Source organism: Jaculus jaculus, chromosome 12 (genome assembly GCF_020740685.1).
Source record: "Jaculus jaculus isolate mJacJac1 chromosome 12, mJacJac1.mat.Y.cur, whole genome shotgun sequence".
Taxonomy (NCBI): domain Eukaryota; kingdom Metazoa; phylum Chordata; class Mammalia; order Rodentia; family Dipodidae; genus Jaculus; species Jaculus jaculus.
Genome location: NC_059113.1, coordinates 3,787,750 through 3,931,928, shown reverse-complemented (window position 1 = coordinate 3,931,928; position 144,179 = coordinate 3,787,750). Strand labels below are relative to the sequence as shown.

The 144,179-nt window shown below is 45.0% G+C and overlaps 1 protein-coding gene across 1 annotated transcript; it reads left to right on the top strand.

Annotated features, from left to right (window-relative positions):
• Nucleotides 1–31,007: 31,007 nt before the first annotated feature.
• Nucleotides 31,008–143,045, top strand: Prdm6 (PR/SET domain 6). The gene is made up of 8 exons (XM_045131420.1): nt 31,008–31,087; nt 31,561–32,134; nt 40,319–40,626; nt 104,594–104,721; nt 108,028–108,152; nt 121,570–121,912; nt 134,289–134,465; nt 142,409–143,045. The coding sequence occupies exons 2-8, from the start codon at nt 31,576–31,578 to the stop codon at nt 142,521–142,523; spliced, it is 1,755 nt and encodes a 584-aa protein (XP_044987355.1). The 5' UTR covers nt 31,008–31,087; nt 31,561–31,575; the 3' UTR covers nt 142,524–143,045.
• The last annotated feature ends 1,134 nt before the right edge of the window (nt 143,046–144,179 follow it).

Below are 144,179 nucleotides of genomic sequence, written 5' to 3'. Positions count from 1 at the left end.
CTATCTCCTTCACCCTTGTGCTGGTACCAGGATCATCAAGAAAGCAGCACTCTTGCTCATTTCCCCAATTGCTCTATGGTTTCATTAGGGGCCCTGATGAGGTGTGATGGGCAGATTCTCTCCTCAGGTTCTGAGTGCATCTGAAAAAGAAAAGCAGATACTCCAACGGAGAATGAAGTTGGTACCAGATAAATGGGGTTATTATCGTAGGGAATTTAGTAGGTATAGGCCTCTTGTAGCCCGAGATTGGTGGGAGCTTGATATTGGAGAGCAGACACATTTTTTGGATATGGTTCTGACTTGTTTCCCATTTCCAGCTATGGGTTCCATTCCACTGAGTGGGTTAGCCAGTTCAAGAGCAGTTGGTTACCCACCATGGCTGTGTGCCACTATTGCACTTAGGTGAGCATCATGTCAGGTTGTTTGCTGATGAGTAGCTTAGACCTTGAGTTGCTTGGACAGACATTGGCCATTTCCCCCAAGTCACTCATGTAGCACCTTTGGGCACTAGACAAGCTAATGCCTGGAGAATGACTCTTCCAGATTCCAGCCTGTTCTCTCCATGTTCCATACCATCAGCATCTGGTGTCTTCAGAAGTAGTATCTTATCATTAATCTTTGGTGGGTCATCAAGTGCTCTGACAGAAATCTGTCTTCTTTTGGGAAGCCTTGTAGGTCTCTCTGGTCAACAGCTCGTTGTGGATGTTAACCGCATCCTGATACTGGGAGTTCAGGCCAGTGCCAGGGGAAAAGAAGGAAGAAAAAGACAGGTAATATAAGAGAGAGAGAGAGAAAAAAAAAATAGAAGATTAAGGTTAGTCATCATACCTTCTCCAGGGCCCTGTGATTCAGGTGATCCCTCTAAGTACCTGATGAAGGTTCAACCTTTTAGTCTGTCTTTCAGGATATAAGATTTTGTGGTACCATTGCCATTTGGGTCCAGTTTGTTTTTTGTTTACCCCACCCTTGCCCTTACCCTCCCCTCCCGCCCCACCATCCCTATTGTCCAGTCCTCAAGATGCCTCTTAGGTATGTCAGCATTTCGGGCAGATTCAGGTTAGGAGCCACAGATGAGTGAGATGATGTGATGATTATCTTTCTGTGATTGGGTGAGTTCACTGAGAATGATCTGTTCCAAGTTTGAAAATTTTTCTTCAAATTTCATTGTGTCATTTTTCCTTACTGCTGAGTAGAATTCCACCTCCTCCACCCTAGAGCTATGCCATCACTGGAGATTCTTACCCAACTCCTCCAGTGCAGGCTCTGAAGGTGTGACCGAGACAGCCCCATGCACATCACAAGATGCTTAGTGAGTGCTTGGATGATATGTAGGAGAAAGACGAAGTCCACTCTTCTTGCTTTTCTACTCTGAGCACCCAGGAGGAGGATTCCATGTTGGCATGCCATGCTCCTTCTTAATTGATTTACGTGTTTTTAAACTTTTGCCTAGAGGTAGAAAATCCTGCATTTGAACTCAATTTGGCTATTAGCCATGGTACCTCAGGCAAACTCTTCACGTTGGTGTTTTGATCTGTAAAAATATCCTCAGTGTTTGGTGGGCATGGGGGCACATGCCTTTAATCCCAGTACTTGTAAGGCAGAGCTAGCAGGATTGCCATGAGTTCAAGGCCAGCCTGAGACTACATAGTGAATTCCAGGTCAGCCTGGGCTAGAATGAGACCTTACCTCAAAAATACAAACAATAAAAAATAAAATGAGATGGCAACACCTTCTCTATATGATTTTTGGGGTATTCTAAATGAGTATTTACATATATATATGTATATATATATATATATATGACAAAACCACATAACTCAGGACCTCCTGTGAGTTAGACAAGCATTCTATCAATGAACTGCACCCTCTGCCTTAAAATACATTTTTTAACTCAAAATCTTACTGTGTAGGTCACACTGGCCTCAGAATCACAATCTTCCTGTCTCAGCCCCTCAATTATTAGGGTTCCAGATGCGTGCTACTATGTCTGCGTACAATTAGAATATTTCCACATAATGGTATTAGCTAAATATTAGCTAAAATAATAGATTTCCTTTGGTAAACATATTAATTTATCCCATAGTCATCAGCCATCTATTTTGGTACACACGGAGATTAATTAAAAGGGGAGATGTGGCTGGGGAGAGGGCTCAGCAGGTGAAGTGCTTGTCGAGCAAGCATGAGGACCCGCCCGCGTTTGGATTGATGGCACCCACGTAAAAGCGGGGCTCTGGGGCACGTGCTGGAAATCCCAGCACGGAGGAGGCAGAGACAGGAGGGGTGGGGGGAGGGAGGAAGGGGCTGACCTTGGCTGTGTTTCTGAAGTTGTTATGTGGAGAGTAATTCTTCCTATTATTTTATCTTTTAAAATCAAATTTGTCATAATCTTGATTTTGGAAGAGAACATTTTCTACCACTTACAGAGTAATGAATGAAACATTAACTAACCTCAATCATAAAATAAATTTTGTATATTTTCTTTAAGTATGCTTTTAGATTCACTTACCCATATTTTTTTGTTTATTTTTATTTATGTATTTGACAGCTCCAGAGAGAGAGAGAGAGAGAGAGAGAGAGAGAGAGAGAGAATGGGTGCGCCAGGGCCTCCAGCCACTGCAAATGAACTCCAGACGTGTTTACCCCCTTGTGCATCTGGCTAACGTGGGACCTGGGGAATCAAGCCTCAAACCAGGGTCCTTAGGCTTCACAGGCAAGCGCTTAACCACTAAGCCATCTCTCCAGCCTCACTTCCCCCATATTTTTATCATCACTCTGTTCAAAATATTATAAAGGGCTGAAGAGATGGCTTAGCATTAAGGCACTCACCTGTGAGGCCTGAGGACTTAGGTTTGATTCCCCAGGACCCACGTAAGCCAGATGCACAAGGTGGCACATGCATCTGCAGTTCGTTTGTAGTGGCTAGAGGCCCTGGTGCGCCCATTCTCTCTGTCTGTCTCCTACCTCTCTCTCTGCTTGCAAATATATATATATATATACACACACACATAGTAGAATTCACTATGTAGTCCCAGGCTGGTCTCGAACTCATAGTGGCCCTCCTACCTCTGCCTCCCCAGTGCTGGGATTAAAGGCATGCGCCACCACACCCAGCAATTAAAAAATGTGTTTTTCATTACAAAAGTCAACTTTGTACCATTTAAGCTGTTGGTTGTCATCTCCCCACCGCACCTCCTGGAACTCAGCGGTCTGCACTTGCTTCTGTGGACTTCCTCATGCTGGACATCTCACATTCGTGGAACCACACCATATGTTACTGTTGTCGTCTGTTTTTTTCCCACTTATCACAATTTCTTTATTGATTGACGTGTGGATTGCTTGTGAGAATATTTATATGACAATATTTGAGTGAGTAGCTATTATAATTTCTTTTGGCTATAGACCCAGAAGTGAAGTTTCTGAGTTATTTCTACATTTAAGCTTTAGAGAAACTACCAAAATGTATTCCTCGATGACTGCACAATTTTACACTTACATTAAAAGTGTATGAGAGTTCTTCTTTTCCATCTCCTCACCCACACTTTTTGCTTTCAGTTTTGTGTGTTTAATTATAACAGTCCCAGTGGCTTTCTGGGCATATTTCATTGAAGTTTTATTTTGCATTTCCTTCATGGCCAGAACTATAATGAAAATAACATGTGTATATGTTGTATGTATCTGTCATAATCTAGGGTTGGCTGAAAGCTCCCTCCAACTAAGGTTAAGTTTCTGTGATCTATGCTAAATTTCCACCTGAAATAAATGCAAATAAGCAGGGGGAGGTGGCACATGCTTTTAGTCCCAGGTGAGGTAGGAGGACCATGGTGAGTTTGAATCCAGCCTGGGGCTACAGGTGAGTTCTAGGTCAGCCTGGTCTGGGACACTACTGCAAAAAAATTATATATATATATGTGTGTGTGTGTGTGTGTGTGTGTGTGTGTGTGTGTGTGTGTGTATGTATGTATGTATATATATATGTATGTATATATATGGTGATCATTCTTGTGCACTGTACTTTGGGACTCACTTTCTGACTCTCCACATAACATTTTCATTTTAGCAGGGGGAAGGCATACACCGTGTGCCACAGCCGGTTCCAGTTCATCTTCGCAACCCAGTGAGGCGAGTACCTCTCCTTCTCCACTTAATATTTTCCTGACAATGTGCCAGATAGTGGGTTTGGGAGGATGACACAGACTATATTCCACTATTTTAAATGTAAAAAAAAAGTAATGAATTCCAGGCTTATCCAAAAATTGCAATCAATTTGCTGCAAATACCACCGCACAGCTTAAACAGCCATGGAACAGCATACAAGGATTTCTGCCTCATCTAAAACACCAAGAAGACCAATCGTCTAATTATGAACACATCAGTGAGCATTTTGCATCTGAAGCACAACACTGTACAGTTTGCATACCAGCCACGTTTTCCTTCTGCACTGAAACGAACTGTAATGAAAATAGCATGCGCGTCTGTTAACAGTACATGTGCAGATAACTCGAGGGCACGCCTCAGGAGGACGGCCGAGCTCTGACCACCTTGTTCTCTGATGTCTAAGCCAGGCTCAGGTAGCTGCTAGGTGCCTTATATCTGGTGGGCTCACGATAATTCCTCAAAACCTAGGTGACCATGTAATGCATAATGAAGATAGCTATTAATAATCACATTGGAGCAGGTGTGGTCACACACACCTGTCATCCCAGAAACAGGTGACCATACAAGAGTATGGTGAGTTTGAGGCCAGACTGGCTACAGAATAAGACCTTGTCTCATTTTTGTTTTCTAATTACATGGTATGGATAGCTGAAATGAACTATCCAAGGCAGAGTGAGAAATAGTCATTTCTGCAAAGTGGAATATAAAATTTGTGTAAATACTTTGCAATTTTATGGCAAATATTTGGATAGTGAGAGTTCAATATTTTCTTATTCATGTTTTCCAGAGAAAAGTAAAATTTAAATAAAACAAGACTTAAGAAAAACCAGCATTTGCTCATGTTCACAGCAACTGCTTCTGCAGAGTGGGACTGAAACCTAGGCCTAGGTGCCCCATGCCATGGCTCTGGTGAGGGACTGCAAGGACCTTGGACTTAGATTCCCCTGGAGAGATTCCAGAGAGCTTGTCCCACCTCCCTATCAGGGGGCAAGAGAGAGGCACAGGGTAACTTTTCTTCTTAGAACCTGAGCTCACTGCCACCAAGACTGGCTTTTTAAGGGCCAATTTAAACTTAGTGCTCTTTAGTGCCTGGAAAGCCATCATGGAGAAGAGCGACCTCGCTGCCTTTTCTGAGGCAGACAGGAGGGACGCTGTAGATGCTGGGCCTCGCCAAGCCTCCTGGTACTGAGCAAATGCAGCTACTGAGTGCCCCGCACTGGCATTTATTACTTTTCTTACACCCCTCTATTAGGCCTTAGCCTGATGAAACAAGGTGCCACTAACAAGGTGGCTTATAATGACAGACATTTGTTTTCTGCTACAGCTCAGCAGCCAGAAGTATAACATGAAGGTGTCAGAGGCTACAGGAGACAACTTCCTACCTCTCTACCTCTTTTATTTTATTGAGATAAGGTCTCTTACTTGAATCCAGAACTTGTCAAGTTGGCTAATCAGCTAAAGAGCTTGCCCCAGGGACCCCCTGTCTGCCTCCCAGGTGCTAAGATGCCAGGCAGGCCACCACACCTGCCTGGCATTTATGTGGGCTCAGGGCTTCCTAGGCTTGTGGCAGCGTCCTTCCAACCTGCCTCCTCTGTATGTCTCCTCATGGTCTTCTTATGCCAAGCCATCCACCTAGTCTGCTATGTCAGTGCCTTAAATGTTTGCACTTGTCAAGAGCCCATGCCCAAGTAAGCTTTCATTTTGACATTTTAGGTAGACGTGAATTTTGAAGGGTTACTATTCAATCCAGCACAACCCCTACTTTTTTTTACAGCTCACAAAAGCATCACATCTGGACCTCTTTCAAGGCATGATCCAACTACCCCCAGAGTAACGGCATGGGGAGAGACCTGGCAGCCCCAGTTGGGCGGTTCAAGGTGGTGCGTGGGCAGAGCCTGGACGCTGGCTCGCAGCTTTATTTGCATAGCTGTTTGTGAAGTGTAATTGAGAGAAGCCCGTTTCCTTTACGATGAGCATAGTTCAGGCAGAGGGAGGGTCTGATGGAAATTGGAGAATGCACAAACTTCACTCATTTCTTGCCATCACCACTGTCGGGAGAAGTCTTAGGAAAGATGAAGGCCTCCATAGCCACTACTTTTTTATTAAAGTCTTTAACCAAGTAGGATAACTTGAGTAGACGTGAGCAGTGCAATTTACTTTACCTTTATATGTGTCGGTATGCATGTTCGTAGATGTGTTGGCACACATGCATGTGTGGACACAAACACAGGTATGTGTGTGTCTGTGTGTGTCTGTGCATGTGTGCAGGCCAGAAGACAACCCCAGCTGTCAGCCTTACGTACACCATACACCTCTTTTTGAGACAAGGTCTCTCATTGCCCGGAAGCTCACCAATCAGGCCACACTAGACTAGCTGCCCAGTGATCCTTCCGATCGCCTCCTTGGCATTGCGGTTTTAGGTATGCCACCACTTCTGGCATTTCTCAGGGTACTGGGGATTGAGCTCAGTTCTTCCTGTCTGAAAGGCAGGCATTATTTCACTGACTGAGCTCTCTACCCAGGCAGCAATTGGATTTCCCAAGCTATAGAATCTGAAAGATTAATTTTTCTCACCTTGTAACCTTGTAAACTATAGCATTGTACAATAGTACCATTTACTTTGGCAGATAGTATATAGTCTTGTCATTTTAAGAATCCAGCTCTTCGGGCCTCAGGAGATGAGCCAGTTGGCAAAGCACTTGCCATGCAAGTGTGGAGAGCTAAGTTCGGACCCCCAGCACTCACGTTAACACTGAGCAGGCGCGGCGGCCTGTTTGAAATTCCAGCACTGAGGAGGCAGATGCAAAGGCTGGCTGGCTAGACTAGGCACCTCTGTGTGCACAGAAACGTGCCTTTGTCCATACCATACACACAATAGCCATATGAGCTGATGGAAGTGTTAATTAGATTGATTGTACTAGACATTTCATAATGCATACACACAAGATTGCCATGCTGTGACTCTTAAGTATGTGCATCTTTGGTCAATTGTATTTGTCTTAAGTATATACATTTTTGTCAACTGTTCCTCAATGAAAACATGGGGGACCCAACACCTAGCATTAGCCAAATACCTTGTACACTGTTTAATTTTCTTAACTTGCTCAAGGAATTTTCCAGATGCCTTTGTGCAGTGTACCTGTAAGAGATACCTGGCAGTGCATGCCTTTAAGCAAGCACCATTCCTACACCTATTGGTATCTTCTGTCTCATTCAGAGTGCCTGGAACAGAGGTGGCATCCTATGCTTATTTAAAGAAGGAACATTGGGGCTGGAGGGATGGCCTAATGGTGAAGGCGCTTGCCTGAAAAGCCAAAGGACCCCAGGTTCAATTCCCCAGGACACATATAAGCCAGATTCACAAGGAGGCACATCTGTCTGGAGTTCCTTTGCAGTGGCTAGAGGCCCTGGTGTGCCCATTCTTTCTCTTTCTCTCTTTCTCAAAAATAAATAAATATAAAAAAAGAAGGAACATTGTATGTGAGAAAGAGCAATTTCATCTCATTGCTAACTAGATGTGCTGGTCTCCTCTAGAATGCTTCCTAAGCTCCACATGGAGTTACACAGCTGCTCTTGCTATCGCCTAGCTGGCCTGTGCCGGCTCCTTGACTAACATGCTAGTGTGTGGTTCACCCTTTCATCTCCTAGGTGTTGCTGCCCCAAAGACCTAAAAACAAAGAGTGTGAGCTTCAGGTTTGGTGTGATGTGAGGGGCCTCGATCCTGGTACACTCTCGGTGGAGGAGCGCCTCATAAATGCGGAGAGAGGGTGCCTGACTGATGCCCGATGAGATGATGGCTAGGGTTTCACGCCTGAGAGGTCTGCTGCCCTCCTCCACCCCGTCCTGTAGAACCACACTCGTTTCTATGGAAAGACAATAAGCCTAATGACGCCCAGACTCCATGAGAGCGCAAATGTTCGCCATGAAGAGCTGTGGATAATCGTGTCCTGAGATGGGGACAAAACCCAGAGCATTACATCCCGCATGCCTCAATGTAAGATTGCCACACTCACAGCTCTGACGTTACAAACACGGCTGTTGCTGCAGAGCACGTACTCCATGGGCATTTCGAAATCGAGATTCCTGTTGACCTCCCACCTAACCTAGGCTAGATTAACACTAATTCTCCTTTCTTAAACATTTTCCACTTTGCCCAACACTAACTTACTATTTCACCTTACTGTTGACAATGTGTGTGAGTATCAACAATGCACCAGTGACCATAACCCCGCCATGTCCCTGATTGTCCCATTCCCACCTGCCTGTCTCGGGGTCCCTTCTCTTAGTCTGCCTTCTACTTTGAGGTCAGCATTTCCACCCCTCTATTAGGTAGGTCTTGCATATGTAGCGTCAGCAAGTGTGAGGCCACTTTGTGTCCAGCGGCTTTTACGTGCTTCCCTCCACCTATTCCACAAGGGCCCCTGAGCCTTGTGAGGAGGGCAACGGAGCCGCCTCGCTTAGTGTTGAACACTCCACCGTCAGCACTTCTCAGCACTATGGTAAGCTTCGTTTCTTTTTTCTGTTTGTTTGGTTTTCGAGGCAGAGCCCCACTCTAGCCCAGGCTGACCTGGAATTCACTCTGTAGTCTCACGGTGGCCTTGAACTCACGTCGATCCTCCTGCCTCTGCCTCCCAAGCGCTGGGATTGAAGGTGCGCTCTGCCACGCCCGCTGCTATGGTGAGCTTTGAGTCATCCCAGTGGTCACCGCCATCCGAAACGAGGAGCTTCTCTAACCAAAAGTGAGAGTAGCACTCATACACAGGCCTAAGTGTGTTTGGGGGCAGTTTGGTGAGCATAATGTATGCATTGAGCCAGACACCAACTAGGGACCATACCTCTACATCATCAAGGTGGGAAGTCTCATGGTGGGCAGTCAGTTATCTTCTTGTCTTACTGAATAATCTTCGCGCTGCTCTGTTTTCTCTGCCCTCTGTAAAATAAAGCAGATTCTTAACCAAGAATGAGAGCAGCTCGGGTTGAAGTGGGTGTGCAAAGTTATCTGAGGGATTTTGGGGTGTGCAGGCCCACTCTTCTCCAGAGAGCAGTGGGGGCTTCTCTCTGGAGCCTGAGTTTCCTGGCTGTGCTGATTCAGGCTGTTGGCGACCATCTTCCAGCAGCTCCCGTAGGGTTCTCCAGCACTGCAAAGGCCAGCAGGAGGAAGCTCGTTTCCCTTTCAGAAAGGTCGTGCATGGCATTCTAATATCCTGTGACAGCAGCCTTGGGTAAACACCAGTAATAGCGACGTATCTTTTAGCTCCTGCAGGTAATCAAACGTTTTTGCGATGGCCTACATTATTTTGGGGACCTCATGGGTCTCTCTGGCCAACAGCTTACTGTGGGGGCAACCCTGGTTTGCAGGCCAGAGTCTATGTTTTCCTGTTGTTTGTTTTTCGAGATAGGGTCTCTATCTGGTCCAGGCTGACCTGGAATTGACTATGTAGTCTCAGGGTGGCCTTGATCTCATGGCGATCCTCCTACCTCTGCCTCTGAGTGCTGGAAATTTTACGTGTTTATTTACAACTTCTATAATTATAGACATTAACCCATGGCAATTTCCCCCCACCCCCACTTTCCCCTTTGAAACTCCACTCTCCATCATGTCCCCTCCCCATCTCAATCAGTCTCTCTTTTATTTTGATGTCATGGTCTTTTCCTCCTATTATGATGGTCTTGTGAAGGTAGTGTCAGGCACTGTGAGGTCATGAATATCCAGGCCACTTTGTGTCTGGGTGAGCATGTTGTAAGGAGTCCTACCCTTCCTTGGCTCTTATATTCTTTCCACCACCTCTTCCACAATGGACCCTGAGCCTTGGAAGGTTTGATAGAGACCTTTTAGTGCTGAGCACTCCTCTGTCACTTCTCAGCACAAAGTTGCCTTCGGAGTCGTCCCAAGGTCACCACCATCTGAAAAGAGAAGGTTCTGTAACCAAAATGAGAGTAGCATTAATATATGGGTATGAACATTAAGAGAAGTGCTTACCAGGCAGTTTGGTGAGCATAGTATACACATTTAGCCAGACAGCAGCAGACGTTACACCCCTAGGGCTCATGACTACCCCTACAATGTAGGTTTTCAGTATCAGGCATGTATTCCCTCCCATGGAGCAGGCCCCCAATCCAATTAGAGAATGGTTAGTTTCCCCCATAATAGGCATACCACTATTGTACCTGTTGGCTCATTTGGCATTTAAGGCTTGCAGTGTCCACTGTTGAGTATCTCCACTGGTGATTTCTTTCTCTCCCCTTGATTTGCATGCAATGTAGCTTTTCCAGCTTTCTGTCAGCTAGTCTACATGGAGGAAGTTATCAGCTCAGTTCCAGCAGGATTTCTCAGTGATCTTGCAGCCCAAGTATGTGGAGTCTTTAGCAATAGGGTCTTACCATCTATTCCTAGTGGGAAACCAAGAGCCTTGACAGTGGCCTGTAATGTTTTGGGGGTATCAGGGACCTCCCTGGCCAACAATTCTCTGGAAGGTATCCCATGCCTGGCACTGAAAATTGTCTAGTAATAATCTATAGCTTCTGGGTGTTCAGAGTCTATGATTTTAAGGCCTGGACTATTTCCTCTCCATTTATTGGTGTTATATCTTATAGAATGTGGATTTCTATGGAACTGATTCATGTTGTAACTTTTGTGTAATTCCCTCCCCACCCGCCTTACCCCCTACCCCTCTATGGCCCCCCATCCCCAATATTTTGCCCCCTAACTTGTCAAGTAACTCCTCCTCTCCCTGTTTCTTCTCTCTCCCACTCTCATTCTAGTTTAACACCCGTGTTTCTGGTGCTGACTACTTGTACCCTCATCTCTAATTGATCCCAGTTAGGAACTACACATACCTGTGGTGTTTGTCTTTCTGTGTCTGCGTGACTTTGCTTAGGATGAATTTTTGCATCCATTTTTCTGAAAATTTCACGATTTCATTTTTCCTTAGTGCTGAGCAGAATTCCATTGTGTATGTGCACCCCACCTTCATGGTCCACACACCAGCTGATGGGCACCTGGGCTGATTCCATTTCCTAGCTATTGCGAATAGAGCAGCCACAAACATGGCTGAGCAAGGATCTCTACAGTAAAGTGTGGTGTCTTTAGCATATGTGCCCAGGAGTGGTGTAGCTGGATCAAATGGGAGATCTGTTTCATCTTTTTCAGGAGCCCCATCCCACGTTCTGCAGTGGTTTGCCCAGCGCGCACTCCCACCAGCGGTAGTAAGGGTTCCTCTTCCCCCACAGCCTCACCAGCATTTGTTCTCTTCTGGTTTTTTCACGAATGCCATCCTGACTGGAGTGAGGTGAAATCTCAGAGTTGTTTTGAGTTCACATTTCTCTGATGACTAAAGATGTTGAACATCTTTTTAAGTGTGCAGTGGCCATTTGTACTGCTTCCTCTGAGAATTCTTTGTTCAAATTTCTACCTCATTTTTTTATAGGGTTGTTTGATGTTTTCGTGTTTGGTGTTTCTGAGTTCTTTGTAGATTCTCATTGAAAGTTTGGTAGAACTCAGTGGTAAATTTATTTGGGCCTGGACTTTTTTCTGGGAGATTTTAAGTTATTTTTCAATTTCAATAAAAGCTGTTTAGGATGTCTATCTGTTCTGGATTTAGTTTTGGAAGGTGATATGCATCAAGGAATTCATACATTTCTGTCAGGTTTTCCAATTTTGTGGCCTTTGGAAATATGCCCTGATGAGTCTTCCAATTTCATTGGTATCAGCTGTGTTATCTACATTTTCATTTCTAATCTTGCTGATTTGAGTCTTCTCTTTTTTCTTTTGATCAGTTTGGCCACAGGTTTATTGATCTTGTTTATTTATTTATTGAAGAACAACTTCTTCATTTCATCAATTTTTTAAATTATTTTGTTTTTTAATTTCTAATTGTGGATTCCTGCCTTGATCTTGATAATTTCTTTCCATCAGGTACTTTTGGGCTTGAACTGTTCTTATCTTTCCAGCACTTTCAAATGGATATTTAATTTGTTTATTTGATATGTCTCTATTTTTGTAATGTAGGCATTCAGTGCTATGAATTTTCCTCCTAAAACTGCCTTCATTGTGTCCCATAAATTTTGGTATGTTGTATTTTCATTGTCATTCAGTTCTACACATTTATGAATTTCTTCAAAAACCCATTCATTGTTTAATAGTGAGCTGTTCAGTCTCTAGGAGTTTTCTGTTGTTACCATTGTTGTTGATTTCTAGTTTTAACATGTTTTGTTCAGATATAATGCAGGGAATTATGTTAGTTTTTTTGAATTTGTGGAAAAATAGTTTATGCCCTAGTATATGGCCTATAACATAAGATTCCATGAGCTGCTGAGAAGAATGTGTATTCAGCAGAATTAGGGTGGGATGTTTTGTAGATGTCTGTCATGTCCATTTGATTTCTGGTGTTGTTTAGCTCCATTGTTTCTGTTTCTTTTCTGCATAGAGGATATGCCCATGGCCATAGTGAGGTATTAAAGTCTCCTACGATTGTTGTGTTGGGATTTATATCTGTTCTATTATCTGGTAAATCTTGCTTTATAAAATTAGGTGCCCCTGTGTGTGCTGCATACAAGTTTATGGCTATAGTATCCTCTTGTTGAATTGTTCCTTTAATGAGCATAGGATGTCCTTCTTTATCTCTTTTGGTTACTTTTGGTTTAAAGACGGTTTGGTCAGAAATCAATATAGCCACTCCTGCTTGTTTCTTGTTTCTGTTTGCTTAGAATATCTTTTTCCATCCTTTCATCCTAAGGTGGTGCTTATCTTTAATTGTAAGGTGGTTTCTTGTAGACAGCAAATGGATGGATCCAGCTTTTTGATCCAGCCTGTTAACCCACGTCTTTTGTGTGGGGAGTTGAGCCCATTAGTGTTCAGAGTTGTAATTATGAGGTGTGAGTTAATACATGCCATATTGAAGGTTTTGTGGGATTTTGTGTTTTCTTGGTCTTTGCATGCTTTATGTCAATTCTAGTTTTTTTTAAAAAAATACCTTCTTTGGTTTTTCGAGGTAGGGTCTCACTGTAGCCCAGGCTGACCTGGAATTCACTACGTATTCTCAGAATGGCCTCAAACTCACAGCATCCTCCTACCTCAGCACCTGAGTGCTGGGATTAGAAGCGTGCACCACCATGCCTGGCTGACTCATTTTGGATTGTCCTCAGTTTCATTAAGCCCGCTGTGGTGTTTCCTGATTCTCTTTGGTTTCCTTCAACCATCGACCGAGTTGTTCTTGTTGATTATCTTCCATATCTTTTTTCCATCCTTTGAGTTATTTTTGTTATTTTTTCTTCCAGTTCATTGAGCCAAACCTTTGACTTTATAATTTGAATTCTTTTGCCAATTTTCTTCTGGTTCCTTCAGCCATTCTTGAAGTTCCTGTTTGATTACTCCTGCCTTGTTTCTTCCCATTTAACCAGCTATTTGTTCATAGTCTCCTTAGGTTCATTTAAAATGCTTGTGGAGATTTCATTTGGGGCTTCTATATTATTGGGTTTCCTGAAATCTTCATTGGCTACTTCCTTTGTGGGACTAGGTAATCTTGGGGATCTCATTCTTGGTGTCATTTATCCTTTGATGTGTGTGTGTGTGTGTGTGTGTGTGTGTAAGAGAGACAGAGAGGGAGATCCACTGAGTGTAATCAGGGTTGCCAGCATGAGCATGGGTTGGAGCAGTTATTTACTACAGCATGGAGAACTTAGCAGTGGCTACAGCACTGAGGAAAATGTCTCCCCTCCCCCAGCCAATTTCTTTCTTTACTGCACTGCTATGAGGTGAATCAACTCCTTGCTCTGTATCCTTAATATCTGCTTTTACAGACGCAAAGGCTCTATCCTAACATCATGCTACCTAGGACAAAAGATGTGATTGGTGAGGCAATCCCCGCCATACCATTTGCCTCTACCTATATAGCAGCTGCGTTAAGTCAGGCTCCCATTCCCGATAACTGAGCTGTGGCCAGTGTACTGACCTCATCTATATGATTCATCTATGCTATGAGCTGTATATCCAACCATCTCACCTCTCACAAAGGAAGCCATGGAAATGCTAGGCACAGGGAGCACCCTAGATCCTGGCAGTATGTTTAGAAATAAAAATAGGAATTCTTCATTTTTTGTCACCACTCCTTTGTCCCCTCATTACTTCCCTGTCTTCCCTTACCTACCATGTACCCCATCCCACCCCAATTCTATAACATACATCAATGAAGGTTTTTTCCCTTCATTTTGGGCTCAGACATCTGGAAACCATGTGTATTTAATAGATGAAAATTTACTGAGTTTTGCCAAGAGCTAGTGTTACTTTATCCCCAAATTCCATATTCCATGTAGAATTCATGAAAGACCTTCAAAGTTAAAGTTGATTCAAAATTAATTTGATTGATTTCTCAACGTATTTAATGCTTTCTAGGACAACCAAGTACCTGGTTCTTTCCTCTGTGTACATTAGGTCACATAATGTTTTAAACCCAGATTTCAAGACCCCATGATTGCACTCAATGGGGCTCATTTAGAATGCCTCAGCATGGCTCCTGAGTGAGGTATGAGTGTGTCTGCAAGTCCACAGACATGTGCTGGCTTTTCCTGTTACAGTAAATGGACCACACGCCTCTGTTTGTGCTTACACGATCTTAATAGGAATCATCAGACCATGGGGAAGGCTTGTAAGAGATAATGGCAATGTGGTAGTTTTATCAGAACTTTCTATTTGAAAGGTTGAATCTCTTAATTTTCCTTCTTTCATTGGAAGAACTTGTCTTCAGCAAGTCAGAGGAGTGAATGGGAGCTGTATGGAGGCTCGGGGATGAGACCTTCAGTTCAGGAAAGACTTAAGAGTACAAACGCCTGATTACTGGGTAGATAGCTCAGTTTATAGCTCTTCATGGAGGTATCATGAGACAGTGAGGTTTGAATATTAGGCAGGACACATGAGTGTTCTCCCCTGAAGAAGAGAGGAGATGAATGCTTAACTTATTAGAGTACCTGCCTCATCCTCCCGCCATGGTCTCTGAGCATCATGAGCCAACAGCTGACCTTGACTCTGGGTTTGTCTCTGCAGAGCTTCTGTGTGGTAGGAGTTTAGGGGTCAATTTACCATTTACTTGTACGTTTATGAATGTGGCTCCTTGTTCATCCACTGTCACTAGTGGACTCATTGATTGGGCAATGACTCATCAAGTATTTGATAAGAGCCTTCATGTGCATGTCAGATCCTGAGTAACATATGAACATGAGGGTAAATCCCTGTTCTTCAACACTTGATGGTTTTGAGAGACAAATTTAGCATGTGTTGCAGAGATTAGCATAGTACATGACAGCTTAGAATTTCAGTGCCAAAAAATGTGCCCCCGTGTAATGAGCTGTGAGAACTGCTGGGAAGGTGAATGTGAGCAGCAGGAGCCACCTGGAGGAGGTAGGACCTGAGAAGGACCCTGAAATATGGGCGCTCTCCACAAGTGTGCTGTTAGGAAGATGGGATTTCAGAACAAAATAGAGGTGGCTTAGTGGTTAAGGTGCTTGCCTGAGAAACCTAAAGGCATACCCGTTCTCTCTCCCTTCTACTCTCTCTCTCTCTCTCTCTTATAAATAAATAAATAAATAAAATATTTAAAAAAATACAGAATAGGGCATAATGTTTTGTTTATTCAACTTTTATCCTATGACCTTTCTGAACTTAGGCAATTTTAAAAATTGCATTTGCTCTAATAGTTAATCATTTTGTGGCCCTCAGTATTATCCATAGAAGACTATGACTTTTGTGACCAGAGATTGGAGTCAGGTAAGGTAAAGTCAGGTAAAGGATGATGTTATATGTCCATAGGAACTTGGAGATGGAATATTAACTGTCCTAACAACTTTATAACAATACAAAGAAGCTTGTGATTGATAACCAGCTTAGTGGTAACATATAATTTGCCTTGTTTCCAGCTAGAGGCGAAAGGAGTCTAGTAGGATAATTTTGTATCAGTTGTTCTTGTCAGCAGTCCCTCCCCTATGAAGAAAAAGGAGAAAAAACAAGAAAATTAAGCCAGGGGTGTCAACATGCAGATGGACCTTGCCATCCCGTACATGTGTCCTGGATTATCTCTAGGATACCAAATGGTATGGGACATAAAATCTTTATACTAATTTTTTTGATATTGTAATCTCATGAAACTAAAAAGCTATTGTATAGCTAAGCAGACCATCAACAGACAACCCACAGCATGGGAAAAATAATATTTTCTAGCTATACATCTGAGAGGGGGTTAATATCTAGACTATACAAATTGACCCCAAAACTAAGAAATCAAAAAAAAAAAATTGACCCAGACAAAAAAATGGGCAGTGACTGAACAGAATTCTCAAAAGAGGAAATACAAACAGCAAATAAACATCAAGAAAGTGTTCAACACCTTTAGCCATTAGGGAAATAAAAATTAAACCTCTTTGAGATTCTAACTTGCTCCGGTCAGAACAGCTATCATCAAATAACCAAGTGGGGGCTAGGGAGATGGTTTAGGAGTTAAAAGCTCTTGGTTGCAAAGGTGGCTGGTCCAGGTTTGATTCCCATTACCCACAGAAAGCCAAATGCACACCATGGCACATGCGTTTGAAGTTTGCAGCAGCAAGAGGCCCTGTGTGCCCGTACTCACCTTTATCTCTCTCTCTCTTTCTCTTTTCTTTATTTTTATTTCCTCTGAAATAAATAAACAAAAAAATAAAAGTTTTTAAAAATTCAAATGGCACAGTCAGGGGAGATGGTCAGTAATTAAAGGCACTTGCATGCAAAGCCCGCCAGCTTGGTGTCGATTTCCCAGTACCTATGTAAAGCCCGACCCACAAAGTAGCACATGCATCTGGAGTGTGTTCACAGGAGCAAGGGGCTTTGGGCTGCTCATATTTTCTCTCTCCCTCTCTCATAAATACGTAAATAAAATTACTAAATGGGTTTTAAAAATCAAAAGACAACAAAGGCTGGCAAGGATGTGGGGAGAGAGGAACACTTATTCACTGTTGCTGGGATGTGAACGTGAGCAGCCACTATGGAAATCAGTAGGGAGGTTTCTCAAAAATCTAAAAATAAATCAGTCTACTATTTGTCCCAGTGAAAACACTCTTGGGGAATATTCCCCACTCCACACTTTACTACAGCGATGCCTGCTCAGCTGTGCTTGCTGCTGCTCCATTCATAACAGCTGCTCTATTCACCAGATGCCCATCAACTGACAGATGGAGAATGCAGTCCTGATATGGATACACAATGCAGTTCTTTTATTATCATTATTATTATTTGCCTTTTTTTGGATTTTTGAGGTAAGGTCTCACTCTAGCCCAGGCTGACCTGGAATTCACCATGTAGTCTCAGGCTAGCCTCAAGCTCACAGCAATCTTTCTACCTTGGCCTCCCAAGTTCTGGGATTAAAGACATGGGGGAGAGAGAAAGAGAGAGGTAATGGGATGAGAGGAGGAGAGAATGGGTGCGCCAGGGCCTCTAGCAATTGTGAACTAACTCCAGACACACGCACCACTTTCTGTATCTGGCTTTATGTGGGTATTGGAGAATTGAAGTAGGGTCATTAGGCTTCATGGGCAAGCACCTTAACTGCTGAACCATCTCTCTAGGATAAGAGTTCTTTTTCAAAAAAGTATTATTTATTTGCAAAGAGATTAAGAAAAAGAAGAGACAGAGAGAGAGAGCGTGTGTTTGGGCAGAAGTACTTGGCTGGGGTGGGGAAAGCTTTACTCTAAGACCATATACTGCTGCAGATGAATCCCAGTGCCAGCACTGGTTACCCCCACAGTGAGCTGTTGGTCAGGGGGGCCCATGAGGCCCTAAAACCATGCAGGCCATCACCAAAGCACTGCTGAAGACGCCACAGGCTGTGGCTGCAGGACATGAAGAGATCGTGCTGGAACTGAGATGAAAGCAGCTCCCTGCTGGCTGGTTGTCATAGTCCTGAAGAGCATTATCCTTGCTCGGGGTCAGGGCATAAAAGTCACCAGCAGTGAGAACAGCGGATCCTGCAAGCTGCAAAATCAGCCAGCCAGGCAAGCTGTGTGTATCCATGGGTGCAATAGTGACACTCAGGCTATTTGGGTAATCAACTGCTCTCTGATTGAATATGAGGCCTGCTTAGTGGGAGGGAACTCATCAGGCACTGAGAAAAAAATCAGAAGCCTATGGCTTAGAAGGTCAGGGATGGTAGATGGAAGCTGCCACTGTTTTTTCTTTTTCTATGGAGAAGTTATGCTTGTCAAAGAGCCTTCTAAATGTCTATATTTATCCCCTTTGGCCCATGCTGCTCTCACCCTTGGCTAGAGAATCTACTTAAAATTTTTTTTGCTTATCTTATTTAGTTATTTGAGAGTGACAGAGAGAGAAAGATGTAGATAGAAAGAGAATGGGCACACCAAGGCCTCCAGCCACTGTAAATGAACTCCAGAAGCATGTGCCACCTTGTACATCTGGCTTACATGGGTCCTGGGGAATTGAGCCTCACGCCAGGGTCCTCAGGCGTCACAGGCAAGTGCTTAATGGCTAAGCCATCTCTCCAGCCTGAGAATCTCCTTTTTACAGGTGGTTGTGAATACCAAGAAGACCCAAGACCCACAGGAATGACAAGAAAGAGAGCTGAGTGCCTGGCACTGGATGAGTCATCTCTATATCACCCACAAAGGCCCAAGAAATGTTAGAGGAAGTGGGGGAGTAAACATTAGTACTGCTGTCACTACTAACCACAGAACTGTCTCCAGAGAGATGCCAGTAGACACTGAAGTGACCCAGAACTTATCAAAGCAGAAAATATGAGGCTGCCAAGACGTTAACACGAAGGGAACTTCCTAACACACCCTCTGAAGCTCGGAGCACAGTCTGGAGGAGGTGGTGGAAAGGACGGAAGAGCCACAGGGTGGGCGGGTGTGCAGTGAGGGCCTGTGCCTCCTCCTCAGAAACTGTCGTACTCATGGCCCCACAGTGATGACTGATATGCCCACTAAAGAGGGTCCTCGGAGGAGTGGGCACAGCGGAGAAGAGATGATGAGAGTAAGACTAATTTGCAGTAGGTGCATATAACAAAGTTCCCCCCAAAAATTACATAACAAAATTTTTGGACACATGTTACCCAGATTGGCCTAAGGCTTATACTCCTTCTGCTTCGGTTCCCAAGCACTGGAATTAGAGGTATGCACCATCATGGTCAGCTTCACAATATTAAAAATGTTAAGTAAGTATACGATAAGCTAAAACATAACGGTGTTTTTTTCTGCCTTCTAAATATTTTCCCAGTATTCACACATTCAATGTTCAGCCCTACACAAGGGATTTGTAAATAACTTCCTTGGAGGACAAAACAGTTAGGTAATTTAAGGTCCATAGCTACGGGTTTACATGAACCCAAATGCACTGACTTAGGTTTATGTCTACTGGCTATATTATGTTGCCTGACTACACTGCCTGTGTTGACTCTAAGTCTGTTTAAAGAGCAGGCTAGGAGTTTTGCAACTATTAACATGAATCATTAAAGTAGGGAGCCACCAAGTGGTATGGCTAATTAATAGAACCTTTCTATAAACCACACTGTGAGCCCCAGAGAGGGTTCAGATCGTTGTGTGGTGGTTCAGATCGCGATGGGCAGGAGGAACGGGGTTTGTGTTGCTCAAGTCATCTCAGAATAGGCAGGTCAAGGCTAGGATTGTACCCCAGTGACTGGACAAAGGCCCAGGTATCTGGATCATGACTCCTCCATCTTTACCCTGCACTCTTCTTAGTCCTGCACGATGACTTGGGTACATCCAATCATCATGCCTGCGTTCCAAGAGGAGGAAGGGGGAGGTACAGGGAGCAGGGTCAAAGGTCTGAGGGGCATGGCAGCTGCAGCCCTTTCTCCTATCCAAAGTGTTATTGGAACTTTCATGCAAGGACTTTTTTTTTTTTAAATCTACTATAGATGACTTCTAAATCTACCCTGGAAAGTGAATAAATACAGAAGGGGGTATGAATGGTGGGTCAGTTAGCCATGGATAGGTGCCCCAGGATGATTTACTGAGAAGCCAAAATGACTAGTCAAGGCTCTGCTTATAGGAAACACAGTAGCCTCAGGAAAGGAACCAAGAACCACTGCTCCCTATCATTCCCAGAAACAAATAGCAATTCTCTGTGACAGCTTGGGCCTTATGAATGTCAATATTCCCCATAACAAGGGAGTTGTAGCTGCTAGGGTGGACCGCCATGGCAGGGAAGGAGTGTTTGCTGTTCAACATCCACTCCACTCTCCCACAGTCACACTCTGGCTTTCCTTTTGGACTAAGGTCCAGGCCTGACTGAAGTCAATAGATTCTATTTTCTATTTTCTTTCTTTCCCCTTCCTTCCTTCCTTCCTTCCTTCCTTCCTTCCTTCCTTCCTTCCTCCCTCCCTCCCTCCCTCCCTCCCTTCATTCTTTCTTTTTAGAGAGAGCAAGAGCAAGAGATAGGGGGGATTGGCTCAGCCACTACCATCCGACTCCAGATACTTGCACTGTCTATTGTGCACGTGCCACCTGGCACTCGTACCACCTTTGTGCGTCTGGCTTATGTGGGATCTGGAAAGAGACTGAACATGGGTCATTAGGCTTCGCAGGCAGGCTCCTTAACCAGCAAGCCATCTCTGCAGCCCAGTAGATTCAATTTCCTCATGGGACTGACTACCCAGGGACAGGCATGCAGCTCACATGAGTCTACTGAAACTTGGTTCCAGAATTTCTATTGGAACACTTGAGATATAAGGGATATTCTCCGTGGGGTTACAGTCTGGAAGGAAACTGAGAAGAAACAGCTTAAAAGGCTCCCAGTGCTTGGAGGCTGAGGCAGGAGCTCAAAGCTAGATGGGGCTACGGAGTGAGTTCCAGGTTAGCTTGGCCTGGAGTGAGATCCTACCTCAGAAAAACAAGCGAAAAGAAGATGATACCTGAGATTAAATTCAGAGCAGAAGAGGCAGAGCCAAGAAACGAGGAGAAAGACCAAGGGTCTAAGCCCTTGAATCCACCTGCGCCTGAAACTCATAACCTGTTTTCTCATGTGTGCCGTCAATCTCCCCCCAACACACACACACCATTTTTTTGTTTTTTGAGGTAGGATCTTGCTCTAGCCCAGGAGGACCTGGAATTCACTATGGAGTCTCAGGGTAGCCTTGGACTCACAGCAATCCTCCTACCTCTGCCTCCTGTGTGCTGGGATTAAAGGTGTGAGCCACCATGCCCAGTGACACCTTTTTTTTTTTTTTAAGTTGATACTAGCTTAACTTTTCTGTCGCTTGGAGCTGAAGGAGTCTTCAACAACATTATTAGACTGTATCACACCTGATTTGTCTTAGCATCCATCTCAGAAAATCAGGGCGATCTTGCTTCCTCACCCTCATACCCATACACGTGAGAGAGAGAGAGAAATCGCAGCATCTTGGTGGTCTCTTCTTTCAGTCAGAGGAAGGAAATGGAGGGGGCTCATATCCATTTTTACAACTCTGGTAATGAAAACACATCAAAACAGTACAATAACCACATCACAGATGACAATCATTACATCACAAACAAATGGCGTCTGTGCAAATGCAATGCGACACTGCATGTGTTTTCATTTCTTATCATCTGAAAATGCTTGCAACTCATCTTGGAGAAAGCACCTTTGGGGACGAGCTCTGCAAGCAACCCATGGGGATCTGTAAGAAAACATGACCAATAGCAATGCTGAAGGCGACATGACAGGAGTGACGGTCCTGTGGGAGCTTACTGGAATGTTTGGCCTTCCCTACTGGCTCCAAGACAAACATTTGTTTTGAGGAAACAATTGTGGAAAATGCTTCTGTGTGAAAACGTTTGCTTATGGAGCAAACATTTGATTTTGAAATCTATACTTAAACTATTAGGTTGCTGCCAAGTAAAATACTTGTCCACCCAAACATATGTTTCCATTGAAAAAGCCTGCCAGTGTAGATGGGCAGGATGGAAGTGCTCAAAGCTGAGCACCATTTTAAAAGCCAAATTGTTAATCGCTGAATTATCAAAATGTTAATTTTCCCAACCAGTGTTCAAGTGTCCCTTGTCAATTACTGAATGATAAAAATGGGCTCAGTGGGTGTGGTGGCACACACTTTTAATCCCAGCCCTCAAGAGGCTGAGATAGGATTGATGACTGAACTGAAGGTCAGTCTTGGGCTACAGAGCAAATTGCAGGTCTGTCTGGGCTAGTGTAAGACCCTCTTTCTACCTTGAAAAAAAATGTGCTTAAAGTATTATAACCTTATGGATCACATTTTGTTATTTTAAAAACTATTTTTATTTAGTTGCAAGGAAAGACAGGGGCAGAGAGATAAATGAAATAGGCACACCAGAGCTTCTTGCAGCTGCTAATGAACTCTAGACACATGTAACACTTTGTGTATCTGGCTTTACATGGGTCCTGGGGAGTCAGACTCAGGCTGGTAGTCTTTGCAAGCAAGCTCCTTTAACCATCAAACCATCTCCCCAGTCCCGCTTTGTGTTTTCATTCGTCCTTAAGAACCCAGCAGTCCTGCTGGGTGTGGTGGTATAAGTGTGGCAATGCCAGCACTTGGGAAGTAGAGAAAGGAGGATCACTGCAAATTTGAGGTCATGCTGATCTTCAGAGCAAGTTTAAGACCAGCCAGATCTATAAAACAAGACCCTATTTTAAAAAGCCAAAAATGGAGAGATGGTTTAGCAGCTAAGGTGCTTCTCTGTGACACCTAAGGACCCACATTCAAATCTCCAGATCCCATGTAAGCCAGATGCACAAAGGTGAGGCAAGTGCAAGGTTGCACATGCTTGCTTGGTGGTGTAAGCATCTGGAGTTTGATTAGAGTGGCTGAGGCCCTGGCACACAAATTCTCTCCCTTTCTGTCTCTCTCTCTCTCTCTCTCTCTCTCTCTCTCTCTCTCTCTCGCTCTCTAAAAGAGACAAAAGCCAAAAATGAACAAACAAGAAAACACAAAAAGAACTTAGCAGTCCTGTAAATGCAAGCATGATTTTTTTGAGTTTTAGAATCTTAAGTAATTTTTCTGTAGTTTATTCTTTTTATTTAAAATTTTTTTGTTTATTTATTTGAGAGCGACAGACAGAGAGAGAAAGACAGGGGTGGGGGGGGGGAGAGAGAATGGGTGCGCCAGAACTTCCAGCCACTGCAATTGAACTCCAGACGTGTGCGCCCTCTTGTGCATCTGGCTAACGTGGGTCCTGGGGAATCGAGCCTCGAACCAGGGTCCTTAGGCTTCACAGGCAAGCGCTTAACCACTAAGCCATCTCTCCAGCCCTAGTTTATTCTTTTTAAAAGAGAACAACCAGGAGAGCAAGCTGCCCATCCTGCAGTACATGACTTCCCAGCCATGACCAAGCGTGCGGCCCTGACTGAGCTGGGTGAGTCAAGAAAACAACAACCAGAACAAGGTGCCTGGAGGCGGGGAGGGGTCTAGCAGGAAGAAGAAAGTTTTTAGTAGGGAAAGCAGAGAGGGTAATTAGGGGAGTAGGACCAAAATGCATCATACATGTACATGTACAAGATACGTATCTATGTATAAAAGTGTCCAAAAAAGGTTAATTAAAACAAGATTTTGGGGGAATGTTTTCTACTTATTCTAACATTTTCCTACACAGTTTTACTTCAGAATGATCTGGATCACTAGTCTTGAAGCCTCTTGACTTATTTAGTTATTTATTTATTTTAAATGTCTTTATTCACTTATTTGAGAATGAGAGGCAGAGAGAGGCAGATGGAGAGTGGGCATGTCAAGTCCTGCTTTCATTGCAAAGGAACTCAAGATGCATAGTCCACTTCATGCATCTGGTTTTTCATAGGCCCTGGGAATTCAAACCTGGCCACCAGGTCTTGCAAGCAAGGGCCTTTAACCACTGAGCAATTCCTTCAGCCTTTCTTTACTTGTTTTATGGACCTGCACAGTTTTAAGAGACGAGGTGAGGGGCTCATAGCTTGTGTCATCCCGAGTAGAGATTGCACTGTCTGTCACGGTCACTGAGTCATGCTCAGCGCAACTTCTTCCGTGCTGCTTTCCTCCATCCTGCCCCACTGCTCTTCAGTGGTCCCAAGGTGACTTGATTCTCAGACTCACACCTGAGTATATTTCAGGCCACAACATTCTCGTGAAAGCATCTTTCTAAATGTATGGCATGTGGTTTCAACTACCAAGGAGATGGAGTCCTGGCTCTTAGCCAGCCAGCCATTTGCTGTCATGAATAGAAAGGAACGTTACCTGGGCCCTGCTGGTTTGCAGGTTCTTTGTATAGGGCCTGGCCTCTGGTATTTGCTCAGGCAGTAGCCATGTCATAGGACACCTTTGTCATCTCTCCGCCCACTGAAGACAGAAGACTTGATGGCCCCTGTCACCTTTGAAGCTTTGCTTGATCACCTCCTAGACCAAAGGGATGACTTCTTCTGACCTCATGTCATTCAGTGCCTCAAGAGCCTGGGGGCCGGTGGGAGCGGGACTGGAGCCTGAGACCCTTCCATGGAGTGGCGTCATCATCGGTGACAGGGCAGCCGGTTCAATGGTTTGAGTTTCCACATAGCAACCTGCCTGCTGAGTTTAAAAACAAGCTTTCTATCATCTCCAAAAATAAAACTGAGAATAGGTTAGTGTTTTATTTTTTCTTTATAGTAGGTTCCTACACAGAGATCACAGACTCTCCAGAACTGGTTTTCAAACACAAGCCTAATCCCCATAGCTCAGAGCAGGGTCAGCTCCACATCCATGGAGAAGAGTGCGCCATGACAGTTAGAGGCGCTTCCTGGGCTCTGCAGGTCTATGCAAGAGCTGCCCAGAGAGCAAGGATGTGGGGGAGAACCTCGGGGCTCCCTCATTTGTGGGGGTAACTGGACGTCATTCTGGCCTCTAGAAACTGTTGCCAAGCACTCAGGGGAACCCACCAGGAACTTCCAACCCTCAGAATGCAAATCTACCATGGCATATGTCCCTAATGTCTAGCAGATGCACCATAATGTGTTTGCCTCATCCTGACTATAGCATAAGGCAGAGTCTTCCTCTGATTCAGGCCACTTTATGGTTGCCAATAGCAGAGTGTTGTAAAAAACAGGTAGCATCTGCAAGAAGAATTCCAAGGAGATTGTCCTAAAGAGTCTTATCATTCATTTCTTCCACAGTACAGGGCTCAAAAGGTGGTACTTAGTGCTATTAATGTATAGCCAACTTTGGTTGCGTTTGTGTATTCTTTTTTTAAATTTTGTTTATTTATTTATTTATTTGAGAGTGACAGACAGAGTGAGAAAGAGGCAGAAAGGGACAGAGAGAGAGAGAATGGGCGCACCAGGGCCTCCAGCCACTGTAAACAAACTCCAGACACGTGCGCCCCCTTGTGCATCTGGCTAATGTGGGTCCTGGGGAATAAAGCCTTGAACCGGGTCTTTAGGCTTCACAGGCAAGCACTTAACTGCTAAGCCATCTCTCCAGCCCACATTTGTGTATTCTTATAGGTGGTTGGAAAAACTGAAGATTAAATTCATGGGAAAGGGAGGGTAGGAAGAAGATAGGGAAGGGCATACATGGATATCTGAGGGGATAATTCAACCTAATTGTTTCTCATTTCTTTGTCTTCTCCAGATTAAAAAATTAAAGAAAGGAAAAGGGGAAAAAAGAAAGAATAGAGACCATCTGGTTTTCACCCTTTGACTGTTCATTAAATCTTTAAAGGACTGGACTGCCACAGATTTTATTTTATTTTTTTAAACTCAGGAGTCCATTGCAAATCCTAGTAGCTGATTTCCCTGTGAACGGAAAGGAAGTATTTAGGGGCTTTTCTGGGAGACTGGACTGGCCCCAGGGGTCGGGAATATATGGAGGAGCCTTTTACCTCCAGGTCAGTAGGTCAAATCCAAATCAGGCAGAGAGTGGCTCGGAGGCATTGTGTGAGTGACAGCTGTTGTGTGACCAAGGTGAAAGGAGCTAGAGGGTTCGGTTTGGCCGCATTTCAAGTGAAACAAACAGGTGCCGTCTGCTCCTCCTGGCAGAGGGGCAAAGGAGTGTTCAGAGGTGGGCTGAGCTTGACCTCCTGGCCCCAGAGGCCATCTCTGACCTGGCAAAGTGAGGAGCTTGCCTTCACAGCACCTTTGTGACGGGAGGAGAGCTGAGGGGACGCATCAGCTGGACAGGGGGGGTGTCACCAGAATGGGGAGGCTCCTGCTGGGTCATCTGAGGAAAGAGCGCCTTCTGTCAGAGGAGCTGACAAGTACCTTACTTCAGCTACTGTACTCCTCATCCCCTCTTTTCCTCTCACGGAGGGCCCTCTTGTCTGTGAAGGACAAAGGGGGGCGATACAAAGGGTTCAATGAGGACACTGCAGTGATTCAGATAAATGGTGGGGCTTCTGTTTCCAGTACATTTCACATTCCAGGCATCACAGCATGGGGAGAGGGGCGGGGTAGAAGGTGCACAGACCAGAGGAGGTGAGTTTGCTATGTGCGCGGGGAAAGCTCAAGATAGAAAGCCATACTTGATCTTACCCCTTCACTGCCTCTTGGAAGGAATTTGGACCTAACCAGGTAGACGTGAGTCATTGTGTCGGGGTTGAAGTCACCAGCAGCTGAGGTAACTCCATCTGATGTGGAAGGGGAAAGCGTGTCCTGGAAGAATATTGAGTAGCTCAGGGCATCTTCAGGGAAGTAAGGGTGGCCAGTGGCTCAAGGGGTGGAATTCTTAGCCAGCGAGGGTCTCCTGAGTTCTAGACCTTTGTTTTACTGCTTCAGGACCCAGACCACAGAGTCCCATCTTGGGTACATGGGTTCTGGTTTTGAGTTTCTTTCCAAATGTCTCCTGGGAGACTTCCCACTCTATGCATTGCTGTCCCCTCACGCACCCTTTCTTTCCCTCCCATCTGTTCATTGTGACTTTGCAGTCATTGACATTGTATTCTTTGCCCTAGAATATAAACTGCCCACGCTCCTGTTTTTGAGGGTAAAGGAAGCATCCTCTAAAATCTGTGCCCTTAGGAGAGGAAGTCCTTTGGTTCCAGGTCAGGGTAAGTTTGGAATCTCCACCTCTGGGAACTGCATAGCTGTTGGGGGAGGGGTGGCTTTCCAGAGCTTTCCTTCTTTTGTCCACCCTTCCCAGTCCTCCCTTAGGTGGCTACCCACATCCTAAAGGACTGGCAAAAGAAGCTTTCTGAAGCCTAAAGAAGCGGAGAAAGGGCCACTGCAGGTCCGAACCCACGTGCTGCTGGGGGTACATTTTCCACCAGGGTTTTGATGGTGAACTACAGCGATCTGCCCAGGGGCATGGCTAGGCAATGACTCCACATAGCTGTGACCAGCCTCTCTTTTCTCCTGGCCTTCTCCTTCCTCCTACTCCCTCCTTTCACCTGCAGCCCCCTCTCCCCGCCTCCATCCATTTCTCAGGAAAATAAATCTCTGGGAGGAGACCAGGAGAGTGGATCGCACAGAATCCTTCTGCATAAATGTCTATATTAATGAATTATTAACTCAGCCACCCGTGACTTTAAACCTAGAAATAGGAACACCCAGGGCTGAAGGAAGAGTTGTTGAATCTTTTATTGGAGTCCTGTCAAAGGCGACGGCCATTTCTCCCCGTCCTCCATGAGGAGAAAAAAAAAATTAATATAGACGGCAACCTTTTTAATTGTAGTCAAACGAAAGCAGACAGAGGGTCTTCCTCACAGATCGCCTTCCTGCTTTCCTGCCCTGTCCAACATGCTCCTTGCTCGGCCCAGATTGGCTTTGCCCCTCCCAGCTGAGGGTGCAATGGGCTTCCTAGGGAAAGTTTTTGTCGGGGGAAGAGGAAAGATGCTAGAGAAAATGATAAATTTGGGTAGTTAATTTATCGATCCAGGCTCCTCTTGCTACTTGTTTTATTTTAGAGGTCATTAATCAATGAAGAAAAACACACCACCGTGTCCCCCCTTTGCATTTAATACACTCCTTATTTATTCCTCTGCAAATTCCTAGCAAATATTCAGCCATCGATTTGGGGAGCGATGGATTTTTATAAAGGTTTGATCGTTTCCTGCGTGGTCGAGGTGGCTGGTTTCTGTGTATTCCAAGCAGTGAAGAGGAAGGCGCCAGGACTGAGGGACTGCACGTCCTCGCGGGTCAGTGGGTTCACTTTCTAACCCCCACCCCCAGACATGCCAGGGTCATGCTGGGTGAGGTGGAAGCGACTTGCTTCCCCCTGCGTGGCGTGGGGTCTGGGCGAGCTCCCTGCCTGGCGCCCTGCACGTACGACAGCGCCTACCCGTGCCGCCCCAAAGAGGACCTGCTGGCGAGGCGCGAGGGGTGTCCACACCCCAAACTCCCCCTGACACCTTCCTCTTTGCCCCAGGGCCTTCGGAGCGCACCCACTAATTTTGCCTGCCTCCTTCACTCAAAGTCCGCATGCCCTCTGGAACCTAGGGTCCTGTCTCTCACTGTTCACCTGCGCCCAGCACCGCTGGGGAGTTGAGCAGGGCGTGGGTATGGGGGGGCGGCGAGCCTCCAATCTGACCAGTCAGATACGTCACTTACAGACATAGTGGAAGAGAGAGCATTTACTATCTCTTTACCTATTCCGGGACCCCTGAAGCAGGCCAAATGTCTCTAAGATCCTCCTGCAGCCTCGTGTCAGCCCTGACGAGGTTGACTGGAGCGGGCTGCACAGTGCACTTGGCACCCCACTGTCGCGGCTTGAATCTGCCTTCATCTCTCATTAGTAGGCGACCTAACTAACCTTTCTGGGCCTTGGTGATCACCATTTGTATGTAACGTGGGGTTAATGATGATGCCTTTCTGGAGGGACTGCTAACACCGCGTCTGCTCCTCGCGCCTTGCAAGCTCTCCTTAACCTAACCTAAGCTAGCCTTACGGGATGAGGACGCACCCGGGGGTGGGGGGGAGAGCAGACCCACGCCGACACCCCGCCGCGTGTGCGCACCTCCGCACACACCCCTTCGCAGGGTGGATGGCGGGAGGCCTCCAAAGCAAGTTGCTGCAACCAGGACCTCAAAATCCTAAGATCTTTCTACCGGGGAGGGATGTGGGGGTATCTCTCTTCCTGGGGACCAAGCGCTTGGAAGTCGTCCGCTTTGGGCAGAAAAGAGCAGGGCTGTGGCTGCAGCGAGGGGACGTCCACCCCCAGAGCCGGCCCTCGGCCAGCAGAGAGGCCTTCAGGTTGTGCGGCGGAGTCCGCTCAGTCGGCGGGGCCGGCAGCCACTGCTGGCAGATCTGGAGGCAGATTAATGGAAAGGGCCTGGAACCTTCCTCCCTTTCCCCCGGAGTGGTCCCGAGTCTGCGAAGACTGCCTGGTTGGCCCGGGGTCCACCGCGCATTGGGTTTTCCCTCGTGGTATTTGCCTCGGACTTGGGTGCTATCAATCTATCCAGGAATGACGGATGCCCTTGTCTAACGACGCCAGTCAAAACATTTTCGGCCCAGCTCGCCTCCATCCCGTTTGGAGGCGTCCTGCGTGAGACCCGGACAAAGTCTAAACAGCGCCTTTCCCAGGCTCGAACAAAATGAGTAGTGGGAAGAAAAAATGAATCAGGCAGGAATTAGGAAAGAGTAGTTACACTTGTTCAGAATGGTGACTGCTTAATAAATTGGGTTGTGTGGAAGAAAAATAAATGCCATTTCTTTTCTCTTTGAGCTGTGCAAGAACTCTGGCGTGATGGGGGAGGGGGTGCCCGAAGTGGGAACTTCACCCCGCTTGTGGGTGCTCTCTGTCCTGAGTACTACCCCCAGAAGGGCTTGGGGCGAGGCCGTGGACTTTAGACCAGGCACGGGAGGCTGGCAGCCTCGCACAGTGTGGTGGGGGTGAGGCTGTGCGCCCACACTGCACCCCCAATGCTGGATTTGTGGGTCCAGAAACCTACATTTGACCTCTGGGGCAGGCCTCGGCATTGGAAGGCAAACTGCTTTGTCCAAGACCTGGAGCAGTTGGGCCTCAAGTCCGGGCTCAAGGTGCCCATAGGCAGAGGGAAAGGGCTCCAGGAAGGCGAGCCCTGAGCAGAGGGGCTGAGCGCTACCTTGCGCTGCCCCTCGAGCCCCGCCAGGCTGGCGTCCGGGCCACGACTAACCGCTGTCCAGACACCCTCGCTGCCAAGCTTCCCGGCTCCGGCCTCCCCAGCTGTGGCCAGCATGTCACGCCAGCGCACCTCGCGCCCCAGACTTTTCTTCCCGGAGGATTTCTGTTAGAGGTCGCTGGGCGGGAGAGTCGTTCTTGCACCCAGCAGCATACCAGGAAAAGTCCGAACCGGGCTACAGAGCTAACTCGGTCCGGGACCGGGTCTACTCGTGCAGCTTGCAGCGCTCACGCCAAGATGCATTCGGCTGTGTGCGTCTCCACGGCCTTCGGGACGGGGCGCTGCGCGGTCACCTAGAAAAGACACAGAGAGTCTCCGGGCGAGCCGGAGACGTCACGCCGAAAAGTGAGGGGGATGTGGGAGGGCCGAGGACAGGAGGGATTTGTGCGGGAGAAGGGAGGCACACCCTCCTGTGGCTCTGGCCGAGTTGGAACTTCCTTTTGGCCCCGCTTCTTTCCCGGAGTTCTCCTGGCCTGCTTCCTCCTCTCCTCCTCCTCCTCCTGTTCCTCCTCCTTCCTCTCTCTCTCTCTCTCTCTCTCTCTCTCTCTCTCTCTCTCACACACACACGCACACACACACGCACACACTTGTATCTGGTGCTGTCGTTAAAACCACGTGTCCAGCGCGGACGCTGCCAGAGTGGAGTGGAAGCGCCGGAGCGGCGGAGCGCGGCAGCCCGCAGCCGCTCCGCCCCGCGCCCTCCTCGGGCCTCCGCGCCCCTCGCGGGCATCTCGGGAGGGCTCCGGGCCCCGGCACCTCTCGGGCTCTCCGCCTCCACGGCCCGCGGGCATGTAGCCCGCCGGGGGACCCGTGCTCTCCCGCCAGCTCGGCGAGCCCCTGGCACTCCCGCACTCCCGCACGCGCGCACTCTCAGGCGGGGAGTTTTCAGGTAAGGCGGGGCAGGGCTCGGGCGGGGAGTCCGGGGCTGCCGGGTCCCGAGGGTTGGAGGTCCGGGGCTGGGGGGCGGGGGGCGAGACCGTCCCGCCTCCCGGCGCTCGGGGCCGGCGCCGCCGCGCCACTCCGCCTCGGGTCGGCACCCCGGCACAGGCTGAGGGCGGGGGCCGCGGGCTGCAGCCGGGCTGTGCGGGACGGAGCCGGGCTAGGGGGGCGGAGGTAGTTCCAGCCTCGCGGGCTCGGCGGCTCGGGGTCGCCGGCCGAGAAGCCGAAGCCGGTGCCCGCAGCTCCCTGTGCGCGGCAGCATCGCACCGGAGTAAACTTTGGACGCCAGCAGAGTTGGGTGGAGGAAGCCGAGGAGCCGGGCAGCCGTGGACCGAAGGAGGGGCTCCGCGCCCGCGATCCGGGTCGTCCTCGGCGCTCGGGTCCTGCTCACGTGCGGACCCCTCCTTGCCCTCTGTCCCCCAGCTCGAGGCGTCGGAGATGCTGAAGCCCGGAGAGCCCGGCGGCTCGGCCTTCCTCAAAGTGGACCCAGCCTACCTGCAGCACTGGCAGCAGCTCTTCCCGCACGGCGGCGGCGGCCCGCTCAAGGGCAGCGGTGCCGGGGTCCCCCTGGGCGCGCCCCAGCCCCTGCAGCCGCCTCCGCCGCCACCGGAGCGCGCCGAGCCTCCTCCGGACGGCCTGCGCCCGCGGCCCGCCTCGCTGTCGTCCGCCGCGTCCACCCCGGCCTCCTCCTCCTCCGCCGCCTCCGCCTCGTCCTGCGCCGCCGCCGCGCTGGCGGGGCTTTCGGCCGTGCCCGTGGCGCAGCTGCCGGTGTTCGCGCCCCTGGCCGCCGTGGCCGCCGAGCCCCTGCCGCTGCCGCCCAAGGACCTGTGCCTGGGCGCCGCCTCGGGCCCGGGCCTTGCCAAGTGCGGCGGCGGCGCGGATGGCCGGGGCGCCCCGCGCTTCCGCTGCAGCGCCGAGGAGCTGGACTATTACCTGTACGGCCAGCAGCGCATGGAGATCATCCCGCTCAACCAGCACACCAGCGACCCCAACAACCGTACGTAGCCACCGCCGTCCTCTCTCACCCCGGGCGCCGGCTGGCCGGGGCCCCAACCGGACATCACCGGCCCGAGGGGCAGGCGGGCAGAGAGAGGGACGCGGGGCGGAGGGTGCCGGGCCGGGCACGGTCCCCCGCCGTCCCGAGCACGGCGGCAAAACTTTTGGTCCCTTGCCTCCCAGGCCACGGTGGTAAAACTTTTCCGGTTTTAGAGAAGAGACTGGGAGGCCTGGTGGCCCAAGCTTGGGGTCACCTCTCTCCCTGCGTTTCACCCCGAGTTTCGCAGCCTCGGGATACGGGAGCGGGAATTGCCCGAGTTTGGCAAGGCGCTGCGCCCCCCGGCTGCTCTGTGCGCGCGGGTGCACGAAGGCGGCTCGCCGCGGGGCAGTGGCCTCCTGGCAGGCCCAGCCTAGCCAGACCCGGACCAGGCAGGGAAGCCCTGCGTTTTGGGGGAGCGTGAAGACTGGGGTTCGTTTCTACTTTGTATTCCACCTCCGAGTTGACGGCTCATTTCGGAGCCGCGGGATTGTGGGCAGCGGGGTGGCATCGCGGGCTGCAGCTGGCTGGTGAGACCCCGCTGGAGTGGGAGTTTGGGGGGACAGTTGGCCTATGTCTTTCTGCAGGCAGATATTCTTTTTAGGTTGGTTGGCTCTTTAGACAAGGAGTAAAGGAAGCATGCGTAAGGGGAGGAAAATCCCTACGTCAGGGCAGGGTTTGTCCCATGTTGATCCCGCATTCTCCGGCGAAGCCTTGGCCCCGCAGACCAGTGTAACCCGCACGGTTTGTTTGTGGATTTATTTTAAGTCAAGGGTGACAGTACCTAAGTAAAAGGAGCTTGCCGCCCTCAAGTAAGCGGTAAATGACTATGCTCAAAGCAAGGTGTCTCAAGTTTGAGTTCTGTATTTACAAGTTAAAGCGTTTGTCATGAGTTCAGTTTTATTTTGAATACTTTGAAACAAAGCTCTAAATGAAAACATCAAGAATGTGCACTGCTTGGCGTCGGCTTCTTCTCGATCATTTCAGAAGTTATGATATGTTTACACCAAAGATTTTCAGTAGGTGTTAAATACACTTCCAGAGACCTATAGACATAAGATTAAAGCCACAGGAGAGAGTCACATCGAAATAAGTCCGGGTTTGTAAGTGCAACCCGAACTCATCCATTTCCTTCAGGTCACTTCTTCATCAGGCTTCAAGACAAGCAGATCGGAAACATTTACTTTTATTCTGCTTTAATAACTTGCTCCCCGCAGGATGTCTACCACCTCATAGACTTCTTAATTTGTTGAAAAAGCAAAACAGCAATTATCCTAACGTAAAGGCTCCCGGAAACTGTTGCGTTGAAGAGAACGTTGGGCATTAATCTCCACTAAGGTGTGCTAATCTTTCAGAGATAATGGTTGTGATGAGAACAAAAATTACTAACAAAAATTGGTTATATTTACTTTTTCAGTTTCTAGCATCCGAGTGTAAAATATTGATTTGAAATTGGAGTCTGGATTCCAATTTTCCATACGATTAAGAAGACTTAGTTTTCAAAACACTTTATAAAGTTATATTGTCTTAATACAATTAAAAACTACTTGTTTCCTACTGAGCATCTTGTATGTGTCGTTTTGCGTTAAAAGGCAAAATAGAAAACTAAAACATCTTTGTAAAAGATTGTTCTTACTGCTAACTGCAGTGTAATCATTATTGGCTGCAAGTGCCTGATCAAGCTTGCCCTTTCTTTTCTGAATGAAGTCTGTGTTGGAAAAGACATCAGCCAGCAAGTCCTGGCTGTGTGTTGAACTACCTGCATTGCTGGAGATGCAGCCAGCCCTGGGCTGTAATCCATTTTCACGGGGAGAAAACCTCCACCAAGCAGAGGAAGAAGCGTGCTTACTATCACAGCCCCAGCTTGTTGCTTAGACGTCTTTATTTCTGCCTGGAGGAAATGAATTATGACTTTTGAAAATTATTTTCATAATTTATCGCCTCTTGAGTTAAGTGGACTGCCTCAGTGTTCTGAATGCAGGAAAAAAAGACAAAAGGGAAGGAAGTTAGTTATCCTATTGCTAATTAAAGGGGCACGTGGAAAGAAAATGGAAAACTGATGTACTTCTGGGTAATGGGAGACCAGGCCCCATTCTTCCAGAAACTTACTGCGACAAGCAGGTTTGGGCACTCCTTTGGAATCTTGGGATGCGCTTTAAAGAGGAGCAGTGGCTGAAGTAAACAGCTGAAGTTTGACTTTGGCTTGGGCAGTTGCCTGTCATTCTTATGCTGTGTGATCCCGGGACTGGCGAGAGTCTGACTGGATTCAGAAGAGAAGCAGCTACTCATTTATCATGTGCAGATTTCCCTAGCTTTCACTTTAGTTTTTTTTTTTTTTTTGTCATTTCTCTTTAAAAGATTTCTATGAAGTGACCATTCAGCATCTGCTTTGTTTTGTCACTTTGCATTTAGAAAGGTGTTAAGTAAATTCTTGTTTTTTTCTTCTTAGTAGTAAAAAAGGGACCTCTTTATTTCTCCCATTCCTTCTGAAGACTAAGTTTGCGGGGAAGTCATCAGTATGGACCTCATGGCTCTGTCTCCCTCCCTCTTTCCACCTTGAGACTTTGTTGGCAGATGTGGCAGTTGCCATGGCAAATGAGTTAGTAGTTCTTTCCCACACAAAGATTTTCACAGGAAAGGGAAAGTCAGTCCAAGGAGCTCCTCCAGTAAGAGTCTTCTACCCAACCTCAGGCCAGTGATGGGTGTCCTTCCACAGGAGCTCCAGGGCTTTTGCTGCTGCTGTCTTTACCAGTCAAGTGCTTGCTCTGGGCTACAGGGAGCCTGGGCTGGTGCTTCACTCTGCCTTGCTGCTGCCTAGCAGGAAGCCATTGATTATGTCCAGTTCCATCACAGCGCTCTCCGCTCAGGCGCAGGGAGCTAGTGAGCTGCCTGATACTCTTAATGGGTAGCAAGAGGCAGTCACTGGGAATACCTGGAGTAAGCGCCCAGGGCTCAAAATTGTCTCTGCAGAGCCAATTAGTTTTGAGACATGTATGTGTCCCTGTGTGTGTGTGTGTGTGTGTGTGTGTGTGTGAGAGAGAGAGAGAGAGAGAGAGAGAGAGAGAGAGAGAGAGAGAGAGAGAGAAGTTCCTCCCTAGTAAGTGAGAGGGATGGAGAAATGAACCTGTTCTGGTGTACAGGCCTGAAGTTGGTCACCGTGCAGTTTCCTCAGCTGGGGAACTCTGTACCCCCGCTCATTTAGGGGAGCCCTCCTGAGTAGGGAACAGCTTTGGGAATGGAGCTTGTATGCACTCAAGTAGGAACAGGGTTGCAAGCTTCCTTACTGGCAATGCCACAGGTTTGGGGAGAAGGGCTGGGCATATGGAAGGAAAGCTGGAACCGACCCTGGCTGTCTGTCTGGGGGGATCCCCCTTTATGATGCCTCTTCCCACTGGGCTCTAAGCACATCCTTGAGGAAAGCTTCCTAGTGGCTCACCAGTAGGCTCTTTGTGCTCCTCTGTGTGGGTGTGTGGGCTTTCATGTTTCCTTTTTCTTTCTCTCTTCTTCCCCTTTTGCGTGCAGGCCCAGCCCCACCTCACAACACACATGATTTAACCATTTTACACCATTCGTTATCTAGTGCCCTGAAACGGAACATAGAGCCATATATTAGATTGAGGTTAGAAGAGGTGGTGACTGTTTATTTAAGGTGATAAAATGGTCCATCAGCAGTAATCTCCATCGATATGTGCCACCAGGAGATGAAGGATGAGGGGACAAGCCACAATTAATTGCCCTATAGTTTTGTAGAGAGAGCGGAGCCGGCTCAGACCCTCTTCGACCTCCTCTCGCAGCTCCTATTCATCATCCGCACTGTACATGGGCCTCGCAGGGGCAGGGCCCGAGGTTTATCTCCGCGCAGTATTTTCTCTCTCACGCCCTGGAGCTCCTGTTTAATTTATTTATACAGTCATCAGGAAACAAATAAAATCCACGCTTCTTCCCTCCCTCTTTTTTTTCCTTCCCACCCCCTTTGTTTCTTCCCCAGGTTCCAGAGCCAAGTAGGCCACTGGAGGGAGAAGGCCAGCACACCCAGTGTCTGGATGCTAGAATCTCCCAGAGCACCCTTAGGAACCGGGCCTCCGGTTGGGGCGCGACTGCCACAGCTCTGGTCCCCTGTGGCTATCTCGCCTTTAGTGGCCTAGACCTCCTGGGTGAGGGCGGAAGGTTGGGGTTCAGTGATCACCAGCCCGGGGGAATAGGGAGGAATACAGTAACAGCAGCTGACCAAGCTCACCCACGCGCTGAGCGAGGTCTTTAAGAGGTTAGGGGCTAAGGCCGGCCAGTGGAGGCCTGGGGGCGCAAGGTCCCAGAGCCTGTGCCCGGAGTCAGGGGGCGAGAGGCTCCCAGAGGGGGTGTTCTGTCCACCTCCTCCGCCGCCCCAGGGCGCGCGGCCTGGCCAGTAGGCAGCACTCCCCGGCAGCCTTGGGAGGACACGGGTCGATGAGTCCTGGCCCCTCGGGGCTCCCCAGGACTCTGGCAGTGGACTGCGGGCTTTGACCTCCCGCCGGCTGGGAGGATTTACAGCCTGAGCAGGTACCGCCTGCCACTAAGGCCACTAAACATCTTCCAGTGACTCGTTGCCCCCAGGGTATCCTGGAGCACTGGGCTGTGAAAGCCGGGCGCTCTCCTGGAAAGCTCTGCAGCAGAGCTCTGCCAGCCGACGCCCAACGCGCTTTCTCCACAGGTCTAGAGTCCTGAGATGTTTCCAGTTGCACCTTTGGTAGGATGAGAGGAGAAATGACTGAAAAGCCAGCCCCTCGTGCCCCGCTTTGCCCCTTTAGAACATAATTCATTTAAAATGGTAAAAATAGTACTTACATTAAAGAATGCACACACTAGGACAGATGTGAAAGAATCAAAGGCAGTAGAAGAGCAAGACTGAACCCCAGGGATGGCCCCCCTTCCTTACTCCCGGACCCACAGACGGATGTGGTCAAAACTGGGCCTGGGCCACTCTATTCCCTATGCTACAGTAGCATTTCAACACATCTTGCTTGTAGATATGAAAATGTTTCACAATATAAGAAACCCTTTATGAATAGTAATTATGAACTTGTTCAAAATCAGTGATTTTAAAGTTCATAATTCTGTGTGCTGAAGTGTGTATACATCTATATGTAGGTTGATGATCTAGCTTGCTTCTATTCGAACTTTTTCATGTGGTTGTTTGATTAGAAAAAAACTTCTTGAATATTTGTCAACGTGTGACGTATTTATCAGTCCTGAGAAAAAGTTACTTGTTTTAAACATCCTCGAGCTCCTTTGGGACTGGGAGGCACAAGTTAGAAGTAAATGTTTCCCGTGTGGGAGGAGAGTTCACGAACTGGAAAGCGTTAGACTCTGTACATGACATTAATTTGATGGTGGTCAGTCAACTTTACGGGGGGGATAGTTTAATCTAAAGTGGTTCTCAGACTAATACCCACACCAGATGGACTAAGTAGAGCAGATTGGCCTTGCCTTTTGGGAACTGGTTGAAGATACAGGTAGTCTCCTAGATAGTAGGGGAGCCTCAGTTTTTCAATAGTCTCCAAGATGCTACTATTAAATTTTCTCAACACAATGCAGAGAAAAATGAAACTTAGCAAGTTGAAGAGAGCTTTAGAGGACTCCTTTAGAAATGAGTTAGCTGTAATTTTATTGTTATTCATTGCAGATATTACTGAAATGTGCTTCTTGTCTGTGGGGGTACTGTCTGGAGTTTATTGCTTCTTATCTCATTACCCATATAGTTGATGTGATGTTGCATGTAGAGATGTGGGAAGTTGATAGAATCTCTGGCACAGGCTATTAGGGGTGTGAATAGTGAATGTATTTGCTTTTCTCTTTGCTTAATTGAGTAAACCAGCAAAGAAAAATCAGTTGAGCCATTCCCTGTGGTGATTTATATTTATTTTCCTGGGCACGTTGCCTTTTTATTGTCATTTGTTTTTCTGCTATTTTTGCTAAGGTGTTGAAAGGCCATCTCTAAAGTCAGACACTAACATTAAAAATTATGGACACCATCTATTTATCTTCCTATTCGTTCTTGTATTTTAACTTCCTCAAACCCGAGAGTGTGGGAGAGAAAATCTCTATAACTCAATCATGCCAGAGTACTTTTTGTGGCCCCAAAATAGTTACATCAGTGAACTATTTCAATGGTATTGATTGAGTCATGAGATGGGGTATAAAATTCTCCTAGCTTTTATTAGTCTTCCTAAATCTCTGTGCTTGCAAGCACTAGAGTCAGCCAGACTTAATGTAAATCTTTCCTGTTTTTCTCTCTTCCTGGTCCTTGGGCGAGTTTCAATGGGGCCTGTACACCATGAGAGTGGTAGGTACTTGGAATCTATGGTGGAGGCTGGTCCAAGGCAGATGCTTGGCATGTGGTGGGCACTGGACAGTAATGAGTACTTACTGTCTTCCCATCTCTATAATGTCTTGAAGTTTTTATTTTCACAATCTAGAGCTTGAAGTCTACGTGTTTCTGAGGTCTCATGGGGTCTAGAGTCTGCATACCTCCACCCAGGCCTTAGGGTCAGAAGTGGAGCGGGGACAGCTTTAATAGTTGCCTGTGTTGCTGGTAGGGGGCGCCTTTGTGTCGAGGGAGGCTGTGGGGCACACCTGCCAGACAGGTTGCTTCTCACTGGGAAGGCTTGGGGACACCTCCAGCAAGTGGCAGCCAGCCGGGAGGTCTCTTCACTCCTCGGGTTATCTTTGTGGGATGGGAAAGTCGTTGCGGATTGAGGGCAAGTTATGCTGACTGGAGCTGCCTCCTCTGAGGTGGTAAAGTTGTGTGTGTGTGTGGGGGGGGATCCCCTCACCATGCTGGGGTGTGGCTTCGTGCTCCTTCCTGGAAAGTTCCTCAGTTGCTCAACCTTGTTACTAGTTTCCTAGGCCTGCTTAGCAGTTTCAGCACAGACAGGGCACAGGTCGGGTGATCCGTCTGGCCTGGCTGCGCCCAAAACCACGTGCAGGTGCTCATGGGCCTCGAGGGCATCTTCCCGCGACCCGACTTTCTCCAACGTCGCCATCAATCCGGGATCACCGACTGTCAGGCTCACGGCCACAGGGCTCGGGTTGCTGTAGGATGCTGAGGCTCCCCAGGGATCGCGCCGGCGGGCGCCCAGGCTGCCTCCTGCGGGTCGGGTCGGGGCCGCCCAGATGCTCCGGGGGGCGCAGACACGGCGGCTCCGCCAGGCCCATTAATAACCGGCAGGGCGCTGCGACTCGACAGCGCGGTCGCTGCAGGTCCAGCTCCCCGCGGCCGCGGCCCGTCCCTTCCCTTCCCGCCGGGTTCGGTTCCAGTCGCACGACGGCGGGGTGCCCCGAGCGCGCGCGCCGCGGGTGGGGACCTCTCCGCGGGCTGGCTTCCTCGGGGGCAGCTTCAGCAGCACCACCGCTCGGTTGATGGACGGAGGTAAACGCCTCGAGCCGGGAGATCAGCCGCGGGGCCGGCTCTGTGGGCCGTGACCCTGTCCGTCCACTTCTGCCCACGGGAAGAGCTTGCGCGCGGAGCGGAGCACCGGGCAGGCGCACGGAACTTGTCAGAACAGATCCTGACCCAGGAATGGGGCTGACCCCCGGTGTCCTGGGGCTGTGGGTCCTGCCTGCCCGACAGCGGCCCAGCCCGCACCCTCAGGCCGCCTTTGCCCGATGGCACAAGGTGCGGGGGGGGGGGGTCAGTTGAGGAAGCCAGGGAGCCCATGGTCCACCTGCGTGGGTGACGCAAACGCTTCCCTGGCAGTTGTCTTAGACATCATCGTTAGCCCAAGAGTGAAAGCGGATGCGCAGGCGACCGTCGACGACGTAGTCTCTCGAGGAGATAGCAGGTTGGGCAAGAGACGGACTTGCAGAGGACTCAGCACTTAGCCTGTCCTGAAACAGCCCCGCCCGGCAGGGAGAAGCTTCGGGAGCGGGAACGGGGTGGGGGTGGGGTCAGAGGTCGAGGGGCGAGGATGGGAGGAGCGGCACCGGCCTTTGGGCACGGGGGAGCTGGGCATCCCCGCCTCAGCACCAGGCAGGTTTGGGCGTCCGGGCAGTGGCGCACGTTGGGCTCCCGTTCCGGGGGCGCCCCCTCCCCACCGGTGGCTGGCCCTGCTTTACCCGAGGCCAGGCCTCCCGAGGCCGCCTTAACGCTCCCTCTTCCCTCCTTCCCTTCAGGTTGCGACATGTGCGCGGACAACCGCAACGGCGAGTGTCCCATGCACGGGCCGCTGCACTCGCTGCGCCGGCTCGTGGGCACCAGCAGCGCCGCGGCCGCCGCGCCCCCGCCCGAGCTGCCCGAGTGGCTGCGGGACCTGCCGCGCGAGGTGTGCCTGTGTACCAGCACGGTGCCCGGCCTGGCCTATGGCATCTGCGCGGCACAGAGGATCCAGCAGGGCACGTGGATTGGGCCCTTTCAGGGCGTGCTCCTGGCCCCGGAGAAGGTGCAGGCGGGCGCTGTGAGGAACACTCAGCACCTCTGGGAGGTAAGCGGCTTGCTGCTGAGCAGCGCACCCAGGAGGAGCCTGGGCTGGCCTTGAGCTGGGCCCTTGGCCATGGCAGCTTCGGGACAGCCTCTCTTATTCCTCACCCCACCCCAAAGGTGGCGGAGGATAGGTCTCCCCGTCCATCCGTAGCTGCAGTGGGAATGTTGGCACAGGCTGTGCGCCACAGTGTCCCCCCAGGCAGGAAGACAAGACCTTCTGGTCTCTGGAGACAGGACCACCTTGACCTGCCTCTGTTCTAGCTGGGAAGGGTCTCTGAATCTTGAGGGAAATAACCCCCCACCCCCCAGTGGAGGTGGAGCGTGGGAAGTGGGGGACTCGCGTGAAAGCCGAGCCATCTTTTTTTCCAAGCTCTTTCTGGATGTCCGGGTGTCCAGGTGTCCGTGTCTGTGTCTGGAGGAGGAAGGGTCAGGCCAGGTTTCTCAGATAAGAGCAGCTTTTGAAATGTGAGTGTGTTGAGAGACCAAAACATGTGTCAGAGCTTTCAGGAGCACCCATGCTCTTTGTGAATTATATTGTGACTCAAACCCCACAAATATTGGTGGTCAAGTGAAATTATACAATTCTCAACAAAGCAGAGAATCAAAAAAAGCCCGAGATCTACAATTTCATAGTTGACTATTGAGGCCTCCTCCTGCAGAGAGAGGCTTCTTATTGGGTAATCCTGTGAGGAGTCATAGTCAGTCCCTGCACGGAGGACCAGTCATGACAGGCAGGACACTAGCAATGTGCACATTTGACTGTGGCCAGGTGAGTTCATGAAATAAGGTTAGTCAGACAAAAGAAACTGACATGAACTCCAGTTACTTCAACCATGGTGTGCTTTACCTGTCACGGGTAGCATTGTGACTTGTTAACATGATCATTTTTGTGGATCTGCCTGTATTCACTGAGTAAACCCCATGACATGAGGTAATTCACTCACATAGTTGCTCTACCAGCTTTGCATTAGGCCCTGGAGAAACAGGGCTGTGGTAACAGACCTAGTGTCCGGAACCTGTCACGTGAGCCCTGGGGTCAGGGTGCTGAGGCCTAGGTCTGCAAAGCCTCCTTTGACTGTGACGGAGAGGGACCCAGCTTATGAGTCCATAGCCCAACGTCAGCCCATGGTGAAAACAGGGAAACCCATGGGCTGCTCCAGAGGTACCGGCAGAACCCTGGGCCTGGGCCTACACTCCTGCACTGTTGATGGAAAGTCCTTAAACGTTTACCTTTTCAGGATGGAATGCATGAATGGATGTGTTTGGGGGGAGGGCATATTTACACTACCAGGTGGGACTTTTCTGGGGGTAAAAAAAAAAAAAAGAAAGAAAAAAGACCAAAAAGCCAAACAGAAGCGTAAGGTCTAAAGGAGGTCGGAAGACAACGAACGGGCCGATGGGTACGTGCAGCGGTGCGGTCGTGGAAGTTGGAGCTCTCGCATGGCACAGCTGACGGTGCAGCCCCTCAAAGCAGCTGCTTTTGAAATGCTTCCTAGTTGGTCTTGTCTCTGCGAATTAAGTCGTAACCTCCAGTGTGGTCTCGAGCGTATGAAACCATTCCAGGCCCTTTTCATGTTCCAGTCGTGCCGTTAGGAACTGTGATATCATGTAGTTCAAAGGTCTACCAATACTTTCCTAGGGAAATCCCAAAGCCGTTGTCTGATGGTCCAGGTTTGCTCCACCTGATAACGTTAAAACGAACACTCGATGCTCTCTGTCTGTTTTTAGAGTGCAGAGAACAGGGCCACAAACGTGAAAGAGACTCCCATTATGCATTATTTTTCCCCCTAGAATGCTCTGAATGTCTGGGATGTTGGCAGGAGGCCACTACACAGAGAATACAACAAACATCCTAAAACTAGGCAACTTGTCTTTTAGAACTTTACTTGCATGCGATGAAACAATAGTTATGTTGTAGGAATGAGACTGGGCAATTTAATCTGATTTTTAATTTTTTGCTTTTTCTTGATATCCTCATGGACATAAAGAGTTTCAGGTATTGTTTGTTGTATAAGGCTTGAGTGTGTCAGGAGGGTGTGTTGAGTTGGTTTTGTGTTGTGCTAAGATTTCCTGGGCATGTGCATGGATGATCTGCAGGGCCCTTCTTCTACGTTCAGATCATAATTAACCTATTTACTTCTTATCATTTGTAACAGTAGTTATAACAACACACCTTTGGGAGATTGAAAGACTATTCAAACTTCAGCCATGCCAAATGTCTCCTGAGAGATCATAAAACACTGTGACTGGCTGACGCCAGGTATTTTAGTGCCATGTCTATTTGTAAGGACAGGACACTTTTAAAAATAGGGTTCAGACTTTTATTAGGATATGCACATTTAAAATATGAAGCATGAACTTAATTTAAACATCACAGTTTATAGAATGTGACTATTTGAATTAGGTTACATGTAGCAGCAGATTGTAAGTGTTGAATTGCTTCTTAAATTTTAGTCTTTAAATCTGAATTCTATTGTGAAAAAGTTTTGCTCATTGTTTATATTAGAAAGAATTAGCACTTGGAATCCACTAACAATCTCAATAGGACAGGCTTGGCAATAATTGTCTAATGACTCATGTAATAATTATCCATTCAAAAATATATGATTTTAGATGTTTTCCAGAATACAAGGGTGACCTAAGGCAGATTTTTAAGAAAATGAAAAGCCATTGACTCATGGCTATTTCATTTTAAAAGTCCACCATAATCATTTCTCTCCTTGTGTTGTTTTCAAGTCCTCTGCTGATGAAGAAATGTCTTTATGCTTAGTGTTCAGTGCCTGGGTACTTATGGCTCTTACTGAATTACTTATCTTTATTTCAGTACAATAAATGGACTGCTAATCTTTCCCAATTACTGTTTTCAGATTTTTGATGGATTTTCGTTTCAGTTCATAGTTCAATGTTTTTAGTACAGTTGTACTTTATTACACACATGAAGGCTTATTAAAGAAAAAAAACATCCATGTTAGCTATTCCTTTTGTTTGTTCATTAAAAGCTTCATCTGCACATAATATTTTAAAGTATTTAATCTGCACCAGCCATGGATAGTTTAGTTGTTTGGCATGTAAGCATGCTATAATTTTTTTGTACATAATCCTAATTCTTCAAGAGTCAGCAGTTTAAAGAAAGCTAAATGTCATCACACTACTTCAGTATATTTTTAATCTGTAGGTATTTATGAGAAAGTATAAGAGCTTCTTCTTTTTACTTTCTTTTTTCTAGTTTAAAGAGATCAGCAAGCTAAAAGCCAAATTCTTCATCTTTTGGCCACTTTCTTTTTGAATTTTGGTGTTTTTCTAAAATAATAAATTCAGATACTTTGAAACAAAGACATTATAGGGCACATTAAACATTTTCTTAGTTACAAACATTTATTCTAACAAGACTGGACACATGATACATTTGTATTTGTATTTGTATATATGGGAGAAATCTTTCTGACTGTTCTGCAGAGAAAACAGACTCTTTTTCAGCAATTGAGTCTTATGGATGAGAGTGAGATAATTTTACCTAATGCATCTTCTAATAAAGAAGTGAAAAGGCACATTTGATTCCAAAATTTATGAAAACCTTATCTTGATTATGAATGTGCTCTTTCCCCTTGAGATAAATTAATCTGGTTGCACATGGTTTCCTCTTTCTGCTTAGCATCAAAATTTAATATGACCAGACCCAAGGAATGCCTGTAGTGTATACTTAAAATTCTCCTGGAATGAAATACAGAAGTTTAAAATAAAGTTATGATTTAAGATAGGCTAGAATTACACCTTTCCACTCAAAAGACTGATTTGACAAGAAATTTTAAAAACAATGACAAAATAAATTATGCTTATTTTCAACCTAAACTTTTTTCTGCTAATTAAGATAATGTAGCAGCTTGTTAGGATTACAGTCAAGGTCCTGGAAAAGGATTTACTTTTATAGAGCCTGTCTTTTCCTTTGCCTGGGTAAATCTGAATGTGTCATTTTTGTTTGTATTATGTAAAATCTTAACTATTTTTCTTCTGAAAATCAAGAAGGACAACATTATGTGGGACATTTTGTGTTTTGATTTTGTGCCATAGTATTTTAGATTAAATAAGACTTGCTTTAAAGTAAATGGCCCACTTTTCATTATTACCAGTTAACTTAGGTCAAAAGATATTAATGGAAACCAGTATTAAGAATGTGTCACACATTGCTAAATGTTTACATTTTATAATCATCATCTGTAATTGGTACTCAGATAAAATGAAGTGATTTATGTTTTAGATGTATTAAGTATGTCTTCATAAACAACTCAGTCCTATCTACATATAGTACTATGCCCATTTGTATATATTTAGGTGTTGGAAAAGATTTTAAATTAGTCATTTTATGTTAAACTGAAATCACTTAAGATTTTTCCAGTAAAGATATTTTAACTCTATGTGCCCTATTTTGCTTTATACCTTTTGGCTCATTTTGGCCTGCTTTGCCAAGACACTAAGGGGTAGAATTATGTGGCTGTCACAAGTCACACTGGAGTAAAAATTATGGTTTTCAGCAATTTATCATTTAATATAGTAATCTACCTGCCAACTTGATTTCAAAGATGTCAATTTCATGAAATTCATATGATTTCTTCTTAAAAAGAAACTACACTATTGTGTGTTAAATTATGCACCCCAACAGCTGGCGTGTCTCCCTGACTTCGCCTCATTTGACTTGAAGATGCCCTTTACAGCGGTGCCGTGTGAATGAGCAAGAACACCTTGTAGTTCACAGCAACGGCGAAGCCGTCTGCTGTCTTGTGCAGTGGCTTCGAGCACTGTGTTGAAGTCAAACTGAGAACTTTGGGTCAGCTTTGACAAGGATTCTGTAGCGCCTCAGGCCTTTCAGTTGAGGTCTCCTGCACATAGTGACATCCTTAGTTTCCTAGTCCTCATGTGACTTGGCTTAAAAAAAAGTGAAACATTCATTTGGAAATTCTCATGTTAGTGAAGTTTCATCTAAACATACATCTCACGGTGTTTAGGTGCAAATAATTTCTAAGGTTTGATGTCTTATACACAAGACTATTTTTCTTGTTGGTTTAGCCTGTTTATTGTTTGAAAATTACTTTTGTTGATAAAATTTTGTCCATGGGAAGGAAATAATTCACGAGTATTTCTTGTCTTGTAATGGCATATTTTCTTTTGTTGTAGATTTTGTTTCCTTTTTCTATGCCGCTTTGAAATTAGGATACAGAAAGTGAAATCAGAATCTTGATGGTTTGGGGGAAGAGGAAATATGTCTTCTCCAACCGTGGTGCAGCCTGGAGGCAGGTGTCTTACTGGAAATATGTTTATGGTAACATTGGTCTGAGGCACCTACTGGGAACCTTCTTATTCTACTATGTGAATAAGTCCATTTGAATTGTTTGAGAAAATCTGTTGTGTGCCTCCGAATCTCTTGCAGTCATAATGTAATGTCGTAGACAACACTTTCAAGATGGAATGAAAAGAGCTGCATCTGACCTAGGTGGGGAACCCTGCCCAGCTGAGAGAGTCGGGGCCGTGCCGATGTGTGCAGGGTGGCTGAGAGCCTGCCTCTTGCTTTTTCTTTCTTTCTTTCTTTTTTTTATTTTTTTTTTTGGAATCATATATGCTCCAAGACTTCATGAGTTCAGACATTCCTTGTGTATTTACATAAGAAACACAGACTCTGGTGTAAGTACTTAGCATAAAAGCCAGAAAAGCCAGGGCCGAATATCCTTCCCCTTGCAAGCATTTCCCACCTCGCTCAGATAAGTTACAGAATTCCATTATCCAAATTGTTACACATGTGTGACAGAGGTTGACCTTTCGTCATGTCAATCCTTTCTGTGTAGGCCCCAGGCTCCAGCCTAATGGCTCAAACCCTGATTTACTCACTGTAATAAGGGCAGGAGGTCGAGCAATTGTCGGCTGCCTGTTGGTACTCTGCTTGGAGCCTGCTTGAAGGCTGTTAACACAAAGCTTTTCAAAGTGAATTTACAAGCAGCACCACTGACAGAGGCCAATCAGTGCACCATAAATGTCAGGTTAGTGAGACTGAGCTGTAAGTAAAGTAGTGACGGTACACTATTGGTTGAATCAATTGGCCAAGGGTTAACCGAGACGAGCCAGCTACGTGCGCAGGCTTGGGGAGAGAGCTCAGTGTGCAGTCGGCGTCTTCAGGTGAAATCCATGGATCCACCTGTTAGTGGGCAAGCAAAGATCGGGACAGCACGCATTCATTTTAGCCCGTCCAGCATCTTCCACGTTGATGTAATTTGCGATCTGGGTGATGAGCTAGGTGGAAGCCAGCTGACTCTGTCGGATGCAGGGTGGCACAGCGCAGGACAAAAAAGGGAGACAAACCGTCATGACATGGGCTGTCAGACTAGGGGTGCGTCGGGGCATTTGCAAGTCATTGCAAGGTGATTTACTCAAATTCCCAAATGGTAACAGGGTTGTTTCGCAGATGTATAGACACAAGCATGCCCAGTCACTTGCTCCTCCGAAATCCCAGCGACGTGAAACTTTCGTGGAAGTCACTAATGAGTGATTATGGCTGGAGGGTCTGAATATCCATGAGATGTGGTTTCCCCACCAGACAGAATGTTTTTTATCATTTTGTGTAATGACAGCCTAGACAACAATTCATTGAGCTCTGAAGGCATCAGCATTAAAATGGAGGAATCCATTAAAATGCCGTATGCAAGGATTTATAAATTAGGCAATTTCCTTGATTATCGCAATCATTTACAAAATTGATTGCCCCAGTGTGGTATAGACAGATTTCGGCAATGATCATTGACAGCAAGCACACTGTCTGATGTCCATAGCTACTGGTCACTAGAGCAGGTCACTATTCCCCCGCCCTGTGGCTCTTCCTCTCAAGGTCAGGCAGCCTTCTAAAGAAGCTTATGATCAGAAACTGAAGGTGTCCTTCATCCAGGCTCACACCTAAGTTGTGAGAGAAAAGACAGGCTGTCTTAAAGGTTGCAACAATTCTTTGTTTCTTTACGTTCTTTTGAGTCAACATCTCACTAGTAGCTCAGCTTGGCCTGGATCTCATTTTCCTCCGCCTCAGCCTTCTGAGTTTGCTGTAGCATTATGTTTGGATTTTAATCCGAATTTTGGAAAGGGTGTTGAAAATCCCAGTAAGATTCAGATCAGTAGATCTGTTTTGAATATGATGCCAATTTAAAATGAATAAATTTTGCAAACTGCAGCTGTAAAATATTTGTTTGATGGAAGATCCGAAAGTCAATAATGTGTTTTATTTGTTGGTCCTTAGAGTTCTAATTATCCAATAGATATATCGTACAGTCACTGGATTTTGGGTCAATTAATTCTGGAAGGCAGAATAAAGACATTGTTACAGAGTGTGAATTGCTCCAAATGCTGCAGATTTTCCTACTTCAGAACACACACAACAAGTTCACTGGTGCTTAATCACTAACCACAAACCACAAACTTGCCTCGATTCCTCAAGTATCAGCGATGGGCAAGCCAAGCGTGTCTGCAGGGCTCTCTCCAAGGAAAGCGCGCTGTGCGGTTTACGCTTAGTACGAAATCACTGACTCTAGGACATTTGTTTTTAATCATCATTTTGTTTTTAATCATCGTTTCCCTTTTGAAACTTTAACACAAACTGGAGCTTGTAAAATAATAACACTTTTGAAAAATGTTGGCAATGTTGAGAAAACAAACAAAAAAACCCTGGTTTTTTGTCCTGGTTGTGAATACATAGTAATTTGATGTTAAGGTAGTTTTTTTTTTTTTTTTTTTTTTTTTTTTTTTTTTAAAGGGGGAAATGTTACATTTCAAAGAAGTTGAGGAGTTTGGTGGCCCCTTGCATTTATTTGGATGTTTGCTTAATCAATCAGGAGTTCATATTTTAGTTAGCTGAAAAATCTGCTGCTTGAAAAATCCAGTAAGTGCCAGGCATGGCGGCACACCCCTTTAGTCCGAGCGCTGGGAGAGCTGAGGAGGGAGGCCGGGAGGGCTGTGAAGCCAACCCTGGGCTACGGAGTTGCAGGTTAGCCTAGGCCGGAGTGAGCTCCTGTCTCAGAAAACAAACAAACAAAAAATTCAGTAAGAAGACAGTTTTTCTTTCAGTGGTTTGGTTTTATCTCCACATTGCTACTTCAATAATTTTCCATCATAGCATTTCTGGTTTCTGTTAAGGCTTTCTGTGGCCAGCTCTGTCTTAGGTGAAGTGTGAGTGAGGCAGGAGTACAGGGTTTTCCCCAGTGCTCTGTACGTTTAGTTAATAAATCGACACATGTAGCATTCAATCGTGAAATAATGAGATGGGATTAAGCACATTTTATTAAAATGAACAGTGTTTTCCGCTCTGTGATAATTTTAAATTAAAGGTGCCCCAGATAATGAAGTGCATTTTTTAGAAACATTCAGTGTACTCTACTCTAGTAGAAACTACTTAAGTGCTTTTTAATTGGAATCAAATTAAATGTAATCAAGTCATGTTTTCAGCATCTTGTAAAGTACCAAGAGTTAAGTATTGTTAGCATGCTTGGGAGTATTAATGTTTACCACAAAAGTAGCAGCACTAGACTTTCAGAGAACACAGAGTGTAAGTAGCTCCTAAAGGCTGGATGTTTTAGGTTAGAATATAGGGTTTCTACAGCCCTTTGTGTTTACCTCAAAATAATATCCAAATTTATTTGTGACACAAACTATACACAAACATCTCTGAGAGAGTTCTGAAAGTATTACACTACCAGGGAAATTACTCAATTTCAACTTATTATAACATAAAATGGGATCCACATGATCTATAAAACAGAAAAATCTCATCATTATTAAGCTTTAGAACAGTAGACAGAGATTTTTGTATTAAAAGCAATTAATACATTTCAGACAATTCAAATGATATAAAATCAGTGGTGGTAGTTTTCATAATGGCATTTTGAATGAGGACTACATAATATGATACACATTTATTTCATTGAATTACTTACTGTTTTGGAAAAAGATATGTGTACTATTTCCTTCATATCGCAAAACACAATTTTTGATAGCAGCAACTGGGGGCTGCAAATGTTTAAATTTAGTCACCAGTGAATAGATTTTGATTGTGAGTCTAGTCTTATCCCCCTCTCTCTACCTTTCCTGGTGGGAAATTTGGTTAACAGCCCACAGACTCTTTGATGCTATAGAAAAACTTCTACTGATATTTTCATATACTTTAGAGCACATGTCTTTAATAAAACCAAAGCTATTCTCAGGTCCATAAGGAGACTATCATGGTCCGACAAGAAGGCAAAAGAAAACCTCTGTTTTATTCTTTCTATACGTGAAGGTATTTACAAAAAAAGGTGTCAAGACTGCAATGCTTTTTAGAGTAGGATGACATTAATTTATCTACCTCACTGTTAGACTGTAGAAAAACTCCTTAATTTCTCTGCATTTAAACAATAGTAACATATTAGACCTATCTACAAATTGATGAGAAAATATGACTTTGTGTAACAATTCAGAATTTTCTCTCATTTTCGTTGTAATTGAAAAAATATTTTATTTATGAGAGAGACGAGAGAGAGAGAGAGGGTATTGGTGCACCAGGACCTCTAGCCATTGAAGTTGAACTCCAGATACATGCACAACTTTGTGTGCATGTATCACCTTGTGTGCTGGCTTATGTGGGCTCTGGGGAGTCACATCTGGGTCCTTAGGCTTCTCAGGCAAGTGATTTAACTGTCAAGCCATCTCTCTAGCCTGCTGTGTGTGTGTGTGTGTGTGGTGTATGCATGCGTATATGTTCATGAGGGCCCATGTTCTCCCCTGTGTGGAGGTAAGCTTAAGTGTGGGGTGAGGGCAGAGCATCCTCCATCCCTCTGCTCATTCTTAATTGAGCCAGAGTTTCTTACTGACCCCAAGACTTGCAATTTCTCACAAGCTCCAGTGATTCTCAGGTCTCTGCTTCCCTATGAGAATAGAGTTACAGGTGTGAATGGCCATGTCTTCCTGTTTATGTAGGTCCTGGTGATGAAACTTGAGGGGGTCTCTTAGGCTTTCTCAGGCCATCATACTTGCGCAGGAAGTACTTTAACCACTGAGCAATCTTTCTAGTTCTCAGAGCTTAATGGAAGTTTTTTTTTTTTTTTCCTCTAGTGGACTTTACATAGACATAAAGAATTTTGGGTATGGAGGAGAATACAGTCAACTGCATGGTATATTTGAATGAAAATGTGTTTATGAAATCCATTACTGTATTCATGAACATAAACAGTAATTCTTAAACAATAATTTTATCACTTACTTGTTAAAACAAAAGATTTTATACAGTAGACCGTGAAATGTACCTTGGATATAATTACAACAAAATCAGGTTTCGATAATATTTCAATGCAATTTTCAAGCATAAGGAAACAAATATGTACTAAGGAGATACCATACTAGGGCTGGGGAGATTTCTCAGTGGTTAAGGGCACTTGTTTGCAAAGCATGCTGGCCCAGGTGTAATTTCCCAGTACCCACCTAAAGCCAGATGCACAAAGTGGTACACGTATCTGGAATTGGTTTTCACTGGTAAGAGGTCCTGGTATATCCATATTCTTTCTCTCTCTCTCTCTCATAAATAAATAAATAAAATTTTAAAAAACTAAAAAACAGGGCTGGACACTATTGCTTAGCAGTTAAGGCATTTGCCTGCAAAGGCAAAGGACCCTGGTTTGATTCCCTAGGTCCCACAGAAGCTAGATGAACATGCTGGTGCATGCATCTGGAGTTCATTTGTAGTGGCTGGAGGACCTGGTGCACCCATTCTCTCTCTCTCTCAACTTCTTTCTTTCTCTCTCTTTCAAATAAATAAATATATATTAAAAAAACTAGATTTTCCTTATTTTATTTTATAAATTTTCATTTTTTTAATTTAATTTTTTATTTATTTCAGAGAGAGAGAGAGAGAATGAATGTGCCAGGGTCTCTAACCACTGCAAACGAACTCTAGACACATACTCCATCTTGTGCATTTGGGTCCCGAGCAATTGAACCTGGGTCCTTTAGCTTTGCAGGCAAGCACCTTTAACCACTAACCCATCTTTCCAGCCCAAATATTTATTATTTTTAAATTAACATAAAATTACACATATTTATCAGATTATTGGTACCATGCCATTTTTTTGTGGAGAGATTTCTTATTACTGACAACTTCCATAATTATAGACAATTAACCACGATAATTCCCTCCCCTCCCTGTTCCCTCACAACTCTACTCTCCAATATATTCCCCTCCCCCTCTCAATTACTCTCTCTTTAATTTTAATGTCCATGTCACTTTTTGATCTATATATCTCTATCTCTATCTCTATATATCTATATATCTATATCTATATCTATCTATCTATCTATCTATCTATCTATCTATATATAGTATAATGTTCAATTCAAGGTAAGCATATCTACGTATTCAAGCATTTATCATGTCCTCATAGTGAAAAACGTTCAATATGCTTGTAGTATTTTTAAAATATATAGTGCATTATCATTGTCTGTAGTTATCTAACTGCAATAGAGCTGTCACTCGTATATCATAGATAACATTTTCCTGTCCTTCCTTCAAGGTAAAGTGAACTCATTTTTAAAACTATTTGTCTGATGAAGTATATAAGAAGAGAAATTCTTGGAATGTAAACAATTTCCTAGATGTACTTGGTTTCAGTAGCTCAAAATGTTCACAACAGAGAAAACGTGTGCAATACGAAAACAATGTGAACAACCTAGTAACATCTAGAACAATCCCCAAGGAGTCTGATGCAAAGGCCCCTGACCATGGATCCCACACCAGGTGCAATTCTCTAGGCTGGTTTGACACTGGGTATTAAACTGTGAACCACCTCAGTACCCAGAACACTGTGACTTACCAAGAAATACTGAATGGCAGCCGACCCTCATAGTGGTGCATTTGTCAGCACTCACAATGTGTGTGCAGCAGACGCCAGCCCAGCAGCACGTTGTGCAGTTTTAGAATCTGCGTCAACACTGGCTCTATGAAAAGCAAGAACTCCGGATGACAGTCTATAGCTAGCCATTTTAGGTAAAAAAAAATAATAATAAGCACATATGCCAAAATGCATCAGCAGAACAAAACTTGAGACAAGTTTAACATATTCTAACATCTATGCGGTTCATATTATTCACTTCTATTATAGTACCTGTGATTTTTACTTTGATGGAAGTCAATCAAAATATGCCTCAACCAACTCAGCTTAGACCCTGACCATGAGCCCAGACACTTGCACCTAGCTTGTATCCCCACTGAGTCTATAGTAGATGCGGATCTTGGGCTAAGCGAGTAACAAACAAATATCAAGGATAATAATCTAGCACATGCCTATAATCCCAGTACTCCAAAAGTGGAGGCAGGAGGATTGCCACAAATTAGAGGCCCACTTGGTCTACATAATGAATTCGAGGCCAGCCAGGGCTACATGACCAGATCCTATCTCGTAGACAGTAACGATAAACCCAGAGCTGCACGAAGCGTGTGTGTGTGTGGGGGGGGGGAATACACTTGTAAGCTGAGCAGTCGGGAAGTAGGCAAGAGGGTGATAAGTTCAAGGCCAGCTTGGGCTACACAGAAAAATGAAAAATATCAAAAAATTTGAAAAAAAAAAAAGAAAAGAAAGCTGTTTAGTAGAAAGCAAAGTGAGTTCCCGTGACTTGCATCTTTTCTGTAATTTGGAACTTGGCCTGGTTAGATATTAAGGAAGCAGCCAGACAGGCAGCAGACTGTAGTGTGTGATCGGCTCCCAAGTAATCGAGGCATACTGCTGGAGGCGGCAGTCCAAAGAAGACAGGCAGTGGCCCACACAGGATCCACGTTCTCTCTCAGGGGGTCTGTGTGGCGCTCGCAGGTCCCCTTACGTCCCCACACTCCCGCAGTGGCACCTGCAGCCGCGCTGTCTCTTCTGCTGCCAGCCCGGTCTGTGCACTCCCGTGTCGTGTCGGGAAGCCAGATGCCCCTCGCATGACACTTGTGATTTGCACTCTGTGAATTTTCTGCATGCCAAGCTACCAACTACGGGGCCGAGTCTCTTCTGTCGTCTTCCTCTGCTCATGCCTGTGCTTGGTGGCAGTCTGCACGCGACGCCCGTGCGAACCTGTCTTTTGCTCTGAGAGCTGACCTGGACTTCCTTCTTCAGTTCCTCATGGGGGACAACTCTCCGGCTCTGTTCCCATCCCAGTCTCTCTTAACTGCCTGCGGAGTGTCACCATTTAAATGTCCCGAGATTGTTTCACGTTGAGTTCATAAACACTTCCCGCCCCATGTCTTGCCAGGAGGCATCTGTTTGTCCTTGTCTTACAGTCCTTTGGGCATCTGAGCTCCCAAATTTAGAGTTAATTAATGCCCTTTTAAATCTGTGTCTCATAGTTAAGAGCACCTGGCCCTGGAAGTGCTTAATGAATTCTTTGGATGTGATGGCAATAATAAAAGTTAATGCTTAAAAGCCTTTATTAATTGGTCATGAGTTCAAGGCCAGCCTGAAACTAGAGTAAGCTCCAGGTCAGCCTGGGCTACAGCGAGTCCCTACCTCAACAAAAGAAAAAGATAAAGGTCTTTATTAGTCAGGCGTGGTGGCATGCACCTTTAAGGAGGCAGAGGTAGGAGGATCGCTGTGAGTTAGAGGCCATCCTGGGACTATGGAGTGCGTCTCAGGCCAGCCTGGGCTAGGGTGAGGCCCTATCTCAAAAACCCAAAGTAGGCCAGCAAACCATCAAAAACACCAAAACCAATGATGTGATGCACACCTGTAATCCCAGCACTTGGAAAGCAGAAGAAACAGGAGTTCAAGATCAGTCTCAGCAGCATTAGACATTGTCTGAAAAAAAGAGAATGTCGGTCTTTGGTCCTTGCTATAGTTGACAGCAGTGGTCAGCCTGTGATGGAAGAAGGAAAGGGAGAAGAACCTTTTATTATTATTATTATTATTATTATTATTATTATTATTATTATTATCAGACTGTTGGGGATTAAACCTAGGTCTTGGGCCTTGCACATGACAAGTGCTTTACCACCGAGCTGCATCCCCAGACCAATAGGGATTAATTTACTTTATCTTTGAAATAACCCAGTGAGCTAGGATTACTATACTTTGTTTTTTTAATACAGAGACTTTCAGATGAATGCAGAGAAGCTGTTTGCTCAAGACTGTATGGCACAAACGCCTTCTGCTGCCTGAACCCCCCCCCCCCACTGAATTCCCACGGAGTAATGGGGCCCCAGTGTCTGACCCAGGCTTCTTTAGCCCGCTGACCTGGCCTCTGGGCCTGGGTATGAGCTTTCCCTTTTTGGTGGGAAACTGTATGGGTTTCTTAGACACAGTTCAACCAGCCCTTCCCAGAGACCCCTGCTCCCTGGCAAAACCAGTTGTTGGGACATCCCAGGACGGTAGGCTTCAAGTCCTCAACATACCAAGGAGCACGTTGCCTGCAAGAGAAAGACACACAGAGAAACTGCCTTCCTACCAGCGAAGCTGGGGACAGCGGCCCACCGCTTTTCAGTTGGCAGGAGATTTCACAAGTGGCTTGGTGGCTGGTGCAGTTGCCGTGTCCCCCGGACGCAGGAGTGCTGTGTCTCGCTCGTGCGGAGGAGATGGTGAGGCCGCTCAGCTCCTCCGTGCAGGGCAGGGCGGCTGTCTGACCTGCTGCAGGGGAGCTTCCCATCTGTCCAAATGCTAGCCTGGAACTAAACGCCTCTGCAGTGATGAAATCCCTAACAAATGGGGCAACAACACTGAACATAAGGCCTTAATTTTTTTCGAATCGCTTGCGTTTACAGTTAATTCAATTTGAATTATAAGTCACCTCTCCATGTGAGTGACTCATGCCCTCGTTATTGTGAGCTTTGTTTTCTAAAATGTGCAAAACAGAAAGAATTTAGTTTGCAAAGCATGCATAACCAATGGCTTCAAGATAGGAAGATTGTCTCCTATCGCTGTACGTTCTGTGCTCCAGATCCACAGTTATCAAATAAAACAGAAATATCCTTATTGAACATGTTGGGATCACTGTCTAAAGTGGCTATTGGAGGGGTTAAATATGCAATTCAAACTCAATTATGTACCACAAGTGAATTTTTTTTTGTTTTGTTATAGGACAGTTGCTTTAGGCCAGTTGAAAATCCTTTCCACGTCCAAATCTTTTGGGACCTGCAAGGACAGACAGACAAGGTTTTGCAGATTTGTGATGGAAGTAAGGAAATGGTTTCAACAGTAAATAATTTTGATACTGTAGAAAGGAATAGAAAGAAACAGTCGGGAAATGTCCAGACAACAACCATATAAACAGATAATTGCTGAAATATTTGGATAATTTTGAGAATAAATGCAGGCTAAATTTTTGGACAGTGAAATCAGCTTTCCATAATAACTCTGTCTCCTAGCCAGTAATTTCCTTGTTCTCCCTAATTTATTTCACTTCTTTGTAGCTGGCAAATTCCTATGTTCTGTACCTCAAATAAACTGGCTTTCCAGCTACCAAGTTCTGCTGTGAGCCTCTTGTCTCGACTCCCGCTTTTATGAACATAACTGGGTTTTGCCACCCTGCCAGGGCACTCTTGGAGCCCCAACAGAGCTTTGGGCTCTCTGACGACTTTTCCCAGAGGGCCTCCATGGCTGCCCAGCAACCTAACAGTTCATTTAAATTTGGATCCAAGTCCAGAGAAACTGGAGTTATGCAATTTTTAACAGTCTAGAGCTCCTTGGAGGGGGTGGGGTCGGGGAGGAGGCGGGGCACACACCCATGCCCCAGCTATCTCTGCGAGAGAGCTAATGGCTAATGCAGTCACAGCCAAGGCTGGCTAGCCCAGGAAAGGCAGTGGGTCATTTGAGGTACCTTTGGTACTTGGCATTTCTCTCCTTAGCTAAAGGAGAGGAGCAGCGTGGCTCCTACTTCGGAAGACTGTTTAGTAGTCCTGACTGGATGGAAATATTCATGCTCTTGACTTTGGAGCACAGAAAGTTGGTATCTAAAAAGTTTAAAATGTATGTTTTAGACACTCTTTACAAAGCAGTAGACTATAGACAGGAAGAAAGACGGGTTTCTTTTTTGCATTCTTGGCACATTTCCTTTTGGTTAGAGATGGATTTTTCCCCCCCAAATTTTCCTAGTATAAGATTTTGCTAGTCTAAGATTTCTGATTATTGCGGGGGAGGGATCTATTTAATGTTACTGAAGTTGACCGAGCAAGGGGCTTCACTCAAAGCACGAGCGTCACACAGGCAGGAGGATGCGGCTCTAGACAGCACTTGATTTTGCCTGTAGGGAGACCCAGCTGAGCAGAGCTGGAGCAGGCACTGGGCTGTGTGGGTTCAAGGAGGCCCTTCCTGCGTCCGCGATGTGCCGTAGGTCTCGGCCATCCTCCTGGTGTGCTTCTGTGAGTCACGCTGTGAGGCGGGCAGACGAGAGTTGACCTTAATGCGACGCAGTCCGCGCCCAGGAGGAACTCACGGTTTATGAGGAAGCCTCCAGATACTCAAGGAACACATGTGATATCTCCAGTGAATATCATAGAAATAAATGAAGGCAGTAGAGAAGGGTGACTGAGGGAGTGACTGAAGGACAAGGTGGGGGGCTGATTGCCGTGAAGCCTCTTCTGAAGTTAGTTTGCAGCCTTTTCTGGGTTGGAGAACTTGGGATAGAAACTAAGAGGAGAGATGGAGCTTCAGGTAAGACAAATAGTGAGAAAGCCCAGAGGAGCGTGACCAGGATTCACTTAACAGTTGATTTGGACGGTGGGTCTCTCTTCGTGAGCGGCAGTAGGAAATGAGGCTGGGGAACCAGGAAGCCGTCTGAGATAACTCACTTGTCCTTGTAGGGAGATTTGAGGAGGGTGGGTGTGGTGGCTTGATTCAGGTGTCCCCCATGAACTTAGGCATTCTGAATGCTACGTTCCCAGCTGATGGCACACACTCTTGTTGCTGTTGTCCACCTTCTGTTGGCCAGGAGGTGATGTCCACCCTCTGATCATGCCATTGTTTTCCCCTGCCATTGTGGAGCTTCCCTTCGAGCCTGTAAGCCAAAACAAGCCTCTTTTTCCCACAAGCTCCTCTTGGTTAGGTGATTTCTACCAGCGATGCGAACCTGACCGCAATAGTGGGCTACAAGGTTGAGAAGACGTGGATTCAACCTGGCAGAGAAGTTTCAGCTGGTAAAACTTTAGAAAATGGAAGGTTCAGGATGGAGAGATGGCTCAGTGGTTAATAAGCTTGCCTATAAAGCTTGACTGCCTGGGTTTGATTCCCCAGTACTCACATAAAGCCAAATACACAAAGTGGCACACGCATCTGGAGTTTGTTTGCAGTGCCTGGAGGCCCTGGCATGCCCATTCTATCTGTCTCTCTTCTCTCTATCTCTCTCTGCCTCCAAATAAATAAATAAAAATATAAAAAAGAAAGTAGAAGGTTCGCCAGCTTATGAGATGTTTCATCACTTTGGCTGACAAATATTATGATAAAGCTAGCGATATCCTCAGGCCCCTATGAGTTTCAACACCAAAGAATTGTTCATCTTACATGTGAGCCATTTATGAGGATGTCTAGTTTTTTAGGTCGCATGTGTAGTAAAATATCTTGGAAGCTGGATATTTTGTCTAATTAGATGGACAAAGAAGAGTGGCCCGGGGGATGAGTGGAATGGTGTTGTAGAGGGGACCAGGAGCTTCCCTAAGACCCACGACATGTTTTGTTATTGTTGATGTTGGAAATTCCCCCCCCCCCCTTCTCCTCTCCTCTGCTCTCCTCTCCTCTCCTCCTTTCCCTACTCTCTTCTTCTCTCTCTCTTCTCTGATGGTGACCGTGGTAGGGCCCTATAGTTATGAGATCTTCTGATGGAACACAGAGGAGCAGCATAGGTTTTGTGGCAAGTAAACGCCTCTTGCTAGTCAGGATTGGAGTGCCTGCGTCTTTTCTAGTCCTTCAGCAGATGACCCAGGGCTGTGCTCAAAGTAGCAAATAAAACACAAGGATCTGGTGTGTGTAGGGCACACAGTTGAAGGCTGGAGAGGGGTGCTCAATGACACAGGGCAGGGCTGGTGCCTGGCGGCAAACAGTAACTGTTGAGATCCCCTGTGCACCAAGAAGTGAAGTGTGTGTGTGTGTGTGTGTGTGTGTGTGTGTATGAGAGAGAGAGAGAGAGAGAGAGAGAGAGAGAGAGGGAGACACCCTAACCTACCTTACTGAAAACTAATGAATGTGGTTTTTTTAAGCAAGTAGAGATTAAAGTATGGAAAAGCCAAGATGAGAGATTTCACAAAAGTAGTGCACACCTGTAATCCCAGCACTAGGGAGGCAGAGGTAGGAGGATCGCCGTGAGTTCGAGGCCACCCTGAGATTCCATAGTGAATTCCAGGTCAGCCTGGGCTAAAGCGAGACCCTACCTCAAACAAAACAAAACAAAACAAAACAAAACAAAACAAAACAAAACAAAACAAAACAAAACAAAAAGATAGGAAAAGAAAAAAGAAAGAAACGTGCTTAAACAAGAACAGAGCAGGCAGAGTAGTTTAGGCCGGGAGACATCAGCAGGATGGGGCCCCAGAGAAGGCAGGATGGAGGTACTGGGGCCCCGGGGCTCAGGTGACTGCTGCAGTGCGCTTGAGCCCTGCCTCCTCCCCACTCTTGCCCACTGCACGCTGCTGCACTGACCAGAAGCTTCTGCGGGTGATGCCTGGCCCTGCCCCCACTTGGAATTAGTGGAATGCCTCTGTTTGTGGGCTGGAGATTAGAGCCCAGGGCAGGGACTACAGGGATAACTGTCTTTTTGGGTGGCCTCACAAGACATGCCTCAGACCCTCAGCTGATACTTCTAAACTTCCTTCTCTGATAATCTATAATTTTCTGTTTTTAGAACTACATTGTCAGCGGTATCAGAGAGACCCGTCTCAGATGATTCATCCGTTTAAAACTACCAGTAATATCTCTTGTTTGGAAATTAAGCAGCAGAACAGAATTCAAGCAGGCTTACTATGAGGCGATATTTTACATTTAAATACATCCGTGGTTTTGCTACCAAGTTAAACCAGAGTCAGTTTTATTCCAGAGGTTTAAACATTGTTGGACATGATATTTTAATTTGTATCTCAACTTTTTTTTACTTGAAAATTTTACACGTGTTTAAAAAGTTTTAAAGGATTTTCTTGCGCCCTGTCTCTGATGTGCTCTAAGTGTTTCGTAAAGCATTAGTGGTCTACTTTGAGCATTTTTTCATGTTATTAAGGGTGTTTATTTATCCCCAGTTCACTTTGTTCCAAAGAGACTTAAAGCAGATCTTATAAAGTTGAAGTTTAGAGATGGATAAATATTTTGAGAAGATGAAAATGGAAAATTTTAAAGAGAAACAAATGTGCATAATTTAAAAATATTGTAGATGCTGGAACATGCTACATCCAAACCGTGTTGTTTTGACGCGGCCACCTGACATGGTCTCCTCCAGGAATTCTGTTTTTGTAGAGTGGACTGCAGTGACCACGAGGTGACATGCTGTGCCACCTGCAGCAGCTGCGTCGCGGAGGCAGGCCCCCGCCACCCCCGGATCTCTATCTGTGGATGCAGCTTTCTGACAGTGAGATGCTGAATTTCTTCATTAAATGAACAAGCTTTTTTTTTTTAAACTAGTGATTGATGCTCATTAATTACTAACGAGTATCCAGCTTGCAAAACACAAAAGTTCAGAAAATGCCCAACAAAAATGAACTACCTGGAGAAACAGCCTAAAGTTTTAATATATTTTTCCTAAAACATTTTTTTATGTATGTATGTGTTTTGTCTGTTATGTTCAGGTTTTGCTTATTCCCTAAGGCCATTCTAGTACAGTTTATATTCTTTGTAATAATTATATTTAATGTATTGTGTGCATTAGTCAGAATTTGCTCTTACCTTGTTATTAGACATTTAGCATTTGGGCTAATGGCACTTTTGTTATTTTAGTGAAAATATTTGTACTTGTTACTGACCCATAGCTTTCATCTCTATAGATTATGAATTATTTTCTCTTAGCAGGTTGTTAGTGGTAATAAATAAGGTTATATGTGATTAATAGGACATGTCTATTAATATGAGTCCCATTTTCCTTACCTTGGGGCTTACAGATGTTTTAAAGATAAAATGCAAAAATGTAAAATTCTTCAACACATGTGATCGGTCTTGGACAGTTTCTCTAGGTCCCTCCTGGTTTGCAAGCTGAAAACTGATTTTTTTGGGGGGGAAGCGTGAGGAAAGAGAGCCCTGAGGATCAAACCCAGGGCCACACACAGTGCAAAGGATGTGCTCTGTGGCAGAGCTGCCCCCACCCAGTCCCTAAAAACTGATTATCTTTAAACCACTAGGAAGTCCCCCCAAGATTATAAAATCTGACAGAAGTTTCTAACCTAGCCCAAAGTAAAGTAAAATGGCATAATAAATCTTCTTAGGCCAACATTTATTTTGAATAATTTTATTTTCTGCGGCTCTTTCTTTTTCTTTGTTTTATTTTTCTTTTTGTGTTTTGTTGTACTTTTTTGTTTGTTTGTTTGTTTTTGACAGAGTGTTGCGGTATAGCCCATTTTGAAGCTGGCTTCTACCTCACTCTGTGGCCTCAAGACCTCAGTCTTTCCATGTGTTGGAATTGCAGGCATGAGATGCCTGCCTTGTTGAAATGTACTAACGTATACCCCAGTCACCATTTTACCTGTAAATACTTCAGTATGTGTGTCTGAAAGATGCAGATATGAAAGATACCACATAACCACAATACCATGATCATACCCCACAATGGGAATAATAATTCTTTTACATCTAATTTCTTTTTTTCTTTTTTTAATTTTTTAAATTTTTATTTATTTGGGAGTGACAGACACAGAGAGAAAGACAGATAGAAGGAGAGAGAGAGAATGGGCGCGCCAGGGCTTCCAGCCTCTGCAAACGAACTCCAGATGCGTGCGCCCCCTTGTGCATCTGGCTAACGTGGGACCTGGGGAACCGAGCCTCAAACCGGGGTCCTTAGGCTTCACAGGCAAGCGCTTAACCGCTAAGCCATCTCTCCAGCCCTTACATCTAATTTCTATATGCCTTTATTTTTCCCCAAAGCATCTTCTTATAGTTGTGTTTTTTAGACAATGATAAAAACCAGGTGTACATAAATTGCATACTGAAAATACTCTTGCATCACTTTTAATATATAATATATATTATATAGTATATATTATATTACTATAATACATATTATATTAATATATCATATATAAATATATAATTATTATATATTAATATATAGTTCTACACATTAATATATACCATATATATTAATATACTATATATAATATATATATTGGTTTTTCAAGTAGGGTCTCACTCTGGTCCAGGCTGACCTGGAATTAACTATGTAGTCTCAGGGTGGCCTTAAACTCACAACGATCCTCCTACCTCTGCCTCCTGAGTGCTGGGATTAAAGGCTTGCTCCACCACATCTGGATATAAAATGTATTTTAATTTTAATATATAACAGTCCAATTGGGAAGTTTTCTTCATTTTGTTTTTTAATAAATACTCTTGATTCTTCCCTCTTTGCTGTGGGCGGTACAAAACTATAATGTCAATTTGTAGGAGACTGAGGCAGGAGGATTACAATTCCAAGGCCAGACTAGCTACAGACTTTAAGTCTAACCTGGGCAATGTGTGAGACCCTGTCTCAAAACAAAAAGCAAACAAGCACTTTAGTATGACTTTTTAAATCAAAGAAGTATTTTTTTAAAAAATATATAAATATCCCTTGTTGCTAGTTTATTCATTTTACAAATGTGGCCTTTGGTCTGTCAGATTTTGCCCAAGTGGGACTCTACTGCTGTGGATGATAGCGGTGGTGAGAAGCTTTCCACGGCGTCCTCCGTGAACTTCGGTCTCCTTTGGTGGTTCTTAGAGGCAAGCCTAATGGGTTCTGTTGAATAGTCAGCACTGCAATTCTTCTGTCTGTCTGTCTGTATCATGTCCGTGTTTACACATCCCCTAGTTGCAAAAATCTTTTTCTTGGACACACAAGATAATTGTGGTACAAAACTGGAAATATATGGGAAAGTGAGAAGAAAATAAAAATGACCTGTGGTGTATCCGTTTTCACTGCATGTTATTCTTGTCTTCTCCCTTCTCCTGTGGCTACAAACTTAAGAAACCCAAGTTTAAAATCCTACCATGACAATTTTGTGATATTCAAAACATAAAACATGATCTAAGTCTTTAATATTACTAACTATATTCTTTACTATGCATTTCCTGGCTACCTACTGTCCAGGAATATAGATATGTTCTATTTTTGGATATTTGACTTGCTGAACAATTTTCCCATGCTATGGAAATCCTTATTAGAATTCTTATATAATTTTTGCATGCCTGTAACTGTTTTGTTGGCATAGGGTTTATGTTTGAGTAAAGATATACTTTATATTAAGTGTTTTGATTAGACCTAGTTTGTCTTCTATTTTATTTATTTATTTATTTTTAATCTATTTATTTGAGAGCAACAGAGAGAGAAGGACAGAGAGAGAAAGAGAGAATGGGTGCACCAGGGCTTCCAGCCACTGCAAACTAACTCCAGACGCATGCGCTCTCTTGTGCATCTGGCTAATGTGGGACCTGGGGAACCGAGCCTCGAACCGGGCTCCTTAGGCTTCACAGGCAAGCGCTTAACCGCTAAGCCATCTCTCCAGCCCCTAGTTTGTCTTCTAAAGAATTGTCCCGGCACCTGCCCTTGCCTCCACGGTTCTTCACCTACATCACAGTCTTCTACGATAGACCATGTGCGCGGCCTTTCCCCTTGTATTAATTATTTCTAGTAGAGAATCTTACTGATGCTTTCAAGGCCCATCCCAACTGCTTTAGTATCCGTCCTTTTGGCCTCTTGAGTGCTAAGATTTCTGAGGTCTGAGAAGCCACCTTGGTCAGTTCAAAACCCTGGGATCCCATAAGAGAGGTTATGAGTCTCATGTTAATCAGACCCTTAAATATGCCTCCAGTTTCTGATTTGGCTCTTGTGGCTGCCTCAGCACAGTCTCTTCTATCACATAGCAGTTGTGGGGGCTCTCGTTATGGGGAGACTAAACAAGGGATAACATGTGGGGAAAAAAAGAGCTGGAACTTGGTTGGAGAGAGGAAGAGCTAGGATATTTGAATATTTTTAAAAACTTGGGTAATTCATACCTTGGAATAGATTACAGTTTTAAACAAAGCTCAGAGTGTCGCGTGGAAGGACAGAGAAGACAGGCTGCCTGCCAAAGTTTGATCTGGTCCAGGGCTGCCTAGACCCTAGAGACTGACCTGTGCGGCTCAGTGGTTGTTCCTGTGTGGAAGGCGAGGTGGGCTGAGCATCTCTGTTCTGTGTGTTTGTCCTGCAAAAGAACCACCATGCCAAGGGCTTTTCATCAGTGACTATTTCTGTAGCCCCACAGGAAGAGCCAATCTGGTGACTTTAGATAATTACTTCGATATAGATGGCCAGCAGGATCATTCAGACTCCACTGGAAGTGATTTTATCTTAAATTGTCCAGTTTAGCAGCTCAGAATTGGCAGAATGAATATTGTCAGATTTCAGTTTACTTTTGTGCTGTTTAGACACACTTCATATGGTGCTTTGTTTTCTAAGACCTCCGAGTGTTTCTATGTAGCAGAAACAGGAAGTTTGGTTCTCAAGGCTAAGGCAAAAATATTATCACTCCATTGGTAAATGTATTTATCCAAGTCTGCTCTTTAAAACAATAGAGCAGCCGAAAGTTGGCATTCAGTGGAATAATGCTGGTCTTTCACAGATGTGGTGTCTAATTCAGAAAATGTTGTTTTTGGCAATCACACTGCCCTGATTTAGGTGGGACAGGGATCAGGAATTAAAATGGTTCTTCCTGGGAGGAAAGCAGACAACTTTGACAGCAGTGAAAACCAAAACATTGCTATATCCAGAAAATTTATGGTTAAGACCAGAGAAGCCTGGAAAGTTGGACAACTCTGTCACTTATTAACTTACTGGCCTATGTAATGTGTTTTACTTTGGAAGACTGAGCCATGACCTCTGGAAGGCTATGTCTTCAAGCTCTGTATGTTTTCCTACATAGAAAAGCAAGATGTTCTATATGGACTTATAAAATCCAAAAAGCAAAGGAATAAAAACAGGCTCATGTGCTGTATCCAGGTCTGTGAAAAACTTATTCTCAAGCAAAGGCCTTTAACCACTAAGAAATCTCCCCAGCCCAATTTTTACTTATTTTCTATTTATATTTTTTTAAAAATTAAATTTTATTTATGAGAGAGAGAAAGAGGCAGACTTTATACTCACACACATACACACACACACATATATACATACATACTATATATATATATGGAGAGAGAGAGAGAGAGAGAGAGAATGGGCATGCCAGGATCTTTAGCTGCTGCAAATGAACTCCAGACGTATGCACCGTCTTGTGTATCTGGGTCCTAGGGAATTAAACCTGTGTTCTTTGACTTTGCAGGCAAGTGCCTTTACTGCTAAGCGATTTCTTCAGCCCTACTTACATTTGTGTAAGCCCCCAAAGGCATGCTGCAAGAGTTTCAAAATTATCCATAGCGCTGGAGAGGTGGCTTCATGGTTAAGGTGCTTGCCTGTGAGCAAAGCCAAAGGACCCAGGTTCAATTCCCCAGGGCCACATAAGCCAGATGCACAAGGTGGTACATGTGTCTGGAGTTTGTTTGCAGAGGCTCAAGGACCTGGCATACCCATTTTCTCTCTATCTGCCTCCTTCTCTTTTTTGCTCTCTCACAAATTAATAAATAAATACAATATTTCAAAATACTATCCCGAAGACCAACTTATAAGACTTAAACAAATGATCTTTTGTTACATTTCCCCAAAAAATCCTCCTAGTACTTAGCAGAATCCATGTGATCTCTCTCCTCCCTCTCTCCTAACACACACACACACACACACGCACAGGCCACATGGTACAGGGTCCAGAACTCTTCATCCATGGGTACTTTTTTTTTTTTTTTTTCTGTAACCCAGCTGGTCTTAGAGTACTTTTAAGTCTTGGTGACTCACAGTCTATTTGTTTTGTTGCCTCATTTAAATGGTGGTATCATAAATCACTCCATTTTTTAATCATTTGAGTAGCAAACACCCCAAAGCATTAAAGGTAAACAGTGTTAATGGGGATTTACTTTGGACGCCATTGTTTTGCTATGACAAATGGCCGTGCATCAAGCTGTGTAGCGCAGTTTATTTATGCAGACGTAATTAGGCCTTTGAAATGAAATGTACAGTGAACCCCTGCCAGAAATGCGAAGCCCACTTGTCACGGCCCCTCCTCCAGACTGACTCCTTCTGTGTGCTTGGCTTGCTCAAGGCAAATCACAAGCTCGGTGCATACTGGTGGTTTGCAGAGATTGTCATTAGGTTAGAGGAAGAAGTTACCTGATACCGGAATACTTCTTCCCATATTTGTTTTGGCCTCTTTTATAATTCTTGTGGGAGAGATTTAAAATCTGGGGAAGAGATAGTTTTTGACTGTAGACATCTGAGGAAGAGGCAATTCTGCCGAGTGGCTTCACTGAAGAAAAAAGGACTTCCATCCTCAGAGGGACACAGCCCCGCGTGTCGGCTCTGGGGAGGAACCACAGAGGGTTGTTTCTCGGAGGTTCTGGATAATGACGTATCAGCACTCATTTTCAGGATTTTGTTCAGACTGGATAGGGCTTTCCTCCAGGTCCACACGTGTGTGCTGTCCTGTGGTTGTGGTAGGGATGGGAGATGGGGTTCGCTGATGGTTGGACGTGTATGATTTTCAGGTCTTAATCACTGCCATTTGAACAGCTATGGTACCAAGAGTCAGGTCACATGTGAGGTCATCACTGTAGTTCTGCTCGGAACGAGACGACAGTACACACCAGAGAGTGCCTAAAAGTCATGAGCATTACTGTCTTGTCTGGTGGAGTTGGTGTCGCATCTGTGGTAAAAAGGATTGGGGTGAGCCGGGCAGGGGCTGGGATGAGCATCTTCTCTGGGCTCACCAAGTTAGTTATGCCAACGGTCCCCTACCACACACCTAAACTCAGAAATATCCCAGCTCTTTTTAAATTAAGTTAGAAACCTCACACATGCAGTACCCCACGTTGCCCTCCCTCTTCTCCCTTGGTCCCAGTGTGCTCCTTCTTGACTATTACCAGTGGCTGTGCCAACGGGGCAAGGGGCTCACCCGCGGCCACCGCTAGCCACCGCTAGCTCTCCTGGGAGGGGAGTGGCCTGTCAAATCCCTCCCGTGTCCACCACAGAACGTTGACTGGCCCCATGATTCTTCTTAAGATGCCACCAGTTTGTTAGGCTCTGTCTTCACTGTTCTTTTTTCTACTTAAGCAACAGGTATCTTTTTGGCAACCAATATATGTTCCTACATTTTTCTTAGCATATGAGAAATGAGATTTGAGCTGGAGACAGGCCTCAGCAGTTGAAGGCACTTGCTTTCAAAGCCTCATGGCCCAGGTTCGAGTCTCCAGTAACCAGGTAAAGCCAGGTTTAGAGTAGCACGTGTCTCTGGAGCTTGTTTGCAGCAGCAAGAGGCTTTGGGGTGCCTCTTCTCTCTCAAATAAATAAATAAATTTTTAAAGAAATGAGGTTAATTTTAATAATATTCTTAGGTGATAATATTTTCCAGAGATTTTATATATGTCCTTATCTTTGTTTCCAAGAAAGGAAAACCTTCTAATTATTCATCTCATCATAGATCCAAGACATAATCATAACGAACCTTGTCATTAGTAAGCATTTTGTGTTCTTTGTTGTGATAAAAGTAAAATAAGGAATGTTTTATTTATTTTAAAACAATTTTTTGTTTATTTATTTGAGAGAGAGAGAATGGGCGCATCAGAGCCCCCAGCCACTGCTAACGAACTCCAAACGCATGCACCCCATCGTGCATCTGGCTTACATGGGTACCAGGGAATCGAGCCTCAAACTGGGATCCTTAGGCTTCACAGGCAAGCGCTTAACCACTAAGCCATCTCTCCAGTCCCATTTATTTTTGAGACAGTGTCTCAGACTGCAGCCCATGTTGGTCTAGAACTCATTATGTAGCTCAATCTCATACTTATGGCAATCCTTCTGTCTCAGCCTGATGCTGAGGGGACTCACCGTGCCACTGTGAGACATGATGAGCGAGCGTTTGCTGTCACTGCTGATTTGGAGCAAATGACTTAGCAGTAAATTCAGGTGGCTTCAGAGTTTAGCCAAAGGTCCTTTATCACTTCTGACGCTCACCTGGTTTTCTGATCTTTGCATGTGCTTGTGTATGTGTGCGTGTTCATGTACGTGAGTGTGGGTGTGCCAGGGTGTCAAGAAGACAGTCTTGGGCATCAGCCACTGCCTCACACTTTGAGGCAGGTCCACTGTTGTCACGGTGCTGTGAGCAGGCTAGGGCTCTCCTGCCGCGTCTCCACTTGCCGCAGAAGCAGCGGGGCTGCGGCCTGACTTTCCAAGTGCCTCGGGACCTGACTCCTGCGGTTCTGGGGATCCCAGTCCAGCTCCTCACACTCATGCAGCGAGGGACTTGCACGCTGAACCAGCTCCCCAGCCCCTTCATATGTTCTTATGTTCCTATTCACTGGAACTACTGGGGAAATTGGACAGGTGAGAAGGAATAAAAACAACAATCACGAGGCCAAGAATTCGTTTCTCCTTGAAACCATGTGCCCAGGTGTCAGAGGGCAAGTCCACACATGCAGTGTAACTGAGAGAAGTAGGGAAGGCGAAGTTTAAAAAAAAAAGGAAAACATTATTAATTATAAAACCTCATCCTTCTTAAGTTTTAACTTCTAAATTTATGCCAAGAAAAATCTCTGAATGCAAATAAAATAAGTGATTTTGATCATAAAGCAGAGTATTTAGAGAAATTCTAAGGGTCTTATTTTTCATAGCAGAGGGTATGAAGGAAGGGAATGGTGATATGTTGTTATGAAATCATTTAGGCTCATCCTGAATTCAGGACTTGTCATATAGATTGCATTAACAATCTGGAGTGACTCACCGTTGCCACTGCAACACTTCCGAACTCCAGCTGCAGTCAGACTGTCCGTGACGTAGCCTTTAAGCCTGTGCGCCTACTCTTCATCCACTAGATCCACAGATGGGGAGGCATCTTGCATTGCAAACCAGCACAAGATCTGACACCATCAGAAATGATGGTTGCTGTGTGCGGTCTTTCCAAGCATGCTTCTGCCTGCCAGTCCTATACACCAAAGTGGACCTGTGTGGGAAAGGAGCCACGTGACACAATGTAACGACCACACTTCAGTGACCATGTAGGCTGGAGTACATCAGTCTTTTATGCACATGACTATGAGCAAGTTACTTTAGCTTACCTAAAACACACCCTCACCTCGCTCGTGTAATCATGAAATACAATCAAGTTTTATACATTTTGTGAAGTATTGTTTATCATATAGTAGGGTCTCCATACATGTTTTCTTCCTTTTATTGTATTAGAAAATACAACATATCTTGAAAAATCAGGATATCCTTAAGCATGGGGAATAGATAGTATCTTAGATAGTAGATAATGTCTTATGCAGCAGTGCGTATCTGACTTTTGATTAAAATCAGGCAGGCCGGGCGTGGTGGCACCCGCCTTTAATCCCAGCACTTGGGAAGTAGAAGTAGGAGGATCGCTGTGAGTTTGAGGCCACCCTGAGACTACAGAGTGAATTCCAGGTGAGTCTACATAGTTAATTCCAGGTCAGTCTGAGCCACAGTAAGACCCTACCTTGAAAAACAACAACAACAAACAACAACAACAACAACAACAAAATCAGGCGGAGGATCCCTTTTTGTGGTGATTTATTTAAATTTTGACATTCATTTAGACTTTTTTTTTTCCAAGATAGGGTCACTTTCTAGTTCAGGCTGACCTGGAATTCACTATGTAGTCTCTGGCTGGCTTCGAACTCGCAGCGTTCCTCCTATGCCAGCCTCCTGGGGAGCTAGGATTAACAGAGTGAGCCACCATGCCCAACAACTAGTTTTTTTTAGAGTTTTTTTTTTTTTAACAACAAAGTTCATTGGTTCTATTAAAAATTTTATAGTATTAGGATTTTTTTTTAAAAATCGTGTTTGAACCAAAAGATAACCAATAAGTTTTCTCTCAATAGTTGGTCTGACCATTCAGTACAGCCGTAGCCCAGACTTGTATTTCTTTATTCTCAATAGCACATAGTGTTCTCTGTTGCTATGCCTTGTCCCTGTGGTAAATCTTGTCATTATTAGTGAATATTCAGCATTTACCACAGGTGAGGCATTGTTCTGAGCACTTTGCATGCTACGCTATCCTCTTTAGCTTTGAACAATCCCTTTGGGGCTAATTTAATTATTCCTATTGAATATGTCAAAAACTGAAGTCTTGAGAGGCTATGATTATTCTAAAGCCATGGCATAGCATGTTCATGAAGTTTGTGATCAGTCTTAGAAGCCTGAGTAATAGCAGCTTGAGGTCAGAGGTATGGCTGGCTCAAGGTACATCTTAAGTTTTGGTAAGTGTTTGTTTGCTGAATGAACAGTGATCAGTTACTTGCTGGTATTGAGTGCCTGTGGTGTGCCTAGTCCCGTGCCATGTGTTTAGGATCTAAGATGATCCAGGGTGCCGCTCTTCTCTGTCTCTATATTAGGCCGCTTGAGGGTGTAATAAGATAAAGCACGGAAAATAGTGTCTGGCACCAATCTTTCATTATTATTTCCAACTTGGGTATGTGTCATTCTGATTTATATCCCCTTGTTATAACATCTGTGTTTTTGATATTATACTTTAAAATGTTCCTATAGTGAGGTTCACACTTCCTTGCTTCTTGAGCAAAGTTTTTAATAAGATTGTAGTTTATAATACCATTAAACTATTGTGGCATTTCAAATTTAAAAACCCCATCTGTTACTGCATAAAATATGGAGAAATGTCAAATTTGGGGTTGTTCAAAATTCACATAAACAGGATAAACAAATGCTTCTGTTTGAGTTACAAGTTTTTGTGTGTTTACTGTTTCTAATGTCTCAGAGCAGTTTCTAGCCCTTAGATTGTCTATAAGTACCTCTAATGGGTATCCATGTTTAGCCTTTCACAAGAGTAGGTATGTCACCTCCTTATCTCTGGTGAAGCACTCTCCAAGTTTGTTGATGTTTCAGGAAGCTTTAAATGCTTCTAAACGCAAACCATGTTTTCTGCTTGGTGTTTAGCCCAGACACAGAAATATGCCCACACATGAGTTTCCAAGTGTGACGTCTAGCATGAGAGAATTGAAGTTGTGCACACGCGTATTGCTATGCATACATGAAGGTCAGTATCTCATCGCAGAACTTAGTTTTCCTTGATACTGTTAACATAGAGATCCTAATGATTAAATTTTATCTTCTACATATATTAGTGTTTTTAATTTCCCAACATTTATCTTTGCATTTGACGTTTGATATGTCTTTGCATATGATCTTTGATAGATATCATCTTGAAGAGTGTTCTCTGGTGAATCATACATTTTGTCTATCCAATTCTTCAAGACTACAAAGTGTACATTTTTCCTGTAGTTGTCTGTCTAATAAAAGCCTTATAATGAGGAAGGGCACATTAATATTAATTACACATTTAAGGTTAGAAGAAGTTATAGGTCAGCAACACCCTGAGAGCAAGAGGGATGTGAATACGAAAATCAAAAGGAAATTCCAGAAATCGTGTGTCATCTTCTCTTTTTCTACTTAAGACAAAGCACTTGTTCTCACGGGCTACATGCTTTGTCAAACAGAGGGACCTTAGAAGAAATGTTGTGTACATTTCTCCTGTGGGGCTGGGGTGCAGCTCAGTGGTAGAGTACATTCCTAGCATGTATGAGACCCCATGTTCAATCCTGAGCATAGCAAAAGAAGGAGAAGAAGGAGAATGAGGAGGAAGAGGAAGAGGAAAAGAGGGCAGGACAGAGGGAGGAAGGGAGGGAGAAAGGAAGGCAGAGAAAACAGAAAAATCTTCTTGAGCAAAGATATGTTTTTTTCTGTAACTGAGATAAATAACTGCTTTTGATCGTGCTGGCATCATTTTTTTAAAACAAAATTAGAGTCAAATCTTCCATCATGCAGAAAAAAAAAACAGTTGGGGTAGCCCACTACACTTTCCGGAAAAGAAAAAAAGAAGACCAAAGAATAAAACACAATTAAAATATCCATTTAAAATTAAAAATCAGAATTAGCATTGCAAATTGAATTCAGAAACTCAGAGTTGTCCCATGGGGTGAACCTTTTGATAAATTGGATCTTGATATTTACAGAATCTATTAAAATACAACCAATCGTGGTTTGTTTATATGTTGACAAGATGATATACACCCCAAAGGTCAAGGGTGATGTGAATTGTTGTGGTGTTCTTGTCAAGGAAGCTCAAGAAGGGGGGATTTAAAGAGCCCTGATGGGATAATGGCCACACCGCACATGTGACGGCAAAGGCAGAGTATCTTGAAAAAGTTCAATTGATTTGAAACAAAAAAATCTGTGACATTTGTCAATCAAAATGAGAGGTGGATTCAGAGAGAGAATTTGAGAGAGAGAAAAAGGTCTCCTTTTCCTTCTGGGGCTTGTTAGAAAATTGGCAGCTGAAATGGAAAAACAAATAGTGAAATTAAACAGAAAAGCATTGATTTAACTTCTTGGGTGGTTTATCAAATGCCTCAATGAACTTTTCATTCTGTCTTGTCATTTGTTAATTACCACTTTAAATCAAACCAGTTCAGGATCAGTTTACAAATTTTTGTGTTACTTCTGTGTAAGTAGTTCCATCAAATTCCAAGTCACTGTCCTTCGGCTAAATGTTGGCCAAGTTGTACTTTCTTCCCTTGTAAAAATTTCAAAATGTATCTGAAAATAAATATGAAACTTAGATAATGTTCTTCCTGGCATGATTTTACCACCACATGTGGGTTTCTTGTTTTTCTCTCTTTCCATCTCTTAAACTGACAAGCATTTTTAATTTTTTACTCTTTACTTATTTTTTTCTTTTGCATTTTTATGTGGCACTAGGGATTGAACCAGGGTGGTATTCTGCCATTAAGCTACATCCCTGCTCTTTTCTTAACTACTGTAACAGTCTTACTTACAGAAGAAGTTAGCTGAAAAATAACACTAACAAGTTCCAAATGCATTCAAAGTGAGCAGAGGCTTTCAGTAGAGATCATTATATTGATGCTTCCAGCCATGATCTAGAAGACAGAGAAATGCATTCAAGGTGAGCTAAGGCTTTCAGTAGAGATCATTACATCAGTGCTTCCAGCCATGATCTAGAAGACAGAGAAATGCATTCAGGGTGAGCTAAGGCTTTCAGTAGAGATCATTACATCAGTGCTTCCAGCCATGATCTAGAAGACAGAGAAATGCATTCAAGGTGAGCTAAGGCTTTCAGTAGAGATCATTATGTCAGTGCTTCCAGCCATGATCTAGAAGACAGAGAAATGCATTCAAGGTGAGCTAAGGCTTTCAGTAGAGATCATTATGTCAGTGCTTCCAGCCATGATCTAGAAGACAGAGAAATGCATTCAAGGTGAGCTAAGGCTTTCAGTAGAGATCATTACATCAGTGCTTCCAGCCATGATCTAGAAGACAGAGAAATGCATTCAGGGTGAGCTAAGGCTTTCAGTAGAGATCATTATGTCAGTGCTTCCAGCCATGATCTAGAAGACAGAGAAATGCATTCAGGGTGAGCTAAGGCTTTCAGTAGAGATCATTATGTCAGTGCTTCCAGCCATGATCTAGAAGACAGAGAAATGCATTCAGGGTGAGCTAAGGCTTTCAGTAGAGATCATTATGTCAGTGCTTCCAGCCATGATCTAGAAGACAGAGAAATGCATTCAGGGTGAGCTAAGGCTTTCAGTAGAGATCATTACATCAGTGCTTCCAGACATGATCTAGAAGACAGAGAAATGCATTCAAGGTGAGCTAAGGCTTTCAGTAGAGATCATTATGTCAGTGCTTCAGCCATGATCTCGAAGACAGAGGAAGGCGCATGTTAACTTCAAGATTAAAAAATGGAACTTCAATGAACAAAGATGATATAGCCTTTAAATCACTATGAATTGATGTAAGTACATAGGTTTGGATGTTAAGATCCACTTCATCTATCTGGAAAACAATTAACCTTTTATATATGTGAAATTAAAGCAGCATATGCTGAAATCTAGATTTGGGCATGTTTGAATGTACTTTTAGAAGGAACTGACTTTTTCATGTGTTTGTCATAAAAATGGATTAATTGAATGAAATTAACTTCCTATCACTACCTATCATTTTCTGTTAGGATTTCTGCTAAACGTTATGCAGTTGAGCTCCTAGGAATGAATAAATTTCAGTAAATTTCAATCAATTGGGTCATCTTGAGTCACTGCTGCCCATCTTGAGATGCGGAGGAGGGTGCCAGTGTTTAAGCAGCCAGGCATCACCGAGCCCGGCATCTACCCTGCAGGAGTGGAATCCACTGGCTATCGTGAGGACAGCCCGAACTTGTTAAAGGAATGCACAAATAACTAATAGTAGTCTTTAAAGAAAATTCACCAATTCCTTTATTCCTCAAACAATTTTTTTTCTGAAACCAAATCATCTCTATGGTTTAAAAGACCACAGTTATCATAGCATGATAATTTGTTAGACAGTTTACCTGGGCTGGAAATCATAGTATTTTGAAAATGGTAAGTTCATAGACAAGCACAAAGCGGTGTCATCTAAACAGGTACACAGCTGCTTTTGCCCATGTGCACTGCGAACAGTTTCACTCATCCCATCAGACGAGATGGCTTAGAAGTCAGCACTGCAGCCAAGTGGTGGTGGGACAGCTTTAAGGGCAGATGTTAAACTCGTCTGTTCCATCTGAAACCACGACAAGCCCAAACCAAACAAGGCGGGAGCATCACTGGCTGCAAGGCTGACCTGAGCGAGGTGCTTCCGTCCCAGGGGCTCTACCCTGTGCCACTTAGCCTCCCACTAACGACAGGCTAGGCCGTGCCCACCATTGCCTACAACACACGAGAAGGCGGTGGTACAACGTTGCACATACCTCCGCCCTCCCTGCGGCCTAGTCCAGAGCTCCCGGAACTGCATCTAACCTCCTAAGCTATGATTTAAGCTGATTAATCAACCTTGACTGCTGTGAAATACAACAAATGATTTAAGAATTAAGATTTCTGTATTCCATTATCAAACTCATTAAGTCATCTAAAATTGCTGAATTTTGGACGAATTTCTAAATTCCTAAGAATCTATTCATGGACACCCCTACACACATATTTATCCATGATACACAAATACTAAAATAACCAGACCAATTCACTTGGACAGCAAAGCTCAACATAATTGTTTTAACATTTCGTTAGTTTGTTTTGTTAACTGTCACATTGCCTTGGGATATTTTCAAAGATTCTGTTGTTTTTTTCATTCTTACTAAAATAAAGGAAATTAAAATGTGAAAATGATGTTTGCAGATGGTTTAAGATCTTAGGGAAAGAAATGAGACTTTCTTGTTCAGCCAATTCCCACTGTTCTGCTGGGCACAAGTGGGTTGCACGGAGACTTCTGTGAAGAACGGTGCACATACGTCACAGAGGATTTCAGGGGAAGATTTCAATGGCAAGATTATGTTTCAGCCTCTGAAGCCAGACTTTTATCTTCTTTTGGAGGTTACTTTATTTATGAGTTTTAAGACCCATGGTTATGTGCATGGTGACCCTCACCACTGCTGTTTTACCTATTTTATTTCCGCCCTGGCCATTTAATGTGCTTATCGAGTTCATATTGGCTGAGAATTCCAGCACGTAGGTACTTGAGAGGCCAGTCAAAGCATTTCTAATTGTTCTTATTAGTTTGTGTGTTTTGTAGGAAGAATGAAAATCGTCAATCTGAGAGACCACACATATATTTTAGCACATTTAACTTAATTTTGAATCCATTTGGCCAGCTTTTCTTTTAGGTTTTTATTTTTATTTTTTTATGAGTGAGAGAGCAAGAAAGGGAGAAAGAGAGAACTGGCACCCCAGGGCCTCAGCCGCTGCGTCGAGCTCCATCCGCCACTTTGTGTGCACATGCGGCTCTGAGCATGTGCCACCCTGTGCAGCTGGCTTACGTGGGAACTGGAGAGTCAAACATGGGTCCTTAGGCTTTGCGGGCAAGTGGCTTAACTGCTAAGCTATCTCTCTTGCCCTCTTTTAGTTTAAATCCTTCCTCCCTCTTCACTGTGCTGGTGTGGGTGAACATGTTCATGGGTGCACATGAGTGCAGTTGCACAAGCAAAGGCGTGTGTGGATGTCAGAGGACTGCTTTCAGGTTAGCTCTCGCTTTCCCGCCTCATGTACACAGTCTCTCTCTCCCCCTCTCTCTGTGCATCGCACTCTGCTGTCGAGATTTTGCTGTTCCATTGTCCTTTGGAGCACTCACTGCCTGCAGCTTTGGAGACTCTCCTGCCTCTGCCCCCATCTCACCTTCAGCACGAAGCGGTTACCGAAGCCAACCACAGCTTTTGGCTTTCTGTGGGGTCTGGGGAGGATCAAACTTGGGTACTCAGGCTCACGTGGCCAGTACTTTACCCACTGAGCCAGCAAGAAGCTGGGAATGTTATTTGGATTGATTTTCTTATCTGCTCTTTGTGCTAGAAAAAGTTTAATGTAGCTTACTTGATTTATGCTGAATGTAGGCAGAGTAATACATTGCAAGGCGTGTTGTCTCCATTTCCTTATCACACTTCAGATGTCCTTCTCTCCCCCACACTGTCTGATTTTTTTCTCCCACTTTCCCTCTCCTTCCTCCTTAGAGTTCCAGCATCTGTGTTTGCACGGGAAACTCATTATCTGAGAGATAATGTGTTATACACACACATGCGCACGCCTAACACACTCACACCCCAAATCCACAGTGCATTTTGGTGACAGAGCCTACCTCGGGAGACTTTCCTTCCAGACATGTCTTTCCCCATGGTTGTGATCTTTGCAACATATCCCTCACCTTGCCTTAGTTTCTCATCTGAAAAGGCTAATAGATGCCTGTGAGGATTCAGAGTCGAAGACATGTCCTTAGGTAGTTCCTGGCAGGAGGGAAAGCCCCGGAAATGCATTGGCTGTCACTTCTTGGTATGTCACTTGCATATTTGGGGACATAGTAGAATATGGAATACTAAGGAATTCAAAACGTCAAGGTCTGGGTTTTTTTCTCCTTTGATTTATTGGGCAAGGGAACTGTGCAAATAACCCTTGGGATTCCTGGGGTCATCAGATTTTATTATTTACAACTGTGGAGTTACCCCAGCAGTCTGTCTAAGGACCAGTAAAGCAGGAGCTCCCTAGACCTTAAAATTACCCCCTTCCCCATGGCACACTTACATAGGGCAGAGCTGGCCTGAGAATTGGCACCAGTCTTGCTTTTTAGAGCATTCTGTCAGTTAATTTTTCATTATTGTGACAAAAAAAAATACTCAACTAGAAGCAGCTTCATGGAAGGAAAAGGTTTTAATTCAGCTTATAGTTTCAAGGGAAGTTTCAACACGCTAGGAAGGCAGGGAAGGAAGCACTACTTTACTGGGGACCAAGCGTTCAAACACATGAGCTCATGGGGACGGCTTACATTCAAGCCACCATGGCCAGCATTTCCCAAAGTGTGACATGATTCTCTGTTCAACTTTAATTGTTTTAGGTGATACATGGAAATATGTTTAAAAATGTATCTGGCTGGCTGGAGAGATGGCTTAGCGGTTAAGCGCTCGCCTGTGAAGCCTAAGGACCCCGGTTCGAGGCTCGGTTCCCCAGGTCCCACATTAGCCAGATGCACAAGGGGGCGCACGCTTCTGGAGTTTGCTTGCAGTGGCTGGAGGCCCTGGTGCGCCCATTCTCTCTCTCTCCCTCTATCTGCCTTTCTCTCTGTGTCTGTTGCTCTCAAATAAATAAATTGAAAAAAATATATCTGGCATTTCAAGGACACAAGTTTATAAATATGGTCAACAAGGGTTGGGTTAGGTTCCAAGACCAAATTGATCTAAAGTCATTTGAAGGATTATGTTAAAAGCATGCAAGGGTCTGGACAACACAAAACATCAGTGTTCCTGTTGAGATGGCGGACTCCTGCTTCATCCTACTTCCTGTTACAGATTCTGACAGAGGCTAGTGTCATATGACTGGATTTCTATGATGACACTGTTTTTATTTTCCTCTCAAGATAGGGACTTGCACTAGCCCAGGCTGACCTGGACTACGTAGTCTCAGGCTGGCTCACACAGACCTGAGGCGTTTTCCTATTAGTATTTTTAAGAACATGCTTGCACAGAGAAGCCGTAGTTGTCGACAAGTGTGCTGAACTGAAAGTGTGGAAGGTGCTGTGGAAGAAAAAGCTGACACGAAACCTCAGTGTCAGAAACGGTTCTGATAGGGTTGTCTTATCACGTGCATACAAGCAGTTGCCCATTTGCTTTCAGCGAAGATTAAGTGCCTGGTCACTTCTCTCTGTCTGCATGGATGCCCAGGTAAACTTCCACACAGAAGCCGTCCTGCTAACTGTTGTAACTTGAATTCGACTTTAGAGAGGGGGTGGTGGGGGGTATTTTGTTTTTGTTAAGGAAAACTAGTAGAGCTTTTTGTCAAGCCAAATTACTCACCTGTCATAAATTTTGAATTTTACATATCACATATTCTTAAAGCAAAGCATATTGCCAGAGAATGTTCAATATTGGAGCATATTAGACAATTTTTTGGTTTTGTTTCCATTGTTTTCACTGTTTGCTCCAGAAAGCATTAAAGGAAGCCATTGGAAATACCAGCTGGCTTAGGAGAGAAGTGGTCTTTCCTAATACTTGCCACGCATCATGCTTCCCCAATCTTTCCTTTGAAATATACTGGCTCATTTGTCAAACAAATGAAAATTCCAATATTAAATCATCAGTACTTTGATAAATAAGAAGGATTATCAGGACTGGGGAGATTGCTTAGTGGTTAAGGCACTTACCTGCAAAGTGTAAGGACCCAGCATTAATTCCTCAGGATCCACATAAACCAGACGCACAAGGTAGTGCATGTATCTGGAATTTGTTTGCAGTGGCTAGAGGTCTCATGTGTCCATTCCAGCTCTTTATATCTGCCTCTTTATCTCTCTAAAACAAATAAATAAATAAAAATAAAATATTTAAAAGAAAGATTAGCAGACATATATTTGCTCTCAGGAGAGATCTGCTCTGGCGGAAAGGAGTTTTAACCTACAACGTAGAATCACTTTCTGGCCTCTCTAACACAGGTTACTCCTCTTTTAGGTAGTCTGATCTCTTCATGAGAGCATTCCCAAGGGACACACCTCATAAGTTATTGATGGTATGCATTCAAATGTAGATTTTTACATCCATATTTTCATAGCTTATGCATGTGTATTTTTGTGTGGTTTGGTGTGATGTCTTCAGCTGTCTCTGAAAGTGTCTTTAGAGAGTAGTTTCTTTACTGGTGTATGTTAAGCCAATCTTTGAGGGCCCGGGTTTCACACACCATGTGCCCATGTGTTGCCCTGTTGACTGTCCCTGTACCCACGCTTTTGATTCCATTGGCTGATGAACCACCACCTAACATGGGTTTGGGAGCTTTGGGTGAATTCCAGGTGTAGAAGTGAACTGAAAGAAGTCAGAGATTCTGGTCTAAAAGGACCACGGTCCACAGACACTGACTGGCACGCTCGTGATCCACAGTGAATACCAACAGCCCCACTGAGGAGGGTCCTCAGGGGGTGGGGTGGGGAGAAGGCATATGAGAGTACATATAACCCAAGGAGAATATGACCAATATGCAACATGTTCATACAGGAAAGTTTACAATAAAAAGAAACCGAAGCATGAGGGACGGGCTGGGGTTTTGCTGAAGGATGACTCAGAGGGGAAAGTGGTGACCAAAGGGACAGCAGGAGGGACTGCCGTGTGATACGTGGCAGAGCGCGGCTCCACATCTCCAGTCACCTGTGGGCAACTTCAGGTAACACTGAATTTGATGTAAACAGTACAACGACAGGAGGCTTCAGTTACATAGTCTACCAAAATTGTTCTATTTGATTATTGGTTATTGTCAATATTTGGCCGTGATTGATTTGTAAACTTTACTACAGATACGTATGTACAGGGGATGGAGAGATGGCTCGGTGGTTAAGAGCAGCTTCTGTGCAAGGGCAAGGGCCTGAGGAGGCCTAAGAGACAGCTCGAGTTCTATCCTCAGGACCCACAGAAGCAGCTTAGGTGTGGCCACGTGCATCTGTGCACTCAGTCTTGGAGGTGAGCAGAGACCTGAGGATCCCCGGGGCTTGTATAAAAATGGCAAGCTGTGGGCAGGAAGAGACTCTGCTCAAGTAAGAATGAGAAGCGGTGTGATGGAGCGAGACACCCATCCTTTCTTCTCGGGCCCCCACAGGCAAGCACACCTTGCTGCAGGTGAGTGCATGGGTACCACATGATGCACACACATGCGTGCACCACACACCACAGCACACCACACACCCTCACGTGCGCACACACACACATCATAGCACACCACACAGTCATGTGTGCGCACACACCATAGCACACCACACACTTGCATGCATGGATACACACAACAAAGACATGTATTTCCAGGAAAATGTGGTGTAATAGGGTTCATTTAGATGTCCATCCGGGGCTTGGAACATTTTTCTCATGGATAGAGAGGAGATTACTATAAATCAACCATGTTTTATAGTTTTTAAAGTTTTTTGTCTTGTGAAAAGATGCTGACACAGTTGTAGCCACTGTTTACAATGGCAGCAAGCCCATACTTTGATTTAAAAAATTTTGGATGCATGTGTGTTTATGTGTGTGCACGTTTGTGTGCATGAGTGTGGTGTGTGCATGCCACGGATCCTGTATGGAGGTTTGAGTGTTGGTCTTGTCTTCCATACTTTTTGTAAAAAAGATATTTTTATTGATTTATTTGTCAGCAGAGAGGGAAAAGAGACAGAAAGAGAGAACGAGCATGCCAGGGCCCCCAGCTGCTGTAAATGAACAGCCAAATGCACACGCCACTGTGCATCTGGCTTTATGTAGCTATCGGGGAGTTGAACCTGTGGCCTTATACTTTGCGGGCAAGCTCCTTAACTGCTGAGCCATCTCTCCAGCCCTAGTCTTCCGGCTTGCTTGAGGCAGGGTCTCTCGTTGCCCACCCCTGCAGGCTCCAGGTTAGCTGGCCTGCGAGTTTCTGCTGGGTCCCCTGGCCCTGTCTTCCGTCTTGCCACGGGCATGCTGAGATTCTTGGTCTGCCAGAGTGTCCGGCGTCGTGTGGTTCTAGGGATCCGAACTCAGCAGCTCCTGTACGCGGGGCAAGTGCTTTGTGTGCTAACTCACCTCCCAGCCCTGCATTTCACGTTTTTAAAAAGAAGCTCTAAGTGGTAGTCAAAGTCAAACCATTAAAACACATTTTAAGCACTCTTATGAGGCCACAGACTTTCTTAATGATATCACAATTACTGTGGCTTATGAAAAAATAAGTTAAATTTTAAGATATAATAACAACTTTAATCTGAAGTGGTCTGTACTTGGTCAAGTCAGCTTGCCCGTATTTTCTTTCATAAAAACATTTGGTCTCAATTGTAGTTTTCTTTCTTCAAAAAAAAAAGGGGGTCAGAAAAAGTTCAAAATGACATGATGGAATATATATTTGTTTGGAAAAATGATCTGGTTATTGCCATAGCAGCTATATTAAATTTTTAGGGTTATGTGATAGAGTTTTATATTAATACCATCTTTGAAATTTATTTACATGATGTAACAGCTCTGATGGTTACATTACATCCTTGAAAGCAAAACTGTTCAAACTAGCCAAGATTTATGCAGCTTCTCCACAGCACAAAGTTATCCAATTTAAAGGAAAAAGATATTTGTTGAGTTTTAATTATGCCATTTAGAATTTGATGTATATTTAATTTATTTCAAAAGAACTGCAAAGGTGATTTACATAAAAATATATTATTACTTAATTAAAAATGGCACTCAGCTTTGTAAGGCTATATATTTTTGCTTTTTGATGAAATAGTTACAAAGTATTACTATGAGGACTGATCATCATAAAGGAGAATAAAATATTTGTATTCAAGCTCTCTCTTTCTCTGCAGGCTGGCACTTTTAGACATAAGCCTTCTCCTGAGACTTACGATAGTAAACGGCTTGCTGATCAAGAGAGGGTAAACTGTTAATTCTCAAATGAATTATAATTATAGACACTATCATTTTTAGCATGTAAGGGATACTCTTTTGTCAGATATGTCCCTTTCTAAATGGAACCTCAGTTCCTAAGTTTAAAAATTTTAAATGCAGTCAATTATTTTTCAGAATAAATTCTCATACTTGTTATAATGGCAATGATAAAAAACATAAATTCTGTGAAGTTTAACATGACTCTACTTGTTCACTAAGATAATTATATCAAATTCTGATTGTTATGATAAAATGAAAGTCATGTGATTTCCCCTTTAAAATACTATTATACCTTAAGAGGATTCAGTATGATCCACTGAAATAATTTTGAGATGATTTAGAAATCCCTTTCAAGGGTTGGAGGGATGGCTTAGCGGTTAAAGCACTTGCCTGCAAAGACAAAGAACCCAGGTTCACTTCCCTGGGACCCATGTAAGCCAGATGTGCAAGGTGGTGCATGCGTCTGGAGTTCATTTGCAGTGTCAAGAAGCCCAGGAACGCCCATTCTTTTGCTCTCTACCTGCCTCTTTCTATCTTTTTCAAATAAATATACGATTTTAAAGTAAAGTTAATAAAGAGAAATATCTTTCAAGTATGAATGTATCTTAGTTACTGTTTTAAATATCAATAACTAGGCCTTTACAAACACTCTAGTTTATTATTTCTGTTTGTGTACGTGTGGGAGGCACATTGACACTGTGAGGGTGCATGTGTCTGAGTGCATTTGGAAGCCAGACACTGATGTCGGGTGTCTTCTGTGATTCCTTTCTACTTTTTCCTACTGAGGCAGGCTCTGCCATTGAACTCAGGTCTGATTTGGTGAGTCTAGCTAGCTAGCTTGCACTGGGGACCCCTTGTCTCTGCCTCTTGAGGGCTAGGATCACAGACAAGCCCATCATGCCCACCCATCGTTTACGTGGGTGTTGAGGGTCTCAACTCCCGTCCTCATATTTGCACAGCAAGTGATCTACTAGACATCTGCCCAGCACAATGAAGCCATGGACTAAAGAGGTTTTAGAATTTGTTATGGTTTGTGCATTCACTTTTATTCTTTACAATAACAGGTCATTGAGCTGCAGAATAAAATAATTCTTATTTTCTAGGAATTCCCTATGGTAGCTGTGTGTCAATCACTATCCTCAGTCTGTATATGTGCCCTATTTATGTGCCATATTACTCTTGATCGTGCACACCGTGTGGAATTGTTAGTCTATCCTTCTTACACACAAGAAGTGGAGGTGGAGGCATCAAATCACTCGGCCAAGGTCACAAAGCAGAGGTTTGACTCCTGCTCTGCTGACTTCTACGTGGCACGAAGCAGTTAAGCTATGTTCTCTCCTACATAGTTTTTACCTAATTTTTCAGAAATAGTGAAGTAGAAAGCAATTTGAAACCCACCAGTGAAATCAAAACCCACCCAGAAAGAACAATGACACGATATTGACTAGGCACTGACCGTGTGCTGGCCCTTCCGTGGATTACCTCACCTCATCCCCATAGAAGCCTGGGAAGCTGACCGCACGTCGTCCTCCCTTGCAAGCGAGTTGAGCGTTTGGCCCACGATGATATAGCTTACAATTGTTGAATCCAATATTCAGACTCAGGTTATCTGACCTATTCTACTACCCTTTCACTTAAGTCACAGAATATAGACAACAGATTTGTACAATTGAATTCACTTTTAATTACATGGAATATTTATTTATATTTTAACAATTTTATGCCTGTGCACAATGTGTTTTGATCATATTTACCATCACCCTGGCTCATTCCTGTGCCCCTCTTGCTGAACCCTCTCTTCTTTTGAACTACACCCTTCCTATTTGCATGACTTCTTTTGTGAATCACTGAGTTTAATTAGGGTTGCTTACTTGAAAATGGGTGGAGGATTATTTACTGGAGCATGTGGACCTTACCAGTGGCTTCAGCATTGAAGCAAGTGATTGCCATCCCCAAAAGACCATTAATTACCAACTGTTCCTCAGGGAGGGGTGGGCCTTCCTAATCCCTTCCCCTGTCTGTGACAGGGTATTGGCAGGCCAGGCCTCATGCAGGTCTTGCACAGGCGGCCAGAGCTGCTTTAAGTTCACGAATGCAGTGGCCGTGTTATGTGCAGAAGACAGAAGTCCACAGCCATCTTCCCATCCTCTGGCTCGTACGTTCCTCCTGTCACCTCACCCATGATGTTCCCTGAGCCTTGGAAGGGTGACACAGATGTTCTGTTTAGGGCTGAACATTATTCCATAGTCACTTACTTTTTAGCAACTGACCACTTACCAGTCTGTGCATTAACTAGCACCCACTGTCTGAAGAAGCTGCTCTGACCAAGGCTGAGGTCAGCACTCATCTATGAACAGAACCATCAATATTTAGACAACTTGTCCATTTATCAAAACAGTAGCAGGCTTCCCCCAAGGGCCTCGACCTCCTCAGCCATGGGCTTCTGACCAGGTTTACAGTACCAGACATCGCTCCCCCCAGGGAGCAGACCTCATGTCAAATCAGAAAGCAGTTGGTTACCCCCATAACAACCACGCCACTATTGCACCCATGGGATGGTCAGTTGCGTAGCATGCAAAGTGCACAGCTGTGTAGGGCTGCTGGAGTTTGCTCCCTGAATAACCCACGTAGCTCTGTCTGGTAAAATAAAAGCTAGCTGTCATGCTTACGGCTCAGTGCCAGCTTTGTTTCTCATTTTTCAAGCATTTATTCTTGAGCTAGCTGTGCTCTACAGATCTAGAGGTGCAACTATGGGCTGGAGAGATGGCTTAGTAGTTAAGGCAATTGCCTGCAAAACCTAATGTTTTGAGTTTGATTCCTCAGTTCCCACTTAAAGCCAGATGCACAGAGTGGTGTATGCATCTGGAGTTCATTTGCAGTGGCTGGAGATCCTGGTGTGCCTATTCTCATTCTCTCTCTCTCTCTCTCTTAAATCTCTCTGTTCTTGCAAAAAAATAAATAAATAGATATTTAAAAAGAAGTGTAACTCTTAGTTAAGCTTGCATAGATCTGGTAAATGATTATGTTGCTCAGGTTACATTGTATTACCTCCCCCCTTACTGGATATTGAAAAATTTTATATACTTGAAATAGTTGCATTCTTGGTTTTATCCTTCTGAATTCTAGCAGTTAAGTACTTACATTTAAGACACATTTATAGTCATCAACTCATATGGTCATAGAAGCTGGGCTAGAGGGTTCAAAACATCCAATTTAATGTTCATTCTTCACTCTAAAGGGCAGAGAGAGTCCGGTTAAGCAACTTAACTAGGTCACAAAGTACTTCCAGAGACAGAATTCGAGCTTAGAGTTTTATATGTGTTTTTCTTGAGACAAGGGCTCACTCAGCCCAGATTACTCTCAAACTCATGGCAATCCTTTTGCCTAAGACTCCCAAGTGCTGGGGTTGCAGGTATGAGCCACCATGCTTGGCTTCAGGATTCCTAATCTGTAGTTCATCTTGCTAAATTACCTTCCAATATAAGGGCATAAACCAGTGGAGATAAACTCATGTCTTGATTTGTAAAAAAGTGACCCATTTTACAGAGTACTAAAATTAGATAATTCTGTTGTATTGATAAATATTATGTGATTATGTTTTTTTTAATTTAATTTAATTTATTTATTTGAGAGAGAGAAAGTGTGGGGCATGCCAGGGCCTCTAGCCACTGCAAATGAACTCCAGATACATGCCCTACCTTGTGCATCTGGCTAATGTGGGTACTGGGGAATCAAACCTGGGTCCTTAGGTTTCCTGGGCAATTGCCTTAAGTGCTAAGCCATCTCTTTAGCCCATGTTTTCTTTTAGTTGAGAAAATGGTGGCACCAGACATTTGATCAACACTGAAAGGAACTGCTATGGTATATTAATAACCATTGACTCATTAAGTCCATTAGAACATCGTGCCAAGTGTTCATAAGCTGAAATGTTGAGCTGCCTGGTGTAATCTGGGCTTACCTGATTTTTAAAACAACCATCCAGAGACTCTATTCCAGTTCACGTTCTAATGGTCCTGAAACTGTGCTCAGATGTTTGGGTAAGGCCAATACAATTGCAATCAAATACAAAATGAAAGTATGGTAAAAGGAACATAGGAATCCAAAGATGTCTAGCTCCAGAAAGGAGGGAGGGAGGGAAGAAGAGAGAGAAATACAGAGACCATGTTAGTCTTTGGAGAGAATTTTCTTAAAACTACACAGAACACCCTGAGGGTTTGAGCTCACCACAGATGTTCACATCTCTGTTTCTCCACTCAGTCCTCTCCTGTTCGAAAGTGTGGGGTTTGGCAGTAGTTCTTAACTCATACGTGTGCAAGGGCTCATGCCCCTTCGAGAGTCCAACACAAAAGGAGCACTCATGTGCATTCAACACTTCTCACAATTCCAAGGTGTTTGCAGGCTCTCCTGAAATCTCTCCATGGACCCCAATGCCAGCAGTTCTGTTCTGTTCTTTCTCTTCAGCTCACAGATGTTTCCTGTGGAAAGAAGGGGGTCCTAAGATGTGCCGAGAAATTAGGAAGCTGACTTTATAACAACTCTGGTAATTTGGCGGGTGCTTTGCTCTGGGCATTGACATTAGCCAAAACCTCTGCTAACCAAGCAGTTGCACACCTTGAGCCTTAGGTATTCCGTTACTGGCTCTCCTGGTTCGATTCCTGGGGAATTGCACCTTGTGGACTTGAATGCCTGTCCAGAAACACGGGGCTGGCTCTCTGTCAGAAAGCACAGTGTCCCGGTGTGGGCCGCACACTTGCCAGCGTTGGCCCAACTCTGAAAGGAGCGTTATTAACAAGTCCAAACCAGAGCTGTTCAGAGGCCTGGGCAACTTCCATTTTTCAAGGCTCTTGATATATTGAAAAATGAAAAAAAAAATGCCAAAACAGGGTTACAAAAACAGTGGTATACTTTAAATGTTTACCTTTACCAACTTAATGCCTTCAATACCAGAAACATATAATTGTGCCATTCATAAGTTAATTACAGGATTTATAAAAATGTTAATTTATGGTTCACTACAGGCAGTGTGGTCCAGTCATAGGACCTGAGCTTAAACCTGTGCAAAGTGAAACTTCTTCTTTGAGTCCTGTCAGCCTGTCTCTGGGATTGCGTGGATAACCTCATCTGGAAATGACTTCAAAGCTCTGGTTTGAGGCTGTATGAAAGTGCAGCTGTGAAGCCCTGTGGCCCCGAAGTTGCTGCTGAAAGCTGGTCTGAGGAGGAGCTGAAGCTCCTGCTCCAGAGCCCCTTCGCTCCCCTTCTGCTCCCAGCCTCGTGAGGGGTGCGCTCCTCTTCTGGAGTTGCAAGGGCTCGGTCATCGGAGGTCCCCTGCACCCTGTGAGGACCCACACACAACCTGTATGAAATAGGAGGGGTCCCAGGACTGGCCCTTTGTCCTCTCTGCTGGTCAGTGATGACGATGGCATCAGCCCTTACTACAGCACTTCAACTTCCTTTTAGAATTCTTGTTCCCTCTGAAACTTCACCTAAAGTTTCCAGCGAGAATGTTCTCTTTTGGATCCATATTTACAACTCTGATCTGTATTTACAAGTAGCAGTAAGTCACACCCACCGAGATCCTCATGAGACGGGCCGTGGGGCCCAGGACAGAGTCAGGGATGTAAGATGGAGAATGCAAAGTCACCAAAATGGGACATGAGGGTGCTTATAGCAGTCCTCGGCACGTGGCGGTTTGGGGCCCGGAATGGGAGAAGAACTGACCTGAGGAGAAAGGCAGGTCCACGCTGTGCTTGAGCAGCCTTTGGTCTCTCTGTGAAGGAAAGCATCCATCCAGGTGCTTAGTGACCACCTCAAGTTTACAGAAAGCCTCAGACATATGTGTGCATGTGTGTATTTATGTGTGCATGTGTGTATTTATTTTGATGTGCCCATCAAAATAACCATCCATCCATCAGTCTACCCATCTGTCCCCTTACCCATCCATCTGTTCAGTAAGCCTACCAACCAATCAATCAGCTCACATTACTGAATGTTAGGTGGTCCAACATACTGAGCACTATGCAAGTCACAAACAAGACAGATCTTGTTCATTCTCACTGAGGTGATAAACTGGCAAATTTTGATCAGATGCTTAATGCTGCCCTAACAGTTCAGGATGAATTTAAATAACTGGCCTTGACTCCTTCTTTAAGATATGATTTCCCTTTTGTAAAAATCGTAATAGAATCCACTTCCCACTCTCTGGACCTCATCCTAGGTAGATGAGAGAGAAAGATGAGGTGTGAAAATCTACAGATTTGGGTGCCAGAACAGAAGTCATATTTGTGTCATGCGCATGTCTGATCGCACTGTAAGTGGAAGTTGGCCGTGTTTTCAATGCCCTGCTGCGAGCCCAGCAGCTGGGGTGTGCGAGCTAGTGGACTGTGGCAGGAGCACTCCCTGAGAGGTGGAAACTCTCAGTTTTGTACTTCACCTCCTAACTCTAGAGGCTGAAGGAACTCATTGCAAATGAGTGCGTTTGTTCTGATCCTCTGTGCAACTGTTCATTCAACAAAATGGTTCCGGGGCTGGGAGAGAACTCAGTAAAGTGCTTGTTCTTCAAGCAAGGTGACCTGAGTTCAAACCCTAGAACCCATGTAAGAATGCTGGTCATGTTGGCATGTTCTTTTTTTTAAAAAAAAAAATTTTGTCATTTTTTATTTATTTATTTGAGAGTGATAGAGAAAGAAAGAGGCAGAGAGAGAGAGAGAGAGAGAGAGAGAGAGAGAGAGAGAGAGAGAATGGGCGCGCCAGGGCCTCCAGCCACTGCAAACGAACTCCAGACGCATGCGCCCCTTGTGCATCTGGCTAACGTGGGACCTGGAGAATCAAGCCTCGAACTGGGGTCCTTAGGCTTCACAGACGAGCGCTTAACCACTAAGCCATCTCTCCAGCCCATTGGCATGTTCTTATAACAATCCTAGGCTGGGGAGGCAGAGACAAGCAGATCTGGGGGTCACCAGCCAGCCAGGCTAGTCTACTTGGTAAGCTCCAGGCCAGTGGAGACCCTGTCTCAAGAAAGGTAGTTGGTAGTCCCGAGGATGACACCCAAACATGGAGACACACACACATACACACACTCCCACACACACACACTCACACACGCACACACACACTCCCACATGTGTACACATACACACACACACAGACACTGAACCTTTCCCATTCTATTCCTATGTCTCCTTCTGCTCTGCTCCAGGACGGACTTGGAAATGCTTTAACTTTTACTTCTAAGCAGCTGCCTTGAGAAGACAACTTCGGGGACAGCCTCCAGGCCGTGGCAGACTCAGACCAGCTGTGGCTTTCATAACCTTCTTGAGCCCACTGAGTCCGAGGGCCAGCCACACCTCTGCCGTTGTTCCATGACCCAGGGCAGGATGTGGTAGAGGGAAATTAAGTCCACGTTCAGTCCCATTGTCAGTTAAGGAATGTCTCCTAATGTCCTAAGATCTACAAACAGTGTTCCTGCCCTCCACAGATGGTCACCTTCCCCTTAGTAAGGCATGTGTGAGAATCACACTTTATTGGTGTGGTTGCAAAAAGAATGTTACAGACCTGGAAAAACACAATAATTCAAGTAGGAACACATTTCAGAAAAGAAAGAAAGCAGTAGGCTGCTTTGAAAAGGAGTTAAACCATAGGAAACCATGACCTCATTGGCGTGAGCATTCCCAGGCTTCACCAGGTCCTCACTGAAAGTGGGGGTGCATCTTACAGCATGGATATGTGTGGCTACACAGAAGCAGATGTGATCTCTCTGACTTTTCTACATGTGTGTTTTTTTGAGGTAGGGTCTCACTCTAGCTCAGGCTGACCTGGAATTTGCTATGTAGTCTCAGGGCAGCCTCGAACTCACAGTGATCCTCCTACCTCTGTCTCCCGAGTGCTGGTTTTAAAGGCGTGTGCCACCACGCCCAGCTCTCTGTGACTCTTTAGGGACACTTCTGCTAACATCCCTACCTTGAACAGCTTCAGTACTTGGTACTTTGCGTAAACTGAGGCTGGTTGCTGCCTGACAACAATTCGTGCTTACGCCTGGCCATACTTCTCAGAAACCATGTTCTTCAGTAGCTCCTATGCTAAGGGGTAAAGTCAGTAACAGTTTTCACCAAGATCTATGTGGTATGTTCCCACTAGAAGACATAAATCAAAATTTTCTGCTACAATGAAGGATTAAATGGCACTCCATAAGACATGATTCATGAGCCACATGGGGATTTCACAGTGTCTGCATTAATTCCAATGAGTACCTTAAGGTTCTTGAGAGCAGAGGCGTTTATTGTATTATTATAGGTAATCCCATCAATTCACACTGTTACCATCTCTAGGGTTATTTTCACAAAATAATAACCCCTTTCCTGTTTGGTAGAAAACTAAGGCTTTGCCTTTCCAAGTGTAAGAGGATGTGAAGTCAGATTTCCTCTGTGGCTTATTTTCCAGAATTTACACTTTCTCACACACAGTATGCTTTTGTCATTTTATTTCAAAACTTGCTTTCACGGGTGTCAGTGAGGAAGGCGAGTAGCTATTCATGATTGCTAGCCACCATCTGAGATCAGTCATAAAGGGAAATTTCCTGGTGTTGAGTGCTGTGATTTGGTGCACTGATCCTTTTCCTTTTTAGCCAGAGTGAAAATGAGAGATGGGAAGGAGCTGGAGTTCTCTAGTCCGCGCTCTCGGGATGGGGGGAGCGAGGCAGTAACAAGAGCTCTCCATTGTGCACAGCAGACAGCTCGTGGCAGTGAGCCCTTTGAGCCCTTAAATGACACGTAACAACCACGAGAAAACAGAGTTTTCCTTCTTGACTTACATCCGAGTGTTCACTTGAGCTTTCCCGGGGTTCTTTCTCATCTGTGCAGAGTCCTCACCCCTGTCGGGAGGTTCATGTGCAACTGTGCACGCTCGCTAGGGAGATGGCCCGGCGGAGGAAGCACGTGCTGCTGGAGCTGCCGCGCCCGAGTTCACTCCCAAGGCCCCACATAAGAAGCTAGATTGTTGGCAGGCGTCCGTAATCCAAGCGTTGCTGATGCTGGTGGCATTAGGGGGCAGGGCGGGGTGCGGAGACCAGAGGACATCCCAGGAGCTTGTTGTGATCCCAGCAAAGAACAGCAGGACCAGGACCCAGAGCAAGACGGCCCGCCTCACAAGAGGTGACAGAGTGAGATCCATCTGAACGTTGTCCTCTGACCTCTGTGTGGATGTGGGGCACACACACGCACGCCTAAACACACACACACCTACACACACACACACATGCACATATACACACATGCACACTCACAAATGAACCCATACACACGCACACATACTTGCACACATGCGCACACACACATGCATGCACACATACACACACACACAAATAAATAAACAATTTTAAATGTGGACTCAGAGCATATGGACAAGTTTTCCAAGATCTAAATTAATTTTGTTTTTAAACTTAATTAGCAAGGAGCAGCATTTCACGTTGTGAACTCTTTGAGTGCTGGCCCTGCGAGAGGTGAAAGAGAAGAGAGCTTGCTGTGTGCAGGCATTGCTAGGGTGGCTCTCTAGGGATTGCCGGGGTTTGCGTCGTGGGGGCAGGCGTGTGTGGACTCTGGAGGCAGCTGTGCCCTGTGGGTATTATTGCTGGGGCAGAGGAGTGGGGGAAAAGATAGGTTTACAGCAGACTTTGAGGATGGCACCAAGCCAGTGCCCTGAAAAATGGCAAGCATGTCACAGCTAACAGCTGGATACAGAAATATTTCTCTTTAATTTGGATGGATAAAATTTTTTTCACAGCAGGGCACTCTCAAAAGAGCACAGCTTCAAAGAGGGCGGGTCTCAGCAGTCAGACATCAGCTGGCTCCAGGACGGAGCAAAACGAATGGACTGTCAGGCCTTCTCCAGCATGCATGCCTCTGCCAAGTGAGAAGTTAAAGGCTCAGAGGCTTGTTCCGATCACAGACAAAATCCTGATAATGGAAGCCTGTTTCCCCAAAGTCCCCCTCTGATCACCAGAAGATGTCCCAGGAAGACTGCAGAGTGATGGGTGGCAGGCTCCGGTAGCGACAGCCACTGGCGTCTTTACAGATAAGTGGGATTCACCAAATGCTCAGGTTCTCAGGAGCCCCTGGCCTCTGCGCCCTAACCCCCAGTCACCCATCTCCCCTGCTCCCTGACACTTAGCAGCGGCTGACCGACAATGTGACCAAAATACCCCCTTCCCATCTCTTCACATGACTGACTCTCTGATGGAGGCTTTGCCAGCGCCACTGCGGGTGTTTTACAGTTTATTGACACTTTTCAACTGTTTTTCTGATTACCATATTTCAGACTTGACTTATATGTTAGTATTAACTGCAAACTCAACATAAACCTGTAATGATTTTCTAATATTTCTGGAACTTGATGAATGTGAATTGACAAAGTACAGTATATAGCTTTATATCAGCATTACTGAAAATACAGCAACGGTGTATATAATCATTACTCATTTATTTTATGGACCATTTATCACCTGACCTTTGAAGGCTTGTCTTAGAATCTTGACATTCCAGGCATTCCAAAATTTTCCAAAACAAAGTGTGTGTGGGGGGGGTGTGGGACTCTCATTAAAAACAAAGCGTGTGTTGGGGGGGGTGGAGGCTCTCATTAAAAAGAGAGTGTGTGTGGGGGGGGTTCTCATTAAAAACAATAGCAATATAAGTTAATGTTAATAGGACAAGGAAGATGAAATGAAAGGGAAAATAGTATTACATGTTTGAGAAACAAACTAAAGACAACACAAATAACGGGCGTTTGCTTTAAGGTAGAGGCTTTTATTGTGAAATATGACCTTCGTCCTGAGCCTTCCGCCTTGTCTGTTTAATGTTGCTGGCCATTATGGCCAATGGAAGGAGAGTGGCTTTGCGCAGAGCTGGGGATTTATGTCTTCATCCATTGCACGGCTTCTGGTTGTGTAAATTTTACTAACAGATTAAGTAATTTTTACTAAATTGACATTTGCTCTGAAAATGGGAGTTTGTTTGATAAATGACATCATCAATCATTGTGAACATTTTTATGAGCCTCATTTGGATAACTTTGGATGCTTTTAAAGAAAAAGCTCTACTGTTTTTCCCTCATAGGACAGATGGGATGTCATTAAAATAAGCAATAACAGGGTGACTGTCACCAAGTGCATATGGCTGTGGGCAGGTTACTAACCTTTCTTAGCCCAAGAGTTCTCACCTGGAAAACAGAACAATATTCCCAGCCTCCCTCATGAGTGGCATGTAAGGATCAAGTGAGCCTGGGAAAGCATTTGGAAGCCCAAATGTCCCAAAACATATGATGTGCTAGTGAGCCATCTCTTCCTTCATGCAAAGGTGGGAGTGAATGCCTTTGCACATTTCAAAGGAATGAGTTGAATTTTCCTAATGTGAAATGTCAGGGACTGGGTTTCAGGTCTCAGAGCTTTTCACATTTGGAACTGCTTGCATCAGCTGTGCTGGGTGGGCGTCCCCAATCCAAACGTCTGAAATTCAACGCGCTCTGAAACCTGGAGCTTTTGAAAAAATATTTTATTTGTTTATTTTTGAGAGAGTGAAGCAAGAGGGGAGAGAGAGAGAGAGAGAGAGAGAGAGAGAGAGAGAGAGAGAGAGAGAGAGAGACACTGGGTGTGCCAGGCCTTTAGTCACTGCATTTGATCTCCAGATGCATGCTCCACCTTGTGCATCTGGCTTATGTGGGTCCTGGAGAATCAAAACTGCATCCTTTGGCTTTGCAGGCAGGTGCCTTAACCACTAAGCCATCTCTCCAGTCCAGAATCTGAAGCTTTTTGAATGCTGTCTCAATGTTCAAAAAGCTTCAGATTTTGGAATGTCTTTATTTGTTAAAACTTGTTTGTTGACAACCTTCATAAATACAAGCCATATACCATGATCATAATCTCCTCCCCCACCTCCCCTTGCCCTGCTCAAACCTCACCTCCACTGAATCCCTTCTTTTTACCAACTAGCCTCTCTCCTATTTTGACGTCATCATTTTCCCCTCTGCTATTATGCAGATCTTGTGTAGGTAGTGCCAGCTACTGTGAGGTCATGAGTGCCAAGGCCATTTTGTGTCTGGAAAACAGCATCTTATGCAACCCTCCCCTTCCTTTGGCTCTTGCATTCCTTCTGCCACCTCTTCCACAATAGTCCCTGAGCCTTGGAGAGTGGGACATGGATGTCTTAGTGTTGAGCACTCCACTGCCGCTTCTTAGCACTTGGTCACCCCCATCTGAAATGAGAGGCGTCTTTAACCAAAAGTGAGAATAGCATTAATATATGGGCATAAAACATAAATATTTAGAGGGCATTTGGTGGGCATACTATATCTATTTATCCAGATAACAGTAGTAGTTCCCCCCCCCCACACACACACAGGGCTTATGACCTCCCCCAGCCATAGACTTTTCATTAGGTTTTCAGGCAGGAATCCCCTCCTGTGAAGTAGGTCTCAAGTTGTCAGAGTTTATTTCCCCCATAACAGACCTACCACTGATTGCACCACTTGGCAATTTGGCCTCAATGACCAGCCATAAAGCTTGCAGGGTCCACTGCCTGTTAAGACAATTGATGACTTTTCTCCCCCAACAGGCTGCATAGGCCTTTCCAGCATCCTGACAGTCACAACAGGGAACATTTTTAGCTCCTGAATTTTTAGATGGACACTCCTCCTGCATGCCTTTGGGTCTCTCTTCTCACGCCTGGGCCTAGTGAGATTGAACAGCTCGGAGGCTGGAAGGGCAGGAGCCACACTGGCCGGGTTCTTGCTGATGTCCCCAGAGTGGGGAGCTAGGGCAATTCTCTGCGGACCCACACATGGCCCTGCTGCTCATCCGGGTACATTCAGCTGCACAGACAGTTCCCCTACCTTGAGCACAGTTGAGGTTGTGTAGGAATGAGACGTGATGCTGAAGCTTCCTGGGGTCAACATGTCCATGACCTCAGAGGTCGGCTGTCCTACTTTGTGGGTTAAGTACAGTCACACTTCTGAAAGCCAAATGTATTTTCTATAAAATATTCTGATTACTAACACTTTAAAGTCAAAACAATGAGGACTATTGTTCTTTTGATACACAGTGGAAACTCAAAGAACACTTTTATCCATCCTGGCAATGACATACTTCTCAACTGAGTTCCTCAAATTACTAATACACTTGGCTTTTAAAACCTTATTTTCTTTTAATTTTGCAGAAAAATGAGGTAGAATAAAAGTATCATGTGGAGCAAATCTTAGGAACCTTTAACGTGGGCAAGTTTTGTCACTAACCTACATCCCCGGGCTAGGGGCCATCTATATCGGTTACTTTGTCGTTGATGAAAACTTGGCCATAAGTGACGTGAAGAAGGACAGGGTATACTTTGGCTTACAGCTTTGGGGTCTTCTCACGGTGGGGAAGGCAGGGCGGCAGGCGCAGAGCTGGCCACATTGTGCTCTCAATTAGGAAACAGAGAATGAACAGCAAGTGGGATCAGTCCGGACTCTTCCTCCAGAAAGGCCCCACTTCCTAAAGTTCCACAACCTTCCCACCAACTGGGAGCCAAGGGTTCAAACACACAGGCCGCTGGAGGCACATTAAAATTTTATTTATTTATTTGTGATGAGGCGGGGAGGGGATCACACGGGCACGCGAGGGCCTCTTCCCACTGGGCATGCACCCCTGACACGCGTGCCACTGGGGAATTGAGCCGAGGCCAACAGATTTTGTAAGCAAGTTCCCTTAACTGCTAAGCCATCTCCTAGCCCTGGGGGGGAATTTTAAATTCAAACCACAACACTATGTGTTTTTTTTTTTTAAATCTTTTTTGTTTTCTAGATTCTCTGAGCTATAAAAAGATTTAAAACAAAACAGTGCTGAGTTCACAGGTATGAACCTTCAGCAATCACATTCTGTCTCCCTGTTAGCCATTATGTAAAATCTACCCTTGTATGTCACAGTATTGGAAGAGGCTGGCCACAAGGAGAATATAATTTGTTTCTTAGCCCTACGTGTTAGTTAGTACTTAGATTCCATTTCATTGTATTAGGGATGACTTCCTCAGAAGCCTGGCATAAGATACAAGAGGTTCACAAAGCTCTAGAGCTATTATGAGAATTGAAGTTCTCCCATGCGCTGGGCTCACCATTAGTTCTGGGGAGAATATATGTCCCTAGTCAACTGCTCGGTGAAAATGGAAGGAGGTTGGCATCTCAACACCCAGCCACATGCCAGTGTCCAGCGTCTTTGCACAGGGATGTGGCAAGGTTAGCAACAAAGAGGAGTCTATTGCTCCCTGAAAATTAGCTAATGTTTTTATATAACCTTTGGGACTGCTTCCATTATTTCCCAGGGCCATATTCAGGGACTCCTTTAAAAAAAAAACAACAATATTTTATTTATTTGAAAGAGAAAAAGAGGTAGAGAGAGAGAGAGCGCAAGAAAGAGAAAGAGGATGGGTGTGCCAGGGCCTTTAGCCATTGCAAACGAACTCCAGACACATGCACCTCCTTGTGCATCTGGCTTATGTGGGTCCTGGGGGATCAAACCTGGGTCCTTAGGCTTTGCAGACAAATGCCTTAACTGCTAAGCCACCCTCCAGCCTGAGGGACTCCTTTTTTGGGAGTCTTTTTCTAAGGTCATTGGGTCTCTTTAGGACGCTGACAGATTTAAAGGTGAGGTGCTGACCTCAGCTACTCCCAGATAGGCGGCAGAGAGCTGGGGACCCGGGAGAGGGCCTGGAGAGGAGGCCTGCTCACCTCACATTTCTTAAGTCAATAAATCTGGGAGACCCCGTTTCTTTCTTTTTTCCCTTTTCTTTGTGTGTAGTGTGTGTACGTGTGCGTGTGTCATATGCATGAGTGTGTAGATGTGTGTACCTCGTGCATACATGCGAAGGCCAGAGGAAAACACTGGATGTCGGCCCCTATTTCTCTTCTGCCTTCTTCCCTGAGACCGAGTCTCTGACTGAACCTGGAAAACTCTGGTTTTTGGTTTCACTGGCTGATCAGGGAGCTCCAGTGATCTTCCTGTCTCCACATTCCTTAGTGCTGAGGTCACTGGAGAGTGGGGGGGGGCGGCGATTGGGGGCATGGGGGGGGTTGTAGACCAAACTCAGGTCCTTGTGCTTCCAACAAGTGCTTTTACCTGCTGAGTCACCTCCTCAGCCTCGGTTCCTTTTTGTATAAGATGAAGAGAGCAGTTTTCCTAGGCTTTAGAGTTATAACTCAGTGTTGTAACAGAATTCGTGACTTTTTCATAGATGCTAAAGGCTTTGTCTACAGGAGGAAGTGCCCTCCCTCTCTCTCTGTCTGTCTGTCTTTACACACAGGCTTGTCCATGTCAATATGGGACTCCTAGAGATGTCTCAGATACAGTCGCACAGAACAGTGGTGTGCTTCGATGAACTGGTTGGGTATTTAGGCTAACCCTCACTTTTCCGCCAAGACAACTTTCCCGTTTTATAGTGGAATTATCTTTAAGACTCTTCTGTGCTTTCTTTGTTGTTATTTTGTTTTGTTTTGTCTCACTAAATAGCTCAGTCTGGCCTTGGATGTTCAATCCTCCAGCCTCAGCCTCCCAAGTACTTTAATTGTAGACATGACCGCCAGGGGTGGTTCAAGAATTTTTTGAATTAAAAGGGATTCTTGGGCTGGAGAGATGGCTTAGCGGTTAAGCGCTTGCCTGTGAAGCCTAAGGACCCCGGTTCGAGGCTCGGTTCCCCAGGTCCCACGTTAGCCAGATGCACAAGGGGGCGCACGCGTCTGGAGTTCGTTTGCAGGGGCTGGAAGCCCTGGCGCGCCCATTCTCTCCCTCTTCCTCTGTCTTTCTCTCTGTCTGTCGCTCTCAAATAAATAAATAAAAAATGACCAAGAAAATATTAAAAAAAAAAAACAAAGGGATTCTTCACTTAAACGATCTTTGAGAACCTGTGCTGATAAAAATAAAATAGACTGCTGTCCTCTTTTTCTCTGGAAATCTCAAGCTCAGGTCTGATGAAGGCTTCTGGGCAGTGAGAGAGTGATGGGTGCCACAGAGCCGAGAGCCCGGATCCCAGTTCTGACGAAGGCTGCTGGACAGCACAGGACTGATGGATGTTCCTGGTGTTTCTAGACTGTTAACTTCAAACAGTGTTTTCTGAAAGTGTATTTAGCTATAGCAGCCGATTTTCAGTGATAACAACGATTACTTTCTAGGTGTGGTTACAAATGTAAATGCTTAATGAGGCCAAACAAGTTAAGTCAGTGAAGGAGCAACAGGAGATAGCTGAGACTGGAAAAGAGGAAAAGTCATATATTCTGTCTAAAGCAGACCTCCCCTCTCAACTTCAGTGAGTTATAATGAGGTTGGGGGTCTATTTTTAAAATATTTTTACAAGAGAAGTTTAAAATATGATTAGGTAATACGTGAGAAATTTTAACATATAATGCAAGAAAAATAAAGTTTCTCAACTACTTGAATAGCACCTGACAGTCACTTCTTTGCAAACCTCGCTTAAGGAAAACAGTTTCTTTGGCGTGGCCCACATACACAGATTCCGTCATCCCAAAGGAGGGTTCTCCCTGTGAACGGACAAAGGAAAGTTGACCCTGTCACTGGCTTATGCTATTTCTCTGCTCGTGATTATTATTAATGCAGCTGATAGCATTTGTATGTGACAGCCGCCACAAGCAACTGCTATAATGGACAACTCTGAGGGCCAGCCTACTTCTGGCCTTCCCATTTAGAGTTCTGCTCTAGGAAAATGTAATCGTGGAAGAGAGAGACATTTCACACTCTCAGAACTGCCATGTGAACCCTTTCTCTTGGCGGCTGTCACTTGATGCCATACGTGGTTTGTGGTGGATGCAAACCTTATGATCACTATTTAATGGCACATGTGGCTTTCCAACCAATGTTGTTGAATTGAAAACCGAAACTCCCCTTAAAAAGGTAAGAATTGGCTCTCCGCCTCACTTATCTAGCTACTCCCACTGATACAAGATAAAAGAGCACGTGCAGACCAGAAACACCCAGTTTTAAAATAGCAGCGGCAATCAGAGGGAAGCGAGAGGCGGACAGCGCAGTGATGATGCAGGAGCTCTTCCGCTGGAGGACACAGACACCACTGTTAGCTCCCAATAGCAGACAGCTCTGTTTCAGCAGTATACCAAATGAAGTTCAGAAAAATCAAGGGAATTGATTTATATATATATATATTTTTGTCTTTTATTGGAAAGCAGCAAGTAAGGGCTGAGCATGTCACATTGTGGTAGAGTGAGTGTTCTGCGTGTTGAAGCCCTGAACTTAATCTCTAGCACATGAAGGAAGGGGAAGGAGGAGAAGATCATCTGCAAATATCCAGATAGAGACCACAAATAAGTGACCAAGGATCAGTGCTTTACCATATTTATGTCTGAATTTAAAATAAAACCAGAGCCTTTTGGGTGAAGTATATTCCACTGGCTTCCCTCCATTCTTTTGTTTCTGAAGGCAACTTCACTCAGGAGGTTGTATTTCTCTTCAGAATTTTGCTGTGTAAATGTATGTTTTACTGTGTAAGATACACTGACATAAAAGATTATTACTTAGAGGGTTATTCTGTATACTTTAACAAATGCAGCTGAATGGTCTGCAACTTGATTTTCTTAGTCAACATTATCCTTTTAATATTTTTTTATCAACAGGATCTTAATACAGGTGGGTGTAATTCATTACTTAGAAATGTCTCAAATGCTTTTAAATGAATAAGGCAGTTTTCATTCTTCCAAAGATAGTGTTTTCATTACTTCTATGACAAGCAGTTCTTTGGTGAACGCCCTTGAACTTGTACAGTTTCATGGGGACACTCCCTAGAAGTGAAACTGTTGAACTGTAGGATTTGTATTCTCACCTTCAGTGAGATGCATGACCGCCACCCTCTAGTGCTTTCCAGCAGCAGGGAACTGGCCTTCTTTTGTATTTTATTTTTTTTTTTATTTTGGAGAGAGACAGACAGAGGGAGAGAGAGAATTGGCACGCCAGGGCCTTAGTCACTGCATTCGAACTCCAGACACTTGTGCCACCTACTGGGCATGTAAGACCTTGCACTTGCCTCACCTTTGTGCATCTGACCTATATGGGATATGGAGAGTTGAACATGGGTCCTTAGGCTTCGCAGGCCAGCGCCTTAGCCTCTATGCAGTCTGTCCAGCCTGGGAACGGGTTTTCTGAACAAAGATTCTCAGTCCACGTTGTGTGGTGTTGAGAGGTTCCATTATGCAATCTGTGTCGCCCAAGTGTTCCCAGGTTTCTCCTCATCTGTTTTCCCTATCTTTAAAAGTCATTTTAGTTCCTTAGGAAAACAACATGGAAAATATTAAAACTTTGTTGTTTGTGTTCATTCATAATAAAGGGCTCCTCTTTCAGAATAAATTTTTTCCCTTATTCTAAACTTAACACTCTTGCTTTCATTCTCACCATTTGAATGAATAAAATTTTGGACTTTTTCAACATTTTAATGGGTCCTGAGGGGATTGTCTAAATATTTTGTGCATTTTTTAAATATTTACTTGGTTATTTTAAATTTTTTGAAAGATAAGAAAGATCAGAAACTCTTGGTCCTGTCATTAGCTCATCTCCTTAAATTCCTTCAGATTTTGGACCTATTGGATATTCAGCTTAGAATTTCATGTCAGTGTAGTGCAAATGTGGATATTAATTCCACCTCCAAGAACAACTTCCTGCACTTGGAGTCAAGCTGCTGCTCTAGGCTGACAGCTGCTGACCCCCACACTCCACCTGTCCTACCTGGAAGATAGGCCGCCTGACTGTAGTCTGGTTGTGCCTGGGCTTGTTTTCATCTAAGTGTTTCCTTGAATGGTAACAACACCAAGCTGAGGGCAGTGGCAACAGAAACAGGGCTGAGCTTCAGAGCAGGGCTTTTTGGAGACGCCTGTCGTTTCTGCTTCACACTCACTTTCAGGCACCTCAGTCCCCATTTTACTGGAGGTTGAACAGAAATAGACATTAAACTCTTCTGGCTGATGTTGCCATTATAAGAAACACTATATTTAAATATTTTTATTTGTTTATTTGGGAGAGAGAGAAAGAGGCAGAGAGAGAGAGAGAGGGAGATAAAGAGAGACAGATGGAGAGAACGGGCACACCATGGCCTCCAGCCACTGCAAACAAACTCCAGACGCGTGTGCCACCTTGTGCATCTGGCTTACGTAGGTCCTGGGGAATCGAACAGAGGATCCTTTGGCTTTGCAGGCAAATGCCTTAACCGCTAAGCCATCCCTCCAGCCCAAGAAACACTGTATTTAATTAAATGCTGACTCAGCAGACCACAAAGAGCTCAGAATAGTCTTGAGCCAAGTGCAAAGAACTTAGGAGGTACTGGTCATATTAGTGTGACGAAACCCACTTGAGGAAATCCCATATGCTGTGAATACATTTATAACATTTGTGTACTTTGTATTTTTTCCAAAGGGTGTGTGAATTAAGTAGTCAGATCTGTGTGCACGATGTTGCATAGGTATGCACATGTGCATATATGCATGCTCTATGTGTGGGGTGCACATGTGTGTGTGTGAGTGTATGTGTGTGCACATGCATGTGAGGCCATCTGTTGGCACTTTCGTCTCCCTCTAGTCCTCTCATCTTATTCAATTAATTAATTTCCTCATGTTGTTAATTGAATAGAATAGCTCACTGGTTCAGCTGGTCTAGCTCATTAACTTGCTCCAGGGATTATCCTGTCTCCCACCCTGAGTACTGGGATTTCAAGTGAGTGGCCGTGCCTCTTCAGCGTTTACAAGGGTTCTGGCAGTCCAGCCTCAGGTGCTCATTTCTCGTGGGGCAAACGCTCTGCTGACTGAGCCGTCTCCCCAGCATTGGCTTTGCGTTTTGAAGGATCCCTCTGGCTACAGTTTAGAGAAAATGTTAGAGCTGCTCTCGTACCAGAGACACTAAGAAGCTCTTGTCCCATTTCCAGTGAGAAAGGAAGCTCCTTTGGGTCTGGATGTTCACAGAGGATGGGGAGAGATGGATGCATCTGAAAGCATTTAGGACGGAGGTTCGACAGGGCCTGGTGGCTGGGCTCTGCAGACAGCGAGAGAGCAGCGTTGAGCCTGAGTGACTCTCAACTCTGAGAAGGGGCGTGGGCTGGCACAGTTTTGCATAGCCTACTATAATATCATCATTTGCTGAAGGCCAGTCTCATGCCACTTGCCACATTTCCTGACAAATAGCAATCTACTTTCTTCTTCAAGGCAAACAGCAGTTTATATCAGGCAGACGAAAACTGTGGGTTCCCTTGTGGTCCTATTTAGCTAAGGCAATTATGGCTGAAATGGGCACAGGAGGAAATAAATGTATTTCTACTCATTTTTTAAGATAGACTGGCTGGTGGAGGTGTTCCTCTGAGCTGCCACTCAGGATAGGCCCCTCTACCTGTATTAGAATGTCACTTGCTATGGAGGACCTTGGCCAAGAATACCAAAGAGGACTTCTGGCAAATCTCCAAAGCCTTTATAATCATGATTGCCAGCAATCTTTCAGGAAGGTTTGTTTGTTGTGGAGGGGTTGAGCTAGCTTATCAAAAATTTTTATCCCATTAGCTACCAATGATCAGGCTGGGAAGGGAGGCCAGTAGGTAAAATGCTTGCCCTGCAAGCATGAGGATATGAGTTTAATCCCCAGAGCCCTCATAACCATGCCAGGCATGGTGGTATCTACCTGTAATCCCAGTGCTGAGAAGGTGGAGACGAGCAGATCCCCTGGGCTCACTGTCCAGCACCTTCTCAAAAAGGGTAGTTGGGGACTGGATGAATGGCATAGCGGTTAAGGCACTTGCCTGCAAAGCCAAAGGACCTCAGTTTGATTCCCCAGGACCCACGGAAGTCAGATGCACAAGTTGGCACATGTGTCTGGAGTTCATTTGCAGTGGCTAGGGGTCCTGGGGTGCTCATTGTCTCTCTCTGTCTCTCTGTCTGTCTGTCTCTCTCTCTCTCTCTCCCTCTCTCTCTGACTCTTTCACATAAATTTTTATAAAAGGGTAGATGGCATCCTCTGGCCTCCACATGTAGCCCTCACACATGTGGACACAAGCACTCCTCCCTCCCCTTTTCCTCATGTTGTTAATTGAATTGAATAGCTTTGTTTAATGTCCCCGGATGACAACAGCAGGCGTAGGGTTGAGATGTTGTAACATAGCTGACTTTTTCTTTTAAAACAGTGATACAACTTAAAACAATCTGTGTTATCTATTCCAAAATGATGTGGATTTTTACCTATCTGTGCAGCAGATGTATGCGCCATGTAGTGTGTTTCATTCTCCACTGTCATCCAAAAGCTAGGAACTGAAAGAAGCCATTAGCCTTAAATGTAATATAATCCAGGTCTCTATTCATTCTTCTACAGATACACTGATGATCAGCTGTGATCAGTGTGGTATATATACCTAACTTCTGGAACAATTGTCTTTATTAATGTTTATCTTTTATTTATAGGGGTTACTGGAAGGGTTGTGGGTAGAAAAGAATGAGTTCATGAAGAGCAGAAAAAAATCAGTTGCATTAAAATAAGTGGGGATGGTAAACGAAACCATCGTCACTAAGTGCTGGGGCCTTCTAGAATAGAAGTACTGAGCTAAGTGGGTCTGAGTGTCCACAGTCATTTACCCCTACATGTAACCAGCAAGGCTCTCTGTAAGGTTTCTGTGTGGCTATTTGGAAAGGAGGAGTGCGAAGGCTCAGGCACAAGAACAGGGGACGCGGTCTCCCAGGACGCTGGGGGGCAGTCCTCAGCATCTACTAGCAGGATCGATGCTGGGTTTTTGTTTTCAGAAATACTCAGCTGTAACAGGGCCCTTCCCCTAACTGTACCTTCAAGTAACTATTTTAACTGCTTCCTGGATACCCCAATACTGGGAAATCTTTGCAGACTTACTGCTGGATGTGTAACCGCCTCATCTCCTGTTCCTAGACAACATGTCACCTCAAGTGTCCTGGCTCCCAAGTGTTTTCTGGAATGACAGCTTGTCTCTGCTGTCAGCACTGAGCCTGTGCTTTTCCAGCAAGTGGCACTGCGTAAAGCTTTTGGTGCCATGCTCATTGCCTGGTTTGAAGTGAATTGTATTTTCTTGGATGCTGTCTTGAGAGAAAATCTGTTTGAGTTTACTTCAGCTAATAATTGTGAGAGCAGCCTCAGCTAAGATATTTAAACTCCACAGGAAACAGCTGTTTTCTTCTGTCCCTCTTTGAGATTTTTTTGAAGACTCCTCCCCTAAAAGCTAAAAGGCGGTTCAGGTCCTGACAGCTCAAGTCCTACATCTACTCTGAGGGCAGAGTCCGTTTTCTTTGAGCCTGTCTTTCCAGTTCTTTGCAGCTCTGTTAGTCTCCAGTGGCCTTCTGCGGGGTGTCGCCCCGCTCTGTCTTCTGGATTCTCTTGAACAGTTACGCTGGAGGCCAGGGCCTTTCGCGTTCCAGTCGTGTCAGTGTGACCTCTCCTTTCAGCTTGCTTTGTTTATCCAGCAGCTCATTACTTAAGACGAGCCTGTCAAATTGGTTAAATATTCTTTGGGAAATAATGGTCACATCCTTGAGATACCACAACTATGTTTAATACAAGGAAGATTGGCTTGATAAGAAAGAAAACATGAAAAACTTGCATCACCAAAGAAAAAAATTTTCCTGTTCTTCCGGTTGAGTTTGCAGCAGCATCAGTAAGCACTAAACCTGAGACCCCAAACAACACCAAGGGAAGCAGGGACAATGACTGCTGATGACTCGTTCTAACTACTTGACCTTCTGACCTCTTCTCTAGATATATGATCAAGATGGGACGCTGCAGCACTTTATTGATGGTGGGGAACCTAGTAAGTCGAGCTGGATGAGGTATATCCGATGTGCAAGGCACTGCGGAGAACAGAATCTGACAGTAGTTCAGTACAGGTAAGGTGTATTTTGATTTACCACTTGTAGAGCTGAAGCCCCTTGGGCTTGCGTATACATGTTCAGGCAGGCTGCTAGTGACAGGAGAACCTCTTGCAGAACTCCTTCCACACCGGTAGAGATCTGCTCCTTTTTGCTCTGCTAGGTTTCTGAAGCCACGGCAGCTAGCGCACTTTTTTAATGTGCATCTGGATGTGAGAATGCTAACTGTGCATTGCTTGAATGTGCGTACAGTCTTGAGTGAGGCCAGCAGCCCACTTACTTGGGGCGACTCCCCCCAGTAGACATGTACACGTGGATAGTGAGAGCTTGGTCCTTCCCTCAGGCTACCTCCTGGGAGAAATCAAGAACTCAACCTTCCCAAGACTGTCCTTCCCAAACCTGCCAAGCTCACCCTCGATGGCTGAGCCAGGGACCCTACCCTGCTCCCTCAAAAGGTGGCTAGGTGAGAGCAGCTATGCCTCTGTGAGGATTGTAGCTCTGTTCCAGGTGAGGCGACTTCATGGGGAGAGGAGCCCCTAGCCTCCCAAGCCCGAAGGGTGACGGCAAGGTGGAGCGTCCTAGTTTCCTGGGGTCATGTGAGGAAGTGGGGCCCCCAGGGGACTAACAAGCTAGAAGTCACCTCTCATGCAAGCACCTATTTACCACACGTTTCCATCCAGCGCCTAAGGAGGCTCGAGTCGAGAAGACACAAACAGATCAAGCTCCACCACTAAGCCTTTTCTCAAAATCCCTTGAAAACATGTGTCGTATAAATATATGAACTCAGTTATAAACAGCCGTGTTCCCTTTAGAATCAGGAGCAACTGTTTAGCTTTATTAGGCACCACAGATGCATCAAAGCGGAGGGCCTCGTGCTCTAGGCAATTTGGAGTACTGCTTGGGGCTATTTATTTTCCCTTTTTTTAAAAAAAATCTTTAATTTTTTCCCCTTTCCTTTATAGCTTTAAGACTGCACAAATCTGGTTTGCTCTCTGAAAGGCTCCAATTGAAAAAGAACATATTTGGGCAGTGTCTGCCTCATTGCTTTGGTTTCCCATGCAGTTTTATTTTATTAAATAATGGTTTAAATGCAGGAGTGCAAGATGATACTTGGTTACACTGGCATAGATAGGCTCTGCTCAACTTGCTATCACAAAGTGTTTATGAAACTGAGCTAGAAAATAGTAAATATTGTACTTGTCCAGTCAGCAAGAGATAGCTTGGCCAGTTCTGTAATGAGTATCCAGGGAGCTTTTGAGGCAAGTTCTGAATTTGGGACAAGAAACCCCTAAGGGAAAGGAGTATGAGTAAGTCATTACCTATCTGTCAATATTAAGTGGATTTTACAACTTTCCTTTCATGACGGGCTTAAGCTATGAGCTCTCTCAGCTGATCTGTTTTCGATTACTTCAGATCTTTATAGAATGAACTACAAAAACACAATTTTGAAAACTGGCATCCATCTCCAGTGGCCACATCCAAAAGTAAGAAAATAGCAGAGTTGGACCCCGACGAGCCAGCCTAATTTTTATTGTACATGAATGTCCTCCTCACAAAAAGTCAGCTGGTTTAAATTCATTCTGTTATGATTTGTAATATCTAAATGGAATTTTCTTCAAAGCGCCCTTGATTGACTGACCCTTAGCTGAACGTTTTGTTTTTATTTTGAGGCTGACAACGATGTTTGTTGGCGTGTGCTCTGCTTCAGCTGCGTCGGGACGCCACGAAGCTATCTTTATGAGTCATCCAACCACAGCACTAAATACATGTCAGCAAAGGAAATATTATCTGAAAGGGGAAAAATCCCTTTGATGTGCTTTAACATGCAGAGATTTCTGCGAGTTTTGGAAGCTCTGGGTGCTTGTAAGAAACTGTGTGTGCTTGCATATTCCCGTCTCGGCCTGCACGGCCTGCCTCAGAAGACCACCCATTGCTCACACACAGTTCTGGTCTTTCAGCAGCAGCGTGTGTCACTTGGTTTGAGCTCGCTCATTTGCCCGGCGCTGTGTTTACGTTGAGGGAAGCCAAACCGAGAGATGAATGTTCCAAGGGTGAAGTACAAAGCAGACTCAATTCTTCTCAAGTTAGGAGATGCCTGTGATTTATAGTTCAGCTCCAATTTTGACTTTTTTTTTATGTAGCAGTGGAAAGAATTAATAAAATGCACAGCTCTGAGAGATGCAGACAGGGAAAAGGTGGTGAGGCTACGCAACTGGCTAGAGTTTTTGTCAGATATTCATAGAATGTTGGGAAAAGAACATTCTGCTTAGCTAGCAGTGCCCTCGTGAGACAGAATGGCAGTAAGTAAGGAAAATAACAAGATAAATGAAATTTTTGCAGCTGCAAGTAAAATATTGAGAATCTGCACTTTTTTATTGATCTTTATGATCCTATTGCCAAGAGCCACTTTGTGGTGACAAAATATGTTGACAAGTGCATATCTCACTGCCATGAAAAATGTGGAGAAAGATTCGCCTTATGTCTGCAGTGTTATACAAGGAACAAATTACGCTACTACAGCCAATTCCTTACAGAAAGGCGAAATTTAAGGCCCCCAACCCTAAACACTTTTATCTGGAACTTGAGGCTAATATTTGTAGCAATCCTTCATTGAGAAAATCAGTCGCAGGCGTCTCATTTTTTTTTTTTTTTTAAATCCTTAGGTTTTTCTTTATGGGACCAAAGCTGCTGTTATAGAAAATGTTTATTTCTTAGTACCTTCAGTCTATCATTTCATGATGCAATCTTTCAGACAGTGTAAAGTGTTCCTCTTGTGTTTATTGAATTTCCATTCATTTCACATAAGAGGGTTTCTCCCTTCTCCTACATCAAACTTTAGAAAAGAGGCCGGAGCAGACTTTTATTTCTCTTAGACCCTCTATCACAAAGCTGCGTCATTTTATTATAAATTTGGGAACATCCAATGTCAGGTTGCAAGAAGGTACATAGTGCTTTTTCTTCAAATGAGAACACAGTAGTATTACTTTATATATGAGGTCAAGGCACCATTGCTTTTGCAACTTGCCAAGAGAATTTCTTACTAGTGTGAGATAATTCTTTTTCAAATGAACTTTTTCCTTCTGCTGGCTCCTGGGCCAGATATTTGAAGTCCCTCTATGAGGGGACACTGTGGAAATAGATGGTACATTGTCCACCGCACTAAGTTACAGGCTCTACTTGATTGCTGGGGATACGAAGGTGGGTATAGATTTATTACAAACTGATTAGGTGGAGCTGGGCACAATGTATCAGGGGCAATAAAAATGTGGTGGGGCACATGAGTCTTACATATTACTAAGCTGGGTTTCCTTTTGTTTTGAATAGGTCGAATATATTCTACCGAGCCTGTATAGATATTCCCAGGGGCACCGAGCTTCTGGTGTGGTACAATGACAGCTATACGTCTTTCTTTGGGATCCCCTTACAATGCATTGCCCAGGATGAAAACTGTAAGAACTTATTTTAGCTCTGAATACACATCTCATCATTTCTATTTCCAAGCTACCTTTTTAATAGTGTTTCTTGAAACTTTCCAAATGTGGCTCTCCATGGTGTGTGATGCAAATGTCCATGAGTCTGGCCTAGTGTCCTCTTTCTCTTCCCTGCACCTTGCTTGCAAGAGGAACAGCTCTTCACCTACCTGCGCCCCGTCTCTAAGCCTTGGCCAGACGCCCAGAGAACCTCTGACAGTAAAGTGAAGTCAGTGGCCTCTGCCAAGCACCCGCTAAGTGTCTGTGTCTATGCTTACTGCCCGAGGGGCTCAAAAGCAGCAGGAGACACAACTTCTGCCCCGAAGGGGTGCTTAATCTTGACAGAGCCATACTCTGTTCAAAAATAACATAAAGTAACAACAACCAAAAAACCTACAGTGCTTAGTCAGGACTGTCACCCTGCAGTCAGTTAAGTGTCCATCCTCCTAAGTGGTCATTAGAGTAAGAAATGGGAGTAAAAGCATGTGACTGTGGAATTTGTGTCTTCCCAGAATTTTTTTTTTTTTTTTGTCTGAAGCCATGTCTAAAACCATGTAATTTTCTTCTATCTTTGTTGTCTTGCCAACCATTATCTTTAAAATGAGAATATTCAGGCTTGTAGCAACTTCCACTTAAACTTTATGCTTTTGTTGTTATAATTTTTAAGATAAGACTGTAAGGTAATTTCTGTGTTTGGAACAGACTTGGATCATCACAGTGTGTATGTCTCAGTGATGCTGTGTTTTCTTATCACTAAGTTTATTAATCTATGAACTGATAGTTTGATTTGTGCTACCAAAAAAGGGGGAGGCAGCAGATCTATTTTGTTAATGGGTAGAAAACTCCATTTTACCAAAAACAAACAAAAAAAGGTGTTCTTTTCCCTTTTCCTTCTCCACTTTCTTGTGCACACACTAGCTCCAGTAATGCTCATTTTACGACTGGATAAAATGCTTATCTTTCCCATCTTGTCTTTACTTACTTATTTTTGTAAAAAAGTGAAATCCCCAAAAAGTCTATTGCTATCAACTTTCCTTTTCTCTTTTACCCTCATTCCAAACCAAACTCAAATTAAAAACATTAATCTTGGCCGGGTGTGGTGGTGTACACCCTTAATCCCAGCACCCGGGAGGCAGAGGTAAGAGGATTGCCGTGTGTTTGAGGCCACCCTGAGACTACATAGTGAATTCCAGGTCAGCCTGGGCTAGAGTGAGACCCTACCTTGAACCCCACACCTAACCCCCCCCAAAAAAACACCAATCTTTGGACATATAACACATTTTCTTTATTTGCTAAGTTTCCCCAGAGAAGGTTCTTCTCTATGGTGATTCCCGCTTGAGGGAATGTCTGTTCTCATTGGAGGAAATCTTAGTGCGGCCACGGGTGTGCATTGCTGGTAAGGACAGATGTGGACAGGGAGGCCACTGTGCTCTGGCTTCCCCAGGGTACTCTGAGCCAACCTCCCCCCAAACAAGGTCTAAGGTCACAGGTAGAGAAGCATCAGAATCAGTCCCCTATCTGTTGCCACGGGCTCCTCTGTGTGCTAAACCTCGGTTTAACCTCACCTCCTGAAGTATGGAGCTTGATCCAAAAGGATTCAGAAACCCTATGAGATCCCTTTTCCCCTTTTCATACAACTTGCTGTACATGTTGAAGATGCCAGCTGTGTGCACTGAGGAACTCCTTGTGAAAGCTCATGAAGGTCTAGCGTTCCGGTCAGAGCTCATCGTTCAAACGTTTGTGTCACCGAGTGCTTGCCAGGGGCCAGTGTCCGGGCTAAGTGTTGCGGCTGCAGGAGGCACAGCCCACGTCCCGAGTGCCGGCCCTCGGGGAGCTTACATGCTGCGTTGGTCACATGGTGATGTGCTGTGGAGCTAATGAAGCAGAGAAGGGAGAAGTGGGGGGCGTTGATGATTGCACATTCACGGATGGATTTCATGTTGTCCCCGCCGGTGAAGAGACCAGTGACCAAAGACTTGTAAAGATGAAGGAACAGGTCTTGGGTGACTGTAGAGAACGCTGCAGGTAGTTGAACAGAAACCTTAATGGCTCCAAGACAGGCATATTCCTGGCATGGGCAGGAGCGTTACCGGAGTTGACCTAGGTGAGCCGAGTGAGTCCCAGGGAGGCTTAGCTTTCCCTGGGTGTGAGCCGGGCTGCAGGGGCTTTCGAGGACTCGTGAGGCGGTCTGACTGAGCTGTAACGGGATTACACACTGCGCACAGGAGGTGAGTTGGAAGTCCTCGGCTCTTGTAAGGACCCGGGGAGACAGAAGTGGGTCAGACCCCGTGTGGGCATGGTGAGCAGCAGCTGGACTGCCGACGCGCTTTGAAAGTAAGCTCCCGAGCATTTCGTGACCCCTCAGGTGTGCGTGAGAGCAGCGGGGGCGGGGCGACTCCACGACTGTGAGTACGGGGCAGAGGCTGGCACGACCGCGCCTGCGTTTGGAAGCTGAGGTGGAAAGTGCGGTGACGACACAGGGGTTGTTTGGCTTGCCCTTGACGTGGCTCTCTGCAGTGGACGTCACGCAGGAGCACGTTACCATCAGCCTATGGTGCTGCGACGTGGCGGGGAGCCATTGAGAGGCTGGGGTGGAATATCTTGGGGTCTGTTGGCCCTTGCAAGTCACCTGACAATGGCCAGCTGAGTGTATTATGTGGTGCTCAGAACCAGAGCCATCAAAAATGTTCTTTGTAGAACAACATGTGGTTTGTCTTTCAGGTTTTTTCATCCTCTAGTCCCGCCTGTGAAGCAGTCTTGAGGTTGGTCATTAGAATAGTGAATAAAATCTACCAGGGCCTCTGTGATACCACCGAGCTCCTGGAACCGCTGAATGAGAACTCACAGATCCTCACTGTCTTGAAGGACGGCAGCTTCAGCAGGAACACAAGGCAGCTCTTTTGGCTTTAGTTCAGAGTTCTGAGTAAGGGTTGAGGGAAGTTTAAAGGGAATTAAGTCACTGTCTAAAAAGCTTAACAGTGACAATGCCTCCTTCCCTTAAGGGTATTATGGGAATTTTATTTCAGTTCCTGTCTCAAATTATATGTGTGTGTATATATATATATATATATGTATGTATGTATGTATGTATGTATGTATGTATGTATGTATCTGTCACGTGATTTGCCGCCCAAGGCACTAGCAGGTTTCCTCAGATCGTGAGGGGGAAATGTTATTTTGACTCATTCTGAGAAGAGTGAGAGGGTGAGGGTGAGGGTTTAACAGATAGCCTCCTCCCCCAGCCCTGAATACTCTAAATCACCTCAACAAGATTAGCAGTTTAAAATGCTAATCCACCAACACTAGTCACAAAATAAATGAGTTTTCTTAAGAAGCTTCTGGATATCGAAGACTTTTCACATAAAATGCCCATTCAGGGGCTGGAGAGATGGCTAAGAAGTTAAGACACTTGCCTGCCAAGTCTAGGGACTCAGGTTCAGTTTCCCAGGACCCATGTAAGCCAGATGCACAAAGCGGCACATCCTTCTGGAGTTCATTGCAGTAGCTGGAGACCCTGGCATGTCCACTCCCTCTGTCTCTCTCTTCTCCATATCACTCTCTCTCTCTCCTTGCAAATAAATGAATATAATGTTTTAAAGGCCTGTTAAGAGGTTGCTTGAGTGCTCTGTGCACAGCAAATAAGTAAATGCTAGCTGGATGAATTCTGTTGCAATTATTAGAAGACATTAAATATTATTTCAGCCAGGTTTTTCTTTGCTAATGAAATTGATACTGGACCAAGACATTCAAGGAAAATGTGATTTTACTTAGTGAATATTGCTTATTAAGCACTTTTATTTATTAAAATATCATTTTCTTCCCATGGTTCTTTCAACATGCAGAGTACACATTTCCCATTGAGCGTGTGCGGCAGGGCTGGGGCCGCAGTGAGTGGCCGCTCTGTCAGCGGTGTGTAGCCGGGAGCCCCTGGCCACACTCACCGCTGGTGACAGCTGCCTGCACACAGAGAGGAGGACAGCACTGCACACAGGCACCGAGGCTCTGGAAGCAATTCCTCCGTTGTTTTCTTTTTAAAGAACCGTAGTTATAAGTGTAATAGAGCTGCAAAGAGAGAGGCCCTCCACCCACTGTGGGCCTTTCATAGAGCCTGAAGGAACGCTTGTGTCGACAGATTGCATCCGCAAGAAGGAATGAGGTTCCACAAAGCTTCCAGTGGGGGATTAGCTCCTGCAGAGTGTAAAGACCTGAGTGCGTTCATATTCATTTCAGAGGAAATTAAAAAAAGACTTGGGAATAAATGTTAAACAAGTCTTCCTGCTGCTTTTTCTGTCTGGGCATATGAAGCTGAGGTAGGAGAATGTGAAACCTGATGGCAAGGCAGGAGTCACCCTGGATTGGACCCTGTTCCAGGAGGCCCGCCTGTTTCTTTTGATTTTCAAGAACAGCAAATGAAAGGGGCACCTCTGCCCGGGGCCTTTCATCCCCGCCTCCCCACCAACCTTGGGCAGCCGGAGCCAGCGTAGAGAGCGCCCTCCTTAAGCCTGTACCCTGTGACCTTTAGGGATGCAGGAAGAGGGTTTCATCCAGCAGGACCCTGTGAGTGCCATTGTGGTGGGGTGCAAACACCCAGCATTTGTCCCACATGTAGGACAGAAGAAAGCCCAGGGCACAACTTCAGTATGAAACTCAAGGCAGGTGCCCGTGAGGGAGCTGCTGCAGGGACTCTGAGGGTGAGGTTCCAGAGGACTTGGGGGACCCAGAGTCCCCACCCCTGTGTACCCGGGTGAGCTGACACTGGACTCCTTACAACGCAAGCCCACGGACAGGACGATGCTATCCAGTCCCTGAAGGGGGACTTGAAGAATGTTGCACATAAGCCAGGAGGCCAAGGAAGTGTCCATCATGGGCCACTGGTGAAACGTCGCACCCTGAAAACTAGCTGCCGCTCTGGAATTCTGCGAGCCTTGATTTTACACTATCTGTCAGATGTGGAAGCTCTGGGCCAAACACACAATATAAAAATTGGCCTAGAATGTGAGAGACCTGTGGGTTTCTAGAAAAAGCAAAGGAAAAATGTCCCTGCAGGGATGTCTCTGTCTCCAGCAGAAGGCAGCCACCCGCTGAGAATGTGTTCCCAGAGGAGGACAGAGCAGGAAGGGAAAACAAGTCCCTCACATGGGCTTCTCTCTTAAGCTGTGGAGCCCTTGACCAGCCCCCCTGCCACTGAGTGACCCATGTAAGGGACATGAGGGACTCATCTGTTCCCTCAAAGCAAGACAACGCTGAAGGCTGTGCCCAGATCCAACATGTTTACAGTCGCCAACACACAGCGACCCTCCAAGGGACTCCTCAGTAACCCTGTCCCCCATGGACTCCAAAAATCCTCCTGGAATTGTGTCCCAGGTGCCCTCACATGCATGTTTCCATTCCAGACTCTGAGCTATGCAACCGTCACAACATCTTCACGTCCACGCAACACAGCATCTCGCCCTCGGTGTAGCTAAAGCCACGGCATTCACTCCTGCAAGTGGCCTCTCACCCAGTCTGACAGCTCTCACTCCAATCAGCCAGTTGCTCTTACGGTCTCCTCTGGACTGGACAGAGGCAATGGCCTCCTTCATGTCCCCACAGGCGACAGGAGCCAGAGTGAAGTTTCATTGATCTGTTCATCTTACTGCTTCAGTTTATCCACTTGTTTCGTTAACATATAGTTCAGTCTCATAGGTCAAAGTCCAGAAAGCACAGTGAACTCACATATCTAGCCAAGAGGTAATCTGGAGTGTTGACAAATTCTTAGCTATCCTTCCAGAGATAAGTTTTGTCCATTCAGGCATCCAAGTACATTCTCTTTCTTTCTCTGGTTCTCATCCATCCATCCATCCATCCATCCTCCCCAAACCTGCCCCCCATCCCTCCTCACCCTTCAAAGAAGGCGATTCTCCTGTCTCGGCTTCCCATGTAATTGAGATTACAGGGGCTCATCACCACGTCCAGCTCCCCACCCCTGAGTATCTGCATGAGCAGAATTCAGAACATATTGCTCTGAGCTTCAGTTGGTCATGGAGTAGTATGGAAGGGTGGTGCTTTGAAGGCTCACATCTGATCTCCTCAGCCCCAGTTCAAAACATCCTTTCGGCTTTCAATGATTCTTATGTTTAATAATTATATTATTTATGTTAATAATCTTTAATATGTATCTTATGGTCCACATGTAATCTCCAAAACATTTTGTATGGCTCCCATAGTGTTTTGTTGCTATTATTATTATTGTTTAATTTATTCATTTGTTTATTTATTTATTTAAGAGGGAGAGAATGAAAGAGGTAGGGAGAGAAAGAGAATGGGTGCACCAGGGCCTCCAGCCACTGCATACGAACTCCAGATGGGTGCGCCCCCTTGTGCTTCTGGCTAATGTGGGTCCTGGGGAATCTGAACCAGGGTCCTTTGGCCTTGCCGGCAAATGCCTTAACCACTAAGCCACCTCTCTGGCCCTTGTTGTTGTTATTAATTTATTACTTTGAAACAAGGTCTCATTTAGTCCAAGCTGGTTTCAAATTTGCCATGCAGCCAAGGACAACCTTGAACTTCTGACCCTACCACGCCATGTTTTGTGCAGTGCTGGGCGTTGAACCCAGAGCTTCATGCGGGCTAGGCACACACTCTACCAACTGAGCGCCTCCGCCTGTGCTTTACAATTAGAATCCAACTGGACGCAGTGACACATGTTTGTAATTCCACCACTAGCGAGGCAGAAGCAGGAGAATTGCTTCAGTTTCCAGGCTAGACAGAACTATTTACTGAAATTCTCTCTTTCTCTGTCTCAAAAAAGAAAAAAAAAAAAAAAGGTTAGAATCCAATAATCCAAAGATCTCTAGTTTGGGCAATCTGTATTCCGTGGGCTGCAGACCCCCAGCACATGGATGTGTCACCCACCTCCCCTCAGCTCCTCCAGCCGCAGCCCACCTCCCTTGCCCTGTCCCCCATGCCCACCTCCCTTGCCCTGTCCCCCATGTCCACCTCCCTTGCCCTGTCCCCCATGCCCACCTCCCTTGCCCTGTCCCCCATGCCCACCTCCCTTGCCCTGTCCCCCCATGTCCACCTCCCTTGCCCTGTCCCCCATGCCCACCTCCCTTGCCCTGTCCCCCCATGCCCACCTCCCTTGCCCTGTCCCCCATGCCCACCTCCCTTGCCCTGTCCCCCATGTCCACCTCCCTTGCCCTGTCCCCCATGTCCACCTCCCTTGCCCTGTCCCCCCATGTCCACCTCCCTTGCCCTGTCCCCCATGTCCACCTCCCTTGCCCTGTCCCCCCATGCCCACCTCCCTTGCCCTGTCCCCCATGCCCACCTCCCTTGCCCTGTCCCCCATGTCCACCTCCCTTGCCCTGTCCCCCCATGTCCACCTCCCTTGCCCTGTCCCCCATGCCCACCTCCCTTGCCCTGTCCCCCCATGCCCACCTCCCTTGCCCTGTCCCCCATGTCCACCTCCCTTGCCCTGTCCCCCATGTCCACCTCCCTTGCCCTGTCCCCCATGTCCACCTCCCTTGCCCTGTCCCCCATGTCCACCTCCCTTGCCCTGTCCCCCCATGTCCACCTCCCTTGCCCTGTCCCCCCATGTCCACCTCTCTTGCCCTGTCCCCCATGTCCACCTCCCTTGCCCTGTCCCCCCATGTCCACCTCCCTTGCCCTGTCCCCCATGTCCACCTCTCTTGCCCTGTCCCCCATGTCCACCTCCCTTGCCCTGTCCCCCCATGTCCACCTCCCTTGCCCTGTCCCCCATGTCCACCTCCCTTGCCCTGTCCCCCCATGTCCACCTCCCTTGCCCTGTCCCCCATGTCCACCTCCCTTGCCCTGTCCCCCCATGTCCACCTCCCTTGCCCTGTCCCCCATGTCCACCTCCCTTGCCCTGTCCCCCCATGTCCACCTCCCTTGCCCTGTCCCCCATGTCCACCTCCACCTCCTTCTGTGCCAACTGTCTGCCTCGGCATCCTATCTGCCTGCTGCCCTCCCGGGGCCTCATGTCCCCTCCCCCTCCTCTGCATGTCTCTGTGTCCTGTCACCTGATTTTAAGACCACTCTTTCTTCTTGCAGTAATGCTTTTTGTCAACCCTAAAATTCATATGATTTCATATTTTAGTCTTTCTGAAATTGGCAGGTATTTTGCCAGTGAGTGATAGTGGCTTACAATTATAATGATGCAATGAATTTTAGACTTGATGAAACTAAGTAAATAATTACCTTCAGAAGATAATATCTGGGCTGTAGAGATGGCTAAGTGGTTAAGCACTTGCCTGTGAAGCCTAAGGACCCCGGTTTGAGGCTCAATTCCGCAGGTCCCACGTTAGCCAGATGCACAAGGGGGCGCACGTGTCTGGAGTTCATTTGCAGTGGCTGGAGGCCCTGGTGCGCCCATTCTCTCTCTCACACACATGCACAAATAAATAAATAAATAACAAAAAAAAAAGAAAAAGCAGTATCTGCTTAGTTAGTATGTGTCTGAATGGCACAGGGGCAGGGCCTGTGAGCTTTCCCGTCCTACCTGCGCCCTCACTGAGGAGTGCCAGGTCGGGACTGACCGGGTGTTCTGCAGAGAGTTCACAGGTGGAGGTCATTTCACACATCCTGCATTCGCTTCCTGCTGTTTTCACTGTCCAGATGCCGAGTTCATGTTGTTCGTGAGCTAAGTTCGTCGTGGCTTTGAGGCCTCACCCTCTCCCCTGTCCCCTCCAGTAGACAGAGGTGGGAGAGCTCAGTCTTCTCACGCAGAAGTCACCTACTTAGTCATGCTCGTTGTCTGCCTGTCGGCTTGGTCTGTGTTGTGGAATGAGATAGTAGTGCTTCCGGACTTGTCCCCCCCTTTCTGACAAGTTCCTGTGTCTAGTTGAGACTTTTGATTGGTATAACCAATTAGGCGGGTATTTATTTGAGAACAATATATATTTTTTATTCTGCTTTGAAAAAAAAAAAAAAAACTTTTGAGGCTGGAGAGTTGTCTCGGTGGGTTAGAACACTTGACTTGCCCAGCAGGAGGGCCTGGGAGGGTCCGAGTGTCCCGTCACCCGTGGAGAAGCAACAGCAGTCCTGGAAGGAGCAGAGACGGGAGGGGTTGGGCCCATGAGAACAGCAACCGGAGCCAGTTCGATGCGGGCTCAAGGAAGCACATGGATGAGCAGTGGAGGAGGGACAGCGTATGCTCTCTGCCTCTGCATGTGTGCACACACCATGGGGCTCACACATCTGCATGCATGCATGTTCACAGTCGGCACAGATACTGATTATGTGCACACACATATTTGCACACACACGCACACAAGCTTCCTATACCCGTAGGGTCTTAAGGAAGTGTGCAGAAATGCTTACGGACTGCTAAGGGTCCAAATATGATTCCTTTTGTGAAAAGTATTCATTTTTACCCTTTATTTCTCTTTGGGTAGGATTGACTTTATTTATAGGTACAATAAAAGACCACACCAGAGCCAAGTGTATGGTGCAGATATTGCTACCCTAGCTGTTACATGTTTTGTATTTGTTTGGGGATACCCCAGAACAAAAAGTCACAGAGGATCGTTGTATTTCAACTGCCTTCATTCTTATTGTCCAAATACTATTGTCATTATACTATGCTAATTTAGACCCATATATCCCAGGTTATTATATAAACTTTCGGAGATATGGAGTACATTTTTTAAATTTTATGTTGATAATTAAACTTATAAAAATTCATTGGCCCACACATTCATTTATTTCCATGTGAAGATTATATGGCTTTAATGATTTTTAAGAGTTAATGGAGTAAGGGACCTTTCAAGATCATGAGTGAGAGGTCAGGATCTCTCCTGCAGACCTAGAATAGGGCTTGAATCCTCTCTCCCAAAGGCAGTGTTCCTCTTGCCAACAGTGATGCCTCTGGTCAGCTTCTCTGCCCTCCTGCATGCTAATAGCGTCTTCATCCACTTCCCTTCCCACTGTGCAATTCTGAAATTTCCTGACCAACAACAGCTTGCTTAGCATTGCCTGATGGCTCTCCCCTTCCGGTGCACGGCGGAAAGTGCTGGAAAAGATGGGCTCCCCGGCCTCTGACAATGCTGCTGATTTTATTTATTTTTGTATTGAAAATGGGCCAAACTTGACGGAATATCCATCCTTATCTTTCTGGGTGTGCCATGAGAGATGTGTTTCAAAGTCTAATAAAAGTGTTCACAAATTCCATCTTGAGTCCAAGCTGAGAAGATTAATGACATTTACATATGAAATATAGACATGGACACAAAATTTATATATAATATGAATGTATAAGTTTGTGTAAAATATATATAAACACATTATATATACATTATATATATAATAATTAAATATATAATATATATATTTAATCTGTTTCACACACCCACAAAGTGCTATGCAACAAAATACACTTTTTCCTTTTTGAAACACAGCTAGTGAGCAGAGCTGGCATAGACGCACAGTGAGGAAAGAAACTCTCTGGAATTTAGAAAGCTACAGCTTGCAGCCTAGGTGTACCTGTAACAGAATGTGACTCCAGGCAAGTTGCTGGACTGTTTTGGGAAGCTGCTGTTATGTCACTTATAATGAGAAAGGGTAAGATTTCACTTTGGAAGCACTGGGAAACTTACACGTGTAGATACCTGAGCCCTGTCGAGAGACTCTGATTTAATTTTTAAAATTTTTTTATTGACAACTTCCACGATTGTAGACAATATCCCATGGTAATGCTCTCCCTCCCTCCACTGTCCCCTTTGAAACTCCACTCTCCATCATACCCCCTCCTCATCTCAATCAGTCTCTCTTTTATTTTGATGTCATGATCTTTTCCTCCTCTTATGATGGTCATGTGTAGGTAGTGTCAGGCGCTGTGAGGTCATGGATATCCAGGCCATTTTGTGTCTGGGGGAGCACGTTGTAAGGAGTCCTCCCCTTCCTTTGGCTCTTACATTTTTTTTGCCACCTCTTCCACAGTGGACCCTGAGCCGTGGAAGGTGTGGCAGAGATGTTTGTGTGCTGATTTAATCTGTGAATCACTCTAGTGCTCCATTCCAGGGTCAAGAGCTGCCAGCGTGCACGCATGGGCGGATTTCTGGCTGCACAGGTGCCTTTATCTCCCCACCCCAGGACAAGATGAGCTGGGCTGTACTTTCTGTAGAGGGTGATTGTTTTTGTTGGATTCTGTGAGCACACGATTCTGCAGAGTGCAGCATTCACTTGTGCCCTTGTAGGCAAGCCTGGCAGTCACCCGCCGCTGCTGTTCTGTTGTTAGCATGGGGAGTAGACTTTCTGCTGGGGGGAGGGAGAATGCTGGCTGTGGTCTGCGGTGAGGCCCGAGAGCGTCCCCCTCGTGTCTCCCACTGTGTGGTAGTGGACCAGAGGTCACAGCTTTAGTGCGCAGGGTTTGTCACTTGTTGTCCCCAATCTTTCTGCCAATTTTATTTTCCCAAAAATTTGGTCTCTTTTTAAAAATATGTACTTTGTTTTAGTTAAGCCTCCCTTTACTCCTCCTCTGCGCCATCTCCTGCCCCCCCCCCCCGTTTGCACCCTCCCATCTCTGGTATCCCCATTTGACTCTCCTATTCCTTAAGATCTGCTGACTTCCTGAGCCCTCCCTTGCAACCTGTTTCCCCCTCTCACGGCTGCTTTCTGGTTCCTGGCACATGCACGCTCTGGGCACACGGAGTGGCACGCGCTGGCGAAGGTCTGCACGGCGGAGGGGACGGGCGGCGTTTGTCCTTCTCCACCTGGGTTACCTCGCTTACGAGACCATTGTCCAGGTGCACGAATTTTCCAGCAAACATCATCTTCTTATGGATGACGTGTACAGATGTACTTGTACCACACTTCTCAGTTGCTGGACATCCAGGCTAATTCCATTTCCTCGCTGTTGGGAGGATGGCAGCAACGGACGCAGAGGAGCAAGCACCTCTGTAGCAGGGCGTAGGGTCCTTAGCAGGCACACCCAAGGGTGACTCTTCCATAGCTTTTAAAGTCTTTGAATCATGAAATTCACCACCACCGTTTTAGGACACAGTACTTTAAAAGTTTTCTCATCTTTCGCATATGTTCTAATCACCGGTGACCTTGGGAATGACCAGTACATACTTTATCAATATTAATATCACAATGAGGAGTTTGAAAAACAACAAGACATTTCAAGTATTTTAAATTTCCTTCCTAGAAAGCGTTTGTTTTCAGCTCTTCCTGCACTTCCAGAGCTCCCCCAGCCCCTAGTGCAGGGCCATCTACCTCACTCCAGGCTCTCCCACAACAGGAAGGGAGCTCCCGTGGGAGCTGGGCCCTGTGACGAGCACTTTCACACCTCAGCCTTCTGAAAGGAGGCTGGAAAATGAGGAGACCAGGCCCCTGGGGCTCCACATCCATGGGGTGTCATCAGTGCATTACTTCACTCAAGCCTTCGAGTGACCGGGTTGTGTTTCCCCAAGGAGTAGCTCATGGGTTTAGATGTTCTGCATTGTCCCACAGTCACAGGACTAGCAAACTGTGCAGATAGAAATCCAGGCCATCTCGGCCACTACGCCATGTGGCCGTTAGTTCCAGGATTATGATGATCAACTGTCCTCATTTTACCGCAGGGGAAACAGAGTATCAGGGACTGAATGACTTGGCTGAGGTCCCCACGATAGTGAAAGAGAGTCGAGACGTGAGCACAGGACTCCTGATTCCAAAGCCTCCGCCACAACACGTCTCTCTCGTTTCCACCCACTTTCCCCACTGCCCACCCATCCGTCAGCCACGCATCTCTCAAGCCTTCCCTGAACACTGAATTGTTGCCATTTTCCCCCTCTGCTCAGAAGCAGCCCGTGCTCATTACCTGGACCTTAAGTGGTGGTATTTATGTGTTAATGCATTTCTATGTGGACTCTGAGGGCACCATGAGGTCACCCACTCCCAGGCCTATGCCTGGGTCCCGGTGCCTGTGGGGTCAGCTTGTCCTGCTTCCCATCCACCGTCTGCCGGGTCTCTGCTGTGTCTCTCTCCCATCGGGTCTTCCTGAACGTTTGTTCTCTGCTGGCAAGGTCTGCTGGGAGGCGTGGCGTCACCTACCCAGTCAAGCCTCCCTTTCTGGCCATCTCCTGTTCAGTCCCTGATCCCCCATGTGACTCCCTTAAGCAAGGTGCAGTGCCAAGCCTCAGGATGGACCTTGCTGGTCTCATGTCATAGGTGCACACAAAAGGCAAGGCCGGGTAGGACCAATTCTGACCGTCCTGCTTAACAGATGGTGTTAAGTGAGCCATTAATTTGTGATGAGAGTCACTTTCCCCTCAAATTCTGCACTGTGCTGATTTTGAATTCAGAAAACACAAGACTTTCTAATGATAGCTTAAAGGACTGTTTTAGAGTGTGTGTCGTCGTGTTTGTTTTAAGGAGGGCTAGTAAAACCGGTCTTCTCCAACTCTCACCGTTTCAGTAAACGTCCCCGCCACAGTGATGGAAGCCATGTGCCGACAGGACGCTCTGCAGCCCTTCAACAAGAGCAGCAAGCTGTCCCCCGCCGCCCAGCAGCGCTCCGTCGTTTTCCCACAGACTCCTTGCAGCAGGAGTTTCTCCCTCCTGGATAAGTCTGGGCCCATTGAGTCAGGATTTAACCAGATCAACGTGAAAAACCAGCGGGTCTTGGCAAGCCCGACCTCCACCAGCCAGCTGCACTCGGAGTTCAGCGACTGGCACCTCTGGAAGTGTGGGCAGTGCTTTAAGACCTTCACCCAGCGCATCCTGCTGCAGATGCACGTGTGCACGCAGAACCCAGACAGGTAACCCCACCCCCACCGCTCCACAGCGTTCGCACAGTGAGCCCACTGCTGGCGTTTGTGCCCCCTCTGGGCACCGCCCACCTATGCTGGGGGCGACCCGGTGCCGGAAGGAACTCCTAAGAGCGGCCGGATTGTTCCGAGGGCTGCACAGGCAGGCTGGTGCGTGCAGAGAGGCGTCTGCCCTTGCCGCTCAGACAGTTCTGTCCACGCTGAAAAGGGAGCAAAACAGAAGGAACGTGTATGAATATCACAGGTGGAAAAATGAGGTCAGGATAATTAGAATCCTCTCTGTCTTCCAAAGATAATATAGCCGGCTGCTGCACGGCTGCCACAGACATTTCAGAGTTCACCTCCAGTGTGCCGTGAGTATGAACTTAATTAAGTACTAAGAGGTAATGAATTGGAATTTTTTGCTTAGTACTATTTTTCTTCCGAGCATGCAAACCCATAAATCCTACCAACCTGTCAAAAGGAAATACCTCCTCGGCTAGTGATGTGGAGGAAAACAGATGCCACTTATTCAATAAACTAATATCCACACAGAAGAAAAATGTTGACTAGATACCTCAGAGTCAAAGTTGGTTTGAAAGTTTGTCAATAAAGAATTTTATGGCCATGAACGGAGGATGAAATTTAGCTGAACAAGTGAATTAAAATTTCAGGTGCTCTGCCGAGTGGCACACTAGATATAATGGAACTATTATTTATGAATCAAAACTGGTTTATTCGACAGTCTTGATGGCTGGGAGTTCAAAAGACAAAAATCAAATTAATTTGATAAGAAGGGGTTGCTTGCTTGTGTTTTCTCTCTCTTTCCTGTCTTATGGGAGCTTGATTAAAGCCAAAATATCTAAGCACAGCACTGAAAATGTTCACGGAATAGAGAAGCAGAAAATAATCCTTAGAGCTAGGGTTACAGATTTGAAGGAAGGACTATTGAATTATTTTCTTAATTTTGCCACTGATTAACCTTATTTTAGCAAGGCATTTGACTTCACCTGACAATACTCAGCTCCTCCTTTCGAGCTGTGCAGGACACAACAGTGTGCCTCAAAAACATAAGGACAGAGAGGCAAAGATGTGCTGGAGGGGGCCAAGTATCCTAATCTCAGTGCTGAGGGTTTATGCACATTTACACATGGTTTTATTCATGCTATTCTAGAAACCACTTGCTGAGCCCTAAGCATTGTAAACAGTTAAGGTTGAGACGTTTCCATGAGGCTTTTATGGCAGCTGTAGCTTGGAGAAGGCACCTGAAGACTCCTTCATACCTTAGTATTTTTGGCTTCATATATTTGTGGAAGTGATACAAACATTGGAAAGGGGTTTCTTCATTCAGAAAGGATTTTTTGTTTAACTTCTTTGCAAGTATGCCTGTAGCTTATAATATACCTATGCTAAGCTTGCAAAGCATTGTGGCCATTTTTGTGAAGACAAAAGAAACATTAAAACTTATAAACTAGCATAAACTGGCTGTCTTGTTGAGTTCAAATGTATATACCTATTATTTGTAAAGATCTGTTTTGGTCATAGGAACTGAATTTGCAAGATAAATGGCACTTCAAAGTTTCTGGGTAGTTTAGCTTTTTCGCATATAATGATTTTATGCTGAATGTCATAAAAGCAATGAAAATATTTTATGGTAAATAGATACTGAAATAGCATGTTTTGTCTGATTCTAGATGTACCCAGAAATCATACATAAGATGCTTTAAATCTATTAAAAAGTTATAAAATACTAATGTCACAATAACACATTTATGAAAGATCAGAAAGAAATTGAAAAGATTAGCTTACATGTATAAAATACTTCCATAAGAGGTTGTTCTGTCAGAGCTGATTGCGTGCTAATTTAGTGTGATTTGTAAGACCTCAGGTCATGTAAGACCTCGGGTGGCATGAGCCCTTCTGTGCTAGGTCATGGTGGCCTTGGGACTGCACCAGGGATGATATGACCACTCTTCCCAGATGAGGTGGGGTAGTGAGTGTGTGTGTTATCAGGGTTGATGGCTACAGTGAGCTCAACTTACTTAAGCAATGGGTTCCTTCTGTTCCCTTCCCTAGAATTTGTTTGTGAAGATTTGGGAGGTAATTGCCATCATTAATAAGTTAAAAATCATGACTTCAAAGAAAAAATCAGGGGCTTCCGTAGCCCCCTTGCTGCCGCTGGCTCGGGGCGCGCAGCTCCTGCACTTACCTTCTCATTGCTGGGGCATAGAGCCCAACCAAAAGCACCTGATGGCAGCAAACCTTTTCATCTTGGCTCATAGCCTTGAGGAGAAGCTTCGTGACGACAGGAATGACATGAGCAGAAGCTGGACATCACTTCTGCCACAGCAGGTGGGGACAGCAGCATGAGAGTGAGCTGATATCTGGCAGGAAGGAGCTGGCTGTAACACGGCTAAGCTTGCCCCCAAGAACACATGTCCTCCAGCAAGGCTCCACCTTCCACGTTGCTAAAGTCATGAATTTATGGGGGACATCTGATTCACACTACCACATTCCACTCCTGGGCCCCATAAACTGATAACTATCCATGATGTCAAATGCATGCATTTATAAAATGATGCAATGCATTTCAGTCCAACTTTAAAAGCTCCCATAATTTTTACAAATATCAAAATTGTTCAAACATTCCCAGAGTGTAAGGTTGCTCAACTGTGAGCCTGTAAAATGACACAACGGCACGCTGCAGATGACGGCATTGCGAGGAAAACTTGTACCAGTGCGAGATCTAAAACACATAGGGAAAACAGTGAATCTCCAGTTCCATGTCCACCTGTGTTGCAGTCAGGTTTTCATTGCTGGTAGAAATCACCCAACTGAGAGCAGTTTACGGGAAAAAAAAAAAAGAGGTTTATTTTGGCTTACAGGCTCAAGGGGAAGCTCCATGATGGCCGGGAAAACAATGGCATGAGAACAGGGTGGACATCACCCCATGGCCAACACAAGGTGGACAATAGCAACAGGAGAGTGTGCCAAACACTAGCAAGGGGACACTGTGTATAACACCCATAAGCCTGCCCCTAACAATACACTGCCTCCAGGAGGTGCCAATTACCAAATCTCTATCAGCTGGGAAACTAGCATTCAGAACATCTAAGTTTATGGGGGACACCTGAATCAAACCACCACATTCCACCCCTGGTCCCCATAAATTGATATCCATGCATGATGTAAAGTACAAGCATTCCGTCCAACTTTTAAAGTCCCCATAGTTTTGATCAAGTCCAATGATGTTCATACATACCATAGTCCAAGGTCTTTTAACTGAGTCATAACACAAAAAAATCCCCTCCAAACCCATAATGGCACAGAATAAACATTCACACTGCAAAAAATGGCATTGGGCATAGAAAAGAAATATTCAACCAATACAAGATTTAAAACAACCAGGGCAAACATCAAACTGTATAGCTTCAAGTCCAACAACTCTAGCCAGTGACAAATTTCCAAGTCCAATAATTCTAACCAGCAACAAGTCTCTGGGATTCCAATTCTACCCTTCCAGCTAGGCTACTCACAGTCTTGGAAAACTTCATCCAGGACCAGCAGCCCTCCTTGGCATCCATCTCTTGGTCCCGGCATCTCCACTAGGTCTTTACTGCAATCCACAGTTCATCCTCATGGCCCCACTGGGTCTCCATGCAGGCATCCAGCAAACCTGCTTCATACTGCCCATGGCCATTTCCAAAACACAAGACCATGTTGCAAACTCAAAGACCCTCTCTTTCCTGCATTTTTTTGTACTCCACAATACCAGGTAGGGTGCCAATTTGTTAATCCTGGAGTGGGGGGGGGTGGATAGAGCAGACTTTGAAGAACAGGACACTCCTTGAACACTCAGCCTCCTTCAAAAGAGTCTACATTCTTCCTGTTGCCCCAGTGCAGGTTAGCTGGTCTAATCTCAAAGATTATAATCTCTCAATTGCAGCTGAATGGGCAGCAGTTCACCCAAAGATTATTTTTTTCTATCTGTGCCATATCCCTCTTCTTACACCAGTTCATTTCTATACAAAGCAACCATGCACAACTTCTCAGGACACAGGCATAACAGCAAGCTTTTCATACAAACTACCTCTAACCCAGTCAAAGCAAAGCTCTTTCTTACCCTCATAAGCTAAACCTCACAGTCCATAGTTCTAACTGCATTCAGGTCGTTCAACTCTGACCAGAATAGTCCATCAAGCTGTACTGAAAGCACTGCAAGGCATCTCTTAGGCCAAGGCTTCAAATCCACATTCCTCCTGAAAATCAGCTCCAAAGGGCCAAAGCCACACAGTCAGATGTCTAGCAGCAATTCCACTCCTCGGTACCACATTACTGTTGCAGTCAGGTTAGCATTGCTGGTAGAAATCACCCAACCAAGAGCAGCTTGTGGGAAAAAAAGAAGTTTATTTTGGCTTACAGGCTCGAGGGGGAAGCTCCATGATGGCAAGGGAAAACTATGGCATGAGCAGAGGGTGGACATCACCTCCTGGCCAAAACAAGGTGGACAATAGCAACAGGAGAGTGTGCCAAACAAGACCCTCTCTTTCCTGCATTTTTTTGCAAGAGGGAGCTGGGTATAATATCCATAAGCCTTCCCCCAGCAATACACTGCCTCCTGGAGGCACCAATTCCCAAATCTCCATCAGCAGGGAACCTGACATTCAGAACATATAGTTTATGGAGGACACCTGCATCAAACCACCACAACCTGAGATGCACATAAAGTCTCAATAGTTCCAATTCTACTTGTCCTGCTGGGCTGATCACAAACCAGGGAAAGCTCCATCCCCAAACAGCAGTTATGCTTGGCAGTTGTTCCATATCCTAACATTTCCAAAAAATCTTGGGGTCTCCACTGCAACTCATGGTTCATGCCCATGACTCCATCAGGTTTCTACACAAGGACTCACAACAAACCTACCTCACATCATCCAGACGCTATTTCCAAAAAGAAAAAAAAGAAAAGAAAAGCACATTGTAAATCCAATGAAGCTGTCTTTCCTGCATTGGTTATACTCCAGTAGCAGCAGGTAAGCTACCAAACTGTTAATCCATGGAGGAATAAAACCATGTTTCAAGAGCAGGACACTCCTTCAGCATTCATGCCCCTTACTTTCCAGGTCAACATTCCTTCTGTTTTCCCAGTGCAGAACAGCTGACCCAGCCTCTTTGATGGTAATCTCTCAAACAATCACAGCTAAATTGGCGTATCTTTAGCTTGAAATTTTCAGTTCTTCCTGGGCCACATTCTTCTGCTCACACCAGTCCATGTCTTCAAAATTCAACCCTGCTCAAGTTCTCAGAACACGGGGAGAACACAGCCGGCCTCTCGTACAAGCCAACTCTAGGCCAGTCCAGACATAGCTCTTTCTCCCCCCCCCCCATAAGACAAGCCTGCACAGTCCACAGTTCCTTCTACTTTTAGTTCTTTCAACCCTGACAGAATAGTCCATCAGATTCTGTTACAGCACTGCAAGGCATCTCTTAGACCAAGGTTCAAATCCTTCCACATTCCTCCTGCAAATCAGTTCCTACAAGCCCCACAGTCAAATTTCTAGTAGTTATGACCCCATGTACCAATTTTCTGTTGTAGTTACTTTCTTGCTGATGGAATAAAGTACCTGACAAAAAAGCAGCTGATGGAAGGGAAGGGTTTGGTTTTTTTGTATATGTATGTTTGTGTATACATATATATGGATTTTTTATTGACAACTTCCATAATTATAAACACTAAACCATGATAATTTCCTCCCCTCCTCCACTTTCCCCTTCACAATGATAGAAAGTCCCCAACATTCTTAACCACATCAGTGATTTGCTTGGAAATGACAGATAGTCTCCAACATTCTTTTTTTTTTTTAATTTTTTATTTATTTATTTGAGAGCGACAGACACAGAGAGAAAGACAGATAGAGGGAGAGAGAGAGAATGGGCGCGCCAGGGCTTCCAGCCTCTGCAAACGAACTCCAGACATGTGCGCCCCCTTGTGCATCTGGCTAACGTGGGACCTGGGGAACCGCGCCTCGAACCGGGGTCCTTAGGCTTCACAGGCAAGCGCTTAACCGCTAAGCCATCTCTCCAGCCCAGTCTCCAACATTCTTAACCACATCAATGATTTGCTACACAGAAGAGATATATACAACTCCAGTGATAGTTACTAAATTTGGAAGCTTGTTTGTGATCCATGTTAAAACTTAGAAATGCTGATATAAATTTATGTATTCTTTGTGATTCATTCCATTCATTATTCAGCTGAGTTTTTGCCTTTGACAGTTTCTGCCCTTTTACCCACATACAATTGTCCCTCATACCTGTCGAGGACCCCTGTGGTGTCAAAATCAGTGCACACTTAAGTCTTAAGTAAGATGGTATAGAATTTACACATATGCTATAGGTCATCCTATATGTTTTAAGGCCTCTTTAGACCTTGAAATACTTCAAGTGGTATAAACAATATGTAAAAAATTATTATCCTATACTGTTCAGGAGTAATAAGAAAAAGTCTGTACGTGTTATATACAGGCACCTTGTTCTTTTGAGGGTTGGCTGGATCCTTGGATGAGATCCACTGTACAGTGAACTAACTTAACAGTCATAAACTATCTCCCTTTTCCTTGAAGACCTCAGTGCTTTAACTCTGATAGCAGCATCTTACTAGAAACAGGCAATGAAGGGAGACACAAAAGACAAAGTCAGAAGGGAAATAGGTCAGAGCTTCCAGCAGGTCCAAATTTGAAAATAGGTCCCTGAATTTAAGACCCAAAAGAGTTTTCACTCAGCAGAATGAGTATTTGGCTTTGAAACTCCAGATATTTAAGCCTTCATCCAAGAAACTTTCTGTTCTGTCTTTGTGAGAATTTCACATGAGTACCATCCAGACATGCCAAGGAAAGAGATCTGTGGATACCCAGTGATGCTGGCATTGCCACTTCTCACCACCGAGTGATGCTTATATTTAACCTGGAAAAGCAATTGTCCAGGCAAAGCCGGACCCAGCACTAAAAACAAAAAGACGTGTCCTCCGAGGCTCAGGAACCATGAGGTTGCCCTTACTCCATTTTGTTCTGTTAATATTAAACAAATAGATTTTTTTCCCCTCAGATTATAGACACCCTCCTACCACTTTTCTGGGTGAATTCATGGGGAAGAAGTTAGTTGGAATGTAGGCCCAAGATATTATTTAGAGTTTGTAAACATTTGAATTTTTCCACAAGTTTATATCCTAGGCAAGGGCAACTTGACTTGCTATTGCTTGAACTAGGAGTTAGAAATCCCTTTTCTCTTCTCCTGTTCTGCCAATGCTCTCAACAGACCTGCTGGGTGGGGGAGGGGCCCCAGGAAGGGGTAAGCAAAGTCTTCAATTACAGCGGATGATTTTCTAAGGACTGTCTTCTCATAACTTCTCACAGAAAGTGTCCCTTTATTTTGCATCCATTTTCTCTCATTCTCCCTCTACCTTTCCCTTTCCCCATCTCTTCTCTTCTCTTCTTTTTATTTTATTTTATTTTATTAATTTTGGTCTTTTGAGGTAGGGTCTCACTCTAGCTCAGGCTGACCTGGAATTCACTATGTAATCTCAGGGTGGCCTCTGCCTCCCCAGTGCTGGAATTGAAGGCGTGCGCCACCACGCCCTGAGGCTCCATCTCTTCATTTTGATTGTTGATGCCTCGTGGGGAGAGGCTGGCCTTCAGCCCCCTGAGCACACCTTGAGCTGTGCACACTTGTGTTTAGGTGTCATTGCACGTCCCTGGAGAAACCAACTCCCAAAGGCGCTGTTTGGCGGGAGCGCGCTGAGAAGTCCCTGGACTGGATCAGGATCTTGCCTCACGAGGGGCGCCATCTCCCAGCGCCCAGTGTTCCGCTGTCGTTTGGGCTGTGTACTTCTGACTCTTTCCTGACTCTTCTCCTTCACGTCAGCTGAGTTCTTTCCTCCCCCCGCACAGCCAGCAGCGACTCAAGTGGGGCCCCTCTGAAGCCTCCGGAGATTCGCACTTGGGCTGGCTGACACCAAGCAGGGAGAGGGTATCGCCCTGAGCAAACGACTTTCATCCTGGAGGCTTTTATGCCATGAAAGAAAATATCAAAGAGGGATTAATAATTTTAAACCAAACCACACTTAATTTTGTTAAATGTTTCATTCTTTCCCTGTGTGTACACCAAACCGATTACAGACTCCCCGCAAATGACTTGCACATTTCAGTGGCGTCATCTTTGGCAGAGGAGCCTCCGGTGACTGAGCGCCAGGAGATCCACTACCTTGTCTCACTGCTTCCTGTGAGAAATGTACCAGCCCGGGTACACGCCAACTAACTCCACCCACGACTGGTGTCTATTTTTTTTTTTTTTTACTTATTTTATAATCATGTATGGAGCATTTTCTAGTTCTTCACAAAGCTTAGCTTTCCAGCGTTGGAGCTAGCCACACAAGGCTGCTTAGCTCTTCGTGAGTGGACACTGCGTAAAGTGATCCCCAGGTTTCAGGGGCTCAGCTGCTGCGTGTGGTCAGCGGCCCCGGCGGGTGCAGCACGTGCCGGTCACCGCACAGCACCGCTGCAGATCTCAATCGTCTTGACAAAGCCACAAGGCACTTTTGGTTACGAGGTGCTGTTTGTGTTTGCTTTGGAAGCAGCGGAAAGCAGGGTGTGTGTGATGGGCTGGGAGAAGAGCCTTCCCGAATGCAGCGACGTAAGATCGTGAGTGGAGAGCCGAGCCCAGCGCCCGGCGGTGCCCATCCACAGGCACTTCCTCTAGTAGGACTTATCAAAGGGAGACAGAACTTTGGAGTAAGATTTATTAGCCAAAAGCTTAATAACTTTGTAACCTCATCTTTTTGCCAGACTTTGAAGACTTAATGGCAATATTGGCCATCTGAATAAAAAGCTCATTAGTGACCACTAATGATGTGTACCAAAGTCCCTTCATCGCAATATGAGAGACCAGCTTTTTGCTGATAAACCTAATCTGAATTCCTGGGACCAGTTGAGGTGCCCGAGATTCCAACATGGCAGTAACATGTTCTAAGGCCTGCCTGCCTAAGACTTATCTCTGTCTTGAGTGTATTCCTATGCTCTTAGGTTAAACCCATGAAACACAAACATTTTTTAAAAGTACATTTTGATGACTTTTTCAATCTGGGGGATTGAGCCTAGGATCTGGCTCCTTCCAGGGACATGCTTTACCATTGAGCTTTATCCGCAGAACTTTTTATTGTATTTTATCCAGGCTGACTTAGAATTTACTGTGTAGCACAAATGGGCCTTGAAGATGTGATTTCCTTGCCTTAGCCTCTTATACAGCTGTATTTATAGGCCTGTACTACCAGGCCTGGCTTATTTTATTTATTTTAAAAGGAAATTATTAAAATGTAGAAAAATAACATTTAAAGGAATCTTTGCTGGCTAGGAAAATTCCCTTCTCTTCCCTTCTTCTCTCCCTCCCTCCATCCTTCCTTCCTTCCCTCCTTCCTTTTCTTGCAGGGTCTTGCTATGTAGCTCAGGCACAGCAACTATACTTATTGACAATTGATTCTCTAGAACTAAGAGACTATTATAGTGGCAAGAAAATACTTCTAAGTCCCAAATTCTGTATTAAATCAGGCTCTGCAAAGTTGGATATCAGAAATGATCTAAAATCCCATACTTTAAGATACCTAAGAATGAGGGGATATAGCTTTGCTTTTTTAAATTCAAAAATAAGCTTCATTCCTATATTTTGTGACTAGATTTTCTTGTTAATTGAAATTCTCAACTTTTTACTACTACATTTAAGTTGTCTGTATTTTAGCAAGTGTGCATGCTAAACCAATACACACACACACACGCACACACACAGACGCACACACACACGCACACACACACGCACACGCACAATGTAGAGCTCCAAGAGTAGGTTGTTGGCTGTCACCCACCATACAAGGCATCGTTCATGTTGGTCCTGCTGAGTTTCGCAAGGCTGTTAGACAGATTATCAGGTCAGGCACATTAGTCAGTTTTCCTAAAGCAGAAGCAAGGGATGATGGGATGTGAGAGGCCATCCAGGTCAATCTATCTCCCTTTCCAGGTAATGAGAAAACAGAGGTCAGTGAAGCTGAGTGACTTGTCTACATCTACAGCTGACTGGGGTTAAGAACTAAAGCAGACTCACCTCTCTTCTCTCTCCTGTTCTAGACCCTTCTATGAGGCCAAGCTGAGTTCCGTGGGATTTTAGAAATGATACCCAAGCAGGTTACCTCCCACATCTGCAGTCAGAGCCTCTCAGGCTGCTGATGGGCAGAAGTGATGCTCTTGGATCCTGTCTGCCTTTCCTTGCTGTTAACTTGATGACAGAATTCTATATAAGCCTCTGTGGTCATTGCTGCTCTGTAAATCTTTGCCACTGTGACTATTACCATAAAAAGGATGGATTGACTTCTGACTGCAGAAAATAAATCACCCCAAGTTTTGACAGAAGAGTTAGAAAAAAAAGAAAAGATTAATTGGTTTTATTTAGTGGCTTATTGTTTATAGTGATAGCTATTAAAAATAGATAACCAGAGGCTAATAAATGTTAATGGTCCTTTCACTATTAGAAAAATCAATTGTCAGTGGATATAGCATATATTAATATATTATTTTGTTTATAAATCTTCAATAGCATGTAAAAAAAATTCATCCCTGAGAGAACTATTTTTTGAGAACTTGTCTAAGGTTAACATTTACTACCAAGAACAGATTTGGCAGGAGGAGATTTTAATCAACAGGAAATTTTAATGGCCTTTACAGCATTATTTTATAATTATAATAAAATGCACATGTAATTTGTCAAAATTGATAAACTCTTTGCCAAGGACTCTTACATATTTCTTTGAAACTTGTTCGAAAGCAGTTAGATAGATTTCTAAATGTAAGTAATTAAAATTGTATAGTATTGAGTTATTGACCAATGTTGGACTATTAATCAAGCTAAAAAATTCTACAATCAGTGCTCAGTGTGCTGCAGCTTGGTAAAATAATAGTATTTGTGTTCAGTGAGGCAAGTAGCCACAATTAAGCACTTCACTTGACAAATGAGAGGGTACACTTTATTTTGCACTTAATTGAATTGTACATGCTCGGCCACTGTTGTCTCCTGGCCCTTCATTTTGGTTTCTGCTCTTTGGAGCTTATGCATTTGCTAAAAGTAGAACAAATTAAGTCTGCTTTTGCCCCTTAATGCCACCAGCAATGTCTGGGCCACAAACCAGGGATTAGCGAGTACTGTTAATATCTTTCATGGCAGATTATTAATTTTCTGAACAGAATTTTTCATAAACTAGTGCCCCAGTAATGAATGATATAAAACAGCTTTGAATTGAGAACACACGTCAGGTTTTGAATCACTCACCAGATTCTGCTTAAGTAATTAGAAGAACTGCTAGAGAGGAAACTGAATTTTGATCTATTTTATGAAAACCAAAAATTAATTTATTTTTTGTGGGCTGGAAAGAATGTCCTTTGATAATCTTGCTAATTATCAGGTGTTTGTCACAACTTCCTTCTATTTACTTTTGCATCACAGTCAACCCTCTCTAGGCGTAGTGACATCCCATCATTTTTTTGCTATTATAAATCATTCCTTGCCACCAGCGTAAGCCAAGGAGATAGATAAGGCTCAAGAAAGAGACACAGTGGGTAAACGTTGGTGAGGGGCATAAGGAGTCATGATTGCTTTTTCAAACAGACACATTTGGGTACAGGTGTGCATTTACCTGGACACTGCCAATAGATATGCGATAGGTAGACCCCCGATAGTTCAGTGTGTATTAAAGCGTGTGCGCAACTTACCCACTGACCTGCATATTTCTCTGACTCTCCGAATAAAGCTCAAATACACTCCAATGACCTTGGCACCAGCAGTTTAGATCTTGTGAGGGCAGTTTATCCTTAGTCTTCTGAACCAACAGAAATAATAGCATCTGCTTCCCCTGCCTTACCCAGAGAGTTACTATAAGTATTAAAGTGGATAATAGACTTTAAAGCACTTTGAAAAGTTAAGAGTGCCACAGAAACCTAAAATACAATTATACATTCTCTTTTGTGCAATCAGCTTAATTTAACCTGTGCTTATCTTTGTAAGGCTTGTGAAAATACCCAGGTGTGTGCCGTGGGGAGATGAAGATAGGCAAGTAGGGTTCTTAAAATGGTGTGGTTACTACTGGAAGCGAACATTTGTTTGGGAAGTATGTCTCACTAGGTCTCTAAATTTTGTTCCTGTGACAAGGAGTAGAGGAAGTCTGCAAGCAGAGCTCTATGCTATGTCTTTTAAAAATGTGATTGTGTCACCAAAATGTCGTGGCTTTTCCTCACAGTGCTGACATCACTGAGCAACCCAGAAAACCATGACCAGGCAGTTTCTCTGTTCCTTTCAGACCCTACCAGTGCGGCCACTGCTCGCAGTCCTTCTCCCAGCCATCAGAACTGAGGAACCACGTGGTCACTCACTCTAGTGACAGGCCATTCAAGTGCGGCTACTGTGGCCGTGCCTTTGCTGGGGCCACCACCCTCAACAACCACATCCGGACCCACACTGGAGAAAAGCCCTTCAAGTAAGTCACAGCTAGCCACCTACCCTCTTTCTCTTAGCTTTTCTTGGGAGCTAGCAGACACATTGGCACAGCTCTGCCCCGCTCAGCCAAATTGGTGGAGAAGGCTACTTGGAAGGTCTGTGAGGCTGCTAGAGAATCTCTCGGATTTAGTGACCGACAGTTAGAAAAAGAAGTTCGAGAACCTACAGATTGGTCTGGCTCAAGTTTTGCAATCTTGAACATGAATGATCTTTCTAATCTGTTTTCTCATCAGTAAAATAAGGAGGCAAATATTATTTCCAGTTCCAGAGAACCTGTGTGTCTGGCTTTTATTTAGAAGCCACAGCTAACTCACAGTCATCAGCTCTGTGACTATGACAAGTGGGGGTCAGGGCCATGAGGGTTGGATATGTGAACAATTCTCTCTTGAGAAACGTTTGGGATTTGAACGAACTATTTCCTCTTTCTGAACCTATTGCAATAGCCCTCTTGTGCCTTTTTGGTGTGTACTTTGGATCTTAAAATGACCCTATTGGTAAGAAACTAAAATTATAAACAAAGGGCACATTGACTTTTTGAATATTCAGAGACTGTTGTTAAACTGAGTTAGTGCTAAGGTGTTTAGCAAGGTCAAGGCACCTGAGCAAGAGAATGTGTTTTGTGTTCTAACCAGAACATCAGCGGCGCACGTTGGATCATGCAGCATGGTCTGGTCATGTGCTGATTCACCCACCCGCCCATCCATCTACGGAGCCAGCCAGTCAATTACATGTGTTCATCCAACAAGTATTTATTGCGCACACACTCTTAAATTGGGCACGGATAGGCACAAGGGGTGAATGAGACTCGGTCCCCTTCCATCCCAAGCTTGACCTCACACTCTAAGGGGAGGCCCAGTTAATAAATATTACAACCTGGCCTGAGACGTGTAACAATAAGACACGCATGTCCCGTGTTTGAGAGTAGCAGATAAACGTGTGGGAGACAATGGGTAAGATGTGCTTTCAAGGATCAGGAGGAACTTGCCAGACTTGTCAGGGAGGAGAGGTCGTATTTCTGGTAGCTCCGGCATGTGGAAAGGCCTGGAAAGGGGGGAGCCTGCAGGCGTCAGGTCCGTGGTGTCAGCAGCTGCTGTGTTTGGTGAACACTGTGCCCTTCAGCCTCTCACATCTCTTCCCATTTGCCGTGCAGGCGAACTGTGTTGGAGAAGGACCATTCAGAAGCTAGATGATAGTGTTGAGTCAGGTTCGCCCTTCTGGCGGAAATCACCCAACCAAGAGCAGCTTGTGGTAAAAAAGTAGGTTTATTTTGGCTTACAGGCTCAAATAGGAAGCTCCATGATGGCAAGGGGAAATGATGGTGTGAGCAGAGGGTGGACATCACCCCCTGGCCAACATCAGGTGGACCATAGCAACAGGAGAATGTGTCAAACACTGGCAAGAGGAAACAGGCTATAATTCCCGTAAGCCCGCCCCCAACAATACACCGCCTCCAGGAGGTGTTAATTCCCAGTTGCTATCAGCTGGGTAGACAAGAGTTCAGAATACCTAAGGTTATGGGGGACACCTGAATCAAACCACCACAGACAGACAGACAGACAGACAGACAGATAATAGATGTTCAGCCGTATTTATCTTCTGTAGGACAAGATCAAGACGGGAGATGACTCCGGCATAGGAGACTAATCTCTCACTCAGTCTCAGCTAGTGAGTCTTCTCAGAGTCTCGTGAGCCACGGCTTTCCCACGGCACCTTCTGTTGGGACACTGCTGTGTACTTCCTGAGGCCAGGCTTACCTCAGGTCCTGCATGCTGCCTGAGCCAGTGGTCTGCTAGCAAAGGGAGGAGGTCACAGAAAGTGGTCATCTCTTCAACTCTTCAAGAATTAGTTACCTCTGACCCTCATTCAAAACTATGCTTTGCAATGGTTGAACTGATATTATCGAAAACAGTGGGGGTGTTTGTTTGTTTGTGTGTGTGTATGTTTGGTTTGGGGCTATGTGCCTAGATGTAGCTTACTCGCTGCTTAAACGTTTTAAAGGCTTCTGGCCAAGGGAGCAGGATGGGTCCTAAAGTCGGGCTTATAACATTCCAGCCAGGCTGAGCCTCTAGATGCTGCCATAGTGCACAGAGGGGGCCTTTGTCTAGTCCAGGGAGAGGCCAGCTGGCTTATCCCAGTCTTGGGAATTCCCTGTCACTGGTGTTTGGGACCTTCCTGGGTGGACTTTGTCATCACCCTGACCCCTGGGGGACTCAGGTTCTGGCTTTGCCATTGCTCTGGATGTCGTTTTATTCAAAAGCAAAGGCTGGAAGGCTGAAGATCGCTCTGGTCCCTTGTATAAGAGAGGGCAGCCAGATGGATTCAGTGCCAGCAATCAGATTGATTTTTATCTTGTTGCTGTGTAAATAGATTTTAGTAATTAATTGAAGAGGTTTCAGGGTCAAAATGAGAAATAGATTTCTATTAATGTTAAGGTGTTACTTATGTGTAACCTCGTTGACTCCACTCAATTTTTTTCTTTAACATCCTGTTTTTGTCATGTTTCCAATAGAGCTGCCATCTTAGCTTAATTTTAATTCATCAGATCAGTACTTTAAGAGCTTTAGTGATTCTATTTTCCCTCCTTACTAGCAGATTTTGTGTGTGTGTGTGTTTGTGTGTGTGTGTGTGTGTGTGTGTGTGTGTGTGTGAACATGCCTGAATTCATCTGGGAAAAGCAAGTGAGCAAAAAATAGTGACAGGACTAGGCTTGCAGGATTCAGTTCCTTGTGGTTGTTTTGGACCTTCCATTCCTTTTCTTAGCAAAAGAGTCATAGGCTACAATATTTTGGGAATTAAAAAATGATCAACTATGTGTTTCTACATGGGAGAACTAAGTGTACACTTACATTAGAACAAAATTTAAACATTGTCTTGGAAATGGAAAGTTAAATTCCTTAGTGTATATAGCCAGGTCTTCAAGATTATACTGTCCCAAGGGAGTTTGGGAATCTTCCAACCATAGCTCATGGATATCCAAGCCATGGACAGTTGTAAATATTATGAAGATAAATGGTTACAAGCCTATAAAATAAACATTCAAACAAAAACTTTTGTTGCAGATTAGTCAATAAAAAGGGCTTGGCCATAACAGTTCATTCTACTACCTCAGCTAATGGATACTGGCTTAAACAATGTTGCAGAGATGGAAAAGAGTCTTGTAAAGATGCGCAAACCTAAACTGCACGCCCCAGGCAGCCTCCAACTAGATGACCCAGATGGCTCAGTCCCCAAACTGTCCTCTCAATCCAGGGTCAAGAGGCCTTCTCAAATCTCGGGGCGAGGGGAAACTGAGCCTGCCCCATTGAGGGGAAGCCTCTTCCTTGATCTTAGCTCTGCAGTGGGTCTGACGGCACATGGAGATGGCTTGCTTCCAGGGAAGGCTGGTGAAATGGTGTCTTTACAAGACTGAACCACCGTCCAGCTTTCTCTCCCATGTGATCAGCTCTAGCTTCCCACCCCAGTGGGAAAAAAAATTATGTCCCAAGTTCTAGGCAGATCACCAACTTGTTGACAGCGATCCTCTGCTGCTGACTTGGAATTTCTAAGATGAAAACACATGCAGGAAAAGTGAAGAAAGAAGTTCTACTGAGGGTCGTGGATCTCAGTTTCTTGTGAGAGGCTGGAGGTCATGGAAAAGAAGCAGTGAAAGGCTGAACTTGTCTCACTTAACAGCAACGGCCAAGCAACTTACTGCAGCGAGCGGGGTGGGCATGGGGCTGTTGGCAAGCTCCCGGTGAGGGCTCATGTTCATCCCTCCCTGTCCGGTACAGCATGTAATCTCACAAGGGTTTGGGTAGAGGGTCCATTTGAGCGGCCTGTAGCCTGCCTTCTGAGAATGGGAAACTGGGCAGGCAGGCAAGGACTTGCCTTGGAGTCTTCACCCTCTTTACAAGCCAAAGAAACATATTCGCCACTGTTTTGCCTACAGTCACTGGAGTCTAGGCAGTATACTGAAATCAGAGAAAATTCCAAAGGACATCCAATATTCGAGAAGGACCTTAGGCAAAAATCACAGTGAATCCAAAGAGCAGGCCAGTAGATATGTATCAAGCATATCCCATGTGCAAAATCCTGTGCAGTTTGGTCCAGTTCAAGAAGTATTTTTGTGGCAAGTGGCAGGTATACAGAAGCCTCTTGCAGGTTTTCTATGCAACACCACCATTTTGTGAATGATCCAGTCAACCACCCCAATAAGAGAAGAAGGGTCTCGAACCATAGAGGAAAGCAAGTCCAATGCAGACTCTCGTGTCTGTAGAAGTTGGGGTCTTCATGCTTGCTGAAAGATGTGGAGGACTTTCTACGTGTGTGTTCCTGAGATGTCCCCTTCAAGGCGATGGCATTGGCACCTGTTCCCCCAGAAGATGCAGTGAAGACCTATGTAAGCCTCTCTTCTTTCCTGGCCTGCTCCCTTCTTCTCCCGCTGGACTGCAAGGAGCCCAGGGTCAGAGGTAGATGCTCATGCCTGTCATTTGCCTGAGGTTGAGATTCAGCGTTAAGTAAATGCCAATTCAGCTGGAGTTGAATTTCTCCGACCTTCCAGGACCAAGGTCCTTGAATCAGTCTTTCTAATGAGTTTCGTGAAGTTGTGATAATATTCTGTAAAGAAAATTTCGCTAATGTGTAAGATAATGAATACAAAATTTGGGCCCTTGTCTTGTTTTTTAAAAAGATACATATATATGTATATATAGACTTCTGGCCAAGATGGCGACCGCCTAGCTGCGCTGCAAATCCTGGGAAAAGAAAGATAGATGCAGATCCTAAGGAGAGAGCCACCCCATCATACCTCAAAAGGGTCCCGACTGAAACTAAGGAAAATTGGAGAAACAAGCAAGGGTGCTGTTTTCCTGATGAACCGGATACCAGCATAAGGGGAAGGAGACCAACACAGAGAAAAATCAACGCCTACCAAATCAGAGAGCCAGAGCCCCAGAGGCCCCAACACCTAATTACTGAAGCAAACCAAAATGAACACAACATGGCTCAGGGAAATTTTGCGGAAAGAGTGTCAGAGCCACATGTTGGGTCATGATATGCAGAGACATTTATCCTACCCATAACTGTGGACTAACTCCACAATGCATGACCCATATACCTCAACAAGGCAGGGCCAATGGGGAGGGGTAGGTCATGGATGAGCCTAATAATGGTACCAAACTGCCTGTATTTGCTGAATACAAAACTAATTTAAAAAAATAAAAAAGAAATAAATAAATAAAAAAGAAATACAAAATCTCTGTAACAGGAAGGTTTTTTTGATAAAAACTTGTGTGAGACTCATGGAACTTTTGTCCGAAAACCTGTTTGTAAGAAGATATAGAAAGGAATGCTGTGAAATGAACCTTGCTTCAGTCCTGGCTTCAAAAAAAAAAAAAAAAATATATATATATATATATATATATATATATATATATATATATGATATACATATATATATATCTTTTTAAATACATATATGTCTTTATTTCCTCAAATATGTAAATTCACATAATTCCCCAATCATATCAATATTATTTCTACTAGCCCACTTTCCTCAAGAAGAGGGCTTTCCCTCTCTTTCCAGGTAATTTCTGCACAAGGGTATGTGGTTTTTTTTCTCATATTTGGTGAGATGGTGCCAGACATGAGTTTTCAGGAACAAACTCCTCATGCACAGTATAGATAAGTAGATTTTCCTGATAGTCACATATAAATATGTATGCATGTAAATATGAGTGAGAAATTTAAGCAGACACTGAAAAAACATGTGACTCTTAATGTACCCATCCAGCATGGAGATCTAAATGCTACAAAGAGCCATGGACTCTCTGCCTTGTATAAAGCATTAAGTCTTCCACTTCAGAATTCTTCACATTCTAATATATAGGATCAGAAGGGCAAAAGCATGACCCAGGTAAATTGTCATTCCTCACAATTGTTCAAACTATTTTGCTCTCTTTGAAATTGATTCTAGAACTTCAAAATTAAAAAAAAGAAATATAATAATTTGAAAGTTTGTCAAGCCGTGAAAGGTAGTATATTTTGACACACTAATCCCGTAACTAATCAGTTTTCTAATAAACAATCAGCAGTTTGCTAGCATGTCATCAGCACTCCAGGAGCTTGGGAGAGGGGATGAGCTGCCCGTGGACGTTAATGAATACACCAAAAATCATTAGGTGATCAATACTTCTGAGTTATTTTCATTGAGCTGATAGGTCCTGATACATTAAAGCTGACATTATACATTTGTCAAGATCACAGTGCAGTTTTTAACAGTGGAACAGGCTTCTAGAAATATTCTCTGGAAGACACTCAGCCACCTAGCCTCTTCTCTGTGGCACACTGGCTGGTGCAGGGGCTTGGGAACTGTAAGCGTGCAGCCGAGCTCTAGCCTTCCGGTATTCCCAGGGAGGGGAGAACCCCCAAATCCAGTGGGGGTGCTCCACGTCCATAGCCATGCTTGTGGCAAGGCACATTCTATAGTTTACCGAAGAGGAGAGAGAGAAGTGCTCACCAGCTCCTGGACAAGTGGCTCACTCCTCTGTGGTGGGGCGGTGGGCTTTCTCTTTGCCTCTGCCCCAAACCCAAGATGTGAAGACTGCAGCCTTTAAAAGAGGCCATTGCAACTCCTCGTGACAATCCTTTTCTTCAAAGCATTGAGGGGGACCATGAAAGGAGTGGCTGTGGCTGGTGTGGTCACTGGGCTCTCCCCGGTGCTGGGAAAGGGATGTGGGTAGCACATAGATGAGGAACGTAGCAAGAGGGAGATTCTGTGTAATTTAGGTTGCTGTCATGGCGTGTGTGTGCATATGCATGTGCGTGTGTGTACTGCCTTTTCATAGATTAAGTGTGTGTATGTGCGTGTGTGTGTGTGTACTGCCTTTTCATAAATTAGGTAGCTATTAAACATGGGAGATAGGAATTGACACAAGTTCTCTGCAATCTTTTCTTCTTTCTTTGTAAAAACATATTTTTTATTTTTGTTTATTTGTTAGAGAGGAAGGGAGAGAGAGAGAGAGAGAATAGACACACCAGGGCCTCTAGCCATTATAAACGAATTCCAGACATATGTGCCACCAAGTGCATCTGGCTTACGTGGGTACTGGGGAATCAAACCTGGGTCCTTGGGCTTTGTAAGCAAGCACCTTAATTTCTAAGCCATCTCTCCAGTCCTGTCCTTCTTATTTAAGAGAAGGAGATATGCTTGAAGTGTAAAGCTCACGTTCTCATCTCTGGCCCAGTGGCTCGTGCGTATGTCATTTCTTTAGGGTTGAGCCTCTTAAAGCACTGAAACATCCATTGATTCCCAGTTTCATACTTTTTCTGAGTCTTCCCTTCCCTATGGCCACAGACCTTTGTTTTATAAATTGTGTTGGCCCTAAATTTCACCAGACTGTGATACTGTATCAAGCTTTTAGGAAAATAAAACAGTACCCTCCCAAGGCCCCCACACAAGCTAATGTATTGCTTGCCACCAGTTTGCGAATTGTGTGATGACGACTCTTCTGGCCATTGTGCTGAGGGGAGTAGAATTCTGGATTTCAAATTAGCAGCAGGTGAAATTCTATTTGTCATCAATTTCTCTTTGGGGTTTCAGAACAGAAAACTGCAGACAAGCTGCTGCTTTGATGGCTCACTCTTAAAAATCTCTTTTTGTTCTTTATCTATTTGAAGTGACAGTGATCAGGGCTGCAACAGGACAGGGCTCTCTGGAGAAATCACCTTCCCCTGCCTATTGACAGACCCCTCTGTTGTACACCAGACGGGCTTTGTCCCATCCCGGGCATCCAGGCCTTGGAAGGAGCCACCAATTAAACCTCTTGAGCCGGTAAAATCCGAAGGCACTTTGGAGTGTCTGCTCTGATTAGACAGGATGAGAGGAGGCCCATCACCCTGCAGGCCCCACTCCCTGGTCTCAATTTTCTCTCTTGCCTCCACCAGGTGCGAGAGGTGTGAGAGAAGCTTCACGCAGGCCACCCAGCTGAGCCGACACCAGCGGATGCCCAATGAGTGCAAGCCAATAACCGAGAGCCCCGAATCAATCGAAGTGGATTAACTGATTGACTGGTTGGAATTAAACTGCAAGGAAAGTCATGATTAAATGTCACGGACACTTAAGCAAAACCAAAGATTTCCTCTGAGCAACTTTCAATCAGTCCCAGAAAACCAAAAGCAGTAATAAAATAAGTAAGATGTTAAGAGATATTGATCCTGGCGTGGAAGTCAGACCAGGAGAGAGGTTATTTATTTATGACTAGGGACGAGACTGATTTCCGTGGACAACTCACCTGGGGTGGCTAACATTTCCAGTCCCAACCTTGTCTTTTTGCTTTGTTTCTAAAAAGGTTTTTTTTTTAACTGTTATTTAATACCAAAGGAAGGAATCAAATGGATTCTTCTGCCCACAGTTGTGACTAAGAATGCACAGGGACGTGGTTCACGGTGCACCTTTTTTGTTTGTTTGTGTGTTTGGTAGCATGTTTCAAGGGGACCCATCGTGCAGCCTTCTTCGGGCCCTGGCCAGCGCTGGGTGCCCGCGGGAGCCTGGGGCAGCAGCAGCAGCAGAAGCAGGAGCGCGGTGGCGGCGGCGGCGGCGGCGGTGGAGGCGCCTGGACTCACTTTCTCACGCACTTTCACGCGGCTCCTCCCGCCCGCCCGCCCGGAGAGGAGGCAGGAAAGCCTGAAAGGCAAGAAAACTGCTTCAGGTTCAAATTCAAAGGGAAACGCAGGGGACTTAACTTTGTCCTGATCACAGTGTTCACAGACATCGAAAATGTACGGGGCTTCATAACACAGAATATTGTTCTGAAGCAGCTAGTTGAGAAAATGTTTTCAATAACATGTTAGCCTAAAAGAAAAAGTGAAAACAGAAATAAAGTTCTTTTGGTCTGAGGCTGAATATAAGGTATTAGGCTTCACGTAATTTGGGTTTTTTTATGTGTAAGTGTTGGACATGTGAGTAGCATGGTACAGAGCCCCATCGTCCATCCTCCCAGCAGCATGCCCCCCTGATTTACACAGGTAAGGCCTGGGGGTCCCCATTGCGCCCTGCTCAGTGTGTCAAGGACATTGCCACAGAACAGGTGAAAATCAGCCAGACAAGAAAGCAGTGTGAGGAGGAGCCGCCACCGGGATGCAGTTAGAACAGACTGCTGGGAACAGCTACTTCCACCAATCGGGACCCCCTTTCCTGCCCTGGCACCGGCTTAGTCAAAAGAGAAAGAACTATGTACGCCCCTTCTTGACTGAGTGCTTGGAAATTGAGTTTAACTTTTGCTGCCTTTTGGTGGTACAACAATGGTATTCAATACAATCGAATCCCGGTCGATGAAACAATCCCATGTCAAGAAGAGAACATGGCTTCCCGTGGCTGTTGGTCCCTTAGCTCTCAGCAACAAGGCAAAAACGGAGCCTACCTCCCTTGCCGGTTTAGATAAAAGTTGGATATTGATTTGGAGGGCTTGGTGGTGATCATTTCTGATTGCAGGGTCTTAGTCACTTGGTAGGTAGGCACAGCTTTCCTTGCTTTTGAGCTCTGCACTTTCTTCTCTCAAAATAAATTAAAAAAAAAGACACATATAACAGAACTTACTACTGAAGGGCGAAGGGACCATGTAGTTCCATGTACTCTATCACGATGTCCTTGGTCTTTCAAAAATCTTCTCTTTTCAATTTTGTTTCAATATGCATTCATTTATTGTAGAAAAAGGCA

Bases quoted from the DNA above. Each gene is read 5' to 3' on its own strand.
- Prdm6 (XM_045131420.1), top strand. From the start codon at position 31,576: ATGCTGAAGCCCGGAGAGCCCGGCGGCTCGGCCTTCCTCAAAGTGGAC. The intron at 32,135-40,318 runs GTACGTAGCCAC...CCTTCCCTTCAG, and splicing joins CACCAGCGACCCCAACAACC to GTTGCGACATGTGCGCGGAC. The intron at 108,153-121,569 runs GTAAGAACTTAT...TCACCGTTTCAG, and splicing joins CATTGCCCAGGATGAAAACT to TAAACGTCCCCGCCACAGTG.